The following is a 119,330-nucleotide window of genomic DNA, read 5'->3' as shown; positions in this document are numbered from 1 at the left end:
TCCCACCCTTCAAACCGAAACACAGCCATGCAAACACAACTGCTTCACGGTTGAAACACGAATGGGACAGAGGTGCCCAAACAAATGACTTGTGCAGTCTCTCTCTGGTAAAAATAATATGGCCATATATGAGTACGACTTTTGTACAAACTCTCCCTCTAGTAAAATACACCTACAGTATGTTTTGTTTCAGTACCATTCTAAGTAGATAATTTTCAATGTAAATAGAATAGATCTCTATTTCAATTACCTCTTAGAATTTTTACTATCTGGCAAGTAAAGCAAAATATATAACAATAAGAAAGTAAAATGTCATTTAAGCCAATAAACATCACACCAAATCCTTAAGTAGAACAATTTATCACGTATTCAATAATAATGATAAAATCTCAGATATATAAACCAGACACCTTTTTATATTTTTCATACGGTGCAAATTTGCTTACGTTCAGAGTTCAGATGCACAATCCATCAGCAGAATTCGTCTCCATAGCACGTTTAGATGTAAGTGAATACCAATTTTATTGTCTTAAAAGAAATCACCTATGCAGACTTCGAGGGGATAGTTAGGAAACGAGAGCCTTGCGATGTTCTGGAGATGGAATGAAATAAACGTTGAGTTACTACAATTACCTCCACCACATCAGTACCATCAAAAATTTCAGTGATTAAACTGGAAGTAGTGGTAAGAAGCGAAGTGTTAGTAACAAGTCAGATCAACCTCCACGTGGCCCCCTCTGAAAACCATTCGTCATGATGGGTCGAATAACTTGATTTCATTCCCACCTATTGTTATTCACTGATACCTCATCAGTGTATGTTGATACCGTAGGTAGGGTTACTATTCCACTTTCGTCTTTTAAAAAATTTTAATGCCCGCAAAAATGGATGATTAATTTGTAATACTTATGAACGTTTATATCGTAACACTAGTGTTAGACAATCCATCACTATTTTTTTGTTTTCCTTTACCTTATAAACTAAATTTTATTCCGTATAATAAACTTTGTAAAGATTTAAGAAGTTATTTAAGATAATAGCATTTGTTGAATGTCTTAAAGGAAATGTCTTCTTAGAATGACATTCCATATCCAACGGTAGAATAAATAAACTGTGAATACAAAGTCTGTTTGTGTAAAGTTTATTCTTATCATAGAAATTACTAAACTTACGTCAATAAAAGTAAATATTTTGTAAGTCTCTACATTCCAATTTATTATAAATAGGTAGTATAATTTTCAGTATTTTGTGGCCAATATATATGCCTATAATTATTAGAGAGCCTGGGTAATTTTGAATACTGGGCATACACACCTTTCTATCACCATCCTGTCTATATAAAATCTTTTTATCAGAAATAAATATACACTGTAAATTTAGTACGCAATAATTATACTGCTTCTTAAAATTTATTACCTAATGTTTACTATTTTATTCTTCTGTAGAACTATAGACTGGATTTTATCAGATACTCTAAATTTTGGGGAGGCCCTAATGTTACATTAGTACCGACTGCCAACGCGCACGTTTGGGGTGTTATATGGCGCCTGCATAAAACTGACATGGCATCTCTCGATAGGTACCTACTAATATTTAAATAACAAACTTGTTCTATTCTATAAAAAAAAATCCTCAATTGTGACAACATTAATTTGGGACCAATACGACGTAATCTCTATGTACCTGTACATTACAAAAATAATCATCCAAATCGATTCAAAATTTATCAGTTACGTTAGACTCAAAGCATAAAACTAGTGGTGAGCCCCTTTTTGTTCCGTGTGGAAAATCTTCGGAAAGACCGTCCCATCTGTCGGAGGGAGGGCAGCTGGGGTGTGTGGGATTCGTACAGTGGTGAGCCCCTAGTCAGTACGTACTACTTAGTTGTTGGATACTGTTTATATAAACAACGTGAAGAACAGATTTTAATTAATATTAGAATCAATACCTTCTTATCTCGCAGGACTTTACACCATGATCTATAATTTATAAGCGTTTAAATAAACTATATTTATTTTACAGCCAAGAAGGAGTAGATATAAAAAAATATTATATAAAACACTTGGATGTGTTGACGCCATACATGGGGCTGTTCAAATGTAGAGTTTATATTCAAAAAATAAATCCATTGCCCAGAGGTGACAACGACTCGATTCCTGTGGAGAGACTGCCTTCACGGACGTACAAACAAGTTATGATACGCGGCGCTACTGAACATGAAATACCTGAGTATTATATAGATTACTTAACAAAATTAAAAGATAATGGGGAAGAGGGTTGTCTAAGAATGGTTTGTCTGTTAAATCGATATGCTGTGGACGAGCCGTGTGAATGCAGGGTACCAGGTCGTATACCGCGAAAGCCTTTGAAACTTGATTTAAAAAATATTCCAGAAAAAAAGAAAATATTGGGAAAGTAAACTATGGCTTTCACTGTAGCGAAATAAAAAGTTCCTGCTTAAAAAATCGATTTTATTTTGAGAAATGTATAGGCTTCGTTTTTAACTTTATAAAATATATTCAAACAGGGAGTATATTAGGATACATTTTGATATTCAAAACTATACTTCACTAATTTTTGTAACTTTTTTATTAATGTAAATATTAAAATTATTATTAATAGGTACTCGGTTCTCATTAAATTAAATATAAAAATTGTACACTATATCAATCGTTTGGTGAAATTGTATCTAAATTGAGCATAAAGCACAACGCTACCCCGACACTTTACATAAACACACACAAATCACACGAGGAACACATCATTTGGAAATTATTTTATCAGTCAATAATTTACGAATAATAAGTATTAATTACTAAAAATGAGGTAATATAACTGCCTTACTAGGTGGAAATCACAATAAAAATTAAATACTGATAAAAATAAGAGCGTAAGTAAAAAAAAAAAAGATAATCAGTAAAGCTCGCAGGGAACGCCGTGTGAGGCAACGTTGTGCGACACCTCGCCGCAGTCGCTCCACGCAGCGCCCACCAAAAGCGCACCGCCTGCATTGCGATCGAAATCAAAATAGGACCCATTCCGCCATGTTACGACTTAGTTTTCAAGTAATTCTTAGAATCATTTATTTATTTATATGCTTTTGTACATTCATTTTTAATATAGGTTATAACGAAAATGTGCACAGGCGGACTTACCCCTTAAAAGGATTTCTTCCAGTCAACCAGTTATATTTTTGACTTATTTGAAAAATGTAGATAAATGCCATTTATGCAAAATAAGTTTCCTTGCTAATTGTACTTTTCTAGTGACAGTTAACAGGACGAGATCACCGAGGGTCCTATTCTTATTTTGACCGTATTGTATACCACCGTTCGTAGCTGCCAACTGATGAGATTGGAAACAGACGGCGCGCTTGGTGTGCGCTGATGGAGCGCCTCAGCTCGCTCGTCGGTCCGGGACCTGTGCCGCGTCCGGCAGCGTCCGGAAGCGTCCGGAAGCGTCCGGCCGCGTCCGGCCGCGAGGCGTCGGTAGCGTCGGGTAGCGGCGTGCGCCACGGCTCCGTGCCGCACAACACTCCAGCGCAGTGACCCGGTGCCCGGAACATCCCTGACTACACTGGACTATTTGCGATACGTACTACAACGTAAGGTGGAACAATAATATGGCTCTAATATTTAACATTACACTTAATGGTACGTTAACTTACGTTTCATAAATTGAGCAAAAGGCACTATGCAATTTTTAAAATTAAAAAATATTTGGATTTGGACTTTGGAAATCAATTTGAAATCGAATGTTTCTTTATATTTTTGTTTATAAAAAAATGTTATCGATGCAACGTGCCTTGAGCCCCTCACCGACGACACAACACTCCGCTCCAGTGACGGCGCGCGCCGCCGCCGCACGCCACTAGTGCAGCCGTGCGCCGAGCCGCGTGCAGGCGGCGCGCGCACCGAACGTACATCGCCTCACCACAATATTACTACTACTCATCGCGTACCACACAGCTCACGCTTAGCTAGCCCCGTTGAATTACATTCTTTCTATGGCACGGTTCTTGGTTGTGTTGTGATGTAAAGCTTTCTGTTATGACATAAGCAAAAAACATATACACAAATGGAACCGTACTATTCGTATACCGCCAGTGCACACATTATATTGTATGTGTCGTGTCTATCTCACACAATCAACAATCCTGCATTCTGCTGAAGGCTGGATGTCTGAAGGCACTCGTTAATACCCTTATACCACATTATCGTTATAGTTATTATTACACATTGGACACCAGATCACAGTCCCGCCCGGCGTCCGATGCCCAGGATTGTTGTATATTGGAGTATAACTTTGGTTGCTTTCATTTAAGACTCAATTAGTCAGTTCATTACAGTAACATAATTTATGTAGCTAGCGTATATTTTACTTTACAACATGTATTCAGATAGCTATATGTCGATGACCATAATATATATAATTAATTTATATACAATATTATTTAGGACACAGAATTTTAATTTATATTTCACCCCGCGACCATGTTCTAGTTTTGATTACAATATTAAATTATTATTATTATAAAATATATTGTAAGGCCATTCGCGCGTTACGCATCCATTGCAGCAATAAGTAGAATATTTCACTAAATATACAGAACGTCAAATATATAAACATATAGTACTAGTAGAGTGGCAGGCCAGTACGCCAGTACTGGCGCTGGCGGCCAGTGTGCCAGCGGCCGCTGATGGCGCGAGCGTAGCGTGCGAGCTGGCCGGCGCCACAGACAACTCAATTTTACTAATTACGAGATTATCGCGCTCATTATTACTCAAATATATAAATATAAATTACGATCTTTCATTAAATAACATATTATGTATTGGAATTATCAACATACATATTTTATACTGATTTACGAACACGAGATGATAAACAAACTAATAAATAATACCATTAACTCGTTTCTAGTTACTCGGTTCGTAATGATATATCAATTGTTTAGTCCAGTACAGTTGGCAAAACTTGACACTATAAAAGTATAGATTTATTATATCAAACAATAATAGTTGAGTATATATAACTATATAACAATAATGGCAGGTTTATTCTATTGCATTATAATTGATTCGGATTACATTGATAATAATTACGTGCATATATAGTTATTAATTATATATGTGTACATGTAATGAAGTCGATTGCAACGAAAACGGAACGCCTATAAATGCGTTTACATATGCAACTATTTGACTGAGTATGTAAAAATACTCAGTTGGAATTGTAAATTATAATTATTACTATATATATATATATATAGTTTGCAAGTCTTTGGTGGTGCTAAATCCAATTAAATTATTATTTATTCGTCAATATACACATTGAACCGTTGTCCAGATAGGTCAGTATGAAATTGTTAGAAATTGTTAAAGGCGAAAAACATAAATTGGTTTGTGTGACCAGCACAACTAATGAAACATGCGTAAATAATAAAAACAGTTAGCCCTAATCCTCTAATGTATTTATTACATTAGAATACAACAAATTACTGGTTGTATCTTATGTTACTTATCCTATAAACTAACAAATAAACATGCAGATTTTCTTTTAAAATAGCAAGTTACTTTATTGAGGAAAATAATTTGTAATTTTATAAATTTCAAAATTATTGCAATGATGTTTGGATTATATTTTGCTAATGTAATTAATACAATAACAGCTAATTGATTAACAATATTGTCAAATTATTATTCACAGATAAAATATTTAATTGCATAAAATATAAAATAAAAATATTATATTTTTTTGTAATTTGGATGGATGTCAATATAAATTATTGTAAAATTGTAAACGGTATATAAATACATTTAAACAATTGGCATGTAAAATTGTCAAAGGTAAACATAAAATAAATGTGTTATTATTTATACGATTTTTTAAAAATGACAATTCATTAATATAAGATATGAAATTATGAACGAAAATACAAATCATGGACTGTTTAATTGGTATTCTTTTTTTTTTATTTCTCTCACGAGCCTCTTAAAGGAGGACTATGTTCAGCAGTGACGTTGTGTATAAATTGATATAAGATTCAGACTTCATACTGACTGATCCTTCATGACAGTTCATTGTATATTACATATATATAATATATAAACGATAAGAAAGAAGGGATCTCGAATAGATTGAGTATTATAAAACATTTGCATAAAATTGCAATCGAATCAAATTGAACAGCACAAGTGACAAATTCATGGATCGTTACGCACTTTCAACAAAAAGTGCTTTTAACAACAACTTTAACTTAACAATATCAACAAATTTGACACTCGTCGGTATTCTCATAATAAACAATTCAAAACGGGAGTTAACTAGTTAAACGTGAAGAAATTAATAAAATTAATTTGTACACGATCTAGCTTATGCGATAACATACTTATACACACTTTACATCTTACAACTGTAAACTTAAATATTAATAGGCTATGTCAAAAATGACACCGATACAACTATTTTATTGAGGTAAACTATATAGGATTCGCGTCGAAACAGATCGACTCTCGATATCGCCTCGGCAATAATATATATCGCTCGATATGAAAACGACGGTCGTCAGGCCAAAAGGAACGCTCTCGCGTCGGCGATTCCCCACGAAAAGTTAATCTAAATCAACTCCCGAAGGAAAGTGCCCGGCTCGGGCGACAAAACACGTACAAAGTAAATGCGGAGGACTCCGGAGCGCCCTCCGTACGAGTAAATTTACACTAAAATCGAAAACGATCGACCCGTGCGAGTCGCGACGTCGAGTAACGGTCGCCGGAACGTACAAAATAAATAGAACAACGCGACGAGCGGCGCTCGCGTCCAATAATTTACTAGCTACACTTACAACTAGGATTCGAAGAGTCGGCCGCGACTGGCGGCGGCCGACCTGAGGTAGATAGAGTGTGGCGCGGCGGAGGCCGCCGCCACCCGCCCGTCTCGCGGGCCAGCCTCGCCGACGTGCCAGCTTTACCGCTATATCCAGCTATTATTTTTATCAGTCGGCCATAATTTACCGAGTTCCAGTAGACAAATATTTTGGTTACTTAAAATAGTAACATAAAATATTAAACAGGATGCATTTTCACAACTCCAGGTATCGGTCGATACTAATCGATCGGCTCGATCGAGAAGGAACTACATTTTGATAGACTGCTGCTTCAAATACTCGTGCCTTTATATAAATCACGCCAGCTGTCGTCGCATACGTGGAAGTACTACGGGAACAAAATGTAATAAGTAGCTGTGGTCTAGCTAGGGGGGTAAAGCTGGTGGTCGGCTACGCCGGCGCCGCCTCGTGCTCAGTGGTGCGGCGAGGCGGGGCGCGAGCGCGGGCGGGCGGCGGCGGCGGGGCGCCGCTAGCAGCCGGTGGTGGCGGGCGCGGCGGCGGCGGAGGCGGCGGTGGCGGCGGGTGCGCTGCCGTCACGCAGCACGCCGTTGGGGCCGGCCTTGAGCGCGAGCGGCAGGGCGCGCGGCGTGGCGGCGGGCTGCAGCGGCGGCAGCGGCTGCAGCGGCTGCAGGGGCTCTGTGGCGGCGTCGTCGGAGCCGCGGCTGCGCAGCGACGACAGCACCCAGGACGCGAGCCGCCCCGACACGCCGAACAGGTTCGACCCGGACCCGGTCGCAACCGCGCCCACGTTCACCTCCGGCATCTCTTGTTCCTCCTCTGTGACCGACCAGTAGAAATTATATAAATATTTACTGTTGTTGTATATAAGATTAGTTGTTTAAATAAAGTCTTCAATAAAAAAAAGATAGATTTTTATAATTAGAACCCATACATATAGATACTCCCATCTATGTATAAAAAGGTAGTATAAAAGCAAAGAATTTTAGGATTATTGAATCTGAAATAAGTAAAAAAGCATCTAGAAAAGAAAAGTAGTATATTTTATGAAAATAAATTTATTTGCAACATGTCAAAACTACCGAGATCTACTAGCCATATACCTACTAACAAAAATAATGCTACAAAATTATGTTTTTCTACTGGGAATGATAAATAAGCTGACGATCCACATCGGCTATAAACAACACCACGATTATCACGGTAACATGGCACGCTTCGTGCGCTGCCACGGGCGTAGGCGCAGGATTTTGTTCAAGACGACGACAAGACATTCATTAATAAAAGAATATATGTATCATTATAACGCGGGAAATAATTTTAATTGCAACATTGTATATATAATTTTATAATCGTCCCGTAACTTCATAGCGTGATTTGATCGTGACCCCCCCCCCCTCCCTCCTCCCCCTCCGCAGTTCGTTCACGTCCGTCTCGTGCCCTTAATAGACTACGCCCATGTGCGCTACTACTTGTAAGGAATAATGTATCATTGCTAAATAAGGACGCGGGAAGACTATAATGGCTTATAACATGTCAGAAACTTTACAGTCGGGAGTGTTTTTGGCATTGTCACGTCAACTACCTATGGTACTTATTCCACATGCAAGTTACCGTTACTTACGGTTATAGGATTGGCGAGTGGCCGCCGCACACGTCTACAGCGGCATCGAATGGGGAAACAAACAAAGTTATTATAGATTGATTCATTAATATAATCTAATCGTCATTTCAGCCGTTAACTATCCATTGTTGAATGTAAGCCTTCCCCATAAGGAGGGGGGGGGGGGGTCGCCAGTAGTTGCTACTATAATATTGTTGCGTTATTACTTACTGATATGTACCATAAAATGAACATTTGACTATTTTTCTTGTATGTTATTTTATATCTTCGCCAAATGTGAATTGATTTTACTGCTATTTTTATGTAAAAAGGCATATAAAATTGTTCCTTAATAATTCATAAAAATGAAGTCAGTTTTTACAAAAATAGTTTGTCGTTGAAAATTTTAGAAGTGCAAATTGCGAGCCTGTTTACTACGTCAACACTGCCAACTAATCCGATTTGAATGTTCTGACATCTATAAAATGTATATGACAAAGGAAGCTAATAGCCAATCGTAGAATCGAATCATCTAATCATATATACCGTGAAGTACGTGGTGTGTTCATGTCCACAGTTGACATTACTCTTTTCTATCAGGACCATAAGTTCATTTTGCATTCCCAGTAGTAATTTTTTTTTAAACTAATTTAAATACATTTGAAAGTGAATTTATATATTTTCAAACAATCATCATAAAATTTAGAATATACGAAGTATGTGGCGTCGAGCAAAACATGGTATTTATAATAAGCCAGAGTTAATTACTAAAGTACTTATTGTATGTAAATCCTACATTGTGGAGCTTATTTTTATATCCCAATGTACGTGCACCAAGGTGTAACAAAATCCTTTCTCCTTTGTCTAAAATTTGAAAAATTGTGCATGTGTATTCCATCGAAAACTTGGCATTTTTATAACGGAATGGGAAGTTAGTTTGCATTTCCTGCACCTCTCGCACTTTTGGATTAAAAGTGCTCATACCAAAGCTTACCGAAGTGTGGCAACATATAAATTATCTTAAATATCAATTACAAACATTTTTAAGTAATTACGTAACAAGTGCTGTGATAGTGAACTGAACGTATAAGTTGGGCAAAAATCTAAAACAAACTTTGCACCTACTTCAAATCCCTTCTCGAAAACAATTGACGTCTAATTCTTTAACGGGGATAGAAGTATGACGGCCTAAGCAAAGATTCGAGCAGCCCTTAGGCAAACATAGTTAACTCTCGTACCAGTCGACCTTCTGTTGCTCCTTTCTGTGGGTTTGTGTTCAGTGAAGCTACAAAGACTATCCACTGCCAATGTTTCTTAATTTTTTAGATTTATTAACTTTTTATTTTAATAAGAGCACGGTAAGCTTCGGTGTGAAGGTGTACTAAACGGTATATAAAGGCACAGGCACTGACCGAGCGTGGACCGTTGGAGCGCGTACATCTCCTGTCCCTGCGGCGAGTGGAAGAACGAGCGGTGGCGGAAGTAGGGCATGGCCTGCGGCGCGAGGTCGGCGGCCAGCTGCAGGAAGGTGGGCCGCGCCGGCGCCCGGTGCGCCCAGCACGCGCGCATGAGCTCGTACAGCCGGTCGGGGCAGTGCTCGGGCCGCTCCATCACGCCGCCCTCCACCACGTACCGCACCACCTGCTCGTTCGACAGCCCCTGCAACCACACCGCGCAGCCCGGTCACCATACAATACCTAGGCGCAAAACGCGTCATGTTTGCGATATGAATTCTCGTGGTAAAGGTTATCGTGACATGTGTACGAACTCATGTTTTATCTTAATACATAAAATCCCATGTCACCGTACTCGTTTGCGGAAATCTCTGAAAGTGCTTGTAAAAAATTTATTTATATTTAAATTTTGTAATTGTATTTTTTTTTTCATTACACAATATAATGCAGTTAAACTATTTTACAATTAAATTAAACAAACACTGATGAAATACCTGATATGGTAGCATAGCGAGCGTCACCATCTCCCATAAAACGACTCCATAACTCCAGACGTCGCTACTACTTGAAAACACCTAAAAGAAATAATGAACAAATTAATAGACTATATAAATAAACAAATGTCAATAATATATTAAAAATATATAGATGTATAATGTAAGACTCAACAGTATAAGATTTAAGAGGCAAAACAATAAAATAAACGTATAAATTCTATTAATAGTGACTTTTCAATATATTTTGTTTACTCACCCCGTCTTTTAAGCTCTCAGGGCTCATCCACCGCACCGGCAGTAAACCCTTAGTGCCTTTCCTATAATAATCAGTCTCATAAATGTCTCTGGTCATGCCGAAGTCCCCCACTTTGACGGTGAGGTCGCCGGCGACCATACAGTTGCGCGCCGCTAGATCGCGGTGCACGAATTTTTTGGCCGATAGGTAGGCCATACCGTCGGCTATTTCTATAGCCATCTGTTGGAAAAAAAAACAATATTTTATTAGATGCACACGACAGCTAACTACGTTCATTTACATTTACTACATGTATGTACGTATATTTTCAATTAAACTATAATTACTAATTTAATACTTTGCATTTGAACATTTTTTTTTTCTATTATTTAAATAACTCTGAGAAGCCAGAAAATTTTGTTGCGGTTGGAAGTTATTTGATTGAATAACACTTTAAAACTATCGTAATAACTGTAACAGCTTAGAATATATATATATATATATATATATATATATATATATATATATATATATATATATATATATATATATATATATATATATATATATATATATATATAATATATATATATATATATAGTACTTAGGTAACAGCAATAAAAAAGCGTTCCATGTAGTCGTATTAGTCGTACATGTTCACTATTAGATTTTTTATTTGTACTATACTAATAAATATCAGCAGACTGTGTTGTTGTCGGGTTTTCGTTTGTTCGTTTGTTTCCATTTTCATTAATATTGACCGAAATAAACCATAATTTTTTTTTATACAACGCAAGGGCAAACAAGCATACGGCTCACCAGATGGTAAGTGACTACCGCCGCCCATAATCACCCACAACACCAGCGACATTGCAGGTGTGCTGCCGGCCTTTTAAAAAGGAATAGACTCTTTTCTTGAAGATTATGTTGTCGTATCGGTTCGGAAATATATCCCAAATATCTCAAAATACCGTGCCATGTGTGTACAACGTACAACACTTGTGTGTCATGTCGGCGGCTAGCATAAAATGTAATCCCTTATGATATATTACCTGTAATATGTTTTGTAAGGTGGGCGGGTTGCCGGTGTCCTTCTTGGGCAGCGAGGTGTCGGCGTCGGGCCGGTGCGAGCGCAGGTAGGTCTTGAGGTCGCCCAGCTCCATGAGCTCCATGACGACGAGCGTGGGCTGCCCGCGCGACACCACGCCCAGCAGCCGCACCACGTGGAACGTGTCGAACGCCTTCATCACCGACGCCTCGTTCAGGAACTCGATGCGCTCCCTGCACACGCCACCACATTGCAGATTATAGTTTAGTATATATAAAAGAATATTAAAAAAAAAGTAGATGTGTGATTAAAATGGGGGCACTTTAATGACGCATCTACCTTTTTTACTTGTCTGTTTGTGGTCATAGTTTAATTTAGTATTAAATAATATCTTAACAATGGTCAAACTTTATTGAAGTATTATGAAAGTAAAGGGCGTTCATATGACATTGCAGTGACAATGGCATTTTCGTAACTCCAACACGTCACTGAACAGTCATGTTTTGCTTATATATGGTAGGTGTAACTATTGCGTTACCACCGCCGCCATGATCGAAGCACACTCGATACAGTCACCTCAACAATGGTGTTTGGAAAAACCTTTACAATAAATAAACTAACAGCTAATTTAAAAAAGGTATATATAGCAAACCTGTCAGTGGCATGTTCATTGACAGTTTTCACAGCGCATCGAGTTTCTGGTTTGCCTTTTTCAATATTCTTCGCTATTCCTTCATACACCTGAAAATAATATAGACTTTATTAGAATATATATATACATGTTACAAAATGGCTGAACGTGACCAAAATACAAAAAACTCAGTTGTTATATTTCTGCGATAAAATCATTTCTATAAGTTTATGACAGTTATGGACCTTATATTTATCCGTTTTATACTATCGTCATATCCAATCTTTTTATAAACAGGTATCTAACGACATCCCATTTATTAAAACCCTTTAAGTCATTTGGACTACATTTTGCGAGATTAAACTTGTTAAATTAATAGTGAATGAGCTAATAAATGTAAATATTGGTGGAGTATGGGAGTAATTAGGACCCGCTCATCTTAACGCACTTTACCAGTATACTAACCATCCCAAACGATCCCTGTCCAAGCTCCCTGATGAACTCGATGTTACTGCGAGGCACCTCCCATTCGTCGGGCACGTAGACAGTGGACACATACTCAGGGTTGACACGCGCGAACAACTTGTTGCCTTCATTGGGCGGTAGCAGGCCGCGACGTGCATACCAAATGCCGCCGCCCACTACCATCAACATCACCACGCAACCGCCCACCAGGCCCCAGATCCATTCGTGACCAGGATTCGCAGTTCTCTCCTGCCGTATATATTAAAGCCGAGTACAGAAATATTGCAACGCAAAATGAAATGTTTGCATTTTGTACGACACTTATCACAGAAAATTAACAGGTTACAAATGAATAAACTTAAATGGCTTTATATATCTGTAGGAAGTATTTACAAGTAAGTTTCATATATTTGATAATCTTATGTAAGTCCCCTGTTGGGTCCACCATTACAATGTCTTATTTCTGTTGTGAAACAGCAATAAATGTGTTGTAACGCACATTTCTTAATGAAAAGAAGCCATATGCAAAAATTATTTCTATAAAATGTTACTATAAAGAACCATCACTAATAAGGAAAAAGACTACACACGACACTGTAATAAATAAGGGCCTCTTTCGAGTCCGAAACTAGTCGAGCAACTGTGAAGTTTAATATGTAAGTATAATCGATATAAATAAATTATAAAGCAAATATTGTTTACCGGTATAAATATAAATATCTCGGAGAGGTTCCCGGCGCCACTGACGGTGATAGGTGTGACCTTGATGCTATAGTTTCCTGCGATGAGATTCCGCAACATGTACGTTCGCCCGTTCGTCTCATAGTCATCTGATGATACACACGTCTGAAAACCAAGGTCTTGAACCTGCAAATAAACAATAAAAAAATAAAGAAACATTTTTATTGATATATAGATTTAATTCTAAATTTATAATTTAAGTTCTAAATTAATACTTTATGCTATTTATTTAGGCCACGCCCAGTTTTTTTTAGAAAAACGTATTCGATGCGATTTCTAACGATAGTATCTATGATCGCAGTGAACATTCGTTAGATCGAAAATAGTATAATTAGTTTTTTCGTCATCATTATTTTGGAGTCGGCGTAATATGTTCTTTTTTCCACTCATCTCTATTTGCGGCCATTTTGCTATTCACTCCCTTTCTGACCATGTCATCTTTCACACAGTTCATCTACCTTTTTCTAGGTCTTTTCTACACTTACGATGTACATTTTCATATTTAAAGCTTTTCTTATTCTATTCTCTTCTTTTCTGTTTTGTCAAGTAATAATAATAAATATAATATATAGGCTACAGTGACCGTTTACCATCCAGACGGGCTGTATGCATGTTTGTCACCTTCATGGTATAAAAAAATATCTATGAGAAATAAACATAGAATACCTGAGTGCTGTCCTCCACCCGAGAATAATGCACTTTGTATGCTGCTAGGAAACCGTTTGGATTTTTGGGAGGTTCCCATGTTACGTTAACCTCGGGAAGCGTCTTGTTTGACGGCAAAATATCAGCTTGTAAGTTGCCAATTACATCCGCATTCACTGTGAACAAAATACAATATTGTTTACTTATATTACGCACGCATAGTTATAATTATCCAAATACTAATCTAACCATGCTGTATGACGAATTGTTGACAATGGAATATATTATATATTATTAATAATGTACTTGTTTAATTTTATTTTTATAGGTTTAAATTGTCTACTTCATTATGGCAGATTAATTGGGAACTTTTTATAACAAAGCAATTAGTTCTAATGATTATTTTAATGTCATAATACATTTAATAGATATTTTATTTAAGAAGAACCATAAATTATCTATTTTGTCCTACGATTATGGCAAATTCCAAAGACCAGAGGGAGATTTTGTACAAAAGTTGTTTGCTTGGGCACTTCTGTCCCATTCGTGTTTCTACCGTGAAGCCGTTATATTTGCTTAGCTGTGTTTCGGTTTGAAGGGTGAAATATGGCAATGAATTTATAGGGTACAGAGAAATAACACCTGAGTCCCCAAGAATGGCAACGCATGGGGGTGGTATTATGGGCGAAACAGTATAATCTGTTATATCTATGGTACTGCTGGTTTCGTCTACAGGCGACGATTACCACTTTCCATCAGGTGGGCCGTCAGTTTGTTTGCCATGATAAGTTGGATAAAAAAAATACCTTAATACAGTTAGTATAATACTATCACATTTCTAATATACAACAACAAATATAATTCATGCAATAAGAACTTTATTATCTTCAATTAAAAGGATTCTAAAACAATTTTTTTAAACAATAAAACAATATATTAATCACTACGAGTCTAAGACAAGGTAAAAATGGTACAACAAATGTTATTCATATCTGAAAATTCGAAGGGCCAGTTATATAATTACCGCGAAAGGGCGAAGGCCTTTGGGCATGAAAAACAATAACCTTTGCAGGTACACGTATCAAATTGTTTATTGAGAAAACAATATATTAATGGAACCGGACGAGTTATGATCCCATAGATAGATGTAAGCATATACCTCACTCTATCTATATGGAAACTAATATTTTTTTTAATACTATGGCTTTACAAAATTGTTGGCTGATTTCTTTCAATAATACCTCCAGTTATGAAGTTTTTGTAAATTGTCTAAACTTTTTTTTAATTTTTAAACCGAAATTTATTTGAAGTCAAAGTATATTCCTTTAAGTTCACTTAGAGCAAAGTATATTTAGTTTCTAGGACATCTTATTAAATCATAATACTTGTATATCAATATATTTAATACAGTAGTATTCGAACTGTATATCGTACCGTCAGCATCAAAAGTAGATGAACTCAAGAGATTTCCACATATATATCCACCATTGTAAGCATGAGTAGCTTAACAAGGTTATCGCAAAAATTGGATTTAATATTACATAAGGTTGAAATTAATTGAAAATATACAATAGCATATGTACATTAGAAATTTTCCAAATCTTAATGTGTTTGTTGACTTTATATGCTAATTGTACTAAATTTGATTCATATTAACATGTGGAATAAAGACAAAAGAAATATTATTAATTATAAAATTAATGGGAGCATCAAATATACATACCTATTATTTACAATAAAAAAAAAACTCTTTCGATTCATACATACATATGTTGAAAAATAAAAAGCATAATGAAATCTGATAATTCTGACAAGATAGTGTGTCAAACAACTAGTCTACTAAAGTAATCAAATTATAAAAAGAATAAATTAATAATCATTTATAATAAAAAATTAATAACTATACAAGATGCTCACTCAATTCCAATGTGCGGAAGGTGTTGTACGCCCTGTCTGAGCACCAGGTCTTCTCATAGGTTTCCTTATTCTCATTGTCGTCCTTCATGCGACACGCCCACACATTCACCGTGTACCATGTGCAATGACGCAGGCCATTCACAGTCAGTGTGCTCGTGTTGCTGTCCAGCTCGTAGAACAACGACTTCACGTAACCTGACATATAAACATCTTGGTTACAGTGACTGACACTTGACTCCATACACGTTCTGTAATGCACGCTTATTCATAAACAATAAAACTTCCTACAAACCTATTACTATTAGAGGGTTTTATTACTATCTTTCAAATTGAGAATTCACACACAAATATATGAGAATGTCAGTAAATTTCAAGGATGACCTTTACTAATTTTGTTTTTGTCTCTTTAATACTCCTTTTGTTGTAAATTAGTCATAATAAAGTAAAAGAAGAGACCTAGTATTTTAAATAAATTATTTGACATCTATTATCTAAAGAGTATCAGAATATAAAGAATATCAGATGTATTCAATATTATTATCTCGTAATTCTTCGTGTACGATGGAGATATCTTTTCCATACCCTATTTGATGCACAAGACTGCTAAGTAAAAAAATCACTATATGATAGTGAAAGTAAAAAAAAACTTGAAATAAAACTATACCAAGCCGCGTGGCCAACGTGGCAATAGTAAACTAACATTCTACTCGGAAGAGATGTTATTAGGTTCATATGAAGGCACAAGTCTTATTAGGGCGAATTATTATTCTGAGCTTATGCATTTGAATCTTATGAGCGTGGCTTAATATATTGCGTGTTTAAAACAAAAGTGTCAGACAGAAAAGCTGTACAGCTAATTGTGCTGGCTCTATAAATCTCTCAGTAAATATCTATGTTTGTAGATTGGGAATGTGTGAGTTAGAAATTATTGTAATTTATCTTATATTAAATTATTTTAAGTAAATAAGGGTCGTCTCAAGATAGTATGTGTCAACATCTAAGAATATAAACTCTTTTCATAGATGAGATGACGAAATAAAAAATAAGAATTACAATATTTTGAGTCAATAATTGTTTCGAGGTAATATCAAAATAAATTTTTAGTAATACGTCTGCATAATATACGTCATACGGTTTTGATGCAAAAGTGTGTGTGAATGAATATGCACATTGATTTGGTTGAGAATGGTCTTGCGGCATCACTATTGTTATGCGTAGAGATCCGTCTATATTTTTTTATGTCGGAACGCTTATCATACTACTAAAATAATTTGTTGAATAAAAACAACCTTATCTAAACTTCATGGTTTACAACTAATGGAAGGTTTGTAGGTATTAAAATATTATTAGATAACAAATATGACTGTATCAATTCTATTTATAAGTTCCTAAATGTGTAGTACACTTAAACTATCGTAATGATATGTTTACTAAAACTAAAAACATGTCTCTTTAATAAAACCCACAACTGAAATAATATTGAAAGAATCTACTACTTGACGTATCTACATTCAATCAGAAAATAAAGGCATGCATATAAAATAACGAGATGAGCGCCGCAATTATATTAACTCTAAATCTACAAAATTACATGCAATGTCTACAAGAGATGTCTGTTTTATGCCATGCCAGTAGGTACTGTTTCGCTCATCCAGTGAATAACTCTCATTTATAATTAAGTATAATTCTAACGTGTAATCAGCTTGTACACTGTTTGTATTATTCATAAAAACGTGTCACTAGAAATAAACATATTTTAACAATTAATGTGTTTTGTCACATTCTTTCAAATTAAGATTTACGCTCGAGAGAAAGAGACGAAACTATTAAATAGCTAAAATAGGTTTTCTGAATGTTTTTATGAATAAAATGTGATTAAAACACATGCAGTAACCGGATACCCGTGACATAAAACAATAATTTCTATGTTGTAACCTGTAGTATTGTCCTTTATGACGCAAACGTTAGGCTCGATGCGACTGCATTTGACTGAAAAGAGAACGTTCAGATGGGCGTGATGAGGTTTGTGTGAGGTGACAAGCATGACAAAGATGAAGAATAAGCACAGAGAAGGTAGCCTATAGTTGGCGTAGATGATTAACGTGGTAAATCAAGGGATGGACTGGTGAAACAAATGTGATGGCGATCGTGAAATTGGTTACCTTCTCCGTCAGTGCTGTTGGAGTAGTTGAATCCTATTATGGGCCTATTGTTCTCGCTGAGTATAACGAGCATGGTTTGCAGGTTCGATTGCTCGATGGACCGCTTCGGCCTGTTCTTCACTTTGGCTCGAATTTTCTCGGACTTTATGTAGACCTGCAATAAATACAAATGATATATGAACTGTATTACCGCAAGGTCCATAAAACGCAATTTTGTCTACCACAGCGATTATATCAATTAAAACTATGTGAAAAATTTGTGGATATTTTTTATTTTATTAAATTAATTAATTAAAAGTATAGAAACAAGGATAGCATTGCACATTTTCATATTAGCCACCTAATATTATTTAATTTTTAAAGCAACATTTTATTCAGTATTCCACCGTGTCTATTGTATTATATTGTTAGTCCGTTTCAATGGAATTTTATGATAAGTTAAAATTATATTGAAATTATTAGGAAAAATACACTCTAAATTAAATTAGTAATAAATCGAAATATTCCATCAATTAATTGATTTTTTACTACTATTAGACATCAGCAGATTGTCTTATGGTCGAGTCAATTATTTTATATTTTCATCATTTGTAATGAAAAATACTTTAAAATTGTTAGTGCTCAAATAGAATGTAACCTCATTCTGCAGTTCGTTCTCGAAGTTGATGCTCTCGATACGCTCTTCCTCGGCGCGCGAAGTAAATCTGACGCCGGACTTGGGGCGATCTTTGCAGGAGCAGGACGCGTTGCTGGCCAGCTCGCCCGTCACCTCGCGCTGCAACTCCGGTGGACCCTCGCCGTGGCCAGCTTTTATCTTGTTTGCCAGGGCATTCGCTACGGGATGGTATAGTTCCTATATATTATTGTAACTCAGACACGCACACTCCACTCACTATAGCACCACTGTTTCCTCTTAAAAATCCCATAACTAAATTGTCAAAATATCTGTTAAGATAATGAATTTTATGTTAATAAAATTCCTTAAAATCTGTCTTCGCTGATATATTTAAATGTCCCTCATAACTACAAATAAAACTGAATTAAATAGGGATAGCAGCTATAAATTGTTTAAGGAACAAATAGTAACTTAAAGATACCATCAAGCAAGCTATGAACAATCAACTAAAAATCTTAAAACATAGCTATAAAGCCCAGTAGCACTTTGGAATAGTTTTTAGGATTGCCAATGACGCGCTAAGAAGATCCGCAAACTATAACAAAACAAAATCTAAAGTACATACTATTACACGGTACATACGGTTGGTGCAGTAATCGAACTTGGAGCCGAGGATCTTGGGTTTATTATAGCTGTTGGCTTGGATCTCCACATGATACATGACCACGACACCATTAGGCATAACTGGCGGGGACCAGCGGATGTTCACAGAATGCGCGGTATTGTGTTCTACTATCAAGTTTACTGGTGGACTTGGCTCTGCAAATAAATTAAATATATAGATTATTCCACTTTAATTAAAAATATAAATTATTATACTAATAATCGCTAGCGCTCAACATCTGCGATACATAACATACCTACATAGAAAAAAAGAAATAAAAAAGTTCATAAATAATCTGTTCCTTTTTTGAATTTGAAAATTATGTTTGGCCAGTTCAGTGAGAATTCTAAACATACTCACGTCCAGGCAGTGTCTTGAAATATATTATGTTGCTCTGCGCGCCCTTTTTGTCCTGTTGCGTGGTGTACGTCTTCACGTATGCGGCGTACCGCGTGTACGGTCGTAGGTCGGTGAGCGGCCGGAACGACGGTTGCACATGCTTGCACGGGTTCGTGATGATATCCGTGCGGGGGTCTTGCAACTCGGCGCTCCTGTTGCTATGCAGTCGCGCCTCATCTATCGTTATGTCTACCACGTTCCATCTGGACATATAGATATATTCATAGTTAAGTCTATTTGTTATAGCCCTTAATAATGTTAACATTTTTTAGTAACGGTTTTCTTCCCGTTTTTCTTCTCTAAGTAAGATATTCTGTTATAGCTTAGTTTTTACACAGTGCAACAATTCATGGTTATTATTGTAACTCTCATTACTAAAAATTACATTAATTACATACATTCTTAAAATGATTTCATCCTTCCCCCCCGATTGCTTGTATTTTAAGTAAATTATAAAAAAGTTTTATTAACAAATGAAAACTTCAAATACTAACGCATCCGAACAGGCATCTCTCTGACCATACAGAGTAACGTCCTTATCAGCAACAATATAATACAGCGAGTAGCCAAGCAACTTGCGAATGTCTTCCACGCAGTACATGTTCCACGTTAGCACAACCACAGTGTCCCGCCGCTCCGAAACATTCAGATTGAGCAGGTTAGGGAAACCTGAAGCGGAAATATAAATTTTTTTTATGCAACTTAGAATGGCAAACAAGCTGACGGCCCACCTGATAGAAAGTGGTAACCGTTGCCTATACACACGAGCAATACCATGGACATAACAGAGTACACTGTTTCGCCCATGATACCCCCCATGAGTTGCCATTCCTGAGGACTCAGGTGTAATTTCTCTGTACCCTGTAATTTCACTGCCATATCCCACCCTTCAAACTGAAGAACAGCCATGCAAACACAACTGCTTCACGGTAGAAACACGAATGAGACAGAGGTGCCCAAGCAAACGATTTTTGTACAAAGTCTCCTTCTGGTGAGAATGAGTTTGAACCTTATATGAATATACTATATTAGCTAACGAGGCCAACGTTGTTTTGTTGGGGGTAAGGGGTTGTTAATAATGATACCTAAAAAGCCTATTGCTAGTAATATACCTTATCAGGTCGACCTCCATGCGGTTATCCCTGGAAACTATTGTGGTTAATTCGTCATGATCCGTCGACTGACCTGCACCCATCCCCACTTATTATCTCTCACTGGTGCCCGGCCAGTATACACTAATAGTGCAAGCTTGGTTACCATTTCATTTTCACCCATGAAATAACGTTGTTTTGACCATTAAACCTATAAAGGTCAAAACGAGTTCTTATCGGAATAAAAACTATCCTGTCTTTCAAGTTAAAGCAAATATTACACATTTACAAAATTTTATTAAAATCACTAGAGCAGTTTCGGAGAACGAATATCAGGAGACGGGATTTTTACAATATAATAAATTGCGTTTTTATATTGGATCAAATTATATTGTGCATATATTATTATTATACATTCCCGACGCTCAAATTGAAAAATGTTATTCTAAATTAAGACGTAGTGTAAACTTTGATATAAGTAAGTTTTTTACTCGCGGAGATTTCGCCGCTGATAACGCATTATTTATTCGCTTGCATGACTACTTACATGACGCCTGATCTCCGTTGTTGTCTTCAGATACTTCAATTACACTAAATTCCGACCTGGGATCGTGTGTCATATTTTTAAGAGGCAATATTCTGTCGTAACACAGTTTTGGATTCATGTGTATATGAAGTGTTCCCTTCGATATATCTATAGGCCCATGAGTGGGCCAGTCCCATAATAGCTCCAGGTTTGGATTGTTAAATATATTTAATACTTGTCCCCTGAAAATAATATTTACATTTAGTCTACTTCGTTAATTACTTAAATTAAAATTAATTTACATTCTTATATCATACTTACTTGTTCTCGCCTGGTACTCCAACTATTTTCTTCAGACTCTTTAAGAACATTAATGATATTAACATATATGAACGTGTCACCTGCAAGCAGCCAACAATCTCTCTGATTTCACCCAAAGAAGATTCGAGAACTGCCATTGTATTACCTGAAATTTATAACGAAATAAAATCTCTTATACTATTTTCGGTCCAAGAAAGAGCAAATGAACAGATATATTATGTTTCTCTATTATTCGCATGTTTTATAACATTATTGACTGTATTCAATTTTAAATAAGTATATTATTATATTGCAATGACTTTAGAGTGGTCATACACATTACGGTATATCAGAGAGGCACAAGTAGGCAATTTGTCTGTAGACTAAACCATAATGTATGCCCAGCAATATATTTTTTTTTCTTAAACCTGTATAATATCGCATAAAAACACTTGACACTAGAGGGCAGCACCCTGTTACGGATAATAGTATTTCTGGTTATAGAACTCACCACCACTAGCCCGCAATGTGATCTCAAGTTTGCCATTGATATGCGTACAGCCGCGATACCGTTCGGCAGCTGCTATGGAGTCGATCTTACCGCCGCTACACTCTCGTACGCAGCCAGTTTTTGGGCACGGTATGCAGGTAGCAGTTTCTACATCGCCCACCTACAATACAGCATCAAATTTTAAGTATCTTCAAATCAACCATATAAAAGGTAAGTTGAGAATGAAAAATTTTAGTAGTGAATTACCAGAGGGAGACTGTACAAAAGTCATTTCTTGATGGGTAGTGCTGTCACAGTCGTCTATGACGTGAAGTAGCTTTGCTTCCACGGTCAAGAATCGGTTTAAAGTGTGGAATACAATAAGGAAACTACAAGTTACGGAGTCCTAATAAACGACAACGCATAAAGAGTACCATGACCACCACATAGTTCTTGTGATGTCCATGGTGGTTTTCAAGTGTGTGAGTGACGGTTACCGCTTTTTATCAGGTGGGTTGTTAGCTTATTTTCCAAAAATATTAGTAGAGATTCACTTAAATGTATCTGATTATAAGTAAATTAAAAATAATCCATACCTCCATATAACCGCTGGGACAAATGTAGACGCAGGAGTCGTTGAATATTTTGTAGGCCTTGATGTTGGAGTCTGGCCGCTGTTGGTTGGTCTCACTCGAGCCGACCAGGGGTGGCGGCGGCGGCATTTTGCGACATTCCTCCTGAGCCACGCACCGCGCGAACAACTAAACAGAGAACAGTACCATGTAATGTCTTATTTTTTTTTTTTTTTATAGCACAAACGTATACATAACACAATATATATTATCTACCACAGATATGTAACTATAGCGTATGTATGTAACAGATAATAAAGTGGGAATTAATATTACTCCTGGTCAAAAACAGGGTGATAGATATATTTTTAAAAGCTCATGATTATAGTATAATTGTTACGCCAATAAAATTGCTGGCGTAGTTACAGGGATTATTAATTTAAACAGAATTAAATATGACAAGAGCAAAATCATTAAAATTTGATATAAAATTTATAACAAATTTTTAAACTTTATTCAAAATTCAGTACCCTCGCTACAGGGTAAGAGGTTGTTAGTAATGAGGCCAGGAGCTTATAGCCCTATTGATAACAATTTATTATGTTAGATCAACCACCACTCGATTCTCTTTGGAATCCATAGTGTTAAATTTCTGGTAAATTCATCACGATGAGCCTAACTAATCTTCATCTATCATCACACACTGGTACTCCGTCAGTAGACATGAATAGCATATTACCACTTTATTTTCATCATTAAAAAAGAACCCTTCTTGGCCCCATACAACATCCGATATAATCTTTATTTTAAAACAATTTGATAATCTGTGGTATATATTTAAAAATAATACTAAATTACTTCATTGTGAGAACTTTAATCTCCGCAATACGTAACGACTTTTGATTGTAATTATAATAAGCGCCTAATTATCTAATACGACGCTGAATTATCTTTTACTTATAAAGGCAAAATAAATCTATACGATCGTAAATTAAACTCTAATGCTCTTCCTTTTTCAATAGAGTTTAATAGAAAAGTAACCAAGCCTTATTGAAATTATCACAGAAACACTTTGTAAATGAAATAAATAAACACATCGTTTATTTAATTATGTAATTATTCCACTTAGTTTTAAATATGACATCAGCAGAGTGTCTTATGGTCGAATCAATTATTACTTTAATTGCATTTTAATTAAATTCTAATAAAACAGACTATAAACAAACAGACATATCATGTGAGGTATGTTTTCGTTACTGCCCGTACATAGAAAAACAAGACGTTGCTCTCTCATACTATCTCATGTATGCACCAGCAAATGCGTATCTGTAGCCAAAATCATTATAGTCTGTTTCAACAAAACTTAAAAGAAAACAAACGAGTAAATAAGTCGTTCTTAAGACAGTGTGCTGATGTCCAGTAATAGATCAAATCAAAGACTGATTAACTGATTAAATGTCACAATATATTATTAATTTTAATAAGGAACGTTTCTATGACAACACAACAAAACTTTGTTCTTTAATACAACTTAATTAAAAGGTATTTCATTAAGTTCTTCGCATTAAAACCGACTGTAAGGTGTGTTTGTTTATGTATGGACGTCGCTCGTACCTTGTAAGTGTCGCGGGGACAGTTCTCCACGCAGGTGCGCTCGCTGCCATATTTGAAGGAGTAGTGCTTGCAGGCGAAACAGTCCCTGGACGTGGGGCCGTTGCAGCCGCCGAGGCAGCTCCGGTGGCAGCACGTCCTGTTATTCATGCAGCCGCTCTCGCCACACGCACTCGGGCATACTGTTCACACGGTATAATAATTATCAACCGGTCACGTCCACATCGTAAACACTTTAGAACTTTATCATAGTGACATTATTGACAATTCGAAACATGTTTAGACATAACCCCAATAAAGTCTAATTGTTATAAGGCAATAAAAGCGTTGTGCTGTACTGAGAATAGCAAACGAGTTGATGGACCACCTCATTAAAACTGTATCATCCGAAGTACAGAATACACGCCCAGTGTCACGTACGCATCAGGTTACGGGCAAAAAGATTTACGCAATCCAACATAACTGAAGCTCGTCATATACGTAATATGGCATAATCGCAGCTTGCTACGTATGCAGTTTGTCATAATCGCAGCCTGCTATGTATATAGTTAGAGATAATCGTAGCTTGCCATGTTTGCAGTTTGACACAATCGCAGCTCGTCATGTTTGCAGTTTGAAATAATCACAGCTCGTTATGTTTGCAGTTTGACATAATCGCAGCTCGTTATGGATGCAGTTTGACATAATCACAAATCTTTATTTATGCAGTTTGACATAATCGCAGCTTAATATGTCACACTTTGTCACGAAAAGCAAAAACTGTTATTTTTTTAGAAACATTTGTTTTATTTTAACAAGTTATTTTAAAAAACAAGTTATCTATATTTACACCTATTTTTATTAAAAAAATAAACAAAATAAAAGTCAATTAATTTATTTGTACGGATATCAACAACAAGTTAATTTTACTAAATGAATTTTATATTATTACTACGGGAATTACTTAATTAAATATTAATTATTAAGTCAACTCCGCTTGTAACACTCGTACCTGTAGGTATATGGATTGAAATCCTATATTCATTTGCAGTTTCTTAAACGAGTGACGACTAAATTTGTGATTAATTGCGTATTGTGAACCTGTAGATCTAAGGTGCCTATATGTCATACGTAGTAAACATGGCTGCCACTTCTGAGAACTAAGATATTACACTAGTCATCTTGCTTTCACATTGAAGGCAAGGCTGCTTTACGATAAAAATTTGTACCACGATGGTATCAATCTATCCAGTACCGGCCTTGGGGCGGAGAACGGTAGGACGGCGCTCGTGGACGCTGAAGTTCAAAAAGGCCGCCAAGACGTAAGATTGGCGTTAAGATTAGTAAAAGATCGCATTAAATTTCACTTTGGCACCAAGTATACTAAGGTCGGCTTTCTACTCGTTAAATAGTGTTCTACCAGTAACCACTTAAGTCAATGTCAAATCTCAGACAGACCAGTAAATTTTTTTTTTTTTAATATCCCAAAGAACCAATTTTACCCATTATGCCATCATCACGTTAAACGTTTTCCTTGTTGAAATATTTAATAAAACAGTTAAACATAACACTATCTAAGAAAAAATAGAATTTTTAAGTTACGAAGTGTTGCCATTTCTTTATTTTAATTTATTTTTTTATAAATAAGATTACCATTAAATATTACTATTTTCATTGGGATATACCAGGATATTTCAATTATGACAAGATAATATTTATCAAGGTCATAACGAGATGATGAAATAAAAATATGGAATTACAATGTATCGATTTAATTCATAAATTTTCGTAGTTATTTGAGATATAGAAGAATTTATTTCTGGCAACACATTTATAGTAAAAAAATAATATAAATATGAACTAGTAACGATCATGGTTGTGTGAGGGATATTTTGTTTTAAAATAGCCTTAACAATTATAATGACTTGCGCAGACTAAGGGAAATTTTGTTCATGAAAAAAATTTCCTTGCTTTTAATCTTATTACGGATAATCCTCAAAGTCCCAAAAAATTTTATACTACAACGCACACGTGTCGTACAGGGCTTAAACAAAGTAATATTATCCCGAAAAAAAAAATTGTTGTATGTTGTAATCCATTTGTACTTTTCTGTTGGTTTGATTGACTTGTGTATAATAAAATCTAGAAACTGTTGACACCAGAGGGCGACAGCCAAGTCAAGACAAGCAGTATTAGATGGTAGTTTGAATTATAGAGACGCCGTACAATATATGCATTAAAAAAAATGAAATGGTACATATTATACATTATGTTACGTCTATTTCTCTAAAGGCCTATTACAACTGTCTCTAAGTTGCGGGTTTGCTTGTGTAAATTTGAATATAAGTAACATATGTGTTAATTCGGAAAGAATGCATTTATCTATGTAGCAAAATTTAAATCAATTCAGTTGTTTGAGGTTTTTTTAATGGGTGAAAATGGAATGGTAACCGCGCCTATGTCTACTATTGGTATATACCAGTATATACGAAGCACCAATGAGAGATATAGGTGAAAATGAAGCAGGTCAGTTGACCCATCGTGAAGACTTCCACAAGGATTAACCCGACGGTTTAAAGGGAGACTTGCGTGAAGGTCGACCTCATCGTATCAACCGTCAACTGACCACTGCTGAGAATAGGCCTCTCTCATAAGGCGGGTTTTGCAGTAATTGCCACGTTTGGCTGGTGGAGGTCAACCTAATAGAGTATAATGCTAGCAATGGGTCTGTTAAGATCCTAATATAGACAATCCCTTTACCCCAGTTGTTGGAGTGTGATTGAGTAACAATGATTCAAACTACATCTATAGAAACCTTCACATTTGCAATATTCAGAGTAACATATTATAGAGACGCGTTATTTTTATTTGTATGCATTCCAAGATACAACATTGTTCCACCTCAATGGACATAAAAGTTCTCCTGAAGACTACTCCGCATCAAAACAAAGTCTGCCGCGAGCACCGACAGCCCCCGCTCAGCTCAGTGGGTCGAGGTACGCAGTCAGGCTCTCACTTACTTCGCAGCCGCTCATGATTAAGGGTCATGAATTGATCCCGAAACTAGTCTAACTGCCTTGATCTAATTATACGTAAGTTAAACCGGTAGTTATTATAATAAAATAATATGTGCTTACAAAACAAAACGTTTAACAATAAAAAAGCAAATTGATATAATTGATTGCCTACAGGGTTACGTTTGATTGAGAACCGGGTTTGTTATTACAGCTAATATTGGTTATTTCTATGTATACGGGGTGAAATCGAATACAGGTGGCATTCAATTAAGGTACTGTGAAAATGAATGTTTTTCTTAAAAACACATGGGTCGAAAAGTTTTGAACCTCCCATATTATCAAATAGACGCGATGTGATTATACGAGAAATAGAAGACTCAAAAATTTTCATCATTTTTGACTCATATATTTTGGAGAAAAATATTTAGTGTCACAGGTAGAATATTACCTTAAACGATGCTAAAGATTTCAATTATATTCCATATTACTGAAAAATTAAGAAGAATAAAACGCACTCACTTTTTTGGCAATGTTTGTCATCCCAGCAGAGCAGAGTGCCCGAAGCGTCGGTAGGACACATCGAAGAAGATTGCGGATGATCCACGGTCCGACTTTGCGCTTCTGGACACAGACCGCATAGCCGAGGGTCGTAGTTTGACTGCAATAAATAAGTTAAATACATCTTCTTTCCTTATGTTGTTCAAATAATATTAGTGAAAGTATAAGATTTCTATAGTACAACAAAAAAGCACGTCTATTTGTTAGAATTTCATATATTTATTTTGAATAAAATTTCATCGGTTTACTATTTATTTACTATTGTTGGAATCAAAATGCGCTGAAATTGTTTTAATTAATTAATTTTATCTACAAGAATGAGAAATTAACAGTGGCCCGTATGAAAGTTGATGGAGGAAGAGCGAACGGAAACAGATCGCCGTGTTGCAATGCTACATTAATTAGTGTTTCCATATACAAAATTTACATTGTTAGTTTATGGTTTTAGAATAAAAAATATTTAATGTTAAGATACAATATTGGATCTTAACAATTATTATGTTGTTTTTCTAACCTGTAACGTATAATAAAAAGTTTTAGCCATTTAGATAAATAAATAATTGCATATACTTAAGCACAATTTAAATTGAAAATAGAGGCTAAAATCTTTTAACAAACTCTATGTATATGATGTTAATTCCCTTAAGATGAGGTTACTAGGAAGCAATTATATCCTTTACATTGTCAACTATGTTATTTGTACATTTGCAATCTGTTATTTATACAGACATGTTCATTTGCGGAATTGACCATATTTAGTGTAAGTAAGCATAGACGATATGGTGCAAAACTAATAACAAAGAAGTCCCACGGTTCGCGCAATATGCGCCACATTATATTGGCCCAGAATCGTAATATCTACTGACCACATGCCCGTACGAAGTCCCTAACAGCTATTACATAAGTCTTCAAGTATATAAAAATATTTAAGTATAGAAAACTATTGGTAATTGTAGTCTTATGCAATGATTTTTTAGTCTTATCAGAAGCAGAATATACATATGAGATAATCAATGTATCTCTAAGTTTGTACCACGTCGCACCTGTATTTACATTTAAGGCGAAGAAACAATACATGCATTATCGCGTTAAGTGTCTGTAATATAAACAATAGCCAGTACAGATTCAGACATCTTAGTCTTCAGGATGTATCACCCCTGAGGATTAAGCTGTTACACCTTAATAGTGACCACCACCATTATTTAGCGTTATTCATAAAAGATGTTCATTTTACACGCGCTCGGTGAAGCTGTAAAGGGTATCTGCGGCTAACAGCTAATGCGGTACGAAAAAAAAGTTCAATTTAATCTCAGGGGGATGATAGATTGTATACCAAAAATTACCTATATAATTAAAATATTTATCATATGAAACTCTTTATTCGCGTCCTATAGGACATATGAGAACTCTTCTTTACACTCCCTTCAAAGACTTATCTGCGTATTTGCCTATTATTTATTTTAAAATGACCTTCCAATTTACAAAGACATCTAGGTGCACGGCGTATAATATGCACCAGTTTCTAGGTTATGTAAATAGCTATACAAATTACAATTATTTTGTAAATAGTACGTATATATAGAAGATATCAATAGCCTATATACTTAAGGATATAATGTTGTCCTTACACATTGGACACTATAAATTATAATGTGAACCCCATCAATTGCAACTAATAAAAACATTTGTCAGGTGTTATAAAATCTTTAAATTATTGCATTAACTTTCTTATATTTCCAAGTCACACACAACTCTGCCTAATAAAAATGCCACTTTGTAATTGCCTAATAAAAATAACACAGAATTTGTAATGATGTGAATTTGTAATTCATGGATAACAAAAATAAATATAGTTCATCTGTACCCAATCCACATACATCAATTCCGCACAATTTTTTTCTAATATCGCATTAAAGACCTCAATTAATCAATAAAAAATCATCTAATTGAGGTTACATATGATCCTTAGTGTTATGTTTAAAATAATTAATGTTTTTTACACCCCATATATCTGTAATTAAAGTGCAGTTTGACGTGAAAGAAATCAAAACAGTAGGTACATTGCGGCAACATTAAATAGATGAATAATGGTAACCAACTACGGAAATATTCCATAAGGTTGAACCAAAAGTAGAAATTAGCATAGAGGCCAACAGAAACAAGAGGTTGTTTTATCTAATAGGACTAACATGCCATAAGACGTTGCATTACTGGATAAAGTTTGATTTTACTGTATAGAGTAAAATTTAAGCCATTAGCTATCAGGTAAAACTATATCTACTTATGCTATTAAATATGTGTATTAATGTATTAGGACAGAAATTTAACAACTCGGTCCTATTATTACATAACAGCTGGGTGCACCGTGTTTATTATGGAACGTCTAAAATTTTTTGTCATTCTTCAACCCATGTTTCTTTGGTAAAAAGATTGAATTTTACTGGTTCAACGTATCTTTAAAAGCATGCATTTTGTTTTAATGGACTCTTAAAAGATCTTAGAATTTGGCAAAAATTATCATGTTCTTTAATGTGTTATGTTAAATAACAAAAAAACACAGTTTATACGATACATTAATTTATCAAAACAAACTTTTATTCCTTTCCTTTAATTGTCTTTATTACTACGTGAAATATTTCCTAAATTCCTAATATAATTTCACCGGACGTATTCATAACAAAAAGAAATGCAAATAAATTTAAACACACAATTATTACTATCAATGAAATAATATAACGCTCTTTTATGACTTTTCGGACACTATATTGTTATGTGTGGGAATAAAAAAGATTTCGATGCGAAAATATTAGACTACTCTTATACATAAACTCACATACAGAATTATTACTGTCCTTTTAAGGAAGTGTGAAACTGAACATTTTGTCAAAGATAAATAGATTTAAAAAAAGACAAAAATTATTCAGCTTCCCATACGACAGCTGGACTCACCGTGTTACAAGTTTATTATCATCATCATGATCATTATCGTTTCTCGACCTATGTTTCTTTGGGGGGAAAATATTAGTTATACGTTATACTGATAGAAAGCTTCCCTAAAGGAATGCTGATTATCTCAAACCTGTATAATATAATAATCAAAATTCATCGGAGGAAATTTCTAAAAGCCTGTAGTTTATAGTCGGTAATTTGCAGTAAGTATTCCGATTGCTATCCCGTTTGAAAAACATCCATTTCAAGAGGTTCTTATGAGATCGGTGAGTATGTTACAGTCACGCCAGGCCACATTGTGAAGCGGCACGAGGTGAAAGAATAGTTGCAACGCAGTGTAATAGCATACGCAACAAGTACATCCAAAACAGGTTTCGTGTTCGTAATTATAAAGATAGTATAAAGAATAGAAAGAACAATTAAACCATGTGGTACGCCAAAGACAGGAATACTTCAGCAGAAAATGGCTTGAGACCTAAGTCTATCCTTTGGAGATGACTTCGCAACCGTCTTAAGCATTAGTTGGATTGGATGGCATAATACAAGATATTAATTATCAACGAACTCACATAAAACATGTATAAGAAGAGCAAAAAAGGGAGATTTTATTAAAGGACGGATCCTGGTAATATTATAGAAAGAAAAGTGATAGTATACCGTTTTGTAAATGAATACAATACAATAGATATTCAGTTATGCTATTTAGGCTAAATAATCGTCGCCTACTTCTAGAAGAGCAGTGCATTAATTTCTATCAATTATTCTCCAAGTATCTTAATAATTTAATAAACGCTTCGATTTATCTTGGCGTATGTAGGAAAAGTCACGAGTAGGAGTACCGTTATTTGCGGAATACATCAGCTTGAGTCATCAAAACAATATTATGTAAATTCTGCAGACCGATTAAAGCTTACTCACCCTGATAAATACGTTGTCCAAATCTTTTGCGATGATTTGACTCCAGTCCACAGTGTCCGTATAACATAACTGGTCGTTGTGTTGAATCCGTACAGCTCCCCGTTCTATTCTCGACAGCGATCTGAGGCCCAGCGACTGCATACAAAATACTAAAATCATTAATTTATGTTCTCTGATGATCATCATTTACATTCTAAGCTAGTAGTTTAATATCAGAATTGAAAAAATATCTCTGTGGTCGTAAATTTGAATGTCATTGACAATATTTTATATAAAAATTTTAATTTCCCATCAATCTTCGGATTTCAAATAAATTTAATAAAGTAGATAAATTAGGGAGGTCATATTAAATTAAATATGCTTGGTGAACTGTGGGCTAGTGATAAGGCCGCCACAATCGTAATATAGGTAAAATACCTCTCACCACCCCAACTAGTATCACAGTTATGAGTATATATATAAACAACCAAGCCCAACTACAGACTGGATTTCGTTTTATATTTCTTATCTCAATACGAAAACACATTTATTTACTGTGTAACAAAAATTAAGATACTTCATCACTCCGATAGAATTTAAAGGTCGAAACGCTCGAGGCCGGCTTTTTTGCTCTTTTTAGATATCGTCCGATGCGATAATGGGTTAAAATTCCTGGTACGTTTTAATTCCTCGATAGATACCACCATTAAGAAACAAACAACAAATTAAAACCTACATTTCTCTTTTTCATATATGATTTAATTAATTATAATTATTAATTAATAATGCCCGTGTGGTCCCGGCATAGAATCCATCCTTTCCTTTCCCGTGGGTATCGTAAAAGTCGACAAGGGGCGGCGAGTGATGGGCAGCAGCGTCCCTCGTAAAACATCTCTAAGGCCTGACTGCGGTTGCCAATCTGCCTGGCCAAGAAGGGCAACTACTGCCAAAATCCCCCAAGGGGTGGCTTATGTTCAGCAGTGGATGGTTAAGGGCTGATATGTTGATGATGATGTTTTAATTAGACGATCGGTTGATATTTGAACTTATCTCACCTGATGGAAAGTGACAGTAAGTCCCCAGATTAAACACGTTTCTCTAAAAGATAGCTAAATGAGCTGTACGAGCCCTGTTCAGTTTGGGGCTAGATGGCGCTGTGTAATATGTTATTTTGATTAATTTGAAAAGTGCGAGGTCATATTTCTCCACAACTATTTTACCGTTTTTCATGGACTGAAAATAACCACTACTACTGAAATTGTAGAGTACAGAAATATAACACCTTAGTACTTAGGAACTGAAATACATGTGGTAGACCATGAACATTGCAGTGCATTCTATGATGCCCATAGTACTGTTACCACTTTCCATCAGGCGGGCCGTTAACCTTTCTGCCGTACCATATACAGAATAAATCTGCCGTACATATAAAGAACATAAAGTTTTTCTATGGTCAGAGAGATTTTTTTACCTCGAGGTGTTCATTGTCATATATGACAATAGCGTAATCCTTGTAGAGGCGCATGCCCCGCACCACTGTGAGGTTTGGGAACAAGTCACCTAGATTCCGCACACCTTTCGCTCTGAAATAAAAAAAAATATATCAAGTCATGCCAGTCAATAAAAAAGCGGGATATATGTGAATAGAAATATCTTGAAGATTCAATGTCAATATAAAAAATATCATTTAAAAATTTTATAACTTTTTATAAACTAAATCAAATGGACTTTGTTCATAAAATGTTATAAAATTTTTACAACCTATTTGTAGCAAAAAAAATAGGATTGAACAGAACCTAGCATCCAACCCTAGTATACCCTAGAATTTTTTATAGTTGACCATACAGGTTAAGAAAAATCTTATTTCAGTACTTTCGTTCTTTGCAAATTGATTTTGTATTATTTAAGATCAGATACCAATCTCAGAATATTTATAGTACGTTGCAGCTTGCAGCATGGTGCGAGTGACAGTTGACATATTGGCAGATTTAATTCTAAAAGAGCGAGATTTTTTAGAGTCGAAGACAATCGTGAGTGGCATTTTTCACAATCTGATGTTCCGTAAGTTTCAGTAATACTTTTTCTATAATTCTAATGATTTGTCAGTTATGTCACCCACAGCATGCTATACTCCTGGATACAAAGCGACGACTATTAGTTGGAAAAGCTAAAGTTTGTACGGTGAATATTGTGATGGTGTCTATTATAACCTATAGGAAATTTTGGTATTTGTATGTCTAATAAAAACCGAAATAATAATCTAAATAAATAACCCCAGATATAATATCATTGTACGCAAAATCTGTGTCCATGGAACTAAAATCTAAAAAAAATAAAAACCAAATATCCATTCATTGCAAACCTTGAACAAATCATCACCAGCTGTGACTATAACCTATTAACTAGGTTATTAATCTTATTATATTTAATAGCTGTCGACTTTTCTTATTAATTTATCGTTTCTGCTCATTAAAAAAAAAAACAGTGGTCGTGAGTTTAAGTCAGTGAATGTTCTCAGATGTTGTTAAACACCGTTTACAAACTTAACTAATCCCAAGATATATAGGGGCGAGTCGACAGACGATACATGGATTTATACTTGGTGTTATGTCAAAACAAAACACTATTCGATTTAAGATATTATAATGGCCATATATTTTTTTTTATGTAAATAAACATTGATTACTTGACGTAGTGTAGTAAGTAGTGGGTAAGTTTACGTACCTATAAATCTTGATATATTCCGTGACTTCCCTAAGTTCAGGGAAGCTTACATTCTCAAAGGTCCTAGGGTTGGCACGTTCCATCAGAACTATGCTGAGCTGCCCTTCAATTACTCGACACCCTCGGAGTTTCTCCATATTCTCAGGGTATGTCCTGATATCCATGGATGGACATACTGCAACAATAAATACGGCTTATGTTATTTTTAGAATACTTTTTATACTATTAAAAGAGGCAAATTAATGGTCTTTTAAAATGAACAATGTACATGACAGAATATATGCTACATACTGTACGGAGATACATATAAAAAAAATATAACCAATCAAAGAATAAAAATAGAATTAAAACAAATTGTATCCAATTGGTGAAGTTTGTTACAAAACACAGGTACGAAATTATTATTCAATTTTTTTTTTCATTAAGTATTCAAATCCACTCATGGACGCTTCGCGCGACGATAACTTTTTTTTATTATTTTAATTGATGATGCTTTTAAATGTTAGTTTTGTATCGAAAAGTAAATCTTGTATTTTTTGCTGTGTTGGGGATTGAATTCTATCTGCAGATTGAAACAAAACATAGACTACTGTTTACAGCAAAACAGCATGTATGAGTAGGAACTACTACTAACTTTCTAATCATTCACCGTCTCAATGCTTCAGATAGATCTTTTCTCATAAAAGGAAGATTTGAAGGATATTAGCCTGTTAACATGTTAGATAGGCAATTTGGAATAGTGTTTCTTTCTTTTGCACTAGCATATTGTATATTTGACGTATTTTCTGTTACCATTGTATTCTTAATCATCACCATACGGAAAAACCACCTTACTCAAAATATTATGAAAAGAAACATTTAGAGAAGATGTATGGATGTTTACACGGTTTTTTTATGCATGAAAATGGAATGGTAACTCGGCCTTTGATATTCGTTACTGAATCACGCATACGCAACGGCAAGCGGATATGAATGGAATTTGGTACACTTTTTATTCCATTCACGCGGGCTAAGCCGCGGATTATAGCTTAGTTTAACAAATAAATGTTAAATGTGAATCGATAAATAGGCATCAATTTATATTCAAAAGAAGATGTTTAGTTTTGAGCCCAGTCATTAATTGTATTGTAGCTAAAAAAATTCACTAAGTGACATAGCTTATTGGCACAAAAATATTTTTGATTATTTTTATAGGATTATTTTAAATCTTGTGCCATACACGTGTATCATATACGTAAAAATGAGAACGAAAACATGTAAATTGTAAACCATGTAAAATTATAGAAATCATTGCATATATTGTTAAATAAATATTTATTATTCAGAAATATATTTAAAACAATTCACTTCAATATATATTTCATGAAGTATAATATTTATACTTTTATAACATAAGTTTATTGTGAATCTTCAAAGTTTGTAACTTTTGATTATGTTCTTGTTATTCAGAAATTTATATTAATTTTTAAAATTTCACGTGTTTAACGGTTACTTAGTGATCTTCACACATCATTTTTATAATGTCAATTTATATTGCAAATGTTTATTATATTAGAAATTTATGTTATGTCACAAAATGCAAAATTATACAAAAAGATTTATTAAATTCGAATACGATTTAGATTATGTTTTTATTATGTACACTGACTGGGTCATATATTTCTGATACATTTTCTTTAAAAAATATCAGACATAGAACATTAGAGAACATTGTTATTAATACGACTTCGTCTCGAACACATGTACAATACAATGTATGAAATTAATTAGTTTGTTGTTGTTTTCGCGGACAAGTTGATTATTGGCCGCTAATGACCTCCCACGGAGCAATTCCGTGAGCGACCACATGGGGAAGTTATTTTGTTCTTTATTGTGTTCTACTATGACTTCACCGACTTTTATGACCATTTATATAAAAACATGTAGGTAATACAAATAACACATTATCATACCCATCTTCACCCAAAAGATCAAAACCCAATGGGTAATCAATGATTTTAATTTATGAATGAATTCCACAAACAGTAAATATCTATTATAATACTTCATAGTAAGGTTTATTTTTTATAATTTAATGTTAAACTAATAAATAAGTAAACGCAAAATCACATACAGGTTTTTATTAAACATCTAAACAGAAAAATAGCGTAAAATTGTTACTTGGTTAAGATAAAAAGTTCGTACGGACTTAGCAAAAATCTGGTTATATTTTAATACATAATAATTTAAACATCAATTACATGTTGTAGGAGATGAGTATTTTAATTGCGTGTAGGAAATAGTTGTGTGGGAAAGCAAATACAATATGATCGCCGACCTGTGTCCGTACCTGTGGATTGAAAACGCAAAAGTATGTCTAACTACATAATACTTTATGCTCACCGCGGCCCAATTCCTACCACTGTATGTAGAGTCGCTACATACAAGTTACCTGCCTATAGACCTGCTTCTCGGAAGACAGGACAATAAAAATACTGGGTAAAACTCAACATATATTATGTACGTGACGTCGAGAAAGGAATTCAAGTCCGTTTTTGTATTGTAAATGTGAAGTGAAAGGTTTATTTGAGTATGGAGCTTAGAAGACCAATTAGGTGTAGGAGTGAGATGTTGCGTTAATAAATATTCGCTGTATAGGTGTAGGAAGTGAAATGCAAGGTCGTTTTATTGCGTCGTCCAAATTTTTCGGTCCTGCACGCACTTTTTGATGAGAAAGCGAGAGGTAACTCTCAAAGAGCGCATGTACGCGAAAAGCGCGGGAGGGATAAATGCCAAGATGGCGCCGGTTGTACCGTAAACAATACGGCATGACATGGGACGCCACGCCACTGACGCTGCTACACTCAGTGCGTATTTTATTAAAATGCGTCTTCTGATCTAAGTACCAATTACTTATCACAGAATCATTAGTTTATAACCACAAAAACAATGATGTAATCTCACATTAAGGAACTATTGGGCGCGAAATAGCAGATGACAATATGATACCTACTACAGCATAATGATCAGAACCTTTCAGAAAACAAAATGCATCGCAATGCACTGGCTCTAGCGAGTGCATTGCGATGCAAATGAACTCGTCGCATAGCCCTCTCCCCGCACCTCGTTCGACACACCAGCCTCGGTCACTCAGCCCAGCGGATATTTATAGAGTAGGTAAGGAATGTTATTGTACTTGCACAAGGTAGAGATGTTACTACAAGCTATCGATTATGATAAGGTGTTAATTTTCATGAACTTTCATAAATAAGTTCCAAAGAATTTTATATGACAAAGTCAATTAATTCTATACCACTACGAAACAGTAATCAAACGTTTAATTTCATGTGAAATAAGACTGTTATAAAAACTATTTAGTGTGTTCATTTTATAAATTAAAGTATATAATTCGCAAAATATTTACCACCAAACAAATGTGTTAATAATCATAAGCATAATTAATTGTGTAATAATCATAAGAAATCATAGTATAAATAATCAATCTGAACTAATTAATAGAGTACAATTAATAATAGATGATTAAGATACGCGTACCAGTCTCATTAAAATTGGAAAACGTCAGTACGATACAAAAAAACGTTATATTTGCCATAGTTCCTGCAAACATAAAGTACATATACAGGTGGATAAAGAACTTTCCGCTTAAATTCTCCAAGGAGATCCGCCAAAGCTCTATTTTACTGCTACGAAGATGCAAATGAGTAAATTGACATTCACGAAAGATTTATTTCAATACAGACAGTATCATCCTTTTTATATACCTTAGATGTGTCTAGCAGACCGGCCGATCGTGTTGTTAAGGTAAATATTAATAAAATAAAACTGACTTTAAAGTTCGTTTTTGTTTATTTAATACCGTCATCGTATTATCATGTACCACTAAGGTTTCGATTTAAAGTTTCTTTACATTGCGCCAAAAATCCCTATGTGCTATATATATACAATTATAGATCTAAAAAAACATTATACATTACATATTATGTTCTTAATAATCTCTTATATCTATACTTGAAAGATCAGCGGCTGTTTTAAATACATCCAATGTGCCCGTTGTTACTGAACAAGAAAATTACAATACAGAAATCAATTGGCGTATTAAACAGTCAAACAATTTACTCTGAATCCTCCCTAAAAATAACAATTCGTGTTTGCTGGGCGAGCTGTTGTCTTTTCCATCTCTAGGAGAACCAAGGCCACTCCGAAGTTTACATTGAACCCGGATAGATATCCAGATGATTACATAGAGCCGGGAATCTCTATAACATCATATCCATAAATCTATGGAAAATAATGGATTTCATAAAACATAAGTTATCGATGAGTAATTCTGTAAATGTTGATAACTATAACAAATATTTCTGACTTCTGTTATTTATGTCTGGGTACCTTTTCTTATGCTTGTAAAGATTTCACTACATATATAGATTTAAAGATATTGTACATGCTAATAAAACATACAAAAACATAACACTAGAAAGCAAATGTACAAAATCGAGTTTAATTCTGCAAGTGTTCTCTTCCAGCAAATTCAAAGGGAAAAGAGTATCAATATCAACGGGTAGAACGGTGTAAATACAGTGACAATTTAGAACTAGACAAAACTTAAAATAACATTATATTTAATAATATATATACATACATTCTTCTTCAATTTGATTATCATAATCTTTCTATACAAAACTCTAGAATACCTAACACGTTCCTAATTTGTTATCCAAAAACAATCTGATGAACCCTTAAGTTGAACCCCTTGAATCCAGTTTCCGACCAATCATAGTACTATATACTGGATTCCTAGGATAACCGTTTCAGTATAGAGGAATTCCCGACATGTAATTGTAAGTCAACTACTTGATGTTTTGTAATATGTATTTTTATCGATAACGATGTATTTTTCTCACCATGGCGTTTGTACAGAACTAACAAAATATTGAACGCGGCAAGCTTCCTCTGCTACCCGCACCGCGCTTACTACGCCGCTACTACAGCCTCCGCCCCTCTCCACCCGCACCAATCCACCCCGTACCATGACACCGCAATACTACTTTGACCGGCGACACAATATAAGGCAAAGCTTTCTCAGCCCAAACGAATATTCAAACGAACTTCAAACAAACGAAAGTTTCATGATACGGAAAGCGGTTGGCTTGGTTGTTAATGGTGGATTCCGCGTCACTTTTACGTTTTACGATAATTTTATAAAATTACAGTCATTCAGCTCGTTATAGCCGAGGTTCGGATAAACATGGTGAGTAATAAGTACCTACATAACTATCACGTAGAATGCATTTTATTGCGCTCATGATGTGATGCACGTGCGTGATGCGTATGTACTATAAGTGCAATGAGACTGTGACAGACAGTGCAATGAGTACTACAATGTGTTTGTTAATATTTCACAGGTGATGGTGAGGTGATGATTGTATATTGTTATGAAGTATGATAAGTATTATATGAGTAATTATAGCATTGTACACTGTTGAATTATTGTTGAGGCTCCGTAAATATATATATTTTTTTAGTTTAGGATTGTTGAAACTCTATGGTTCAAATATTTTATATACCTATCCCCTAATGATTTCTGACCGAAGACTATATTAACAATTACATTAAATTATTTCATTGTGGTTAATGATTGTGGTGAACCAACATCTATCTCTGGACTTTATTAATTGTATAATAATTTAAACGTATATATTTAGAATTATATTTTCTATAAATTATTTGTATGTTCGTGCACGTCCTTGTTTTAGTAAAACATGTACTTTTTTATTGTTATTTTAAGGGCTTTTACCTTCTTCAGGTATATCAGCCCTATCGTACACTGAACTTATTTCCCAAATAAAGTTTTATCTACTTTCCCTAAACATGTACTTGTAAAATAGTTATAAAAAATGTCTCAGTGTTAAAACGTTGTCATCAAAAATCATAAAAATCTATTATATATATATATATATATATATATATATATATATATATATATATAATACATAAGTATGTTATTATAATTATGTCACATATTTTTCAACACATCTGATATTTCGCTCTTTATATGCTTTCTGTTTTTACCTAATGGTTAGGTGGTAGAGAATGCCATATGGTATTAAGCTCGCCACTTGTACAAAGTTTTATGGTGCAATAAAGAATAAATAAATAAACAAAATAATTATATACAAATAAAATTATCTGTTTCGGCGTGACGACGGTTAGCTAGTGTTTTAGAAAACAAACAAACAATATAAAGGTTATATAACTTTAAATGAAGAAATTTCAACGGAAAACTATATTCTTGATCTTGAAAATGGAATAAATTCCCTCCAATCGGATTAAACAAATAAGTAAATTACCTACTACTGCTTTCTGATAAAAGTCCGAAATTTAGACCACATGTAAATATAAATATATATCAATAATTTGGTTGGTATTTAGAGCATTATTCGAAATTGTTCTCGCTCCAAAAAATGTTTTGTTCACGATATGTCCGCTTCTTGCTATCAAAAATGATAAAAATGGGCACTGTTGGTGAAATGTATGGAACGGGAACGGACGTATGCACTAAATATGTCAGTTCTGAAGGAAAATGTGAAAATCAGGTCAGTGGCACCTGCAAAAAACTAGTAAATGTTTTCATTCTACAAACGTTAGAATTCTAAGTTTTAAAATAGAATTTATCTAATCTACAGATGATCCCATTCTTCTGGTTGGTGTAATATATACAGAATGAAATAATTAACATCTTTGTGTTTTCCCAAAAAAATTAACATTTTTCTCATATATTTCGAACATTTTGCCATTTTTATTAATTTATAATCTGGCTATATTACAAATAAAAAATATGTACAAATTTTTTTGTCGATTTTTGATTCATGCTGCTTTAGAAAAAGGCTCAGATTTACTGATAGTAGATTCCCTCAAACAAGACGATAGTGATTTATGTTTTACCTTGTACACATAAAAATAAGCATTGTGAAATAAAATAGTTTTCTGATTACATATTACATATACAGACATACGACTATGTACATAGACAATTGAATGCGTCAAATAACACATTAACAATCCAAGCAGCTGCAGTTCATTAATTTATCAATTCAGAGTTTTTCAATACTTGGAATTCATATCGGAAACAGAATCATACATAATCCGTGTCATTTAAATAATAATAAATGTATTTAATTCGTTCCCCTACCCGCTTGTCGGTTTTGTAGCCCCCATTTGTATCTACCATGTAGATAGCATTCGGAAACATTATTGAGTCAACGTGGGATACGTTGACTCCATAATTGATGACGTTTTTACAGTCTAAAAAAAAAGGTAGTTGTCTTTGAATTGATAATGAATTTAAAAATAAATTGTAACACTACGAGTTGAAAAGTTAGGCAAGTAACTTCCCTTTTAAAGTAAAATGAGGACAGCATAAAATCAAACACAAATAAATTCTGCTTCGTAAAGAAGCATTTACGGTTGAAGCATGATACTTTTCACACACAATTATATTGAATACATATATTCGAATTTAGAACGCGGAAATGCGTGTAGATTTTGTATCGCAAAAAAAAAAAACTTCAATCACCACAAAATTAATATAGAACCAACATGTGAGTAAATCCTATCAAAATAATTATGAAATCACTCAGAATTGGCGACGTAAACACGTAACCGTCACAAAAAAGATATCCAAACCACCATCTTTTGAACGTCGCTTGAAAAGTACCGAGCATGGCAATTTAGCGTCAAGAAGCTTATAACCATTGTTATGGTCATCAAGAAACATTGAACCTTACTAATATAATAAAATTATAACAAGACAATATTTGTTCTAAAAAAAAAAAAAATTGGATGCGAACATCACAGTTCTATCACTGAAGGCCTAACTCAAAATCTGGTGTCTTATTTTTATTCGTAATCTTATTTTTATACGTAGTCTAGAAAATATCTATTTAATTGGTTATCCTGCTTCTGAAATCCACACCTACCAAGTAACTGGCAAAAAGCTAATAATTTATATATAGAGCAGCTTTTTCCGTAGTGATATTTATGTATGAATCCCTAATAGTGGTATTAGATATCAACGCAATTTAACATACGTTATTGTATTTCAGAATGAAGGTTAAGATGGCAAGTAATAAGAAATATGCTCAGGACAATAGACGAGGGAGTGTCATAGGCGGCACTGTATTATCCTGTAATACTCATGGTGTTATTATACATGTCTATAGACGACGGCTATTTCCTTTCATCAAGTTAGCCCGTCAACTTGTTTGCCATTTCAAGCAGTACAAAAAATATTTAGTATAACATAAGTTCAATTAAGTTTCATTTTGTTTAGCATAAGCACTCCCAAGAATACCATAGAATTTTCTATTGACGTCATATTTTCTAGTGCTGACGTTTTAACATACGTTTGGCGCGACATTCCTGAATCGTAATTGTATGTAATTCTTCCCTGACATTTTACGAGAACAAATTATGAATACAAATTTGTAATTATGCGACTTTGAATAAGACAAAAAAATACGGATTAGGATTTTTTCAACTCCACTGTTTACTTAGTGTGATGCAACTTATATTGTACGAGTACATACATATATTTTATATTAGTTGTGCCCGCGACTTTGTTCGTATGTGTTAATTAATTGTCGTAATTAATTTTGTAGAGAATTTTTAACAATTATATTTTACGTCATATGTTGTCGAGTCAATACACTTGACAATAGATGTCTTACAAAAATCTAACTATATTGATATAACAATCATATATAGTTTAATACTGTGAAAACTAAACTACAATTACAGTTGTCTTCACATGAAATTTTAAACCGACAAACGCTTAATCAGAAAATAATTTCAAATTTCCTCGTTTTTGTGTCAGTCCTGTTTATATTATAAATTTGTCTAAGTGAATTTATTTGTGAGTGAAGCTACTTTTTATCCCAGTTAATATATCTATGTATATCCCCGTCAGGTTGCAGGTAAAGACGTAAAAGAGGTAATATATCTAAAAATTACATTTCTAAAAATAATTTTATTATGTAGATGATTTTCCTATTAACATTTCCTCCAAGAGGTGAAAACAATGTTTGGCACAAGTTTGACATGGCAAATGGGATCGAGGATTTTAAGCTGTTGAACTTTCACATCAATCATCGTGGAAGAGAAAACTTGTATAAGCCTCGATGTATATGGGACGTAGTTATATATAGTCATAATATATATTACGGTAATATGGCAATTAAATTACAGGGTACAGGGGCATAACACCATAGTCCTCGGGAAGGGCAGCGCATGAAGAGTATCATGGAAGACATAGTACACCTGCTCTTTTATGTTCATAGTACTGTTGCCCATCAGGTGGGCCGTCAGCTTGTTTGCAATTTTAAGTTGCATAAAAAAGAAGTCATATTGATTTTCTTGTATGTATTGTAAATTTATATTCATATGAACGCACTCTAATGTTTCCAAATGTAGTGATTTTTAGAGTTTATAAGTACTTAGTTTACACTCAAAAGGGGGAAAAAGTCATCCGCAACAAATAATAGGCACTCGACTAAAAAGCAATAACGAACCAACTTTGAAAGTCGAGTACCTAGTGGAAACAAAAATAGATAAATCAACCAGAAGCAACACAATCTAACACAATACTTGGAATCGTTTGATAATATTTTGTAAAGTTACCAAAGTTTCAGGAAGGATTTAGGTGTTTGTATAAGAAAACGAATAAGTTGTCATATCGTACGTCCTCACTTAAAGGGAAAAACGACGTGTTTATAATAATACTAGAAGGAAACACGCGTACATATTTTCTCCTGTTGCCACGAGAATTAAAGAACCTTTCTTCGTGGATGCTTACAGTGCCGATATCATACAAAAAACGTCTAAATAAAATTCCATATTTATATAGGATTTATCGTTTCGAAGATTTAGTGATTGGCCAATGGGCAGAAGGTATTTCACTTTTAATAAATATATCTTATAGAGGATAATCGTGTCATATTGTAGTTACGGAACACTATTTATAACATATAATTATTCACTAAATACATACATGGCCGTGTAGTCCCGGCATAGAATAGGTCACCTCTTTCTTTCCCGTGGTTGTCGTAAAAAATCGACTAAGGAGGCTGAGGGATGGGCAGCAGCGTCCTACTTAAAACATCTCTAAAGCCTAACTGCGGTTGCCAATCCGCCTGCCAAGCGTGGCAACTACTGGCAAAGCCCCCAATGGGGAGGCTTATGCTCAGCAATAGACAATTAAAGGCAAATATGATGATGGTGATAACGAAATACATACATATAAAGAATCGTCAGTAGGTGCATTCGCAACCGTAGTAAGTATAGGTATATTATATAAGTATGTGGAGGCATAAATAAGACATGAATTGCACATAATAAATATGCTGCGTTCAAGTAAAGAATAATAAATACTATGCTCTAATGATTCTATCAGTGCTATAAACTTAAATGATAATATCATTATTTCCGAACTATTTATCATTATATTATAATAAAGTCGTAACGAAACGAAGCTTAAATTGCACATTAAATTTCTTTTTTGTAGTTTATATACGTATATGTAGTACCTAGAATAACAGATTTCAAAAAAGGAATTCTCAATTCAGTTGCATTTTTTTATGTTTGTTGCCTCATAAATCCATCAATTGTAAACTGATTTGGAAAAATCTTTTTTTAACTGAAAGGACATACATACAGATCTTAAATAAAATCATTGAACTCGATTCAGTATTTTAGTTTTTAAATCAAAGTAACTTGATATAAATAGATTGGAGCTGCTTTTTCTTTTGAGGAACAAAATTTTTTATTATAATTTCTTTCTCTGTTCGGGTATAAGAGCTTCATGGAAAACCGGATGGTACATTAGTGACAAAATTTTATATGCTATAGAAAGTTTAAACATTATTTCCAAAATAATTAAATTTTATTTTTTAAACGCTATTTAAAATAAACACTTGACAATAGAAAGCATGAAAAAAGTATAAAAAATGGCGTAATAATTGTGGTTTAAGTTTATATTAGTATATAGTAAATAAACGAGCTAGCGTACAGCTAGTTATAAAAGATTATAATCTTGTACAATGCATATTTTCTTTATTTTTCCTGTTTGTGACTGCATGGGTGCGTCAGCGATTGCTCATTTCGGAGAACATCTTATAAACGCTTAACACTTGAAGCAAATAATACTGTACACTAAAGATTTAAAATTTGATGATAACATAAATTGTTGCAGAAAATTTTAAGTCGAAGACAGGAAAATTATAAATATTTTATATAACATAAAAAAATATGAATTAGAACGTAGAACCAAGTAGGTTTAGATTAAAGGATCAAAGTACATGAATGTAATCAGAGCCCTGTCAATTTTGTCGATATGGATGACAATTTACAAGAAATTGGTATGAAGCCCGAGCTAAAAAATAATATTTACTGATATACATTTCATCATTAACATGTTAAACATTTCAACAATTCATATAATGGCATAAAGAAAAATACTTCATATAACATTTACCAGGGTAATGATCCGTATCGCTGTAAACACGAATGACACAACTGTATTATTACATCAGCCATGTTTGCAATCATCATTGATTAAGATTTGTAGTGAAGTAATGAATGAAACTATATATGTAGACACCCACTACACTATAACTGTAGCATAGCGATAATATAAAAATAATGGCACGAACAACAAAAGTAGGTACATATTATTTGCGGAAGTACGAGCGATTTTACAAATAAATCGAGTTGACATTGAATTTACACCAACTAAATCAATGTAACAACGAAGGTAAACAAATATTTCGATAGGATATGTATCCTATCAAAATAAACTAAGAAGTTTTAGTTTAGTAAACTAGGAAAATAGTTCTTGCAATCAAAGAATAGGAATAGACTAATGGATAGACAAAAGTAAATGTTAGGAATTGAAGGTATGATAGGGAAACTTTTGACGACCAGTAATTAAAATACTAAGAGCACTAGTTCCATCCATAGTTGATTACAGATCGTTGTACTGCGCTGCACGGGAACAAGAAAGTCTTGCTCCACAGATTAATAATTAGAACTGAGTTTATCCACAATTTTTATGGTATAAATGGCTAAGTTACAGTCTAGTAAAGGTATACTTCCACGGCAGAATTTCAGACAAGCTAAGTGACAAGCCGCACTGACAGGCTTTGGGATGGTCTCTGGTATTTTTTCACATATGAATGTTAAAGATAGCGAGAAAGACCTAGACCGACTATAATAATCAGTACGATCATATAGATCGTATCATATACTACCTGAGAAGAGGACAAGACAAATGTTGACTATGAATTATTATGAAGTGAAATTTATAAGAATTCAACCTGTTGGTACTTGACTCTTTCTATCTACTCATTAGGTTTGAAAACGATAAAATGAATAAAAAGTAGTAGTTGAATAAATTTGTAAACTATGATTAATCAAAATATCTATCAAGTATTCTGTTCAGCAATGTGAAATAGGTAGATCGGTCAGTCGCATTCGCAGCTTGCATACAATACGCCTAAGTGAAGGCGCGTCGCATCACGCGTGAAACGTGTCACTCCTGCGTCAACTATGTACCTCCACCGCGCGCTTCCTAAAGAACGCACACCTATACGCCTTCTGTGCTGTGCAGCTCTATTTCCGACGCCGCGTGACTCACTGCACTTTCACTGTAAATAGTGCCGCTTGTCTATTAATAATTGCCGCTACTCTGCTAGATTGAGTACAAACATCGGCAACAGACATACCGCGAGACGGTTACACCAATATACTTCGTCCTATCATCCGTATAAATGAATGTAACGAAAATTATAGTTTTTGTCTAAACCTGCGGCAAAACAAACGGCTGACGACTCACCTAATGATAGACCGTTATAATCATTGCATGATATGAAGTACACTGTAATTTCAGTAGTAATTTCATTGCCATATGATACTATTACGGCGGAACTCCAGAAAACAGATATTTATTCGTATGATACTTACAAAACTATAAACTATCCCCTGGTTAAGGCTTTGATTTTCAAACTCTTAGTGATAAAGTCTATTAAGAAATTGTACAGCGGGTGGAAAGACTGATTAAAATAACCATAATGCAGTAGAAAATAAATGTGTGGTTTTTACGATATGAGTTAAAGATATTGCAGGAAGAGCAAAAGAGAGTTAGCTAGCAATAGATAGCCGGAAGCGGATATGGACAGATCACATTGAGAAGATGAACCAAATCGTTGGACAAAAAGGAATCTGAAACAGAGACCTCGTCTTTCTACGCTACAAGGATTTACTACTAAAGATGTGTCATTCGCTATGAAACAGGTACAAAGTACAAATGCAAATAACAAAAGATACGCTGCTTGCGAGAGATGAAAAGGAAGCTAAATCGACGAATCCCACGTAGATTAGATTCGTAAATTAAAACATCTGACGTGTGCAGGCACATATTTGTAACATAATCATAGTATAACATCGAATCCAAATATACTAGGGGTAATCGCAAGTCGAAGTTATGCAGCGTAATCGCCGGTCGGCCGAGCGAGGTACGTCGCGCTACGTTGATTTATGTTTCCGGTGTGTGAATGAAGATATCAATGGTCGGGCCGTCGTGGCACTCCGCACTCGGCACTCGGCACTCGCCTCACATGGTGTGCCGAACGGTCGCCTCTTATTGTTGCTGTTCATTCACACCGCATGTTACGATTACGACAAATGCAAATCACCCGTGTGTTTTTTACTTCAACATCCGGCTGCAGCCCGGTGTTTGCGAATTCGAATGGTACGACGTTCCGGATCCGCTTAAGAACCAACCAAATAAGCTTTTAAAATGACACTTCTGCGTTACTCAACACGATGAATTTGATGATAAAAGAAAATTAAAAGCGGCGATTTCTAATTCAACAGTTAAAAAATTTTTTAAAAAATGTTAAACAATAATAGTAAATCTTATTATAATTTTCAGTAAAAAATAGAATTTGCTGAAATATTATGTAGATAACTCACTACAGTTACTTAAATACGTACTTAACTGACTACTACTGTTAAAAAAACTACCTAAATAACTCCTTATAAAGTTCCGATATTTTGATTCATTGATTCGTTTGTTCGTAACATTTGTGAGTTGGGTGTTATTTAAATATCAAGAATAAACTTTAAAAAAAAAGCTATAAATTGCATAGTAGGTATGACATACCATTGTTAACATTTCATTAAAATATAAAATTTTGAATTGCTGGCGTCAGTAGCAATTTGAAATATCTGTTAACGATGGAACGTTCAAATTATAAGTCATAAGTTACAAGATATAAATAATATTTAAAATGACCTCAAACGATACATAAACAGTAGGTAAAATGGAGCAAAACAAGTTGCGCAATCGATCGTAGGAATCGTGGCGAATGAGCGGCTCTCGACGAGGCGCGGCAGCGAGCAAACAGTCCCAGCAGCGCGCCGCCGCCGCCCGCCGCCCTCCCGCCGCGCCGGGCCGCCTCTTCACGTTGATTCTCAAAAGTATTATATCTAGATTTCCACATGAAGTCATAAAACATTCAATATTGCAAATCATGATGGGATCCAGAATCTGTACACGTTTTTACCGTTACCGTTCATAGAGATTTCCAGCTGTCGATAGAGTTGATTCTATAGTGCAATTCGAACGCGGAATACAGAAAAAACTAATAGATATTTACTAATAGATATATGTAGGATTAAACTTCGAATTTTAATAAATGCAATAAAAATATAACTTTGACTGCATAGATATCTTGTGCTCGGTTAGAGCACTGCCTTGTACCTACCCTAATTTAGTGATAACCGCTATAATTGGTGTAATAAGTCAATGATTCACTACGCACGCCCAGAACACGATTTCTAAAATTTTTCAATATATTATTTTTTTATATTCTAATAACATAAATTACGTTTTAGATTGTATTTAGACACACGCTCTTCGGGAAGAGTGAGCCAAACGTTTTGTCGTATCCATTTTGATAATTGACTGCCGATAAAGTGGCTATAAAAATATTTACACTCGTTATACGACCCCTCGCTGACATTTATTACCCAAACAAACTAGGCACTAGAATAATGCTACGATGGCATAATGATGACGTCTTATTTGTATTGCACTCGAACTTACCCGATAATACTATGAATAGGTTACCAACAGCACCATAACAATTTCAGTTTCAGTTTTTTGAAGAAAAACATATAGAGAAAGAAAAGTTAAATATTACTAATTTATCTATGAACTGTCCATAAATAATTATCAAATCAAATTCATAGCATTAGCGCTTAATTAAACCATACACTTCTTGTTCGATTTCTGGAACCAATAGAGATACTGTAGTATCCCGATGCATCGTTTGAATTTCCAAAGGGCATTTTTTACTTGCGCTACTGCATTTATCAACAACTTTGTACGTTATTCTTGCTTTGTTCTTTTAGTCACAAAAAATAAATAGAATTCTCTATTATAAATATATATGGAGTGTTCTTTTAGTATACATTTCTAATTTTAATACTACAAAGATACTGCCCATTTAATGGCATATAGTAATCGTAGCCCATAAGACTTCTACAACACCTATCAGTGATGTCTTGCAAAATTTATTCTTCGTGTATGACACGCAGAAAAAAATTAATCCTCTTTTATTTTTTTATAATATTCCCGTGATTTCTGAGCGTCTGCGGAAGCATTTTCCTCTAAAACAGCATTATATACGCAATTGATTTTATAAAAGGTAATTTTCTAACGATAGTAAATGATGCGATGATACAAATGGTCATTTGAAACAATTTCTTAGATCACAGTTCATTCTGGAGGAATAAAATAGCCTGATGATGACTAATTGAAAAATGGAACACGTGTCACCACACGGGTGTAACACGAGAAAGAAATAATAAGTATTTGCTTTTTTTCTATTATTTTTCATTGAAAGTGGTGCAAGTGAGATATGTACCAATAGTAATCGATCCGCCAGGGGTAAAGTTCGTGGTCATGGTGACTCACATAGTAGTTATGCTGAAATTAAAATAAAAACTACAGTCATTGGTATTAAATGGTACACTCGTAATGTCAGATTGAACGATTGAATTATCATAATTCAATTATTCAATCTGTTATTAAATTTTTTTTTTATTTGATTTTCATTGTCAATCATTGTTTATTATTATAATATATACTTGTATTCCTGAGTCAGAAGCTGTGTCTTACATGGTTTATTCTTATGTCATAAATAAACAAAGATAATGTTTATCTTACGAGTATAGCAAATTTTAAATTTTTTATTCCTATATTTTGAATATTTGAATTAAAATTTACTATGTTTATAATTCGTACGTTACTTTTAATTCCAATACACATTAAATTTCATGAAAACACTACTGGTTATTATACCTACATAATATAATATTTAATGTTATTTCCTAAGTAATATATTTTAATAATGCAAATTTTTAATATGTAACCGTCAATTTAACTACATTAACATAATTAATTTAGCATTAAACTCACTGTTATTACAGAAAAATGGAACAGAATTATCGTGCCATATTAAAATTAAAAAATATATATATTTTAAGATAATTATAATGATAACCAAGCTGATGGCCACAACAACAAACAAAACACTTCAGGTATTGAATAATACTGGTAAAAACCAATACTGATAATAAAGGATTGATTTTGTCTTAGGGATGTGTGTATACTATTGACAGGTGTCAAGAGGTAATTGCCGGCCCTCCGCTTGCCACGTCTGTTGGTCAGGCTCGCGGTACGTAACGAGGATATAGTGGACAACATTAACAAACAAGGTCCAAATTGTAGCCTCAGCGTAACGATGAGCTAACAGAACAACATGTCTACGAGTTCCTACTAACACCGATCAGCATAGACAATTTGTCATCACACTAGCATAGATTATATAGAATTGACATACAGTCTTCGACACTATGTCTATATTCATTATGCCTGGTATTATCCGTGTTAAAATTATATCTTTGGATCCATGTGAGATAATAAAAAATATCAACATCAACTACATAACATAGATGACAGAGTCACAATGTATAAATGTATAATAGTAAAGTTCAGTATAAGGAAGGTAAAAGAAAAATGTTGTATTAACAAGCAAATGAGAAGATTCTGAAACAAATTGTACTTGTGATGAAATATGAATACTACTATAATGACCAGGAAGTAGGAGTACTACGTTTCAAATGTAAACCGAGAGTAGGCTTATTTGCTAACGCCTCACCTTTACACTCAACGACAAGAGTCTAGCGGTGTGTGAAGTATATTAGAACCACCAGTTGAACGATAGTAAATCGGTATCAATATATAACTTAAACCTTAAATGCGAATGATAAATCGTAGTTCTAAAGTAAAACAAGTAAGATCAGGAACTGCGTATATGAGATGTATTCTTTTTGGTCATGTTTGATGCATCCTTAGAAAATTTATTTGGTAGGTATTATTGACCAAAGGAGATGAAAATAAATTTAGGAAATACAAATTAATATTGATGCAAAGTAATAAAGATATCTGTACATAAAAAAAAAACATAGCGAGGAATCTATCGAAATTAGGGAGAGGGAGACTTTGTACAAAAGTCGATTGCTTGGGTACCTCTGTCCTATTCGTGTTTCAACCGTGAAGCAGTTGTGTTTGCATGGCTGTGTTTCGGTTTGAAGGGTGGAATATGGCGTGAATTTACTGGGTACAGAGGAATTATACCTGAGTCCTCAGGAATGGCAACGCATGGGGGGTATCATGGGCGAAACAGTATACTCTATTATGTCCATGGTACTACTCATGTCTATAGGCGACGGTTACCACTTTCCATCAGCTTGTTTGCCATTCTAAGTTGTATAAAAAAAATAAAATAAAAAAAAATACTATTCACCTATCATTTTGGGATTAACTACATATCCCGCGACGCTGTTTGATTTTACCTGACTCCTGACGTAGGAGGATTGTGACAAAAAGTATTTCTACACTATATTTGATCCTACGTGTTTATAGAAATAAATTGTGTTTATCGAAATCATTAGGAAATATTTTTCTATTGCTTTTATACCCTATCTAAAGGTTATATCTTACTGAAGCAAAACGATCAAGATCACATTAGATCATTCTCTTAAATCTTATACACAAATATATTTAGAACATTATATTACAGCATCGTTAGGAAATTATATTAACCCCTTAATGCACATTTTTTTAATCAATTTCTTATTTATTATTATTATTTATTCTTTATTGTACACAAAAATTATGACATATTATATATACATAAAATAAAGGTGTACAATAGGCGAGCTTAACTCTGTAAGAGTTCTCTTCCAGCAAACCCTGAGTGGAAAGGAGCATTATATGTTTATTAGGTACAAATTAAACATTTATTTTTTTGCAAATAATTATTATTTATGCTTATTTTAACTAATATATGCAAAAAAAATCCGAGAATGGCAATAATCTACCATCCAACGTGACAGATACGGACTTAAAATATTTGGAAAATTATATTTCTATATTAACCGTGAACCATACGGAGCTGTAATATTTTGAGACATACAAAATTACAGTAACCGTGACATTCACGGAGCTGCACAATTCTGCCGGTAAACGTTGCCCGTATATGTCACGAAGGTGTGCATTAAGCGGTTAATATTACGACGGTTAATCAAGTAATCTGTTTGTAACTTGCTCCTCATGAAAGTAAAAGTATAAGTAAGTAATCCATAATCTAATGTATACACATTACAAGTTGAAAAATAGGTATTTAACTTATTTAACATTATCAATATTCTAGTCTATTAAAGTTCTGAACGGTATGACTTCTAATGGTCCTAGACTACTTCGACCTATCGAATCTTATCGTCAAGCCAACACTCAAAACTTATCTTCTTACAGTAATATTATTTATTCAAGTTGATCTGTAATAATGTGACGGCAAAAAACGTGAAACTTAATATTAATGATGAAAATCATTATTTTTGTTATGTTAAATGTGTCAACCCTAAATTCTCTTTAGAAAAGCAATGCGGATAGAAATGTAACACGAATAATAAATTTGCCGCATGTACACAATACTCATTTTATTGAGCGGGTAACTCTCTGGTGGCGGAAGACACACGTAACCATCATAATACACGACAACGACTGTACTGCGACACGCGGATTTGCAAAAATGTTTCTTACACAAACTAAAAGGCTTAATGATCTGGACTAAAATATTAGGACGGCAATAAACGGCCCGCAAATGAATTTGTTAGCCGTAGATACTTAAATTTAAGAATGTATTTATTATATTATCCCTTACTAATTAGTACATTATGGAAGGCTCAAAATTTGGGAGAATTTTCAATTTTACTCAATTACGATTTCGATTTCATCCTATATAAAGAATCATATTTAAACTAGTGATACAATTTAAATACTAGTACATATATTTATATATATTACATACTTTAGCAATAAACAAGCATAATAACTTAACTTCATATATCTCTTTATCTATAACTTATAAATATACCTACATCATAATCACCATTTTAACCGTCAATTTGTCTTACAAAAATAAAGAAGATATTTGGTCCTACGATAAGATTTTTTGTCTGTTTAACCTGTTTTTAAGGTGTACATTATTCGCATCGTTCCACAAAACAATTATTTTGTTAGGAATAAAACTTTACCAAATCACGTAACATGAACAACCATAAAAGAACGCTTCATCAATTTCATTTTATAGCTGTACACAACTACTTATAGTGTGCAGTTGGTCAAAGACGGGAAAACAAGATCATTTTATATTTCATAAGTATCAAACTTAGATTGCAGAAAAAAAAATGTCATATTGAAATAATAAGGGTTCACAGGCAATTGATTCTAAAATTCATGGTTTACCTGATAAGTAACGAAATTAATTGCTAGATATGCTACCGTAAATGTTGCTAAAATATGTATTTAGTAAAAATAAATTTCTAAAAATTTCTTTTAAAATTTATTTCACACTTGTAAAACTACAATTCATTAAAGATGGAAATGTAAACTAAGTAAGTATTCCGTATTTGTAGTAGTTCTAATAACTGTGATAAACCTTAGACTTTGTATCGTATATAGATGAGGTCAAGTGTCAAATACTTTATGTATATGTATCTACCTCAATTAAATTAGTATTCTAGTTCTCTCTATTTAAAACTGTTTACATTTTATCATCTATTCAATAAACGCAAAAAAGACAATAGAAAGTTTAGAATTCATTTATCTCCATAGATTTTTTATATTTTTAAGTAAAGTAGTCGTCGCCTATAGATGTGAACATTACAGAAGATACTGTATGCGTTGCCATTCCTGACTATGGTCTGACGGCTGTATCCATTCCACTGTATGACACCTTTCAAGCCAAAAACATCCATGCAAGAATATAGATGGACGTTTTTAGTCAAAGTATATAACTTATTTGAGTTATTTTATTTTCATGTTATTTCGAGGTTATTACCGGATTACGTGTTGTACTTCATGTAAAAAGCGGGATAGAATAGGCTTTCAGTTGGGGACATTTATTCGGAGAATGTAATAAAAGTGGTACGGAGTCGCGGGCCGAGCGGGCGCCGCACACAGCCGCGCGCCGCGCGCGTGACCTGCCTCCGAACGTGGCTTCTCTCCACCACAATTCTACGCAGATACTATTTATTTACGCATGCCGCGCAGATGGCGCGATAATAGCACCCTAATCCGACTAAAACTTCACCTCTAGCAGATACAATACATCTTACATAAATAGGCATTAAATGTTTTTACAACATTTAGGTTATGTATATCATACCTAGTACACTTGCTCAGAAAGCCATCAGGTTCTTCTTCCAAAACAGGAAAGATTAAAATGTTAAGTTTAAAGAATCACCAAAATCGATTCAGAATTGCCGAAGATATAATGTATATATATACAAAAAAAGAAACTTCTGCATTCTTTATAACACACACAAGTTAAATATTTTCAATAATTCTAAACATATTTTAATAAACTTTTAAAAACAGTAAGTAGAAATAATCTAAGTATTAAAAACTGTGGTAGATTTCATGGTATGCTGCTAGATAAGTAAGATAATCATAAGGATAAAAAATTGCATAATCAATTGTATTAATATAAATATACATAATAAATATATTTGACACCCTTATTATATATTATTATTGTGTATTTTTTACTTAAAAATAACGAAAGAATTATTAAATGTATATAAATTTATATACACCCTTTTTAATAATCCAACTCATGTCATATCAAACGGTATCTACACTGTAGATTTTACTGTATATTTGAAACCACTCTCAAGTAGGTTAGTGTTCCTTCTACTTGATATTATTATTGTTTATTTAAACTTTATTGACCAACAATATGTTATAGGTATTCTCTGCTAATTATTGTATGACGCGAATGCGTTTAAACTCCTTTAAACCTTTTGTAAACATAATTATATGACACTTACTTTGCTGGTACGTAAGACCACAAAGTAAGTGAAGTTACGTTCTCTTAATATTATATTATGGAACAAAATATAAATATTTTTTAAATATTAGTAAGTTGATAAATTACGCACATTACATTGTAAATAGGAAAAAAACAAGCAACAAGTCAATAACTCAATTTAATTTTCGTATTTTTTTTTTATTTAAAATAATTATTAATAAAAAAAAACTTAGATGTAAGAGCTTTTACTACCTAAAGGTTGTAAAAACCATAATTATATATAGTTATTATACGAGTTGCTAAAATAATAATCTTAATCATAAATATGTATTAGGATTTAATGATCTCAAAGTTACTTAGTTGTAATGTAAATATATATAAATATTCATTTATTATGAAAAACAAAACGTACCTATATATATAACACTCATTATAATACTAAGTGAAACTAATCTTGTTTCACATTCTTGCAGTCGAAAGTAAGTATATATGTACTCGTAATTGATATTAATGATAAGAATTCGTAAAGGTATCAGGAGATCTACTATGAAATATCCAATTTAAATTCAAAACCAATGTTTCGGTTAAAAGATCGGATACCACTAGTTTCATTGGATTCGGTTGCTCGAACAGACATTCCATTCAGTCTGACTGAATCACATTTAAGTTAATATGTTAAGCTCTGATAGAAATAAATTTAATTGGATAATTTGAATTATATTTTATTATAATTATATAAGTTTAATCAAATTAAAGAAAACTTTAATGATATCACTTGAATCTTAATTTGGATTTGTAAATTTCTGAGTAGGTCTCCCGATTATTTGATCAAATCGAAAACAAAAATTACATAGCCACAACTAATAAGGTGTTGCCAATCATTTAGTTACAGAATATTAATATCTTTAGAGTTAACCAACTTTTTGGCGCTTAATTTGTACGCTCTATTTGTATGATAGCCATGTAACAGGCAATCACCGATTGGAGTACATTACACATTTAGAATCTATTAAATATTACACACGTGTTATTGACTAGTTTAATTTTTCAAGTCACAAGAACGATCTACAAGTATATAAATAATATGTGCCCACAGTAATTAATCAATTTCGAAATGATTTAAAATTGCCCACTTAATTGTGTAACATAGCCACAATAAAAAAGACAAGAAGGACAATGTTTAAAAATATAAATAGGTACATATTTTCTGGTTATTCATTCATTATGTTAACTAGATTGCCAGATCTAGTTAACAGAAGTTAATAACAATTTTCTATAGAAAGCTGCCTGTCAACCGCGATATCGTGAGTGTAAAATTTAAATTTATTTTCCAGGGTTTGTATTAGATTTCTTCAAATACAACGCCGATTTTAATTTTAACAAAATAAAGAATCAATATAAAATAAAGATCAATCAATAAACACACAAATTTGAATTTGGAACCTTCTCCTTTTTAAAGTGAAATAACAACCTGAGAACATTTTTTTTTTTACATTTCCTTTTAAGGGTTCAAAATAGCAATAATTTACTTTCCGAGTAGGTGTAGTAAAAATCCATTAATATTCTACAAATTGTATTTTTCAAAATTGCTTGATATCACGGCATATCGTGAAGATATGGTATGTTTATGATATAAGTCATGGTATATTCTCACGAGTTGTATAATTACTTTATTTCAATGAGCGCCGCGAGTGGTACAGATTACCAATTTTTGCCCGTTAGTAGGGTTGCCAACTCTACTGTCTTCTGTCTGTAATATTTATTATACTGCACTTAGCTTATTTATATTTTACTACGAAGTACTATTAACCACGGAGTAAAGTCTGTACTACACGTGACAAAGGTACATGCGGTTATTTACGTGTTGGTGGTTGCGTCAAACAAAACAGTTGGCGATACACCCATGTGAGGCGCGTTTATTTGCGCACTGTGGCCTCGGAGGGCGTAGCTCCGTGTTTACGTCGCAGCCGGTCGCTGGTGACTCATTAACGGCCACCGCTCGCTGATACGAAATGCCGGACCAATTCTCGATTCTATTAATCTTTGCTGCGTAAATGCCTTCACAATTATTTATGTAGCGAAACATGGAAAGGGCTTAATCAACAAGGTCGCCTGCCGATGGTCGTCGACCCGGAAGCGCGAGAATTAAGGGCTATTTGGTATGCGGGACCTTATACATTTTATACTTATTACTGCGTAGGTACTGACATTATACTCCCAAACTAAATGGTAAATAAACTATCTCTCGATTTACGCATAAGTAGGTTATCTAATAAGCACAATAATAATGGAGGGAACGAGAAGTAGTTGTTTGTTGTGGTATAGGCATGTTATGCGCAGGGGAGAAGAAAATGTGGTAAGAAAGGTATTACGTATGGTTATAGGCGCGAAAGAAGACCAAAAAGAAACGAATGAACTGTGTAGAATGGGAGTGATTAGCAAAATGACTGCAAATAGATATGAATGGAAGAAGAAAACATATTACACCCACCCCGAATAGATGTAGGAAAAGGGTAGGAAGCAGAAAATAAACTATGTTGTATTTAAAAAAAATTGTTATAAATTCAATATACTTACTACATATTACCTACTTATTTGTAAACGCAGTGTAGGACGCCCCTACTAGATTGGAGTGACGACCTCAAATGCATTGCAGAGAGTCAGTGGATACAGGTGGCGGATGAAGGACCGTTCCTTATGGCAGTCAATGGAGGAGGCCCATGTTCAGAAGTAGGCAGATCATGGCTGATATGATGGTAATATGACCTACTTGTAATCCTTACTAATATTATAAATGTGAAAGTGCGTTTGTTACCTTATCGTGCTTTGACGGTTTAATCAATCAATGTGTCATTTTATATATACGCACTATAAGGGATATATTTTTAAGCTATAACTTTAAAATATAATACCTTATGAAATACTGAAAGAGTATACCAGTACAAAATCCAGTAAGTAATATTCATAAAGCTGATCAAATTACCACAAGAAAAATTAGTCGAAAAGACTTGAAAATATTTTTATACTATCTACCTTAATTGATTATATGGCTGCAGTTTGTACATACACATTTGGTTCAAACATTATTTTCATATTATCGGACCGTGTCGAGAGTTGTTTTTCACGCATACTACACATGCTGTTTCTGGATGGAATAGAATACACTTTCCGTTTAATCATGTATAATCATTAATATTGTAAGATTTTTATCAACAAGTTTCCACCTGTGAAGTCAGATTGAGCATACATGTTAAAACAGTAAAAACAGGTCCAAGTATGTTTCGGTTCACACATAACTTTCCGTAGCTATGCCAATAACGAAAATTTATTGTAAACCAGTTACGAATCACAAGATATAATTGAAATTTTCTGGTTAATTTCTTTTATTCTCTCACTTCAGTTTGTTCAGAATTGACACGGGATCATTCAACTACGCAATTACTTGATACAACTAGTGAACTAGTTGACCCGAGATAGCCGTAATTAATTCATAGTAATTTTGTACTATATATTACTTAGTACTCAAGTCAATTCTCTTAATTAATGTAGTCCCATTTACAACTTATGTAAAATGATATAGCTGTACAACCTAATACTTTGAAATTAGTCTAAAAAATGTGATAAAAACATTATAATTAAATAAAAAATAGTCAAATAACCTATATTATTATCTTTGAGGGTTCACTCGGTTTTTTAACTGTCACAAGCTAACTGAGTAAACATTGTTAATAACATTGTTAATAATAATTGATAAAACTATCCAATCTCTCCACTTTCCAACAGGTGGACCGTCTACAAACAATGCTATTCTAAGTACAAAACAATTTAAAAAGTTTCATCAAAATCGGTGGAGCGATTTCGGAGATTAAGGGAACGAACATAGTAATATGAATACACAGTATATCAGGAATCAGTATACTTATAAAAGAGCTGTAATCTCAGTTACAAATATATACGTATCAAGTCGTTTTTCATAAAAAATCAAAAGATCTCTGATCCTACTGGATATACTTATCCCTGTAACCTGGATCTGGGTGCAATAAAAATATTTTAAGGTGTCTAAATGCCCACTCATTCCTTTAGTGGGCGATTCTAATTTCGCTGCCTACTAGTCTCGATTCATAATTCTATTATTATCCGTACAACGTTGAAAAATAATTTTGGGATCAGATAATCATTTTTCGATGGTACTCGTATATCAAGATAAACCATACACAAGATTTTAAGACCTTCAGGAACATAACTGAAAACCGTATTTTGGACCAACAGTGCCTACTTTTTGGGTGTGCCGGTGAAAATATTCAGACGAAAATTCTAAAAATTATTGTTTTAGTTTTTATTGCTCTTATTAATCGCCTCGCCTAGCTACAATTTTATTAATAAGATTTGATGTTTTCAGATTTATAAATATCTCAAATTAACTTGTCTGTACGAGTAAATATATTTTCTCAGAGTAAATATATATAATTGTAACAATGGGTGGGTTTATCAAATTAGTCGAAGTGAATGAAACGGTATTAAAATTTTGAAGATACACTGCTTGCGAGAACTACAAAAATATTATATTAACTTAACCCCTTTATTCATAAAAAATAAAATCTCCTACAAAGTGTGAAGTAGTTACACTGTTTTGTTACTTTCATTCAAACTGAGAATTTAGCACAAAAGAAAGAGACAAAACAGTTCAATATGTAAAAGGTTTTTGGGAAGTTTGACATTTTTATGAATAAGGGGGTTAACCTTTACTGAGATTATAAATGCGATAGTTTTTTTGTTACATTATTGTCTTGGCGGTTTAATAGTTCAAGCAATAACAAAGAAATTCCGCATACATTAATATATTATTGTAATATGAAGAAAGACATAGGCTTCTTTTTATCTCAATTGATCCATATATCCCGGTCATACCAACGAAGTCGCAAATAAACATTGGCAACCTATATTAATAGGGGGAAAGGGATTGTTAGTAATGGAGACTGAGAATCCCATTGCTAGCAATATACCCAACCAGGTCGACCTCCTCGCGGTTCCCCCTGGAAACTATCATGGTTAATTCCTGATGAATTCATCATGATGGGCTAACTGGCCTGTTTTCATTCTCATCTATCACCCTTCACTGGTGCTCCGCCAGCGTATCCCATTAGCGCAGGCGGGGTTACCATACCATTTTCACCCATCAAAAAAAAAAAACCTATATTAATAAAATAAAATACCTAAAGTAACACTCAAATATGATCCTACGAGTTTTCCAGCTACAAGTTAATCAATTGTAAATTCTTACGCGGCCGTATTATGTTTGTCTAATAATACATAAACATTCTCATTGCACCCAGTCAATGGTGCAATTAATGTTTACTAGTGTAGATGGAGGGGAATAGTAAGTAGTAGCCAATCCATATTTATCGACTGCATATCGGTGTCCGTCGATGGCATGGTGTGGCGGACGAGTGTGAAGTAGTGATGTGCCGAATGAGTCCGACTCTAATATAAAATATAGAACTCGGATACGTGGTATTCCAATACGGGGTTCGAGTACTTACGGTACTCGAATACTGTATATGTATTCATATGTTTTTCTGTTTTTGTTTTATTATTATTATTTTCTAATGGCCAACATAAAAGATTGTTTAATTTGCTCTTCAAATACAGTTTATTTTTTGTTATAATAATATTTATGTATGTATATATTTATTTATTTAATATAATATTTGCACGTTTATATTAATCTATTTATATGTTTATAATTTAAGAATATAATATGTATTACTTTTTATATTTCCTCAATTCAATAATGCACCGTTTACTTAATCCTCAGTTTGCTCAGTGTACATAGCCGTATGTACATAGTGTCAGTGTGTATTAAAGTGTAAATAAAAAAATAAAAATTATTAGATTATGAATATTTATTCATAAATATTCGTAATCTAATAATTTCATATTTTCATAAAAGTAAATATCAGAAATAAAATGATAACGTTCTCGAAAAAAATAAATAATCGAATATTAGTATTCGAGTACTTGTCCGCGTCCTCAGACACGAGTCAAAATTCGATACCTTTTTTGACTAACACCAGAATATTCGAAAATAAAAAAAGCCGTCTCAGCCCATCACTAGGGCGGAGGCCGCGGCTAGGTCGTTTGCCGTCTCCCTCGGAATGCGCTCGGAATGCACGCCGCCGGTGCAGATTGCAAGCCTCTCACTGACCCCGTCGCTCCTACTCTGCTCCTCACTCCGTGTAGACCGGTTTATTAACGAGCATTTTCTTACTATATCCACTATGCAGTAAATATTTCAGCTGCGTACAATCCGTACCATTCCACGATCCCGCCAAGCTGTCAGTTACGTATACATTGTAACTAGCCCTACACCATAGAGAAATACTAAAATAGTACAGTACAGACAATTATGATATTTAATTTATACTTATATTGTGTATCTCATATGTTGGATAGTATTTAGGTGTCTATTATTGATTTTTTCGTGGATGTATATTTGATGTATTGGGTTAACAAATGGCTTTGAAAATGATATGACACTTGCTGGTTTCTTGTGATCAAGACGTATTGATTTACCGGGATACAAAGTAGAATTAGGAATACAATATGTATAATTTAAAATTCATTTTCTTTTACCTATTAGTAGCTATCAGGATATTCTCCTGTCCTTATAAAAGATAAACGCTGGTTTTGAAAACAAAAGGTAAATATTGGACATGCAAAATTGGAATAGTGTTTTTGTTACCCGACAGACAAAAAAGGAGGTTAATATTCTTCCAATGTAGTAATCATATATTTTATATTTTTTCTCAATATTTAGTTTCATGTTCCCGCCTACACTACCTCGGGAGTTCTGCTTTTGTGCACTCAAATCTTCGCGCACGAACAGCATCGTACACTACAGTAGAATACAAGTACTTCAAGTATTGCTATTTCTGGTAATTAAGGTGTTTCTCTTGCATTTTATTACATTACAAAATATTAACGTGCAATTATCAATTCTCATTTCAGCAACAGGTATTATTTTTTAATGCGGAACTTTAAAATATGGAAAATTGCTTAATTTTCATTTGAATGGCACAAAATGTTTTCTATAGAAAAGCGACTTTGTTGTACAGATAAAAGACACGACAGTTATGATACGGAAACAATAAATAAAGGTATTGAGGCGACATGGCGGCGCGGCGGTACGGCATTGCGCGTCACAACGCACTGTTTGTTTACTCTGTGACGTGCGCGTGCGTCCTATGCAAACTCCAATGCAGCACAGATAAATAATCTATTCATACAATCAGATCATAAATTTACAGCTTCAAAATCAAGTTAATGTATAAAACCGGTTAATATAATTTAATGCACAAATAGCCTTGAAGAATGAATTTGAACAATCATTTTTTTGCTTTTTTATCAAATGGAATGCTCGTTTGATAGAAAAACATCTTAACATTTACGTACTTCAGTCGATCGTTTAAATATCTTCATAAATTGTAGTCAAAAAGCCGTATAGTGTACACACTCCGGTGGATGATGCACTGGTATCTTGATGCAACGCTGATGGTTCGCTTGGTTGGACTTCCGAGTCACACAAGGCAGCAGAGCAAGCGCCGCCACCGCGATGAGGCCAATCTGTCAGCGACACAGGCGCGGGCGTGACATTCGAGCTCGCCCGCTTGGGGCCTCTCTCTTCAAAACAACACTTGTTGCGGAAATAGCGACCAAAATCGTTTGCTCGTCGTGTCGTGACGTAGATACTTATACTGGCGCGTTCACCTCGCTCGGCCGCGTGTCATCCTCATTCCCACACTGCACTGCACGGCGTAATCTTCGCCACCTTATCTATACATCTCCGCATAATGAGTCTTGGATCTCGTTCCTTATCTCGACGAGGTATGTTGATTTTGCTCTCATGTCATGTTCTTCGATGTGAATTATAACATGAGAACAAGAAAAGCGACGGTTACAGTGGATTATTCAAATCAATTCTAAACTTCGTCCTTGACTAGTGACTAATACGAGTACATCGATCGATCTATCAACGACTCTTGGCGTATGGCTTGATCAAGAAAGGATTTCTCGAAATTCCCACGGAAACTGTAGAAAATAACAGGTTCCGTGCAGGTGAAGCTATGATAAACATATACTTAGTTGAAATATTAATAGGACAGTCACGTCAGTTTTCATTTCAGCATCTTGCCGCCTGATTTTCATAAATCGTTCGTATAATATCACTGAAGTAGAGAAGTTATTAGAATGCTATGCCAGTTTATAGCGTGTCTATAGCACGTTTTTTATGTATTACGAGTACTATAGTGAAACTACCATAATAAAAAATTTAAAGAACACATAAAGTATGTAAATACTCAACGTCATTTCGATCGAACGACTTTATAAACGGAGCATCGTTCAATGATGAGAATACGAAAACAGTTTCAATGATTGAGCCGCCAAGATATTGTTTCGGTTTTCATTATAACTTTTTTACAGCTCAAAAATCAGTCCAGTCAAAAGACGGACAATAAAAGACTATTGCAATTTATATTTTCAAATTGTTTTCAATTTTGTATGAAATATTACGTGTACTGTTATGTGTTTGTATAAATATTAAAAAATGAAATACTTAAATGAAAATATATTATTCATCGATATCAAATAAGGGTTACAAGGATCAACATGAACTTTCTATTATTAGTTCCTATAATTACTTGGATTTCATTTAGTTTAAATATACAAGTGTATCTTTTTTTAACTTCGGGGTCCAATATTGTATACCATATATTATAATATTTTACAAATGTCAATACAGAACAATGCAAAGATTTTTGTGTATATGATAAGGAAATATCCTGAGAAATCCACGTAATTGGCTAAATATTATAATTATATTCAGTCACTCCTGGTAACATACTTACATGCATACTTATGGACATTTTTTGTATAGATATTATGAATAGATGACGAACAGGAAAATTCCTACCACCTGATAGGCCTCCCACACATTTAAATCGAAAATCGTTGGAGGCATGAATGAACGAACATACATAATGACAAAATGATAAGACCCAATGCGCATAAAATGTGTCCCTAAGGATTGCTGTCTAAGGAAGTATAAATAAAGATATCTATTTCATATATAAGAAATAGGAGTAGGTATACACAGTACAGATACCTACGTAAAATAAATATGTAAGTATCTTTACTACTTAAACTCAGTGAATTTTAAATACTGATAAGGAATATAAAGTCCGTTGTTATTCTTTTACATATATTATACTTTTGAATTAAACAGTTCTAGTAAATAACATCTGTAACTGTAACAACAAATACTCGAAATAAGTATTGTGAAAACGTTTACTATGTAAACAAAAACAGACTGATGAAAACAATAGTCTTGACATCAAAATTCTACGTAAGCCAAACATACCTACATATTAATTAATTTAATTGAAAATGTCAATAGAGAAAAATACGCACATAAATAATTAAAGGTGTCAGCGATAATTAATAAATTAAGTATCTATTAGTTATCGCATCTCCTTAAATTGATGATACTGACTTGTGCCAAAATAAATTCTAAATTCGCCATTCAGAATAGCTTGTAATATTCATATTCGATAAATTCATTGATAGCGCCTGACATAATATCTAAATTGCGAAACATTTCACATTATTTTAGGCATACGAAATCAAAACAAACGGTCTTTTGGCCTCATCAAACAAGATAGTTACGTAGCGTGTGCGAGGCGCGATAAAATTAGCCGATACACTGACATTGAACGCAAAAACAAAGTGGAGCGGACTTCGCGCATGCGCTCAGGTAGTCAGATGTGGGGCAATTTTAGCAATCGCATTGCTAATAATTGTGCGTACGCAATGCGGGCGAGTGAGGCTCATATCGGGGGCAGCTATAAATAAGTACTTGTGTACCTAGCAGTAGCCGCACTAATTGGAACAAGCGAAAATGACGAGCGGTCGTCGACCGCGCTACCTTCACAAGTGGAGAGCATCGGCAAAGGTTGTTAGCCCGTCTATAGTCAACGGCAGGCCAACGCAGCTGATGGCGCGCAGTCGCTCGCGCCGAAATCACTGTCATCCCTCAGGCCTCACGAACCACCGTTATACGATCAGTCATTCACCTATCGTCATTTATGATTTCAAAAAGATCAATAAATCTATCTATAATCGTGTTTCAAATAGCAGGCAGAAGAACAATAAAACTTGCGTAGTATTGTTTCTCTTTTCCGCTTCACAATTTGCCATCATTCATAAGACTGAAACAAAAATAATCGTAAGTTTTAGCTTTATTGACGTTTATAAAGACCATTGCCCTATACTAAATAGCTAAAACAATACACCTGCCCTTTGTAATTGGATAAGCAGCAATATTTAATAATGAGAGCAGTACAAGTATGTACCGAAAGGCGATTTGTCGAGTTCTGATACACCTCATTATTATTACAAAGATCGTAGCAGTTTATTAATTGATTTCATTAAATCGCGTAAAAGGAGCTCCTGTGATGATTGTACAGTCTCTGCAGGCGCTCAACATTAGAGTAACATTGCTGGGAACCACATTTCCAAGAAGCCAGAGCAAGTTCTTAAATCGAAAGTCGATTTCGTTCCGTTTCTTGTTGATATGATCTCTCCATTCGAGTCACCGATATAGTACATGTATCACCATAAAAAAGAATATTTCATACAAGTCAAACAGGTTGAAAATAAAATACTGTAATAACGCTATTTGTATCAAGCCATTACGATCCCAATTATCTAAAACTGTGTATAATAAATATGAACTGAAAAGAGTTTTACATTTTTTTGTTTTTTCTTTAATCGATTGCTCCATTGTCTGTTACCAGCATTGATTACTCTACACTAAATCAGATTCATATTAAATAAAAATTATCTATCATCAACTGTAATTGTAAATTGCTCACAACGAAGAATTCGAAAAAAGATTGAATGTACAGGGCAGAGATCACCAGCGCTCATAGGGTCTTTTCCTTAAAAGACATATATTTCTATATGTAATATATATATTATTGCTTTTAACTGATTCGCTTTATCTATTTAGTGCTTAGAAATAGAGACATATGAGGACACATTGTTAAAAGTGCAATCCTGGGCTACAGACTGCCAAAACTAATAGAAACAGAGGAGGGTTAACCATTCCTTACTGATGCTATAAATTTCTGGATAATCGTTTAATAAAATCATTTATCATTCGTCGAACAAAACCGCCTTTCGAGTCTATATATTGTGTATGTAACCCCGCGTTGCTCAATCTACAAATACTTAACAAATTTATATCCAAGTCGAGGGTCGACTCTCCATTACACATCTAGTAGTGTATTTATCTTCCGTATGTAAAAAAATAAAAATTAAAGTGCAATAGGGAAAATAGCATAAACTAATCATTGTATTTTTGTTTATTGAGCAGTAATACCGAAGCAATTTCCAGGGAAAAATTGATTGTTGTCTTGAAAACCACAGCAGATGGTTGGTCAAAAGAAGAAACTTGGCAGCCAGACATCATAGTTTGTTTAGAGAACAATGTTTCTCTTGCAGTTAAAACAGTATAAAATGAATTTGTACGTACAAATTGTAATGAAGTTATCACAACTGCATAACAATGGCAGTAGTTAAATAATTTCGGAAGCACATGTTCCAGCGCAATATATGGAAATTACAGGTACACGTTTTCTTAAATAATTGCAGAGCATCAGAACTATGTAGTGCCCAAAAATGAATAAACATATTCATTTTTTTATTAACATAATTTTTGTTTATCATTATTTGTTTTTTTTTTATCAATTATTTTAGTTTTCCTTTTTATGATAAACGACATAATTTACTATATATCGTAAGTGTTTGCGTAGAGAACTTTGGTTGCACAGGCTGCTAATGTTAGTGGAAAAGACTTAAATTGTGGAAGAAGTCGTAGGTGTATAACTTCAAACGACATTATTCAAGGTGTAATTTGATGTAGGAAATGGGTTTCTCCTTTATCTTCCTCAGTTCTCGAATACTTGTCCTAGTTCTCAAACTCGAGACAGAATTCAACTGTTTTGACGAGTACCAAAATATTAGAATATTAAAAAAGCATATCACTACTCTTATCTAACACTAATATAAGAGAAATAGGTTAACAATAATTTCTCGTTAAATAACGTAATTTTTTTTTTAGATAACCTTGACACTTTGTAAAATAAAACATGTTTCCACATATTGTGCAATACGTAAACATAGCGAATTAGTCTTAAAATTTACAAACGTAGGGTGTGACGAACAACCCCATGACCTATTTACATTGTTGTATAGAAAATAGAACGGGATAAATTTAAACTCGAGCCGCGCGGCCGTCTATATCTTGTACATCTTGTAATTAGAAAGATAAACAACACCTAAACACAAATAGAAAGCATAGATAATGTATATATTTCACGATCTGATAAAATAGACGTCAGGAATCATATATCCTATAAGACACCTAGGATGATAAATTATTGTTTGTCGTGTACGAGTATATTTTAAAATCATTTTGGTTGGTAATCCATAATAATATTATTAAGTTTAGAGGTGGGATTGTTAGTAATGTGTACCACCAGACCCACCGCTAGCATTATATCCTGTCAGGTCGATCTCCACGTGGTCCCCCCTGGAAACCATCGTGCTGAATTCCAGGTGTATTCGTCATAATGGACTAATTGACCTGCTTTTTCATTCTCACCTGTCATCCTTTACTAGTGGCCCGCTACTTTATATCATTAGGGCGGACGAGCTTGCCATTCGATCATCATCATCCCTTAAAAAGAAATTATATATTAGTTATTGCCTGCAACTTTGCCCGCGTGAATGAGTATACAAAATATTCTACTAATATTAAGTTAGGATATAACCTACCTGTGTACCAAATTCTATTCATCTATTCTATTCAGTATTTTTTATGTAAAAGAGTTACAAACATCTATCTATCCATCATTACACACTTCCGCATTTATATTAATAGGGTGCAAAATTAAGTTTGTATGTTAGCCATTGGAGTGTTAATAGCCCAACCAATCATCATGAAACTTGTTATACACGGACAAAATTTTTGGAATGAAGAAACACAAGCTAGATAAAGAGATTAAGCGAGATAAAGATCTCGGTTAATCAAGAATATCAAAATAAACCGGAAACGCGAACAATGTCGCGGATAAAACTAGTCTATGTAGAAAACTGTTTTGTAGGAATGTTGGGTTTTATTTAGTCATATGTTATCCAATATCGTAATTTTCAGCGGGAGGAAGTTGAGTCTATTTTACAAATATAAATATTTACTAATTTCTGATCTTGATGACCTAGAAATTTAGTTGACTCTTACTTAAATAAACTGTATTTCTAGAATAGAGATAGATACTCTTTATTGTTTCCTCCAAAAAGTTTAAAATAGTAAACTTATTATAAATATAAACAATTACATATAAATATTTACTTTTCGACAACTTACATACTTACAAATCCTTCTACGCTATACCACAGAAGATCTACCATACAAAAGGTAAAACTTTAGAAGAGATTCAAATAATTATTTTTAACAACCTACTTCAAAAAGAAGATGGAAGAAGGAGGTTCGCAATTCGGTTGTATTTTTTTATATATGTTAGCAATTTGGAAAATTCTTTTCTTATATAAAAGGATATACTTATAGATTGATCCAACAAAAAATTTTCAAAATCAGTTCGATAGTTTAGTTTTTAAATCAATATAACTGATTTTGTCACAATTAATGTCGACTTTTTTGTGTGACACAATCTTTAATTATATTTAAAAAGTTTGATTTTCCTAATATGTTAGAAATAAATAATAACTTAAGATTTTACAAAATGATTTTACATTCCACAGTATTGTTCTTATTCTTCATTATTTTAAAGAACTTCAAAAAGCGGGAGATTCTCAATTCATCTATATTTTTTTTTTTATTGTGCATGTCTAAATAAATACTATAAAGAGGTAAAATTTGGTTATAAATATTTTCAAATAACATTGGCTGTATTTTATTTAAAAAACCAGGTCGAGTCATTAGTACACAATATCTTTATCAATTTACTGTCGACGTTAATAATTCTTTTTGTAAACGATAGGGTTCAACTCCATGTTGATCTCATATTAATTTTGTAACTATTTAAGCAGCTGTTTGTCTTTGCAGAGCAAAAATTACTAGTTGCGAAGGAAAATCTACACAGAGAGACATAAGTTCGCATTCTAAATTCAAATATTTTTAAGCTAATTTGTTCACTAAATATCTCGTTGTTTATCCGTTGTGTATGTATGTGTGTGTGTGTATGTATTCACGACTGAAATTTCTTTATTTGTAGAGTAAAATGTAGTTGTATTTGTATTAACAGATATCAATGTAATTAACGGGATATCTATTCCATTTACCGCAACGACCTTGCTTACAGTTGTTCGTGGACTCCATTAATTTACGTCACGAAATTTAGAATTTGTGCCAATTTTATACTACTGCTTATCGCCACAATCAATCTAATACATATAGTTTGTTTTGTGAACAATTAAACGTAGTTACCTTAAGTGATGTTATGTTATAATTGAAGGTCTAAGTGCCTGAACTAACTGAACTAAGTATTACGTTTTGAAGATAGTTTCGCAAAATAATTAAGATTTTGTTTTACAAAGATTATTTTATTTAGGACAAAATTAATATGGAATCAAAGCGGAAGTATATTAGTAATGGGGATGCTATAGAAAAATCATAGAAATTAGTTTAAAACTGACCAATAAATCACGTACTATATGTATTGTGTGTATGCATTGTAATTTTCATTATATCACTATACTAATTTAATTACTAGAAGTAGTATAATACAAAATATTTCTTTATTAAACTACTCGTGCCTTAATCAAATAGACACGAGGTAAACCGCGAGAAATTCTGCTAAATAAACAAGCTAGGTAGGTAATAAAAATTTATTATGAAAGAAAAAAAATAATCAACACAACACAATTTTTCGAGTTAGCTACTGTGACCACAGATCAAATATTTGTTTGCCGCTGACGTCTTGTTCCGGTGTACCATTTACTATTTTCTGGAGATCAATTTCCAACTTTTTGGATTATTTTTTCTTTATACTCATTAGGAAGTTACAGTGTACACTGTATGATTATTACTTATTATGATTTTTGACCGTAATATATGTGCCGACTTGAAACTCAGAACTGGTTTCCTTGGGACTGCTGATACTGTACCTTATTTAGCTTCGTTAGCAAAGAAATTCGTGCCTAATAAAATATGGCACACTAATACAATGAGCTCAAATACGAATGACTTAAGTATATGCAATTTTTATTAATACAAATTATCATTCATCATTACAAGTTGCAAAACTTTCATCTCCACCTCCATTGTCAAAGCAGTTCAATGAGAATATAGTAATTATAAGCATAATTATCATGTTAACTAAATATATTTGTGAATTTTAATTAAGTTGGGAACCTGAAAGCGGCCGAAAAATCCGTTACTTATAAACGCCAGAAAAAAAATATCATAAATACAAACGTTGTGAGATAAATAAGAAAATTGTAATACAAACCATATATAATGTATCAATAAATTCGAAAAGAACAGATAAAGTAAGTATTGTTTAGCAACAATAAGTTTATTGAATGAGTAGTAATTAAACAGCAATGACGGAGGAGCGTGCGGTGGCTACGGCGACGGCGGCAACCGTGCCAGTGGACGATGACGCTGAGGCGGGGGCGCTATCACCAGTTATCAGAGCACAAACAACGCTATTTTAAAACAGCGCTAATCTTTCACGAGATAGAATCTGGCGAGTAGAACCTTGAAATTGCATTTAAGACGACATTGGAATAACAACGAGATCCGAGCGAATAATAAATAATGAGCTCACATCTTGTATATCGTGGGGCGATGAGACAGTCCCAGTTGTACTGTGGTTATTTATTTGGTATTTGGCATACATCGGCCGACTTTTATTTCTCACTTGTTATTGTAACAGTGGTCTTACGATCGTATTGTAAAGTTCCTGATATTCCAAAGAATAAAATGACTAACTACCACACACATAAAGCTAAAGAAAACGTGTTTGCTTATTAGCAGTAAATATTGTTTATGGTAGATGTAGGCGCTTTAGGCAAACATTGTACCTACCGTTATAATAAAATTTACATCAAATCATCTGTATCTTATGCGAAGGTAACGAAAAGATAGAAACTGAATAGGTAGAAGGTAACGAATAAAAGTGAGCTGTTGGGGACCCAACGACGATTTTAAATGATAGTAACCTCTAAATCATTTGCATCGAAATGCGAATACAATGCGATACGATGTGAGTTGATGGTTCAGGATTGTTTCTTGTAGTAATCAATAGAAGATGCCCTTCTTTTACAGTTATTATAACTATATATTCGTCTTCCTCTATTCGTTTACTGTGTAATGTATTCTGTATTTGTAGATAAATTTGTTTGTAATAGATCTAGCATTGGTCTTTTAATTGAAACAATGTTTAAGCCTACGTGATGGTATGTCTTCGCTCTTATTCTGTATTCATCATGCTAGCAACCACAGTAGAGATTCTTTACACTATAACATAAATTATTTCACTATCTTATGATAAATCATCCTGTTATGTACTAAAGAAACATTTGTAGTATTCAATATATTCTTTTGTAGTGCTTAGGTATGGTAGTTGAACAACACTGCACAAAGCATTGATAAAGTAAGCAGCAAAGAAAATTAGCTAGTCTGCTATTCCGCGCCAGTGATCGCGGGCGCCGGCGCGTCGCCTCCACGCAATCCTCAGACGAACACCGTGAAAAGGTCATCTCGTTACGCTATCAGCTTCGAAGAAGCATCACTGTGCGCTTTGATAACATAATTATAAACATTCGTAGCATAATTAATCCCTCAGTTTACTATAGATACACAATCTGGCTCCATTCATTAAATCGTTATAAAGGGATGAAATACGAAAATTTTTTATCAAAAAACTTAACATAACTAAAAATATTAAAAAAAATACATCTTTTTATATATGTATAAATCTTTTTAGTTTCAATTAAACTGATAATCAGTAATCCATTTGAAATAGACGGTCGTTTGTTTGACGACAACACATTAATTGCTTAAAGTTGCTTAGACTTGGTAGTTACTGAGAAAAATAAAATCTACATAGCTGTTTTATATACGAGTATGTAGGTGTGAAAACAAAAACTTTTTTTACATTACAAACAAGTGTTTGTAGTATAAAAAAAATACTGTAGTTTTGCATTGCAAACAAGCATACAGCCCTTCTAATTGTAACCGGTCATTGTAGCCTGTGGACGCCTGTAACACTAGGGGTATGCGTTACCTAACCCTGAAGAAATCCTAATACATCCCTTTGGGAAAATCTGTAATCTCTAGGAGAAATCTTGGCAGGCATTCTATAACTTGAGCGTTCGCGGAAGAAAACTCTATTGTAAACGCACTGTACGCGACCATTAAATTAAAATAAATATAAACTGAAAATTAGTAATAGTTTTATATATAAAATTATACTGGTTATCATTCATCATTTATATAAATCATTTGTCTTTATTGATTCGTCAACACACAGTCAGTTGATACATTTTATGATATAAACATTAACGAAGGAAGAATTTTTGGATATTTCACTCCTAAAATATAATATATAAGGATAAACGGTTGTATGTAAACTCTTAATTTTCAATTTTAGAAATAATATTATATATATTTGACGAATAACTAAAAAAAATATGAATCTTATCGGCAAGTAGTTGTGGGTGAGCATGGGCGGCGGTAGTCACTTACCATCAGAAGAACCGGATGCTCGTTTGCCCCATGTTGTAAAAAAAAATTTAGTAACTTACTTCTATATTAAATCTCTGGTAACCCAGTAGGGTTACAGAACAGTTAGTAGACTATTTCAGGCGTAAAATTATTTAACAAATGTTTTTGTGGTTTTCTGTCTGTCTACCCAAGTGCAGATGAGAATAAAAACTTAAAAGTTTTTAGAATTTTTTGCACCATAAAACATGGGCGATAAAAATGGCGGCATTCACTTAATTATAATTGAACGGGTCCGTATAATACGCACGTCCCGACTACAAGAGTGCAAGTGGGTCTCATATGGCACATGGCACACGTGGTTGACATAGCAGTGGCACACAGTTCACTCTCACCGCGACACGTGTTATGTATGTGCGAGTACGGTGGATCGTACGCGACGAGTGCGTGCGGTAGGTCATGCTCCATCTATCAGATGCGGTGCCGATTGCGGTGCAGCCGTAAGCGCGCACATTTACTACACAACCGTTTTATCGCTGCATACAATGTAGATAAGCTGCAAGTAACTAACATAACACACACTACAATCTCTTGAATGAACGGGCTACTGAAAAAAATATATGTTTGGGCTGACTTAATTTTTACACAACGGAGACTAGAGATTTATTTTATTACACTATTTTTATTTCGATATTTACATTAACTTATTATTATTTACTATACATACTTACATATAGAACCATATCTAGATCAATCTATCAATTTATTAAAATTACCGATACATTTTCAATGTGATTAAAAACATGTGTAGTAAGTTCCTTAATTGTTTGTGGTGAGAAATAAATGAATACAGAGTACATAAATGCAAGAGAAGAAACACTCAAAATAAAATCCTAAGTAAGAAAAGGCGGATAGGACCCGAGGACGACAAACCAATCAAGTAAATCTATAATAAGTATACTTATATGCCTTTTAACTTTCATCTATATTAAAGCTTATTAGGTATTGACAGTAATATCTTATCGAAGCAAAATCAAATTATTATCGAGGCAATGAATTTGACCAACGGCTATTTCGATTATTACAAAATAATTGGTAGATTAACTTTCTTTACCAGAGGGAGACTGTACAAAAACCTGTCGAACTTTTCCCAGGAGACTACAGCATGGGGTTCTTCAAAAGGGGGTAAAGAGGTATCTTCAGGGTCGGCAACGCGCGCGTAATATCTCTGGTATTGCAGGCGTTCATAGGCTATGGCTACCGCTTACCATCAGATGGGCCGTATATTTGTTTGCCACCGCAGTAGTATAAAAAAGTCACAGGAATACTTTTGTCTTAGTTAGCTTGCGTTCCTGTCGCCAAGCAAGCAAGTAGCCAAGCGGTTTATAAGGTCAATATGAGTGAAAATACTGAATGTAGAAGCATAACACCTTATTCAGGAATAATTATGCATAAGGTACTATAAGCGTCTATTTTGGTATCTCTAGTGCCATTCATGTTTAAACTAATCTACTTAATTATTATATAATTAATATAATAATACGTACAATCCTATAATAAATTTGTAAGAACTAATATAAGGTATTAATAAATGTATATTCTTACTAGGTGTGTGCTTAACTGTCTATGTAATTTATTAGCTCAGTGACCTTCACAATCTATTCTATCCCATACAAGTATCAGAAATCATATAATTTATTGCAATTTAGAGTGATATTATTTTTGTGTCTAATTAAATGAAGATATATTATCAATAGTAATGGCCTTAATACATCAGTGAAACACAAATGAGGCTATTAAAAAAAGTAGTAATAAAACAGTTTTATTCGTTAAATAATGTACCTAGATGTAATTATGTTTTACTCAATCTAAAAAAATCGTGATGAAGTGACGCAAGATATCGTAAAAATTGTAGGAAGTATTTTTTTTTTATTAAACATTATATTTTATTTGGATATAGTAAGATAGTGTTTATACATTCATAGGCCGTGTTTTGGAATTTTTAATAAACTTAATTTAATGTTGACTGATATACGAAGATGTTTGAAGTTGTTACGTAAATCACTACATAATATAAAATAAAGTCGCTGTTGCTGTCTGTCCGTCCCCTTGTATGCTTAAATCTTTAAAATTACGCAACGAATTTTGAAGCTTTTTTTTTAATAGATAGAGTGATTCAAGAGGAAGGTTTATATGTATAATATAGGAGAGAAACACTGATAATTTTAAAGATTTCTAATGTGATGAGATGTAGTGTACACCCGTGCGAAGCCGGGGCGGGTCGCTAGTACTCGTATATGTATAATTAATTACTTTAAAGAAATATATTTACGTGGGCCACAGAGCGGCCATCGTATTCCATGCGTGGGTTTATTTGTTTTCTTAGTAGGCAAAGTTTAGTCTTTAATGAAAAAAATAATTTAAGATCTCCGGTAAGTCTCTGCTTTCATTTCCGGTTTTATTTTAAAAGGCCTCTCATTTCAACGAAATCTTTTCTCGGATTACTTATGAATACTTTATTTTATCATCTAAACTGACGCATAAGCTGAAATTACATAAGGCTTTCATTTTTGCCATTTGAAAACCGAACTCTAAATCTAAAACTACCAAAAACCCCATGGTTAACTATAAACGAACAACTTTAATTGTTATGGCCGCCACGTGTATGTACCTTAGTTATGTAATGAGAATTTAATAAATAAACATACTCATAATTAATTCTATTTTTTGACTAGCTATGCCCGCGATTTCGTTCAGATACTAGAACATATTGATTAGACGGGATTATTTCATGTCGTTTGGTAGTGCCGAGTCCAAACAAATAAACACACTTTCGTATTTCTAATATTAGATAAATATTATATAGTACGGATGCACACATGCAGGTAGCACATCTGATTAAACGACCGAAAAAATATAGATAATGTATTTTTTTTTAATTGCACTTAATATCTTCGTCAATTCCCGACATATTTTGGCAATTTATAGGATTTACACTCGTATCGGTCCCATATTAAAAATGTTACAATAGAAATCGATATTTTTTCGGAATAAAATTCTTAAAAATCCCTTGTTAGGTAGGCGCCAGCTTCGAGTAGGTACTCGTTATGAATATTGTATACCTACTGTATTATTATTACCTATTCATAAGTCTTTTACTTAGCTTTGGCATTGACTTGTCCTCGACAAAAAACAATAAAATAAGAAAAACACAATAGATATTTATCTTGTGTTTTCAATAGATGGAATGTTTGTTCATAACTTTGTTTACTTTGCGTTGTGAATTCATGATTTAACCTACTTTCGTTAACTTCCATTTTGTTATCTTAGTTCCTAAGTTCTTATAAAAACTCGTACCTACATAACGCGGCTAGCTTTACTGAGCGCAACAGTTGAGAGTTTATTACTTAAAAATGTGATTTTATAAATAAATTAAATTTTCTTTCAGTTATTGTTAAATAATTTTCAACTGTATTAAATAGTTTGACTCTATCATAGTTCTCGGCGCAAATAATATGCACAGACTCGCTGCAAAACTGAAGTTAGTATAATAGTTTTGTTCAAAATGTTTTCTGCATAATACGTGGCTTATTAAACGTACTGGCGAATAAGTGATGGCAGGATTATGTGTAGTGTAGTGGCAATAGTATGTACTTGGAGTGTCACAACATGAGAAATAATGATTCCCATAATAAAAATAGACAAATAAATAAAGTATCTATCCCTCCCATATAATGTTAAATGCCCATAATTGTTAAGATCACCTTTTATACTTGTTTATATAATAACTATGACTGACCTAACATTCACCTACCTTAATTTATGCATCATATATAGTGTTGTGTTTAATTTTAGCAAAGTCCTACACCATATAAAGTTACAATAATCTCTTGATAATGTGGACTACCAGTTCCATTGCTAACAATACACCCTATCAGGTCGACTTCCCCGTGGTTCCCCCTGGAAACCAGCGTGTTGAATGCCAAGTGTATTCATCACGATGGACTAATTGACCTGTTTTTCTCATTCTCATCTATCATTATATCATATCTACCATTCCATTATAATCCATTATAAAAAAAATCTCATTAATTACGCTCAAGAATGCTATTTCATAATATACCACCGCATTTTCCCAACTGTAACGTCTGGGAAAGGGATTGTTAGTAATGAGATTAAACGGCCACATTGTTAGCTATATACTCTATCAGGTCGGCCTCCACGTTCCTGAAAACCATTGTGGTTAATTCCTGATGAATTCGTCACGTTGGCTATCACCATTCGCAGGTGCGTATACCAATAGCACAGGCGGGGTTAACATTCTATTATCAATCATCAAAAAACAACCACGTTGGCAAAATAATAAATTACAATTGGTAGCCGTAATTAAAAGCAAAGAAAACATATTTTTTTAAGTTTACTTGTTTGTTAAAAGTTTTTTTAATGCAACTTAGAATGGCAAAGACGCTGACGGCCCATCTGATGGAAAATGGTAACAGTCGCCTAGAGACATGATCAGTGTCATGGACATAACAGAGTATACAGTTTCGCCCATGATACCCCCCATGCGTTGCCATTCCTAAGGACTCAGGTGTTATTTCTCTGTAGCCTGTAAATTCACTGCCATATCCCACCCTTCAAACCGAAATACAGCCATGCAAATACAACTGCTTCACGGTAGAAACACGAATACTAATAATAAGTTTACTACTTAGTAAATATTATTTCAAATTTTGTACTTATTTGATCCGATGGCCGGTTTTATGAGTTTATTCGCGTTGCGCGCGCTGGTAACGGAACACTCTCAACATAACACATCAAAATTTCGAATATCTGAACGCAACTTTAGTAGGCACGAATTTTCATTCATAAAATTGGTAAGCTGTACTACAGTATATTATTTACACAATGACGCCACTGACAAATGGTGTTATTATCGTTTGCAACAAAATCAATTATAGTCCTTCAATATTTTAGGGTTTCGTAACTCAAAAAGAAAAAACGGAACTTTTATAAGATCACTCGCGTGTCTGTCTATCCATCCATGTGTCACAACCAATTTACTCCGTAACTACTGGACCGTTTAAATTGAAACTAGGGACAGAGAAGTCAGTGTAAGTCGGTGATCCAGACGGACGTGTAACGTAAATAAATGAATTTACATGAACATAAGAGCCAACTTAGGGTATAAATTACAAAAATTTTACAAAAATTACAAACTTTTAAACAGGATTAAAAAGTTTTTATTTTCAGGATGGCTACATCCTGAAAAAAAAAAACTTTTTAAACCTGTTTGAAAACCCCATGCTATAATCGCGATTAATAAGAAAATCTTAGGGAACAGAGAACTCGTTCCGAAAATTTAAAACCGCACTATATGCACCACCCAAGTTCTAAGATATACTTGTTAACAAACAAGGACACACCAAACAAAGTAACAACGCACCTGATGAAAAGCGGTAACCGTGGCCTATAGACATCCCCAAGGCGATCACGAAAACTATTGTGTCACGAGTTTACATATCTTACCATTCAAGTTCAAACAACAAACAACACACACACTACTGCAGAAATGGGACATGTAATAAAGGATAATCTCCCGAGGGAGCGATTGACATTGAGTGGCCATCTTGCACCCCACAACCATATTTCCGGTAAACGACATCGAAATACTGTTTACGACCGGAAGCGATAACAAAAATTGCCGTTTGATTTTTAAATATTATCTATGTATTAATATTATAATAGTAGTAAACAAATGTGTACGTAAACGGTTTTCGTAGCTTATGGCAAAACTACGGAAGTCGCGCCCTTCTACGCCCATTTTCAACAATCTCATGTTGTAGTTTTTAGGGAAAATCTCGGTAGGAATCACAGAGGCATTGTGGCCTTATTCTATCCAGATCTAAGCTACTTCCAAAGAAGAAGGTTGTTTTTGATTCGCCTGTATTTTGCTTTTTACAAGTCAATTATAAACTGTAATTCTTTTTGCAATTGTAAGTGTACTCTCATGTTGAGCCCATATTAGTAACAAATGAAATAGCTGTAAAGCAAAATCATAAATTATAATGAACAAATAGTTGACATTCAGAATTTTTACGAATATAAATTGCAAAAATGAATTTGTTTGTTTATCACCTCATGAGGTCTTAATGGCTCAACCAAACGATTTGAATTTTGGCATACATGTAGCATTTAGAACGGCAAAGGACTTAAGGTCAACCCTATGTCCCGGTCACGCGGTTAAGATCGCAGTCACATCTTGTAGACAATACAGTCATTTTGTATTAAAACAGTGGGTATTTTTACATTACCAAGCGATATCGTTGTTATTTAGTCGCAATAATGACATCGGTGCGCCCACGTCAAACAAAAAATAGTCGTTTGTCGAGTAAACAAACTCAAAATTTCCTTTAACGCGTACCTAAATAACATGCATCTCAGACAATGAACAATTAACAGTCTCGTGTTTTTTTCTTTTTACCTCTATTTAAAGGTATTAATCTCGGATGTTATTACAAAAAATAACAAATAACACCTCATTCAGTAAATACATAAGTGGAAGCAATGGAAGTCGCCTCAAAACAGTGGCTTCCAATTTTTAAAAAGTGCCTACTTAAAATTAATATTTCATTATATTTATCACATAAATATAAAATGTAAAGTTAGTAAAAATTACTAAGAGATTAAGTAATAAAAACTTACAGATTAACCACATTTTTAACTCTCATAATCTTGAAATCTTATAAAATTATTTGGCAGTTATGCAAATAAAGCAATTTGAACGTTTGTTTGTGTCGCGGCGCCATCGATTGTTATCTAATATTTGTATTATTTGTAAGTGTGCTTATCACCTATCAGAATTGGGCAACCTACGCATTTTTATTGTATTATCACACCGACGATGTGATTGTACGGCCATAATATTTTGAATTGAACATTCCATACTTGTGATGCACGTTATTACGTAGTTCAACATAAATAAAACTTGTATACTTCGGTATTATTAAACGAATCCAAAACTTTTCTAATAATACTTGAAAAATAATTAAAAAATATACCAATATATTTTATCGTGCCCTTCACCAAATTTGTTATAAAAATAAAATTACTCTTCTCCATCCAAAGGTTGCCTGGAAGAGATCGCTTTTAGCGACAAGGCCGCCCATTGTTTTCTCAGTGTGATCTTTTCTTGTAATGTTTTTGTTTCTGCTAAGTTTAGTACTGTAGTATTTCGGAGAGAACAGATAAAAGTATCTATCTATTATAATCATTAAAAAATATATTATTATAAATCAGGGATATTCATAGACATATTTCAGTGATAAATAAATATGAAATATTTTAATTATTTGCGTACATAATATATGTATATTTTATATTTTTTAAATCGTCTGGATTTTTTTCAGCATAGTTAATAAAAATATCAAATGCATATGAATTTGAATAGTTTCAATACAATCATTGCAACATAACGCATAAAACATAAAAGAAAATATATTATTAAAATACATAAATTATATAATAATATTATGATAATATATTATCAAATTAATCAACATATATTATTCCGTGTTAAATCATTTGCATAACTACTTATCAATAGGTATAATTTATTACATAGTACTAAATATGTCATATTACTTCTAAACCTTCCGGGAAAATAATTAAGTATATTTGTAATTATATATTTCTAATTTTATTAATTAAGTATTAATTAAATGTGTACAATATAAAATTGTAATATATTGTAATCCTATGACATACTCGTATTTTAATTTGTTGTAAATTGTAAAGTCTTGTTACATTGGAAAACATACTATCTACAATTTTTTGGGTTATGAAAGTTACTAGTTCGGTTGATAGAGCTGTTTAAACAACGAATGCCGCAAAATAGAACACCGATAACTAATTTTTTAATCACTGATTAGAAACATGATTAAGAACTAATAATTCATACATAAGACATGCGGCAAAAAAGTATGATTAACAGAATGTTACGTAAGCAGAACGTGCTTGGGAGTTGGCAAACATATAACAAATAGAAAACAGCTAGAAATCCGCAGAAAGGGTGTCTTCTCGAAGAAACATTTCTCAAAATATATAGTTAATAGCAATGAGGTTTATATTATGTTCTATTCCAAAATTGAATAATAATAAAGGAATGGTTACGTATGCGTCGGCGCTACACAGATATGTCACCATACATTGCATTAAAATTATAAAAAAATTGGAACCATAATGACTGACCTCAAAGAACGCATGTAAAACATTATAATAAGTTTATCATTAAATTAAAATCAATCCAAATCTGAAAACTGTACTTTCATATAACGATTTTTATCTTAATGAAAAAAATTTAAAAAGACATTTTCCAGAGTCAAGAAATATTTCTCCAAAAATCGTTGCTAAAAACAAATTTAAAATTTAACATATATTACTACAGAATTATCGTTCACATTGACATTATATTTATTTAGATTTTGTATTTAGATGAAAATAAAGTCAATGAGTCGCGACGCTACCCGCTGTTCGAGCCGCGCCCCTCGCCCTGTCGCAATAGTTTAGGGTCAGAACAGACTTGGCTACAAATTATTCGTTGGTGGAATATACTTAATCTGAACATATATTTGTATAAACAGGGGGAAGTGATTGTTAATAATGAGCCCCACTGTTTCATGCACTTCTTCCTAGAAACCATCATGGTTAATTCTTGTTGAATGCATTACGACGCGACGGGCCAACTGACCTGAGGGCCTACTATGAAACCTTTTTCGAAATTTCGGAGCCGAATGAAACACAAATTTGATGCTAAAATTGCATTAAACATACCGTTTAAAAATATTAAAAAAGTTAAAATATCCTTCCTTTGGTCTTTTATAGTAGGAATTATGAGGAACAAAACGTTAAGATCCATTTACTGGATCGATTTGGGTATGAACAAAAACACGAAATTGAGCCCGAAAATTCGGAATTTCTTTTAATGGTAGATCCCCTGCTTTCATTAACCTAGCATCCCTCACTGGTACCTGAGATAACGTAGGCAGGTTATTATTCCTATTATTATTAAAAACAAAAACGAAGTCGTATACACATGAAATGTAATTTCTTAAGTCAAATCAAATCGTTTTAAAACGACAAATGTGTACTTATATGCAAATTCTTCTAATATAATAATATGGCCTATCACATACATATCGCCGACAGTTTCTAAAAATAAACCAAAAACTGACGAACAAATATATAATGTGTTTCGTAATTATGTATTTTCATATTTTTTAAGATTATTATACATACAATAAATAATTGAAATTTTATATTTTGATTGTCATATAATTTTGAAAGTTTTCCACTGCCCGCTTTGAGACTAAGTAGAATTTGCAATTAACCTATTTGAAAAAAAAAATGAATCATGAATACAAACAATCGAGTTTCGTGAACACATGTACTACTCATCAATCAAAGCTATTATTGTTGCTTTGATTAGCAACGGAATGCGAAGCAAGAAAAAGAAATTAATATTACAATTTCCCCTGGCAAATATTTCAAACACAATTTGATTGGATTTTGACTTGGGTTGTTACGTTACAAAATATCAAAGCACAATTTTATTCCTGCATTTTACTGTAAGTAAAACGTTCATCATTTGTAAACTGACAAGTTCGTTTGTAGTATAAAAATACGAGAAAGTATACGCATATACAACAAATATTCGTTCAAAATATTTCTTGCTTAAGATGTATTTTAATCACTTCACCTATAGAGTGAACGTATAAGATACTAGCGGCCCGTCCCGGCTTCGCACGCGTGGACATTTTATACAACATTTCAAAAAGTGGTTATTGTGACATAACGATAATAGTTGGACATATAGTATCGCAATTTTTTTTGTAATTATTGATATTTTCTTCAATATTGTAGAACATACTTTTGTTCTATCACCAATAGCTTCCGCAGCGCACGCGACGAAAGATATTTTAAAGCATTTTTTACATCTTGAGTTACTTTACTAAAGTTTTAATAAGGATCCCTAATCTTTTCTAGCAATAAATATAGCCTATGTTACTCAGGGTGAATGTAGCTTTCTAATGGTGAAAGAATTTTTGAATTCGGCAAAGTAGTTTTTGAGTTTATTCATTACAAACATACATACACACAAAAATACAAATCTTTCCTCTTTATAATATTAGTGTAGATATAAATGTTTAATTTCTCTCTGTATGTAGATATGGTTATTATTAAGATGTTATGTACAAACTTAACAATCCATTAGCAGAGTGTCTCTTCATAAGGAAGATATTACAGCATAACATAAAATAATTAAAAATGATAACACTAAAAACAAAAACCATTAAGTCGCCATTAGCAGCAACCAAATATTATTACGTATGTACGAGGTTTGTCCGGAAAGTACGTATAAAAGTTTTTTAAAAATTTTATTTTACAATTATTCAGGTAAATCAATTTTATCCCCTTCAAAGTACTCCCCCTGTGACATAATGCACTTGTGCCAACGCCGTTTCCACTGTGAGAAGGCTCCTTGAAAATCCTCTGGTTGTAGGTTTCTCAGCTGCCCCGTCGTAGCTTTTTTTATCTCATTTATGTCCCCCAAATGCCGCCCCCGAAGTACCAATTTGGTTTTTGGGAACAAGAAGAAGTCACACGGGGCCAAATCCGGCGAATAGGGGGGGGGTGTTCGGTCACCGTAATGGAATTTTTACTCAAAAACTCACGGACAACAAGAGAGGTGGGCAGGGGCATTGTCGTGGTGAAGAATCCAACGCCCCTCTCGCGCCAATTCTGGACGAACTCGTGCCACACGAGCTTTGAGGCGTCTGAGCACATCGACGTAGAATTTTCCATCAACTGTCTGGCCTGGAGGGACGAATTCTTGATGGACAATCCCCCGAACATCGAAAAAAACAATCAACATTGTCTTGACATTTGAGCGGGATTTTCTTGATTTTTTTGTTCGTGGTTCCCCGGATGTCTTCCACTCTTTGCTTTCACGGCCATTCTTGCCGAGTTTCGAGAGAAACTTGATTACGACGCGCTGCTCTTCAACGGAAGCGGGCTCCATGCCGACGGGGTTTCGTTAAGAGGTAACTTCACAGATGGCGTGACAAGCCAGTTCGCACCGCACGGCGGTCAGACCAGAACTGAAGCATTGTTAGGGACATAAGGAAGGGGTCCTGCGCTTACCTGGCCTCCCCACTCCTCTTTCTCGCATTCCAGAACACTTTTATACGAACTTTCCGGACAGACCTCGTAGAACAACGATCCTAAGTAACGCAATAGGTGCCTCTATTGATTAGCTCTGTTTTTGTCTCTGTTCCAGTAGCGACTCACACTTTCCAATTTTATTTAGCCAATCTTCATAATATAATAAAATTGTAACTGGACGATGTCTGTACAAAGAGTAAATAAAAAAAAATGAGTTAAGGATTTAAAAATCCTTAGATCAATTATTGTTCGCGACATTATTGTATATAGCAATGTTTATAGATAGTTGTTAAGTCTCTAGTTTAATCGTTTTTGTATTCTGTTATTTTATATAGATTTACATAGATTTAAGATAGTGTAAGTTAAATAAAGTATTTCTTTGTGTGTTGTCATTATTACCTACGAATAGAAATAGAAATTGTAACAATAAATAGAATTAAGAAATTGTAAATTGCAATAAATAAACGCTATAGAGTACCGATCTGAAGAGACACGCGTCTCGTTCATTCTCGCCCCGTCCCGCTCGCACAGATCGCTAACGCGAGTTGGAAATGTTATCGTGCGAGCGGGCGGGTATAAAGATAGGCCGCCTCTCGTCGAGCGGCATTCGCTTCCGGGCAGCGACGCACTACACTCGAGAAGAAATAGGACAAGAAGAAAAATACTCTCTTCAGACGGTACCGGAGGCTTCAGAAGAGTAATCCCTGTGTTTCACTCCAGCCTGAACCAACGCCCCTACAGTCCACGCTCACCGAACGGCAGTCCACACCGCACATCGTGGTCCTTCGAGAAGCCGGATTGCTGGAGGAACACCGTTGGTACATCAAGAAGCCGGATCGCTGGAGGAAGACCATTCTGAAGCCGGATCGCTGAAATGCCGACTACGAGAAACATGAAGTCGTCGCAACAAAAAGTCGCCGTCACCGAAGCCACAACGTCCGCCGCCACGTCGACTACGGCCGCCGGAACGCTGTCCGTCGCTGCCACGCCGTCCGTTGCTGCCACCACGTCGTCTGCGGCTGTCAGAATGCCTTCTGTCGCTGCCACGTCGTCTACCGCCGCCACCACATCGACTACGAACACGTCCGGCGATACGACGACCACAGGAGCCACGGAGACTACCGAAGCCACAGGAACGACAGAGGAGACAGCAAGGAAGAAGGAACCGAAGCACGGCACGGCACGCACGGTTCGCACCACGGCCTCGCAGAAGAAGAAGGCTCTGGCCAAGGCACGGGAGGAGCTACTTCGAAAGGAGGTGGAATTGGCCGCCGCACGTGTCGCCGCCCTGGAAGCCGAATCAGAGGACGACGAGGAAATAGAAGACGACGACGCTACCGTCAGAAGAGAACGAACGTCGGATTGGGTTCATCGAAGCACGCTAGCACTCACGATGGAGCCGCATGTACCAGAGATAGAAGAAGTCACCGGCAAGCGTCAGGGGTTCGTCCCATCGAGACCCGTTGAAGAGGATTCGAGAGCGCCGCCGCCACAGCCGAGCAGCGACGCACTTCACCGGGACCACGCACGCCACGTTGACCCACATGCCGCCATGCCTACGATAGCAGCAGCGATGCAGTCGATGAAGAAGGAAGAACCGGTGCTGAAAGTGGGCATCGATTGTAATGAGTTTGCGATCGCCATGCAGATGGCCGCTCGCAACATACTGCCCTCCACAGCGTCAAGAGTCACCGAATTGCCAGTCTTCAATGGATCGTCGAGCGAGTGGTTACCATGGAAGATGGCCTATGAAGAGAGCGCAAGTCAACTCACAGAACAAGAGAACCTAGCAAGACTGCGCAGAAGTTTGAAGGGGGCCGCAAAGGACGCGGCACGCTCCCTATTCGTCGGGTCTACGACCGCAGAAGAAGTAATGAAGATGTTAGCCGCGAGGTTCGGCCGCCCTGGAGCACTCGTCACAGCCGAACTGAACAAACTCCGCGCGCTACCACGACTCTCGGACAACGCAAGAGACGTCTGCCTCTTCGCGAGCAAGGTGCAGAACGTCGTCGCCACGATACGAGCGCTGAACAAGAGTCACTACCTCTACAATGAAGAAATAGTGAGAAACGTCACAGAGAAGATGCCGTCGGTACTACGCTTCAAGTACTACGATTTCGCCAACGACCAACCGGAGGGACAACCGGACCTCATAACACTCTCTCAGTTCCTGCAAAGGACCGCCGCACGATGTGGAAACTTCGCCCCCGCCGAGGAGATACCGTCCGAAGACCGGCGGGAGTCCGCTCCTAGGAAGACGGCGAAGACATACATGACGCAGGAGAAACCCGCTACACCACCGTGCCCGATGTGTCGACGAGAGGGACACGCTCCATCGGACTGCAAGACGATGAAGGAAGCGGACACATCGGCGAGGTGGGAGCTAGCAAAGACTCATAGGCTGTGTTTCCGTTGCCTCAAAGTGAGAAGATTTCGCCACGCCTGCAAGAGCAAGAGATGTGGAGTAGATGAGTGCACGCAGACTCATCACCCTCTGCTGCACACCACGCGACAACAGCCGGAGAACGAAGTGACAACGCACGTCGTCGAGGACAAGTCCGCCGCAGTCGCCGCATCGGCAAGGGAAAACGACAAGATCGCGTTCCTGAAGATCCTGCCGATACGAGTCACCGGTCCCACGGGAACGTGCGACACCTACGCGCTACTGGACGACGGGTCGACTTGCACCATCATCGAGACGACGGTGGCGGAGCGAATCGGTGCTACGGGTCCCCCGCACCATTCTACATGGAAGGTGTGGCCGGGGCACGGATCAACGCAGCTCAATCGACGCGTGTTCACTTCAAGATCCGCGGGCGGAATTCACAAGAATACACAGTGGGGGCACGGACGATGGACAGACTGCAGTTATCACCGCAGTCGGTACCGCGCAGCGTCATCAAGGGCTGTCCACATCTGCGGGACATAGAGAGGGAATTGGTCTACGAAGAGGGCAAACCGACGGTACTGCTGGGGCAAGACAACTGGCACCTACTGCTGGCCCACGAAGTCAGAAGAGGATCCGACACGCAGCCGGTCGCATCACTCACCGACCTGGGATGGGTACTGCACGGTACGAGTCGCGGCAGGACAAGACAGCAGGTGCACAGAATCAGCCACATAGTGACGACACATGAAGAGGAACAATCGATGGAAGAAATGATGAAGCAACATTTCGCGCTCGAATCGCTGGGAATCGCACCGAAGAGGTCTTACAATGAAGAGGAACGTCGCGCCCTACGCATTTTAGAGGAGAAAACTCGTCCGTTACCGGCGGGAGGATACGAGACGGGGTTATTATGGAAGAAGGACGACCCTGTGCCGCCGGACAACTACGAATCGGCAATGCGACGTCTCCAACTGGTCGAAAGGAAACTCGACAAGAATGAAGAAATCAAGAAGAGATATGAGCAGCAAATGGACACACTACTCAAGAACGGGTATGCCGAAGTCGCCCCGCCACGGAGTTCCCAACGGGTGTGGTACCTGCCACACTTCGCCGTCATCAACCCGCAGAAACCGGGGAAACTGCGAATCGTGCACGACGCAGCAGCCAAGACGAAGGGCATCAGTTTGAACGACATGCTGCTGCCGGGCCCCGACTTACTTCAATCGCTACCGGGGGTCCTCATGCGGTTCCGGCAACGACGGGTGGCAGTCACGGCGGACATAAAGGACATGTTCATGCGGGTTCCATACGGGAAGAAGATAGGGACATGCAACGGTTCCTGTGGCGAGGAGATCGACGAGAGGGTCCACCTGTGGAATATAGGATGAAGAGTGTCATATTCGGCGCAACATCGTCACCGTGTACAGCGATCTACGTCAAGAACAAGAACGCAGAACAGTACAAGGAAGAGTTCCCGGAGGCAGCAACGGCGGTGATCATGAACCACTACGTCGACGACTACCTCGCCAGCTTCGACACGGAAGAGCAAGCCGTACGCGTCTCAAGACAGGTCGCACAGATCCACGGTCGAGCCAACTACTATCTCCAACGGTGGGCGTCGAACTCGCATCAAGTGCGCGCCGCGTTCTCCGACACCGGCGGGGACAGCGTGGTACAACTCGACGCGGAGAAGATACTGGGGATGGTATGGCGACCTTCTGAAGACACCTTAGGCTTCAACTTCAACGGACACAAGCTTCCGCCACAGATAGCCAGCGGGGAACAGACGCCGACGAAGAGGGAAGCGCTACGAGCGATCATGTCACTGTTCGATCCACTGGGCCTCGCCACTCCCATCACCATACAGGCGAAGAAGATATTGCAGGAGACGTGGCGTACCGGTATCGACTGGGACACCGAGCTGCAACCACGGGAAGCGGACGCCTGGCGGAGCTGGATGGACCACGTGCGACGGCTGTCCGCGCTGGAGGTGCCGCGGTGCTACCCGGAGGTAGCCACGGCCGATACAGCGGAGCTGCATACATTCGTCGACGCCAGCTCGGACGCGTACGCCTGTGCCGTGTACTGGCGGGCCGTAAGCGCGACCGGCGAGGTCCACGTGTCGCTGATCGCGGCAAAGGGACGAGTGGCCCCACTCAGCAAGGTGACCACGATACCGCGACTGGAGCTGCAAGCGGCCGTCCTCGGGTATCGCCTATCGCGCACGGCAGTCGAAGAACACGACCTGAAGCCCGCTCGCCGAGTATACTGGTCGGACTCACGCACCGTGCTCGCATGGCTACGCACCGGTCCTCGCGCATACAAGCCGTTCGTCGCGCATAGAGTCGCCGAGATCGTCGAAGAAACGAAGACGAACGAGTGGAGATGGATACCGACGCGGCACAACGTAGCAGACGACGCCACACGCGACCCACCGACGGACTTCGGCTCGCAGCATAGATGGTTCCGTGGGCCGGACTTCCTGTACCTCCCCGAAGAGCAGTGGCCGCGTGAAGATAGTACGAGCGACGATAGTCAAGCGGAAACGGGAGAAGAACGCGTACACAAGCTACAGAACGCGACGCAGTTATCCATAGCATTACCCGATCCGTCACGTTTTTCTAATTGGTTGAAACTTGTTCGCAGTTCAGCACGGGTATTGCAGTTCATCGACCTCCTGCGACCGACCAGTCAACGCTGTACCGCCATCCGAAAGAGGAACAAGAAGAAAGAGAGCGCCGACCCCACTTGGACCCGCACGAAGAAAGTCGATAGAGAGAAGACGAAGATGAAAATCAAGAACAGCAATAGTCCATCTGTGTGTTTCATCCCCATAGACACACACTACCTAGATCGCGCGCGACGGCTATGGATTCGCGCGATACAACAAGAGGCGTTCGGCGACGAAATCGCAGCATTGAAACGAGAGAAACAGCTGCCGTCATCCAGTCGACTCATACAGCTGTCAGTCGTCATAGACAACGACGACATTCTGCGACTTCGATCGAGAATAGCAGCCGCCGCCAATCTGTCAGCCGAGCAACGAGAACCCCCCATCGTCGACGGAAACCACGCCTGGGTGCGCCTATACATCGCATGGGTGCATCAGAAACTTCACCACGGCGGCTTCGAGATCACCACGAACGAGGTGCGACAACACTTGTGGGTGTTGCGCCTACGACACGCCGTCCGCAGTGAACTGAAGAGGTGTCAGCTGTGCCGCCTACGAAGAGCAAGACCGGCGCAGCCATCAACGGGCAACCATCCACAGAGCAGGCTGGCGCATCATCAACGACCGTTCACGTTCACCGGCCTAGACTACTTCGGGCCTATGACCGTGACAGTGGGCCGCACTCACCAGAAACGATACGGAGTGCTCTTCACCTGCCTAACGACGCGCGCAGTCCACCTAGAAATCGCCGGCAGCCTCAGCACGGACTCCGCCATAATGGCCCTGCGGCGCTTCATAAGCCGCAGAGGGTGTCCCACTGAGCTATGGTCCGACCAAGGCACCAACCTCAGAGGTGCCGACGTCGAACTGAAGAAAGCAGCCGAGGAAGCCATCCAAGAAGAGTCATCAGTCCATTTCATCCGGTGGCGCTACATTCCCCCGAGCGCACCCTTCATGGGAGGTGCGTGGGAACGGTTGGTGCGTAGCGTGAAGACCGCACTAGCCGCCACGTTGAACGAACGGGCGCCCAAGGAAGAGGTCCTCCACACTCTACTGGTCGAAGTCGAGCACACCCTCAACAGCCGACCGCTAACCCACGTGTCGACATCGGCAGACGACGACAGCGCCCTAACCCCCAATCACTTCATATTGGGCGGTCCATCGCGCGTCCCACTGCCAGGCAGCTTCACCGAGAGCGACGCGGCGGGACACAAGGAGTGGCGTGCCAGCCAGAGGCTAGCTGATTGCTTCTGGAACCGGTGGGTGAAGGAGTACCTACCCGAGTTGCAACACCGGCGGGAGCCCCGAGCTACACACGGAGCCATCAAAATGGACGACCTGGTCCTGATAGCTGATGGGACCTTGCCTCGCAACACGTGGCCGCGAGGCGTGGTGGTGGCGACCTACCCTGGACCAGACGGCGAGATCCGAGCAGTCGACGTGCGGACGAACAAGGGCATCCTACGGCGACCCACTAAGAAGCTGATCATACTGCCCACATCGACATCGAGCGACGCGAACACGAGTTAACTCCAGCTACGAGAGCTGCGGCGGGAGATTATGTTCGCGACATTATTGTATATAGCAATGTTTATAGATAGTTGTTAAGTCTCTAGTTTAATCGTTTTTGTATTCTGTTATTTTATATAGATTTACATAGATTTAAGATAGTGTAAGTTAAATAAAGTATTTCTTTGTGTGTTGTCATTATTACCTACGAATAGAAATAGAAATTGTAACAATAAATAGAATTAAGAAATTGTAAATTGCAATAAATAAACGCTATAGAGTACCGATCTGAAGAGACACGCGTCTCGTTCATTCTCGCCCCGTCCCGCTCGCACAGATCGCTAACGCGAGTTGGAAATGTTATCGTGCGAGCGGGCGGGTATAAAGATAGGCCGCCTCTCGTCGAGCGGCATTCGCTTCCGGGCAGCGACACACTACACTCGAGAAGAAATAGGACAAGAAGAAAAAATACTCTCTTCAGACGGTACCGGAGGCTTCAGAATAGTAATCCCTGTGTTTCACTCCAGCCCGAACCAACGCCCCTACAGTCCACGCTCACCGAACGGCAGTCCACACCGTTCAATTATAGAAGCAATAGAAGCAAAAACAATAATTTTTAAAAGTATTATGTTTGTTCTGTCATCACGCAAAAATGATTACACCAAATTGAATGCAGTTGCACTGTTCAGTATAGTATAGTATTAGTAGCGTCGCGTTGTATTGTGTCGCGTTATTAGTACCATCAGTATCAATGGGGGAAAGGATTTCGTTAGTAAAGGAGAGTCACATTTCCAATTGTTAATTATACTATTTCAGGTCAATCTATTATTTTACTACTAATAGTTAAATATCAGTATCAGTGTAATCTGGAACTTTAGTGTGCATACATTAAGGACCTGGACCTGGAAAAATCCTGACGAAGATTTGTATCCGCATTTTAAATTTTAGCACCGATAAAACTCTTCTCTATATTTCATTAATGTAAAAGGCAAAAGCTATTATTTTCGATTTTTTTTTTGTTTAATGTTTCCGATGGGTAAAACTATTTTCGGTGTTCAGAATTATTGAACTTACTTCTTGTCTTGATTTACAAATTTTATAGATAGCAACACTAACATACAAGGAAAAAAGTTCATTCAAAAATGTACTTGGAAACTAGGAATTCCCAAGTGGATGGAATAAATCAGGTCACAAGCTGGCAACACCGCCTAGTTTCCTTCTGGTGGCAATACCACGATAATGAAGTTCAGTACTAGAGTTATACAAATTAAATGCGTAATTTATAGAGCAATTTTTAAAGTCTATCATCCAAGGCGAATTCAATTCACGACTGTTTACACCGAGGGTCGTAGAAGGGTCGTCCCCGTCGGTCTTTGACCCCGACAGCTGTCGTACGTGGGTAAGCGCTGTGTAAACAACCGGTAAACGAAGATTACCGACTTCACTGCGAACATAACGTCGAGTGGCCAATTCAACTAGCGAGATAAGTCAACCGTATTTTGCTCATTTCACCTTGTTCGAGTTTGCAAAATAACAGATTTCTAGAATTAACTGTGTAATGGCCGATATTATTTTTTATTGATAATAAGCATGTACCTATACAATTAATGAATAACAATTCGAATTATCTATGAGAAGCTAATTAGGTAAGTTTTCGACTCGTTATCATATCGACGTTCAACCAAATGGAATAGACGTTGTACATATCTTACAATGTAATTAAATACGGCAAACATCGCATAATAATACTGTTAATATATTTATTTTTTTACTATTTATCAACACTCCAAGTACCTTGCGGAACAGGCAGAGAGAAACCATTGCCAAAAATCTTACATACCTACATCTTTGCTTCAGATTTTTTAATATACAATTCTTATTTATTAACTAACAAGAAGCTATTATTTGTTGCTAAATTATCATTTGGGAGTAAATAGAAAATTTCACTCGAATAACTCGTTGATTAATTAATAGCAACACTAACTGTACGTTATTTACGTATCGCATAAAATTATATATAACTTCTTGTTGACCTTCAGTTTATAAAGTAGGCATTGCTTTATTTCTAGATTTTAACCATTATAAATAGATACATATTACAAGAATGTTCTATTTAAACGAAAGAGTGTAATTATAACTAATTGTTCTACTTACTAATTTCCCATTTAATTTTAAAACAAGTCGTTTTTAAGCGACTCCCAAATAGGGAAATCCTGAATCGATTTAAATAATCCTTTGTGCAATCAATCATTATTTATTTACTCTTTATAAAACGGCGGCTTCAATGAACCTAAAACAACAAATGATTTATTTACTTTTTTTAAATATTTTTTAAACCATTTACTAGATCAATATTTAGCATAGGAGAATTTTTAACTTCTATTTTGATATGTAAACATTTAAATAGGCAGATGTAGTTTTGAACACAACTCTTTGTTCATATTGTATATTAAAAGAATTAAAAAAATTGGTTTCAAAATTGACAAAGATACAAAAAAAATACAGAGGGCAGAAAAAGTCTCGCAGATACTAATTCTTAAAATCTTAGCTTTAATAAGAATACTTATTCGTCTTTGATATAATGAAATTATTTTAATTATTAAGAATTTTAGAAGTTGTTTAATGAGTACACAATACGTAAATATAAATAATTTATATAATAATTTATATTTATAAATAATAAAGCTGGCAATTTCAAGATTCTTCAACAGATTTTTGTCTATTATTAGATTTTTACTTGTTTTTTCCGTGTTCTAAAATTAAAAACAAACCACGCACACTAAAGAAACGACTAATAACTAATTTTAATCTAAGGTCTTGGTGAAAGCTCACGTGACTCTTGGTAAAAAATCTGGAATTAAGAGTTCCTACTATACCTTGACTTAATTTCAACTTGACACATAGAAACATTCATTTTTTGGTCACACAGTAAAATGAATATATGCAATGGATGTTTATTAAAGATGATCTGCCAACTTTGACTTCGCACGGATGTTCCATACTTCTCAATATGAAACACCCATTCTGTACGATTTTTCAAATATTTTCTTCCATAAAAACATCTTCTTAACGAGGGAATAATTGTTAATAATATTTATTTATTCATTAAAAATTATTACAACATTATGACAGCAAAAGCCAAATCAATGTTCTAAACCTAGCGTGCTAATCTACAAAATTAGAATAAAAGTATTTAACCCGACTCTAGATGTTTGTGAACCGCTTCCAATATCTTTGGCAGGTTACTACTAAAAAAATCAATGATGTTTATAATATTATTTAATAACCATACTGCATGAGTTAAGGAAGCGTGCTGAAGTAGGTTAGTTCTGACTGGCGGGACATTAAATATGGATCTAACAGTCCCATTGCTAACATAACATCAGGTCACCTTCCACGTGGTGCTCCTGAAAATCATCTTGGTTTATTCTTGTAGAATTATTCACAATGAGCTGACTAAGCTGCTTTCATCTTCTACCTCACTGGTGCCCCGCCAGCACATACCGATATGCCATTCCATTATCACTACACATTAAAAAAAATCTTGTCCTGAACGTTACAAACAATAAAAAAAAAAAAAAAGATTTAACCAAATAAGTACAGCCGTCTAGAAGTGATGCATTTACAAATTTACATTCGTCCATTTATATTTAATATACCTATAGATTAACAAGTTTTGCAGACTCAGATAGGAAAAGATATTCGAAAGCGACTTATCAATAGTTGCATTTTGGTTTTAGATGGCTTCAAAGTATAGTCATTAACCGAAAAAGAAACAAACAAAAAGTCTTTGAAATGTAGTGCTGGAAAAAGATAGAGAACTTTAGCTGGAAAAATCGAGTTAGTAATAAAGAAGTCCTACTTAAAGTTAAGGAAAAAAAGACTAATTATAATAGGTATTCAATTCTAAAGGGAAACACTGTTTGGACACTAGATACAACATGACGAACTTATAAACATCATAATGGAAGGAAGGAGGGGAAAGAGACTAAGGCACAGTTACATCAGACAGATTAACAAAAAAGTTGGTGTCGTGTTATATAAAATAGTGAAGAGACACGTCAAAAAATCGTAGCGAGTGGCAAGAGTCCCACCAACAAGAGGGAAGCTCTTAAACAAAAATGAAAATGAGTCGATTAACCTATTACTATTAACCGATTATATTAAGCTATTAAAGTGTTTTGTCCTTTCCTTTTGATGTAAATTCTTAATTTGAAAGAAAATAACAAAACATTGTACAAGTTAAAAAGGGTTTGTAGAAGGTTTAAGATATTATGAATAATGAGGTTAATTTTGGAATAGCAAACAGCCTAAAAAAAGCATTTATTTTGCCAAAAAAGTAGAGGAAGATAGAAATGCCTACGTAAACAACATCGTACAGAATTCCTTTCTTGGTGATTTCATGTGACAAGAATATCTAACATTGAAAATTCCTTACTGCTTAATGTAGTCCTCTGCTAATCACGCATTCGATCACATATTTTTTCTGATGCAACTCAGATACCTGACGCCCGGCTTTTTTTTATAAGTTAGCAAACTTAAATGAATTTTGTCAATTCTATCCATCACACCCTTGGAAGCATCTGAGCCTCTTATTAAATGATTTTAGAATTTATGCTTACAGCTGTCGCTGTAAAATGCAAAATCACTTATTAATGTTACTTTACTTGTGAGGCCTTACCTGCTAGGACACCCCTCCCTTCATTTTTTTTTGTAACACAGCTTAGCAAGTATGTCCCATAGCCAGTAAACATGTTGTTAAAGAAAAAATGCATTTTTGAATTGTATAATAGCTTACGTTCTTGGAATGCTTGACTAACCTATGCTCAGGTAAGTGTATTAAGTCCATGCAGCTAGTTCATACCAACTTTATATTTTCAATAAAATATCATATATTTACAACGACATCGCTAAAATAATGTCATTTAGTATATATGAACATTCGAATACTTTACAGTGAATGCTAAGATTAAGACATTGAAATGAGATTGAAATATCATGTGATAAATTAGTAAGCAACTCTCGAAGTCGAGGTTCTTAATCATTTACTACAGTTGATCAGTGACTGGTAACCAGTAGACGAATTATACTGCGATTCATTTATGCTGATATGCTACTACCAAGTTAAAAATAATATAAAGTAGAATCTGATTCAATAGCAGCAAACCTAATTATTCCAATACATAGTTGAATCCTTTTAAGTCTACGAGGTCTGTCTTCGTATAAAAGTGTTCTGGAATGCGAGAAAGAGGAGTTACCCTAACAGCTTCAGTTCTGGTCTGACCGCCGTGCGGTGCGAGGCTTGTCACCTCTTAACGAAACCCCGTCGGCATGGAGCCCGCTTCCGTTGAAGTCGTAACCTCTCGAAACTCGTAGATCTCAGAACAGTTTATGGGGATGATGCTGTGAAGGAACCAACCGTCCACAAGTGGCTAAAAAGATTCAGAGAGGGCCGAGAAAGCGTTCAAGATGACCCACGTTCAGGACGTCCTTCCACTTCACATTCCGACGAAAACGTGGAAAGAATTCGAACTTGTGTTAATGGGGACCGTCGTTTAACGGTCAGACAGGTGGCTGAAAAATAAAACCGTGGTCCACGAAATTCTAAGAAACGAACTTCAAATGAAAAAAATTTGCGCCAAGATCGTTCCGTGAGTTTTTGAGTAAAAATTCCATTACGGTACCGAACACCCCCTATTCGCCGGATTTGGCCCCGTGTGAAAAAACCAAATTGGTAATTATTGAGATAAAAAAAGCTACAAGCTACCTACAACCAGAGGACTTTCAGTTCTCACAGTGGAAACGGCGTTGGCACAAGTGCATTATGTCACAGTACTATAAAATTGATTTACCTGAATAATTGTAAAATAAAATTTTTAAAAAACTTTTATACGTACTTTCCGGACAAACCTCGTATAGTGAGCAAAGCATTACAAAAAAAGAGTTGTAACTTTGAGTATCAGACAAGCATACTATAGTCTCTTTTAAAAGCGCATAACATAGCTTTTACATTAGGTAATTGTACGTCAGAAAGAATAATATTTACAAGCGCCGTCAACTACAGCAATAACACAAAATTAATCATAATATATACGTCCCTGAAGTTATTTACAACGCAATTTATAATTTACATGCAAGTGCGTGTGTTTTGTTGCTAACACATCACAATTCTAATATAATTTTTATTCGATATACTTATAAATACGTATCTTGCACCTAAGTAATAAATAGTTTTATATTTTTCTAACTTTTACGTTAAACGCTCGAAGCAAGCAACCTAATTATAATTATACTGTTTCTACTGTTCCTACGAATAGCAATTTATAGTTCTTATCTACTTAAAACTCAAAAAGAAACCTTTAGAATCGGCTCTATATTTTATTTTTATTATCACAAACGTTATCTCCTACAATTTTTTCAAAATTAAAAATCAAAAGTCTAAGAAATATCTAAGAAAATCACCTATTTGCAATAGCCGAATTTTCTTGTAACTTAGAATTATTTTAGACTTAATTCGTATAGCATGCATTGTCATTGACAAAACGTTTCATGTCATTAGTGTATTTTATATTCTTTTATTTGAATACAGACTAGTTTTTTATTTATATTACTGACCTTTATTTACATATGTTCGTAAAGTCCTATTGACTCGCCGATCTTTGATCACGTATGTAATGGCTAATGTAAAAAATCCAATGCACTAATATTATAATAACATTTTACATGAATATTAAAATGTTCATAAGGGAAGTTAGCCAAGAGTATGTGCAATAAATTTTAATGTCCAATACTTGGAAATACTTCACGCAACATATTTGAAGACATGAAGATATATAAAGTCAGAAAACAGGCCATTTAGGTACTGTATTAAGTCTAAAGCTATTTTTAAACTTCAATAAAATTGCGTAATAATAAGATTGTACAATTACGCTCTTAGTTATAAAAACGTCAAATATCTCATAAACCTATTTTAGCTATTGAATTGCTTTGTCACTTTCTTTTACGGTACATTTCCAATTAGAAAGAAAGGGACAAAACAGTTCAATAGCTAAGATTAAGATTTTAAATTTTATGAATAAGGGGGTTATACTTTATTCCTCTTAGGCGCTTAAGGCGTAGGCACGAAAATATCAGGTTGGTAACGATGACGTCATTTGATTTGTTGAAAAGATATATACACTTATCACTGATCCCAAATTGGAGTACCAGAAATAACATGTAAAATACAAATTGTTCTGATACAATTACACCTTCTTCATTTCCTCCACAAATATTTTTATATAATCTCACTAATTATGGGTATTTTTTTAAGTCACATTAAGAGATAAGCGATCCTAAAATAATAAAGAACCACCCAAGTAAAATTGATACGCAATATCCGTATACGCTAATAGAGATTTTTCATATTTACATAGACAAACAGTGTAGGTATGTACAAAGGTTGATAGATAAGGTTAAAAGTATATCACATACCTTTAGAGTTAGTTATAGGGTCTACAATTGTGTTGTGTTGCAAATGCCTTAATGAAATATTATTCAACCACGATAACATTCCTGTAGCTATTTTACAACGTAAACTGTAATTAGCTATTACAACCCAAGAAACTAGCGTTCAAATTGCAAAGTTCGATATCAACATGCTTATTACATGGACGAGTGAATTTGGTACGGTTCAGAAGATAACTCGAGGCGCCTCCTAAACGAGGCCTCACTAGATCGTCGGCTGTCGAGCGGAGGAGAATTACAAACAAACAACACTCCGTTCGTTATCTGACGGATTAAACGGCGGCGCGATACTGAGCACGCCAGCGCAGAGTTCAATAGCACATGTACTGATATAGTAAAAAATATATAAATAAAAATAAAATTTTGGCCCACGAGTGGCCCCACAGCGGGTCGGGGCCGGATCAACGGCCACGCGGAAGTTTTTGCTAATATCCGGCGCGCTAACGGAGCACGGCGCGTTGTTTACACGTGCCCATTTAGGGACTACGCAAGCGAGAGACAATCCTCAGCGTACTTTTGGTCTGTCACAATTCAACAATAGAATTCAGTGTATAATGCACACGAGTTCGCGACAAGAACTTGGCGGAATTAATAGACAATTTCAGAATCTGCGGTCAAAAGTCCCTCGTCACCGCAATCGGAAGCAAACACGCTCTACTGAAACTAGTATGGAACTCCCTTGTGTTCGGCTCGTTGCAACTAACTGATGTTAAATCAAATGAGATTTTTTATTGACTTCGTCACTCCCAGACTGCTTCGAAAAACAGTAGGTATCTCAACTTATCGGACGGTTTCAAAAAATAACTTGTGTTCATTTAAACAGTTATCAATATTAAATGACGAATTTAGAGTTTGTTTTAATCTGATTATTTACACAATGTCATTTTAGTAAAATATGTCAAATAATATAACAGATATGATGGTGACCTGTATTTTTCAAGAAAAAAATCTATTTTTAAGCATCTCCCAAAAGGAAATAATTCACAATTCACCTATATGCTTTTTTCCGTGAATTATGACCCGATTTTGATAATTCCTTCTACAATTGATAGGGTTTACTTTCTTGTCGGTATTATATTAATATTGTCACGATTGATGCTGCTATTCTTCTTTGCGGAATAAAATCTACTTGTACTCGTAAAAGTTCGATTTCAGAATAATTTCCGTTACAAATACTATAATTAATATAAATACTTCGCAGGTCATAGAGGGAAAAAATCTTAGTCATAAGTGTTTTTAATGGATGAAAACGTAAGGTAGTCCCGCCTCCGCTAATAACATACGATGGCGGGGCTCCAGTGACAAATTGTTCGCTTACATAATTTTTTTTTAACAGAGATATTAATTTATATAAAAAAAGTATAATTAGGCATGACAGTACATCAGTGTTAAAACAAAAACTCAACTTCAAATAAATTCAGTAAACCCGAATGCAAAGTATTTAGCTAATTATATCTTAGGCCAAAATTTTGCATGTATAAAATATAAAAATTAGGATTTAATATTATACATTATTATTCATATAATATATGTATAAAGAAAACAAGACAGTGGCTGATCTAAGGTGAACATTGTAAATGTGTTATTATTTGTTATTAAAATTCTTGAATTATTAATTGAGAGTATTGATTGGTCTTATTAATTAATACGAGAACGTTATAAATTATTAAATGTACTCGCAAGGTATAGACAGCATCGAAATTCGATGAACAGACTACAGATTTGCAAAAAAATCTACAAGTTGCACACATAAAGTCATGCTAAAATTTAGTAAGGTTAACGCCAGAATTGAATCGATATCATAGAAGATAAAAAAAAACATCTCCCATGCTAACACGACGCGTTCAGATGTTTTAATTAGTATGGCGGACTCAAAATTTTTGGTCAATTTTCAACACATTAGGGAAAATGTTTAGTTTCACTGGTCCGAACACTTGCTTAAAAGGATGCTAATGATTTTGATGTCGTCCTGTACACCATTGCATATGCATTATATGCTACACAACATAGGAGTTTGAGGGGAAAGGGATTGTTAGTAATGGAGACGGAGAATCCCATTGCTAGCAATATACCCAACCAGGTCGACCTCCTCGCGGTTCCCCCTGGAAACTATCATGGTTAATTCCTAAGGAATTCATCATGATGGGCTAACGGAGCTGTTTACATTCTCATCAATCACCCTTCACTGGTACTCCGCCAGCGTATTCCGCTAGCGCAGGCGGGGTTACCATTCCATTTTCACCCATCAAAAACAAAAACATAGGAGTTTGAAAATGTTGGTGTGTTCATCAAATTTAGATGCTGACTGTACATACTCGTATTAACACTTGTTTATTATACAATGGAATTTATAACTTTCAAAGGGATACAGATGTATGTGTGACTCTCACTACAATAGATGTTTTCATATTTTTGTGAATACACCCGTCGTCATTGGTACGACGCCGTCGACGCCGCTGACGTGTGAAAGAGGCCTTATGTTTGGCAGATAAAATAAACATACACACGTGATAATTGGTCGAATTTGAACTACTAGCAATACCAGCCTCATTTAATATCTATTGGATAAACAGTTACATTACAGATGGTTATTTTCATAAGACATAGATTTTTAGATAAAAAAACAAGTGGCCGCATTTTAGGATACACCAAGATATTTGCGTCGTCTATCTCTATGTATGTATAATACATATGGCACAATATAATTATAAAACTGTCAAACAAACTAGGGTTATTCAAAGCTACAGAAGAACAACAAGATAAATAACAGAGGAACAACAGTACAATGGTGTCACTGCAGTTGCAATATTAGCTAACGAGGATGACGTTACGAAATAATAACAATAAAATTATGGAACTAAGTCTGATAGCTCGGCATTCTTTAGTAATTAATGAGACAAGACGGCTACATTATCTCGTTCGTTTGGTAAGAATAGAGTCGACGCGTACGACTCGAAATGTTGATAGACGCGGGGACACAACAACCTCAAAAACTGAAATAACGGACGAGCTTGGCCTGACAAACCTACAACCTACCTACCATGAAAATGTGCCCAAAATTATGGAGACAATAAAAATACAAACTTCTTATTCACATCAGGAAACGAATATTGTCAAAATGTTATAATTTCTGTCGTTTAAAAGTTTCAAAATAGGATTTATGGCAAACGAAGGTCGCTATACGTCTTCGAGCACGATTACGGCATGAACTTGTTCCATCATAGTACGCAAGTCGGTCAAACTTCGGAATTATGTTTCATGGTGTTCCAGCAGGTCGTTTATTGCGTTGTGTTTAAGAAATTACGTAAGATGTTTATGGAAACGCTTGGAATGTTATGAAAAACAGGAGCATTGTGCGTGTGCAAGGTTAAGAAGTTGTGTAACGTCTTTATTTATACGCTTTATCTTACTGCAAGAAGGTTATGTTTTGACCATGTACGTGGTTATTATTTTTCTCTCACAGTAAACCAATCAAACGATTGGAATAAGTGAATAAAAATTAAGTACTACTCAGGGAGATATAGCTTCGTGATAGCTAACATTTGTTAATCAATGAACTTGAATTTATAGTACAGGTAACAGTAACGAATTATATGATAAGTACCTGTTCAAACTGAACTCTATGTCCGCGTCTTTTGGTATATGTTTTTATTTGATTAGATTTTGTGAAAATCGCGATTGTGTATATACATAGCAAATTTTATTGAATGCCGCGATATAATTCGGGTACTGATGTTTCATTCGCGTATAACAACCGATAGAAAAACAAAATAAATAAATAAGAAATAAAAATAAATAAAAAACATCGTCACAAATTTTTACATTCATAAAATTTGTAGACATCGTCTGTAATTCTAAGGAAAATATTCATTTTCATGGATATCGTAATCTAAAAATAGGACGTTTTCAATTAACAAACCTTATTGTATATATTACGCGATATCTCATCCAAATGTGAATTGATTTTGATAAATAATTCTTTTTACAATGCATGGTTTACTTTTTTTCTAGTATTATACTTATTGTATTTATACTTACTTTGGCCCTGAATTAACCAGCCATTAGTCGCATAAAAATTAGTCAATGGTTCCAAATAAACTTTTCTATGTATACTGTGTAGTGTATTTTATATAAGTGACTAAAGTTTATTTACTAACCCGTACATACCCACTTGCTGAAAATTCCGTGCCGCTATTGGCTGGTTTATTTGCCGCCTAGCGCGAAAATAAGGCCGTACCCACCTCCAAATAACACGCAACGTAAAGAAACGCGTACCTATATCAGATAAAAAACCAGCGCGCCTATCACTTCCCAACTTTTTAAACCTAGCTAAAATAAACGTTGTTTTTATTTGGAACTAGCAACCCGCCCCGGCGTCATATGAACTTATTTTAAATAGAACAGATAAAAATAGATTTCTATAAGTGAAAGAAATTTTAAAATCTGTTAAGTACTTATTGAAAAACTAAATTTTTTTTAAACATTTAAATTAAAAAACTTTAAAATCAAATCTTTCCTCTTTATAATATTTGTTTAGATCACGCCTAACTATGTAACAACAAAAGAATATATCATATATTTTTATATGAACTGTAAAATTTACTATTTTTAAGGAAGGCCAAATATTATTTAAAACATTTCAGTTTCAATTAATGGAATAAAACACTGACACATAAAAGTGAAAGTATATTTAACGTAGACTAGATATAAACCTATTAATATAAATGTAGACATGTCAACAAATAATAATGAAACTATGAAATGTCTTACCTAGATATTAGAATAGACTAAATAAATTTTACTAGAATAGACTTGTTTACAAAAACAGTTAAGTGCCCTATTTTTATGTTACTCTACAGTGACATTTTTTCTATTTTATTATTTTCTAATAATCTGAGAATTTAACTAACAGAAACAGTAAAAATTATCGGAAAATAACACAAAATTTAAACTTTTGTTTAAGTACAAAATACTTGTTATATAATAGGTATATATTTGATATTAATATAAACCATAATATTCTATACTAACGAATACAGCAGGTATTATCTTATATATTTTTTCAAATTTGTGACGCTAAGGATATAAATATAGCCAGTGATTTATTTATTAATATTACTATAACTACAAAGAGTAATAATAAGTCGAAAACTTATATTTTCCTTGCATGCTTGCCAGATACACTTATTTAAAATCAATAAGTATTCTAAGTATTTATCTTGTTACATTTCTTATTTTGTTTAATAAATTTATTATCATTATAAAGGTTCAAATTTAAAGGGATTTTAATTTAATAATTATTGTAATATAATATGATTGTAATCTTATCTGAAACAAATCACGTAAACAACATTCGTTGACAAGTGGCTTTTCCCCATTATTTATTTACTCAACCACTAGCTGTACTCGCGATTTCGTCCGCGTCGGTTGTCAGGAACAATCAGTTGCCTAAATACTTCTCCGTACCAAACCAAATATTATTCTGTATACTAAATTTTACTAAACTTGTCGTGGTTAATGCCTAATGAATTCGCTATGATAAGCCAGCTGACTCAACTTCAATCTCACCTATCAACTCTCATTGATAAGCCGCTAGCGCAAACCAATAGCACAGGCAAAGGGTTATTATTCCATTTTCATGCATAAAAATCTATATATAGATTTGGTATATGTAGTTGGTAATAAAGACCTTTTTATCAAATATATACACAGATAAAAGCGGCTCGTGAGGTCCAACTTAGACCTCATCGTCACTTTCGATCAGGTGAGATCGTGATCGACGCAGAATACCTTTCAGTAAAAAATAGCCTTAATCAATTTCACCGGTAGAGTGTCCGCTGAAGCGGCCATTTACGGCGAAATATGTTAAAAAACTATAAATAAATTACCTCCTTCAGCGAGGTGTTCGATAACAGCGCAGCTGGCGGTGCACGCCAGCAGCAGCGCGCACGCCGCCACCGGCCAGGCTGTCGCATCGCACGCGCGCCGCATCACGCAGCGCCGCGCTCCACACTTGCCGGCCGCATATCCCGAGCTGAAACAAAATATTTTGCTATTAAATTCTATATTTTTAGCAAAATCCCGTCCAAAATAAACGCCGAAGAAAGTATGTAAACAGGCATGTATTCCCTTAAGTTACACCCGCATTTCATCAATTACGTGGCGAGTGTCGCGACCATAACCCATGCGCGACGATATTTCGACCATCAGGATGGAAATATTGGCGCACTCAAAACAAATATATAATCGTAGTAAGAACCCTCGTTAATTATGTATATTAAATCATTTTGCTTTTCACATACATCATTTATCACAGACAACTGTTTGCCACATTTACACAGGTAATAAACCGATGAGAGGCAATCCTCGTGTATACTTTGAACTGCCTTAAAAAAAAAACAGTTTTTCAATTCGGTTATATTTTTAGTTGTGGAATACAATATTAATAGTACATAATAATTTTTTTATACCACTGGGGTGGCAAACAAGCATACGACCCACCTGATGGTAAATAAAGACACCTTAAATACATGCATATGTTGTGTTTACATAAATAAATTTTGTTTGAATATTTCATGTGCAAGATACGAAATATACATCGCCTGCGCAAGCTTTGACTGCTGGTTATATCGACAATGATGAAATAGAATTAGATGGTTCATCTTGGTAAATAACGAAAGAAATATAATAAAAGCTGAACTGTTAGTTTTTTTTTTACAACACAGAGGGCAAACGAGCATGCGGCTCGCCTGATGGTAAGTGACTACCGCCGCCCACGGTCACCCACAACACCAACGGCATTGCAGGTGTGCTGCCAGCCTTTTAAAAGGGAATATGCTCTTTTCTCGAAGGTTATGTTGTCGTATCGGTTCGGAAATACTGCTGCGGGAAGTTGATTCCAAAGAGTGGTTGTGCGTGGGAGAAAGTGCCTTGAAAAACGCACGGTGGAGGACCGCCACTCGTCCAGATGGTTAGGATGAAATTTTAGTTTATGGCGGGTTGTACGATGGTGAAAATCAACGGCAGGTATCAATCCGAACAATTCTTCAGAGCACTCCCCATGATAAATTCGGTAGAAGATGCATAGAGATGCAACATCTCTACGCAGTTTCACTCGGTCGAGTCGGACAGTTGAAAATAGTTTGAATAAATTGAATAACCTTTTACTACCACATACAATGGATACGCACAAAAATGCCTTACGGTCTGGATGAAAGGTTTGGTGACCCAGGGCTTCGCCTAAAAGTTTGACAAATTGTCCGAAAACACTTCGTAGTGTATCCCTACATAATAACTAATGACGCAGAAAAAGTTTAAGATTGATTATTTACAGAGATGCAGAATTTTCAATTTAATATAATACACGTAGAATAGAATATAAAATCATATCGTAATAAGCATAATGTAGTTACATAAAATTATGATTGATCACAAATTTATATAATGTATTTATTACATAGCCAACAATCATTTAATTTATTTTTTTCAATATACTGAATTTTTCAAATGACGTCTCAAATATTATTTTCTATTTCATGTGAGATGTAGTTTTCAAAAGAGCCAAATAATTAATATACATATAACTGTGTATGTAAAAACAAAATTATACTCGTAGTTGTATGTCGATAGAGGACAAGATACGTTTGGAGGTGACACGGGCGTTATGACGAATTTATTTTATACATATTCGTAGATTTTTTATATCATTAGAAATGGCAAACAAGCTTAACAGTTTCTTCGATGGAATATTCTAACCATTGCTTATAAATATTAATATAACATAAATTGCGCTCCTATTTCTTAAAAAAGGCCGTTTTATAAACTTCATTCCCTTTTTTATTTATTTTTTCCCACTTTCCTTTCAAACTTAATCTTACTGGTTACTTTATTTGGGTCATAAATTATTTCATATATTCTAATATAGTTAATTATTTGTTATAGTAATATTTATATACGTATATATATATTTAATTATATATTTATATTATATGAATAGATTAAGTATTAATTTTTATATTCCTTCAATTCAATAATGCACCGCCTACTTATTTCTCGGTTTGCCCAATGTTTGACTGGTAGAGAACACTGTTAAGTCCGCCATATGTACACAGTTTCAATGTGCATTCAAGTTTAAGTAAATATCACAAAATATAATTATTATTTGTCAGTCCTTACATACATCTACTAGGACATTTAATACAAAAGTCTTATTTATAAGTGCCTTTTCCTCACTGATATTTCCGAGGAGCAGTTGCATGGCTGTTTCGATTTTAAGGGTGGTATATGATAGCAAAATTATAGGGTACGGTGTCTTAGAATGTTAAACTACCGTACCACGTCTACTATAGTATTCAAGATTCTCAACACAAGATGTCGTAGTATTATTATATGATATGCCATTCATGTTTTTAGTTGACAGTTACCACTTTCCATCGTTTATCATTTGGCATTGTAAAAGAAATATCTTTTGTCACACAGAATTAGAAATTGGTTGACTGGTTGACTGACTGTTCATGTCTAATGGCGACGGTTACTACTATCCATCAGGTGGACCGTCAGCTTGTTTGCCATTCTGAGTTGCATAAAAGAAAAGGTATTTTACATTTCAGTGTGAAACAATACAAAATATAATTTAGTAAGTAACTTGCTACTTACCTTGGCTTAAAGTACCTAATTCGTAACTCGTTACAAAAAATGACTAGTATAAAATACTAGTAAATTTATACCTAAGAACAAGGATTTATACTAGTCGTGTTTTATATTTACAAATAGGAAATTAAGTAACAACATAATAAACACAATTTTCACCAATGAAGAAAAGCAGTCGTGGTACTTTTGAGGTCTGTCATAAATATAAATAGAGGTAAATTTACTCAAAGACTTCAGAATTTGCTCTTAGAATTTACTTAGATCGATAGATGTCTTTGATGGATTACTTACCACAGATTATTATGTACGTTTTTATGAAAGTATTTATGACTTGGTTGCAAGACTTTTAAACTAAATCGCATTTTTCACTAGTTTAATGGTGGGTACTAGTTGGCATTCATAATTGCGATCCATCTGAACCTTAAATTATAAAGTATATAAATTGGCAATGTAAAAAAGAAAAACATAATAACATATGTTAGAGCGAGATATAAAAGTAGGAGAACATAACCTCAACGTTGATTTGACGCTCATGCTCTCAGACAAAATAATTCTTTTTTTTTTTTATTTTGAAGTGCAATTAGTTTATTTGTGAATGTCGTTGATTAGAGTCAAGTGTGCTCTGTTCCTGGATATGACATTAAAATTAGGAAAACCTCATAATTAGGATATGTCAACAAAAATATCAAATTAGAGAATTTTTACAATTTACCGTAGCACGGCACGATATTTGTGCGTACCTATGTTACGACGTTGAAGGGAAACACACCCTTAATAGTGTCATGTCAGGACGTCCATGATGATACCGTTTCGATAAATTAAAAACATAACCATACAATTGTATATATTTTGTTCTCCTATTACTTCTATTATGACGGTAATCTTGATGTATCACATAAATTTATAAGAGAGTTAGATTTTTGTTAACCTTAAATGTTTAAGATCTCGTATCTTTAAACATTTACGTTAGTATCGTAATATTTTATGAAAACTATTTACTTACAACAGAAAGGAGGTTGTGTATTAGTTTGTGACGTTTATATGTTGTCGCACCGTACTGTGGCGGGCTACGTACAACTTGTACATTGTCTTTATAATGGCAATACATTTTAGAAACGCGTAAAATGGAAAATATAAAATGTAAAAAAATGCCAATCTCGTTCCTCACCTATCAATAACTTAGGTGTAAATTGTTATTCAATCAATTACTAATGATTATTAACAGGGACCGTATCAATATTAGACATATTTATTTCTATAATAATTATAACGACTTGATAATTGGACGGCAAAATATTCTACTAATAAAATACTTTATTCTTAAATGCACTGTTTAGATTTAATTAGTGATCGAACTAGTAGATTTTGTATTAGATTTTTATATAACTATATAAACGGCGAATTACGATAATAAGCAAAATAATTAAAAATTTTGTTCCCAAAAAACCGACATTTATATAAAAAAAAGTGCTAAAATAATCATCAAAATTACAGTGGAACTGGCAAGATATTGCGTAACATATACAAGAAAAAGATAGTCGAAACTTCTATTTTAGAAACCAGTTGAAAAAAAAATTTACTTTATAAACAAAATTATTAAAAACATAACCAAATAGGAAGGCGATTATGAATAAATATCCACTACATTGTTTGTTATCTTAGCATCATACTCGTAACTTATGCAGTGGAATTTAGTACAAGATATTTATTTAATAGGGTTTCCCAGACGAGTCACACAACGGTTCAATCCACTAATAATGGCACGGCAGAAATAAATGACCTATCGTTTATTTTTAACAGCAAGCAGTATTATTTTTGGTTTGAAGGATTGTTATAGTGCCCAGTGCAGTGCACGCATAGATTAAGGACAGTACCTGCGGTCCCGTGCACATAAGTTATGCGATTTGTGTTAGGACTTTACTACACTTCGGAATAACAAAACGAGCGACAATACGTCCGAAATCTTTGCAATACGTTAAAAACCTTCCGAAATCTTTGTTAAGAACAAGTACATACGTCACACTATAATCTATGACGTTTATGGCGTTTGTTCAAGTCTTTAGGCACTAGGTATTATTCTTTATCTGAGTCTGAATAATAACCTATAAAGTTGTTTGAAGAGACAGATACTGTTCTTGCGATATCTGCAATTTACAAACATACGCCGCAATCTAATTCAAAGGATAAATTGAGCATATCTTACTCATTATAATAATTATGATGCAAATTCTATAGAAATTAAAGAGACTCCAAAATTGCAAAGTCGAAACGTATGGTCTAAAAATAGCATATCCAAGTAAAAAAAAATTGTGTTATGAGTAATACATCTATTAAGGGAAAACTGCAATCATTATTTATCGTGATGGTATGGTTTCTTGGGAAAACCCAAATAAATTATTCGTTTGCGATAAAAACCAACGACTCATTATTAGCAATGTGCTTGTGTCATAATATAAATTACAAATAGTAGTAAATTAAAACTATAAAACTTGCAAGCGAAGTGGCGCCACGAATACGACTCCACAACCTACAAATACGAAGGTGAACCAAATCAACAATGCGATTAATAACAATCTCACGTTACGTCGATAACAATTCATTGCAAATTGTAAACCTTGTTGTAATACAACAATAGTTCGATCTGTAGTTTCATTGATGAAAATTTTCATTGATAATGCATTCGCCGTCGACTCGCGAAGGCAATTGGCATAAAAGCAGCCCGTAATTAGCGTGGGAGCCATCTATGTTCCCACGGTGAGCCCGTAACAGGAAAATATCAATTAAGAAACACGATTCGGATCTAACTGAACCTAACCTAACCTAATCACGATCAAAGGTTAATAAGTCGCCAGTTAATTATGGAGTCAGTCATTCGTTAAAATCAATTTATAGGAAATTGCCGTGAATAATATGTTTGTTAAAATAATACAGGATTGATAATGTTTATAATCAACAAGTTGTTCTTGAGTAAATTTAGTTAATGTCATAATCAAATAAACGGAAAGAATTTTGTGTATTTGGCTTTCTTAATAGGTTGTCGTGCTTAAACTTCATTATAATTAAAAAATAAAAAAATTCTTAATATTTATTAATGTAATTAAGTCTTACAATTTAGTCATTATTAAATAATTGATGGAGTTATTTATAAACTTATATAAGACACAAGTTTGTACTGAGTATTCTGCTTAGGTTTAAGATAGAAATGTAAATGGGTAATAAACATTCTGATACCTTGCATACCTATTTTCCTCTACTATTACTTTTACTATTCTACTCTATTTTTAAAATTTGTCAAGTTAAAAATTTTTAGGTTAAAAAGTGGTGTAGGCGAGATATGAAAAGGGTGATTTCCGTGTGATTCCCAATTGCACCTCATTATACGAGCCATGGTATGAATAAAAAATCTAGTCTTGAGGTCCTCCAAAATAATTAAGTTTTATTATCATATTATCTACAAATTATCTTTATTCAAATAGACTTGTTTACTCTCTTAAATCGTAATTTTTTATTAATGTACTGCAGCGTTCGGAAAGTTGTTATCTGCTGAGAAAAACTCGCGAGAACCTTGACAATTACTCTTTTAAATCTGTAGTAACATTATTGTGTTTATTTAAACGTGCATGATTGACTAACACCATAACATTAGTCTTTCAAGTAATCATTAAGTAATCATTAAGTGTTCAATAAGCTTTTATAATAACAATTTTAAATTTATTAAAAGGTGTAAATAATTAATGCAAAATATTCTTCGGTATCTTATTATAACATTTAATGCATATTCCTATAAAAGACCTATTATTTTTTTATTATTATTATTATAGTGTATTTTTCAAATAGGTTGTTTTAACAGCGCAATCGGGCTTTTTAATTTACGGAGCAAAATATACTTGTTCAATTAAATTAAATAAGTACTTACTAAACTGATTCTCATCATCCAGAGAATGATATACTCGTAAGTAACGCGAACAAAAAAGCAAATCGGTCATGTGCCTATGCAAATGCACTTGGCGCGACGCGACGCCATCGCTCTGCCGCTATGTTCATTAGCCGTCTATACTATAATTATAATGAATCTCGTATTATGTTGCTATATACATCTATGTAGAAAAAATATTTTTTTACAATTATTTATCATCGATATCCTTGTCATGAGTCACACTAACTTCATCAGCCATAACTGTTCGTTGCTGAACATAAGCCATCACTATACTGAACATAATCCATCAGGGAGGATTTTGCCAGTAATTGCCACGCTTGGCAGGCGAATTGGCAACAGCAGTCAGGCTTTAGACACTGTGGATGCTGCTACCCATCCTTCGAGCATTAAATTACCTTAGTCGCCTCTTACGATACGAGTCTGATTTACGTACGCGGTAACTAATATTTATATTTTATTTCCCGGTAAAGATTACTATTGAATTAAAGTAAATTAAAAGTGCTAATTGATTTTTGTTTACTGATAATTGTAAATAGGAACAAAGGTTTTGTAACCAACCTAATATTTACGAGGTATTATCATGATCAAATAAAATATGGATTAGGTATAATTTGTAATAATGAATTTTATAAGTGATCTTAATAAGCAAAGCATTAGTATAATGGAAGACACAAAATTATATATACTTTTATATGTATATATAGCTTTAGGTAGATATCCAAATGTAATTATAAACTACATAAGTACATACTATTTTTATCATTATCAAAGTAGGCACCTAGTACTTTTAACGTGCGGCGTGCACACGTGGTCTTCGCGTGGCATCTGACGCCTCAAAGATAATGCCGCGGAGCGGAATGAAGGGCGTTCTTTTACAACTGAGTATAGTGCGTACGCCGCGTCGTCGTCCCTATTGGGGGTCCTTGGGACAAGAGCGGTATCACTTGGCAGGTAGTAAGGGGACCAGTTTCCCGCGCTGCATTTTGTTTGAGAGTTGTTTACGCGGCGTTCCGTGGCCGGCAGCGAGGTCGTCGACCGCGTGCCGCACCACGCCGCCATATTTTTGGTAATAAATAATAGAGCCGCGCAGCGCAGCGCGATCGATTAGTCTGCGCGGCCAATGCGGCGGCGCACTGCTGCCTCCCAATCCAAAACATTGCACCCCTCAGCCCCGCGTCTAACTTGGACGTACTTTGTTCAAGTAACGCGACGATAACAACATTACTGCGACGATACAGTTATTTTAGAGCATCGCTCACCCGGTACATACGTAATATAGTGATTATTCTATACTAGCTATTTCTCGCGGCATTTTCCGTGAGTAGGTTTATAAAGCATGCTATGTGTTAAGTTTGAATATAACCTACCCGTGTACCAAATTTCATTCAAATCCGATCAGCCGTTTAAACGCGATCAAATAATAAATATACAAACTTTACAAATTTTCACATTAGGTATAATATTAATTTAATTTTACTAAGAACGGAATATCATCTTAGTTCTGCTACAATGACAATGCAAAGCATAATAAAACAAATATATTATTTACTTGAGAATACTGGTAACCACAATAGTAAGCATAAAAAAATCTAAAACAGATTTTAATATATTTTGTACAATTAAGTACTATATGGCAGACGAAAAAATTCCTGACAGGTTATTTAAATGTTCACCTTTGTTAAACTTAGAACCTGTCACATGATTTTTGTCAGATGTCCGTAATTTGTGCATTAAGAAGAAAATTCTTTATATTGGTATTGTATTTATTTAAATTTGCGCCGTTCGTGTAGCAATTTTTTCATGATTTTCTCATAAGGGCTCTTCTACGCTCGGAAAGTTTTCTCGAAGATATAGGGAGTTCAGTTAGGGACAAAGTATGTAAGTGGGCACTCAATGAAAGATTGTCCCGTTCAAAACAGGACGTAAGGTCAACATATTATCTATGACGGCTATTACTGAGGGACGATAATGCTATAAAGTTATTTCTATAAGTGAAATTTCATTAATAGCATAATTTAAATGAGTCAATAAAATCACAATTGTTAATCAGAATATTTCTCCTCATTACCTAAATATGTATGACGATTTATTTTATTTTCAGAACAAAGAATGTAAGAAGATCACATCAACAAGTTAATACAAGGCCACGCAAACCGTAAAACTTTGTTTTGATAAGACTTCAAGGTGCACGTTTCGCGCGCGAGTGGTTGCTTATCGATAATTTTGATAACAACCTCACTTTGAATGTTTCAATACGACATCTAGAGTTTTGATACAAAAATAAAAAAAAAAAACCAAGAGAATTTGAACACAAATTGTCTATCTCTCTCTCTCTCTCTCTCTCTTTCTATCATCTTTCTGATTCCACATAACAAACTGTTTCAGTTTATTATCTAATCAATAGAATCAGCACGTATTTTGATAAGCATTATTTGTAAAATGAATACTTATTAGAAATATAGAAGAAAACACTGTAGAAAATAACAGTTAAATGTAAAAATAAATCTCTAAAAATGAATATACTTCCATATAAAATTTAATTAGACAAAAGATTCCCCATACAGCCTTTAATCGGATTTTGACTTTAACCTAAATAGATACAAAACCAGAGGTTAAACCCTTTCGTTAATTAGGAGTAGTAGATTTAATTGGATTTTATTTAAATTGTTGATATATTTCATCTTTGAATACTCATTTGCTAAATACCTTAACGTCGGTTTCATTTTTGACATTTTGTTTGACTGATGTTTCATTTTTTTTTTATTCAAGGATGACTATATATATCTAACTCTGATTATTCTAAAATAATTTATGAATATGAGATCAACTGCAGGATAATTGCGTAACAAACTACTGGGATATTAATTATGAAATAGTAATCTGTAATATTACAATTACATGTGAGTGACAATAACAATGAATATTTCTACGTAAAGGCAAATATGACAAATAAAAAATGACAGACAATCCCACAAAATGATTATCATGTGCTTCGTGCATTCGAGGACATGTAAATCTGTCATTGGTAAGCTATGTCAAAGGCTTCCAGATAAAAAGGCGGACCAGGAATTCTTGTCACTAGTCACCCTTACACGGATAATTATAGCAAAACCACAAACAGGCCACAGGTTTGTGCCAACTTCAATCCATGTCCACACCATCTTGTGCATAAATTTCAACATTTGAATCTTTATCCGAATAATCTTTCTCTGAGGCTCTTTTCATTTATTTTTCACTACTGGGTTCTGTCCAGAATGTTTAAAAATCCTGCTTTGAATAGCATCTCTAGGTTTTTCTATTTTATAATCGCAACTACTGTATTTCTAAGTATAACTAAGTATTTCGTCCTTATCCAGCATTCGCACATAACTAACTTAAGTACAAACGCATTGCTGCGACAATTCGAAGTATTTCTTAAACTTATATGCCTATAACTATGAAATTAACCTGACTACTAAGAGTTATCATAAAAATTTTAGCCAAAATCTGTATTTATTATAAATAAAGAATTTGATTAATTGGAAACTGTCCTTAAAATCATCTGCGATGCGGAAACCTCAGAATTATTTCAGTACGTTCAAAAACAAGGGCGACGTCTAGTACGCGTCGTCATTGACATCTTTCGTATATTTTCAGTACTCATTATATAGTAGTACTACACACTACTCTGCTGCCAAGCAGTTTTACTTTATGTGCTTGCATTGTATTAAACCGAAACATGATTAGAAGGGTAAACTACGGCGATGAAGTATCTGGGTAAAACAAACGGACTCACGGAAGAAGAGATAGCATTAGTCTGGAATCTCGAATGATAACACATGAGTACCTACTATGAGCGTCAGGTGGATTCTGTTATATCCATAGTGTTGTTCTTTTACATAGACCACAATTATCACTTTCCACCTATTGGGTCGTGACTTTATTTGCACATCATGTATAAAAAAAAATATATTTTTTTTATCCATTTCATTCCAATTACTATCATGTTTCTACCGTGAAGCAATTGTGTTTGCATTTCTGTTTGAAGGGTGGGATATGGTAGTGAATTTAAGGGGTATAGAGAAATAACACTTGAATCCTCAGGAATGGCAACGCATGGGAGGTATCATGGACGAAACAGTATATTGAGTTGTGTCCATGGTACTATTTATGTCTTTAGGTGACGTTTACCTTTTTCCATCAGGTGGGCCGACAGCTTGTTTGCCATTCAAGTTGCATAAAATAAATACAGTCCAGTAAGTAGCAGTTAAAGTAACAGTTGCATGGATTCCATTGATCATTTGCCATATTGCATTCACTATAAATAATGAATTATATATGGGATATGCACAACTTTTTGCCCAGTACATACTTAATATCTGCAGATACGTAATTTTGTATGTGTAATTTTGTGTTGTTGTGCGATTTAAAAATAAGATTTTTATTATTTGGAATTGATGATTTATTATACATATACCTAAATTACGTAGTAATTTTCTGTGGGCTTCTTTTTATTTGGTCTTTTCGTAATGCTCGGAAGTATAGTCTTTTAATTCAAGAGTTGAAATCATTAACGCACCATAGAGCAGAACCAGAAGTGCTTATAAAAGGCTCCCGTATTCCATAAGACTGTATGCGGTGGACTAGTCATGTCTACGTAGAATTATGTTTCTGAACTCCTACATGAATGGAGATGAAAGTATATGAAAAAAATAGGAGTACTTTCCGTCATGTATTTGCTTCTTTCTTTTACAGGTCTTTTAACTAACTTAAGCCGGTATAAATCCATCGAGATGAGAATTTCTAATCTTAATCATAATATCCCTATACTTGATGGGAATTATATCTCAAAATCCTAATGCTCAATGGAATTTATTTTTAAGAGAATTATATGTGTTTGATAAAATAGTCGTAAATTCCTTGATCTAGAAACAAATTAACGTACTTGTATTGTAGATACGTAGGTAGATCAGTCAAGGCAGACATTTCTCTTCCTACGTTAAATTTTATTTTCTAATGTTCTTAAAGAAATTTATATTTATATACCTTTGAATACATAATAAGATGTATTTATGACGAAATGATTACTTTATCTGCGTGGAATTATTATTTTCATACATCGGTATAAACAAGAATTGAATCCAGGGCCTTATTTAAGTTTAAGGTGTCGGGAACACGGTAATTAATTTCAAAAAGAGAAGGTTGTCAATTTGTCTGCATGATTGGTAGATCGGTGAGACCTAGGTCTTAGTATATTTATAGTTATTTATCACACTTAGGTAGGTACCTATGTCTAGGTTTAACAGCGTTACTAATTAGTAGTAGTAATTTATCGTTTAAAAAAAATATGTTTGTTGCTATCCACAGAAGTTGCTTATATTTTGGTTTTTATTTTTAAGTGTTATACCAACTTTATTTACTTAAGTATCCATAAGTAAGCATTATCACAAAATTTTAAAATATTCATATGTATAACTGCATAACCAATCTAAATGAACAATAATAAAATATAATTAATGATGTTTCATTATATAACATATCATGTATAAATTTATCATTCCACCCAGGTAGGTATGTTTTATTAAAAACGATAAACATAATTTTTATTATTTTCTCTTATCGAGACCAATAAACTATTTAAGTAGATACACTATACCAAAATTAAGAATTAAGATTATTATGTACGAAAGTCAGGTTAGTGAGAAGTCCTATTTTCGTTCGAAAAATAGACGCACAAAACGGATGTTGGAGAGAAACGTGGTCACGTAGAACACTCCGTAAATTGTCCGCGGGACGGGATTATACAAGGGATCGGATCGCATCATTCGCATTACATTTCGATTGCGATGACAGTCGCTAGAGAAACGCGTGGTGCGCAGCGGTGTTTGTTGCGGAGAAGGAAACGCAGCACGTCACGCAGTGTTTAATGTTTACACCACCGCGTACCGCCCAGACATACCACGTGGTGAACAAAACGGCCAATTGATACCTACTCCTTCCACACTATCACGTGACTACATGATACACAACTGGTAGTAATAGTAACCAGTCTAAAAATGTAATGTCCTGGCCGCACCAGGCTTCGCAGAACCAGATTAGCCTAGACGTAATCAGATTGAAAACAAATACGAAACGCTACCTGCGCTCGGCGCCTGCCGTGGTTGTCTGCTCCTCGCGAACCACAATTTAATAGTACGCTATTAATCCTGAGACACAAATATTACGATATGTTGCACTTTGTAACTTACACTGATCACTGGTTAGTATATTTAAGCAAAAACAATAACAACACTGTACTGTAAACACAGCATGTGATAGAGAGCGAACAGAACACATACGCCTCGTCAATAAAGACGCCCGCGAACGACTGACTGAAGTGAGACGCGCGCGGGGCCGTGCCGTCGACCTAGTCGTGGAATGCGGCTCGCCCGTTCTCGCGTCGCGTGCTTATTTTTTTGGTCGGCCAGCTCTGTAGGGCTCAAAGGGACGCTTCGATAGGGCCCTGGCCCCTGGCTCAGGTAAACACCCTATGTAGAAACACAGAGGGAGTTAGGCAGACACCAGCGGATTCAGCTCAACGTCGCTAATATCTGTTTTTCTATACTTGACGTACCTACCTAATTTAGTAGTAAACAATCTCAGGGTTTGTTTTCGTTAAATTTAGTAAGAAATTAAATTCTAATATGCAATAAGAAGTAATCAATCAACTTTGTACCTTTACTACTTATTATAAAAAAATATATAGGTAGAGGTTTAAGTACCAAAATGTTTACTAATTGTTCGCGCCAAGGAAGTACAAAAACTACCTGATTGGGTTCATCCAATCCAGTGCTAGTGTTCATTTACCAATCCGTCAGCAGAATACACACTAGTAATTTCAGATATTAAACGTCATGATAATTAAATTATGTGTTTATTTATTTATTTATTCTTTATTGCACAATAAAACTTTGTACAAGTGGCGAGCTTAATGCCGTATGGCATTCTCTATCAGCTAATCATTAAATAAAAACAGAAAGTGTAAAAATATGAAATATGTTTGTAAAGTTTTCAAGATGTTTATTACTATCCTAAATAACCCTGACTTGAGCTGACTGGATAATACATTTAATTAATCAGAAAAAAAAACTGTAAATTATAGTATTACATTATGCTACATTGATGTTGTTCATTCTAAGATCCACTAATTTGTTTCTTTAGTATTTCGAGTCGCAAAAAAATTCAACTGACGATCATCATGTAGGAAAGTGGTAACCGTCGTCTACAGACAACAATAGGACCATGGACATCACAGAATACACTGTGACACCCATTTTAACCAAAGCGTTGCCATTACTGAAGACTAAGAAGCTATGAGTCCGTACTCTGTAATTTCGCTGCCACATTTTGTAAAAAGTTGTCTGCTTGGTTGCCTTTGTCCCACTCATCCGTCTCAATAAATGATTGATTTGAATTTTCAGTTGGAAAGTATTCAAACCAAAACGGACATACAAACGTAACTGGGATAGCACGAGTAGGACAAAGTA

General features: G+C 34.9%; 2 protein-coding genes across 4 annotated transcripts; one reads left to right on the top strand and one right to left on the bottom strand.

The window, feature by feature from the left end:
* Window positions 1-300: 300 nt before the first annotated feature.
* LOC113518182 (gamma-glutamylcyclotransferase-like) lies at window positions 301-2,488 on the top strand. Its single transcript, XM_026902983.3, has 3 exons — window positions 301-504; window positions 1,446-1,579; window positions 2,023-2,488. Exons 1-3 carry the CDS (start codon window positions 379-381, stop codon window positions 2,417-2,419), a joined length of 657 nt encoding a protein of 218 aa, XP_026758784.1. The 5' UTR covers window positions 301-378; the 3' UTR covers window positions 2,420-2,488.
* An 83-nt stretch (window positions 2,489-2,571) lies between these two features.
* Window positions 2,572-118,187, bottom strand: LOC113518181 (insulin-like receptor). 3 transcript variants are annotated; one of them, XM_031913073.2, is made up of 27 exons: window positions 117,944-118,187; window positions 105,128-105,273; window positions 34,636-34,810; window positions 33,383-33,494; window positions 31,933-32,067; window positions 28,027-28,165; window positions 24,515-24,693; window positions 22,925-23,089; window positions 22,350-22,509; window positions 21,860-22,004; window positions 21,560-21,780; window positions 20,416-20,590; window positions 19,883-20,124; window positions 19,501-19,677; window positions 18,880-19,076; window positions 18,243-18,396; window positions 18,016-18,069; window positions 16,081-16,275; window positions 14,185-14,339; window positions 13,480-13,644; window positions 12,778-13,026; window positions 12,334-12,422; window positions 11,686-11,914; window positions 10,655-10,873; window positions 10,396-10,476; window positions 9,860-10,106; window positions 2,572-7,663 (listed from the first exon to the last, which is right to left on the bottom strand). In XM_031913073.2, exons 2-27 carry the CDS (start codon window positions 105,228-105,230, stop codon window positions 7,356-7,358), a joined length of 4,470 nt encoding a protein of 1,489 aa, XP_031768933.1. In that variant the 5' UTR covers window positions 105,231-105,273; window positions 117,944-118,187; the 3' UTR covers window positions 2,572-7,355. The 3 variants fall into 3 exon arrangements, with proteins under 3 accessions (XP_031768933.1, XP_026758782.1, XP_052759064.1); XM_026902981.3 differs by lacking the exon at window positions 18,016-18,069; XM_052903104.1 differs by lacking the exons at window positions 105,128-105,273; window positions 117,944-118,187 and adding an exon at window positions 68,857-68,878.
* Window positions 118,188-119,330: the final 1,143 nt, after the last annotated feature.

This window comes from Galleria mellonella, unplaced genomic scaffold (genome assembly GCF_026898425.1).
Source record: "Galleria mellonella isolate WM207_F2 unplaced genomic scaffold, CSIRO_AGI_GalMel_v1 utg132, whole genome shotgun sequence".
NCBI classification, from domain to species: Eukaryota; Metazoa; Arthropoda; class Insecta; order Lepidoptera; family Pyralidae; genus Galleria; species Galleria mellonella.
The sequence above is the reverse complement of the archived record's forward strand: the minus strand, read 5'-3'. Positions and strand labels throughout refer to the sequence as shown.

Coding starts and splice junctions, on each gene's coding strand:
- LOC113518182 (XM_026902983.3), top strand. CDS start 379: ATGATAAAATCTCAGATATATAAACCAGACACCTTTTTATATTTTTCA. Junction 505..1,445: donor TCTCCATAGCACGTTTAGAT/GTAAGTGAATAC, acceptor ATTCTTCTGTAG/AACTATAGACTGGATTTTAT. Junction 1,580..2,022: donor GACATGGCATCTCTCGATAG/GTACCTACTAAT, acceptor TTTATTTTACAG/CCAAGAAGGAGTAGATATAA.
- LOC113518181 (XM_031913073.2), bottom strand. CDS start 105,230: ATGCGGCGCGCGTGCGATGCGACAGCCTGGCCGGTGGCGGCGTGCGCG. Junction 13,027..13,479: donor AGATATTTATATTTATACCG/GTAAACAATATT, acceptor TATATACGGCAG/GAGAGAACTGCGAATCCTGG. Junction 10,107..10,395: donor TCGCTATGCTACCATATCAG/GTATTTCATCAG, acceptor GTGTGGTTGCAG/GGGCTGTCGAACGAGCAGGT.